The sequence below is a fragment of the Leuresthes tenuis genome, unplaced genomic scaffold, assembly GCF_036924035.1.
Source record: "Leuresthes tenuis unplaced genomic scaffold, fLeuTen1.0.hap1 SCAF_14, whole genome shotgun sequence".
In the NCBI taxonomy this organism is placed as follows: Eukaryota; Metazoa; Chordata; class Actinopteri; order Atheriniformes; family Atherinopsidae; genus Leuresthes; species Leuresthes tenuis.
Window position 1 is genome coordinate 7,690,487 of NW_027325368.1, and position 106,088 is coordinate 7,796,574.

Here is a 106,088-nt window from a genome sequence, read left to right on the forward strand (position 1 = left end):
CGTTCTATTACAAAATCTCTACAGTTTAAAATAATTTTTACTTAAAGGTTTGAACGAAATTTTTGGGCAGGCTCCATTAATCATTTCCTTGAATCTAACGTGATTAAAAAGGCCTGACAAATTGTTTTAAGGTGATGTTCTCCCTGTGGTGGTGTACAGGTGCATTTGGGTGCCCTACCCTCTCGATCCCGGGTTCGTCTCTCTGCGCCTGCGTGCCAGAGCACGCTGATTGGCAAACAGAGGAGCTATTGTTAGTCCGACGAGGCAGCAGCAGTGGCAGGTTGTTATGAGGTTGATCCCGCATTCACCCGCTACCTGTTGACTATTTACACTATTTATTTACAAGTCGAGTTACAGTCGAAGAGCAGTGTCAGAGCTAGTCTGTGTGCAGGGGAGGAAAGGAAAAGTGTTGGCGGACGGAAGGAAGACATTAAGGAAACGAGGAAGTAAATAAGGACGACACGACCGTTGGGCTCGGAACTCAACAGGTCAGCCACTTCAATGTTGTAGCAGTGGCTCGGACATTTTTATCTCACGTCAAAAAACAAGCGAAGACAGCAAAAAAATATGCCGTTGGGACCATGGAAGAAGAAAAACAAGGCGACAAAGGAGCATTTGGTAGAGAACGAGGAGGTCAGCGGCGGACACGCAGGTGCCGGGAGCTTTGGTAAATCCGCCGTGAATGGAGCGGGGCTCCCGCCTCCACCTGCCAGCCAGCGGCCCAAACTGGTCTTCCACACGCAGCTAGCGCACGGAAGCCCCACCGGCAGGATCGAGGGGTTTTCCAACGTCAAGGAGCTGTACGCCAAGATAGCAGATGTGTTTGACATTAGCCCACCTGAGGTAAGATCTCACCTGTCGTTAAAAAGGGGGAAGGAAGTCATCTCAGTGATTTAGTGCTGCATTCAGGTGTTAAAGCTCGATTTTACGCTAAGTACGTGAAGTATTCATGCAGACTTGGTTCTGGAAATCTACAAAACCATTAACCGTGTTGTTGATTAAAGTTTAATTAGATTTAAAGGGCCATCGCAGGTAGTTTTTGCTCGGTACTTTTTACATTACTCATAAATTAATTTTGCTTGCACATTTATTGTAGTTACTTGCAAAGACTAAAATAAGCAAAGAAATGACACATAAACACGCACTTAACCCTTTAAAACGCCTCCACTGTTTTACATTTTTTAATAAAGAGATGTAATTATGAACGTTTTCATAAAACAGCTCGGACTGGACAGAAGTACCCCCTCTACAATTAAATCAAACATGTCAAGCTGAACGTAATTTTCTATATAACTTCAGTTTAATTCTGAGATTCTGTCTTTGTTGAAATACACAAGGGCTTTATTCAAATAAACAAAACAATGGTAAACAAAACCAGAAACACAAATTCATGTACCAGCAAGCACAGAGCATATAAAACAGTATTTGAATTCAAAATGAGGGAGAATCAAAACTGTAAATGAACGTGTGATATAAATACCATTTAATACTTTAATGACTGGATCATATTACAGGATTAAAAACTTGTGAAACTTCTTGCTATAATCCCAGACCATAAAAACAAGGCCTTATATTCTTCTTCCTAGCAGATTAAACTATTTTAGGTGTTTCTGTTCACATCTGAAACTGTAAACTAGTTGTCTTAGAGGAAGTATTCCTACTCTTGCGATTAATTCCTCAACATTTCGTATTTAAATGCAGGATAGTTATCGGTAATGGAGTTTCGGAAGCGCTGTAATAAGAGAATATACTCTTATTGTGGCCGTTAAAAGTAAGCTTTGTGTCATGTTTCTAAAGACACACCCTGTCAGCTCTTTACCAGCCAGCACACCCTCAGTTCTGCAAAACTGCGAGAGACCTTTGTCTTATCTCCTGTGTGCTGTCACTGGATACCTAACATATTAATGTGTGTCTGTATTTAGCAACAATTTCTCATGTTCATTCAGCATCATATTCTGCTGCGGAAGCGAGTGCAAGAGCTGCATGTGCACGTGGAGGTCCTGAAAACAAAAGCAGGTTCTGTGTCTTCCTTGGAGACAGAACTGTTTAAGCTCTTCTTTTGGAAGGAGAGTGTGAGTGGCAGGTTTGGCTTTTGTCAGCTTTTATGTGTTCTCTCCCCCCGAACTTTAGAGAAACTGTTGCTTCATTCAACAAGTGCAGTGATTTGAAAAGAATTTGTCTCAGTGGCATTGGTATACAGTGACTCACACAACACAGGGCTTCACGTGTAGATCCGGTTAGTAGTGAGCTGCTTCTTTGAAACCAGCAACTGTTTGGCTGATTTCATACCAGATAGTGTCTTTAATGAACCTTTGAGGCTGCAGCTTTTTGTTGTTTTTTTTATTCTTTTTGCTTGAATGAGACACCAGCCATGTTTCTGTGGTGATTCGTTCCGTCACGTCTATTAGTAACGCTCATTAGGAGTCTTCTGTTTCTGTCTGAACTTGTTTTATCACTGAAACTGCCTTGCAGCGTGTTTTTTTCTTTCTAATGACAACAAAATACTTCACAGGACATTGTTTGTTTTAGCTGTTTTACAGCAAGTTTCAGTGGGAGTGTCATTTTTTTCTGACCTCTGTTATCAGTACCGTAGTCTTGTTTTGTGAGTTGCATGTAAGAAAGAAAACATTTACAGGACAGGTATGAGTTAAAGAATCCCAGTGGAAATTATTTTATTTTCACGAAGAAACACTGAGGTAAAATGAGCAATTTCCTGCTTGAGTAGTATTATTGCACAGTTGGCAGGAGAGTAGAAATAACTGCCCAAATGTCAGCATGTCAGCCTGTGCTGTTAAGCAAATATTCCACATAAAATTCTGCAGCTTGCAGCTACTTAGATTAATAATTGGTTATCAATCAACTCTATTGCCTGTTGGCAATGTAATTAAAGCTTTTCACTAATGTGCCAGTGACAGATAAACCTGAGACAAAGACGCACAGACAGAGTGACGGAGCGCGATGCGATAATGCTCGTTGTTAGACTCCACAGATTTTGTCACAGGAAGTCCCCGATGTCCGGCTCAGTGGGCACTGCCTCAAATCTACCCACATAACTTGTCCCAGACCCAGCCAGATGCTTCCCAGAGGACCCAGGGAAGCAGATCTGCCCAAGGCCTCCTCCCTTCGTAAACATCGGCAAACCTCGTGCTGGTGACTGAACGTGACCCTTTTTCAGGCTGGACAAAAGATAAAAGCGCCGTCAGTTCTTTATTTTTCGATTAGTACTACATTATACATGTGCCTCCCGAATAACTTGGAATTTCCTTTTATATCTCATATACATATTTCACAAGATAAACATTGATTCCATTACCTGTCAGTAACTTTTTGAATGTGAAAAGTCTGGCTACAGATCTCAGGTGTGACAGTGTTAAGTTTTTAACCAAGTATGTGTGACGTGGAAGTTAACATCATCCACAGGCTGGAGTCGTCGGTAAATGTTTCCTTCCACTCGCGAAATGAATTACAAGCAAACTTTTGAAATGTTGCTTCATGAAAAGTACAAATGACTCTAATTTCTGTCAACTCGTCTGTCGTGTTTTCATCAGGTGGTGGTTTTTGGCTGCCTTGTGGAAGGGTTTAGAAAATCCGTTGTCGTTGCTTTGAGGGTAAAGACGAAACCAGTCCTCCTAGCTATAGGAGAGAAACAGAGAGGGTTCTTCTGATTATATTGATTAGGACTCATTATGATTTTCCTTTTTAATGTGTCCAAGTATTGTCAGAAACAGCTGATCATTGATGTGATGATTTTGATCTACAGTATGTGCGTCTTCATCACTCCAGATTCACATCCACACCTTTTCTTTGTAAAGATGATAATTGGCTGTTATTATTAACCTTTTCTAGTGGTCAACTTCAGTAGGCACATTGGATATGAGGATGGAAACGAGGTCACTTTTCAGAGTTCAAAGGTGGTCTGAGGCAGACCGATAAGAGCAGCAAGGAAACTTTCACATTTAAAAAAACGATAAGCGCTGCAGCAGGAGATAATCCAGCAGAAATGCAAACCTGTGAGGGGAATCTAGGCAGAAAACTGAGCGAGAACACACAGTTTGTAAAGAAAAGAAGCAAAGATGAAGAAAAGGTGTTTGCATAGAGGGAGGGGTAATCGGTTGATGGAGCACAGGTGAGGAAAAGTAACTAACCGAACACTGATGTGGACAAAAACAAGCGAAACAAAAGAGAACATCGAAATCTGAAACCCAAAAGACAAAGTCCAGAAAACATGAAAGAAAGAACCAAAGACCATGTACAAAGGACGGATACACCACTTGTAATGGATATAAAGGGAAAACTGGTCTGTTTTTCTGTTTGCAGACCGGGTTTCTGTGAGGCTTTCGTACAACTTGCTTCTCTCACTCGTGATGTGAGCAGCTTAATTCTTCATTGATCATCCTGGAAACATAACCAACTCCATGAGCAGTTTGCACACATGCTGGAATTAGCTTGTCTCTGTTGGACTGACTAACTGTGAGAAACGTGCTGCTGGCCTCTGAGGTGTTTCCCTCATCTTTTATTCCTTTACAGTTTATTAAATGTCATTTGACACAAGTAATGCAGACTCTGAAGTTAGATCTCCTTTTGTCCATCCATTTGCTAAATGCTACAGTACTTGTGATCTTGGGGCTCTGTTACTTGTTATTCCAGCTGAATTCTAATAAAACCGATTAACTTTTTAAGATTTAGAAATGTAAATCTTTAGTGGCTGACGTGATAAGTGATTAAAGGTTAATTATAGTCTGTTTCTCCACTGATAATTAATGATTTAACCGGGAAAGTGTCGTAATAATTTAAGAAATAGCTTCAGCAGCGGTTGTTGTACTATTCTTCTGCAGTTTTTAGGCAGATGTAGTTAACAAACTGGTAAGTGGGTGTATTTCCCAACAAAACACGTCTGTTCAAGACAGAATTAAAACATGCGTTTTCTGAAGTTCCTTTGAATTTATTCAAACTGTCAGATGCAGTCTTCATTCGATGAGGAGGCTCATTTCCACTGAGCAGCTTCAGCTGTCATAAAGCTGTCATATGGACTTGGACCTTAAGAAGATTTTCTTTTTTAAACTGTGTAGTGTGGCTATGAATAAGAAGTTGCTCACTTATTGTCTGAAGCATCAAAATAGTCAGTTGATGAAGATTTGTTTTGGGGGTAATTCTAGCTTTACATACAGCTATTTAAAGTAGTTTTTATCTGATCTACACTTAATTTTAGTGGTTTCTTTCATTAGGACAGCTCCGTTAAACGTACGAATCTTTAATACTTAATTAACTACTTTCCAATGAGGGGATTAAATTATATAAGAGGCTTCTAATACTACTTCTAATAGATTTCACATTTCTTTGCAAGCAGAGGTCAGATTGTATTAAAACATGTCTGGATTCACAAGGTGTCTGTTTCTGTGGTTTAATCAGGATCTTATCATGCTCTGAAGCCCAGGGTCAGTCACAGTCGCTTTGTTTTTGTTTTCAGAAAACAAGCTAATAACTGGAATTTAATCCTTCACAGCCACAGAAATACTCCAAACTGAGAGCTTCACACATGCTGAACGCAGTTTTAATTCTTGGATAGGTTCAGGTGTTTTATGCAAGTCAGCAGGCCATGTTGTAGTCTGGATCTTATTATGTGCTCCCTCTGCTCTGGTCAAAGTCTGATTATTGGCCCTGCAGCTGGAGCGTTTGAGGTGCGGCTCTGTGACTTTGCCTCTTGTTCACCTCCTCACCTGAAAGCATATATCCATTTGCCTATTGTTTGAATATCTGGGCTGCGGACGAGCCACACGACTTGTTTTTGTCTTTGTGTTTTGCAGCTTCCAGAGAGTCGTGCTTCCAAGCTCGCAGCCACACATTTCTTAATTGGGGGCTGTGGGGGATTAGGTGAAACAATCTCATTTGGTGGGGCTTTGGGTGGCTGTTTGTATTGGCCAGTCTCCTGGCTTCACTTCCTCAATGTTGTGGAGAAAAAACACAACAAGCCAAGTCAGGAGGAAATGCAGCCACCGAGTTGTGTGTTACACGGTGGATTGTTAAACTCGGTCTGCCAGTTTTGTTATGCAGAAACATGACAGCTTTTCTCAGCTGTCAACATATGAACATTTGCGATTGGTTATAGAGCGATTTTGTTCACAGATCGAAAACAGGATTTAGGTTGGAACATCGTAATCAGGCCACTTTATTTCTGGGTGAAAAAGTGAGGTCGATGTAAAAAACGCACAACATGATCGTCAGCCACTTCTGCCCAAGACGTACAAAAGAGATCGAAGGTAATAGCTGCATTGAAATGGAGTGAGTAACGCAGGAAAATCAGTGACGCAATGACTGCAACGTTTTGTCTCGGTTTGTGTGCGGATCGAGTTTTCAGTGATTGAAGCATCAGAGATGAGGGTGACAGTAACTTTTTAGAGAGTTTTTTCAGAGTTCACCTCAGGTTGTTAACACCCCCCCCCCCCCCCCCCCCCCCCGCCTTCTCGCTGTGTCTTACCCAAGACTTTAAGGAGCTGTTTTTCAAATCTGCAGCACTAAACATTTATATTGATGCACTGGAAATGACTAATGAGGAAGTAAAGCAAACAAATAAACAGAAACGGTTCAATTTGACTGATAGAGCTCATTCTGATCCTTAATGAAGGTCTAAGTGACCCTGAAAGGAGACTTTTCCAAATCAGGCTAGTTTTCAGACATTACCTCATAGATGCCTCATATTACTGTCCAACTGCTGGCAAAACCTGCTTTTATCAACAGTTTTCATCTTGATATTTTATCCTTTATTTCAGGAAGATGGACATATAGATATATGTGTGTGTATACATAAATATATATATCCGTATGTGAAAAAGAACTCTCTTAACTAAGGCCTTTAAGCCCTGTTCAAAAATAAGCTGTCACACATGAGGAACTTTTATTAAACTAAAAACAAACATTTTAACTCGTTCATTAATAGAAAACTTTTTGTTTTTATCTCCATCTTTTCTCTAAACCTTTCCCCCTTTATACAAACTAACACACAAACCCAGCAACATTAAAAATCTTTATTTTATTCGTCTTTTTGAATTTCTTAAAATGGCGCACCTGCGGCCCTTTGGTCCCACGTGCATTTAATCCTCGATATTTGATTTCCTCGCTTAACAGGATCCAAGCTGGGTTTATGAAACAAATTCATCTTGGTTTCGTTCATCGCAGACCGTCTTTTGACAGCAAGCTTTGCTTCGCTGAAACAATTTCCTGCACATCGCCGTCATCGTGTCATCCTGACTATTCTCACATCAGCAGTTGGGTAAATGATTATCCAAGGTTAAATGCTGATGAATGTTATTTCCTGTTGAAAACACAGCCACACCACAGTACACACAGCTTACATCAGCTTTCCCTGTTAGCTATTAAAAATCATATTGGGGAAAAATCCAGTTATATTTGGCAAACCTCTCTAAGTCTAAATGGTGAAATCTGCTACTGTGGAGCTCCCTTTTTGATACACCTTTACCAGGTCAAACTGCAACAATGTGAGGAATGTTCATTAGGTTCAGTTACACCGTACCAACTACAACAAAACGTAATTATGCTGCTTCCTGTGTAAGACGGTCGCTCTCAGCTTCACTGTTCAGTGAGTCCAGGGGAAGCAATACGATAATTGGTGTTAATGTGAGTGAAGGAGAGGGAAATGAAGGCGTTCTGCCGCTTCTAATGTAAAAATAACGAGTGAAAATCTGAGTATAGACAAAAAGTAAATGGGACATCCTGAAAGGATTTAATTAAAACCCTTGTTTGTCTTTAAATGTGTCTTTAAATAATTCAAAAGATTTGATAAAAGGATTTAATGTAAAGTATGTATGGCTTTGAGTTAAAGTAACACAAGAAAATGCATAACAAAGGTCATTGTACTTCAAAATGAGTTAGAGGCACATGCTCTTAAGGTTCACAAACTTTTATTGAGTAGCTTTAAAGCTGAACACGTAGCCCAGTTGGTATAAGATACCAGTATATATTGTATATATGGCCTACCCACTTAGGACAAAATGGGTATCGATTCGTATTTCTTTTTTGTGGATTTTTTTAAAAGATGGATTCCCATCAGTTTTGCTAGTTAATGATTATTAAATGTGGCATTTTAGGAGGGAGATGGTGCAACAACCTGTTGGTGATCTTGACATTTTTGATAGAAAATGTATCTAATGAGCAGAGACTGACCCACAGTCTCAGGAACTACTTTTAATTCCAATAAATAAATGTACGAGCCACTAAAAACTGCTTGAATTGACCCCTAAATGGATCTGGAATTGATCTACATGTTTGTGCTCAGAGCAGTTAGTGTGAGGATGACGTTTCTCTTCCCTGCTTTTTAAAACCTGATGCAACTTCGGCCTCTCACACAGGAGTAAGAATGAGGCCGGGCCAGTTGGTTGATGAGGGAGGACCCCTGTCAGAGAAATGAGTGCCACTTTCGTTTGGTTTTGACGGACTACGGTGATTACACTGCAAATGTTTAATTAAAACGGAGAGTTAAGCGATTCTCGTGTATTAGCAGTGACATGTTCCCAACCCACCAATCAAATTCTACATCCTCTGCAATTTCCTGCAGTAAGCTTAATGTTCCCAGTTTAAGCTTTCTGATCCTCTTTAGTGCCATTAAAGGGCAAGTTGAAGAGGCTGTAAATTGGCAGCAGTTTAGTTGCCAAAGAAACGGGTCTCCTAAGCTTTTAGTCAACACTGTTTAAATGTGGGGATTGTTTCAGAGGCAGGTGCACTCAGAGGGTGTGTTTATCCAGTCTTACCTTTCTTCAAACAGAGGCAGGAGAGGTGAGCTTTCGTTTTACAGAGTCGCTGTAAAGGAAGCATGTAGGTGGAGAGTTGAAGGTACATGTATTATTACTGTTATTAATATTTCATCTGTGTCTGCTTGACAGATTACCACGATTTAGATCCTACATTTAGCAAGACGAGGTTGGACCACTGTAACTCTTTGAGTGTAGGTTTAGATCAAACAGCTGTTTGGCGGGCGCATTCCCACTGTGGGAACCTTTTGCAGTTCCTATAACCTTTTCAGGAATAGGGCCGTTTTTTCCTGCATTCGGACATACAGGAACTAGGGACCACAGCCCTCAGTTCCTGTAACCATTTTAGCTCCTTCTCCGAGGTCTTTTCTGGGTTCCACAGGAACACATATGATGTAGGTGTTTGGTAGCTACGCCCCTTGTCTGAAATGTTTACTCATACGACACGGACACATGTCGTCCCCTTTGTCTGCGGCGCTCTGCTCTCCTTCTTCCCTTCATGAAACGAAGAAGTATCGCCCGCTGCTCGATTCTTCGTCTCCTGACTCTCGCTGTGTTCTCTTCCAGCCTCGATCCCAGACGCCTGATGTGATCGTCCATGATTAATACTGTCGTCATGCAGACCATGAACACGGTGGCCTCCTCGCTCTCCATGTTAGCTTCTTGGTTTATTCTCTCCATGCTTTTCCCGGGTTTTGTTTTGTTGTTGAGTGGCGCTAAAGTAACACGTCTGTCGCAGACGGCTGCGTCACATCAGTCCCTGTCGAGGTCCCTGACTCATGTGTGAATGCAAAATGAAACCGTTCCCCTGGGGAAGGGCAGTTCTTATAACGAAATTCGAGGTGGACAGTTCTTAGAGCTCTCTGTCCGAATGCGGCTTGGTTGGTCCAGACTGCGGCTGCTCGACTCCTTAAAAAGTGTGAGCCCATCACTCCTGTTTAAGCTTCACTTCACTGGCTCCCTGTCCCCTTTTAGAATAGATTTTAAGATGTTATTGCTGGTTTTTAAGGTTTTCTGCTTATTTATCTGAGCTTTAACATATCCATGTCCCAGTTAGAGCCCTGAGGTCATCAAACCAGATGATTCTCGATGTTCGAAATAAGGATGTTGTTACTTTCACGTCTTTTCTCAAGACCCACAGCTTCTCTTTGGCTTTCATTTCAAGTTGAGCCCAAACATCTTGGCTTTGTCCATGTATTTATTGTAGTTTCACTGTAATTTTGTTCGAGTTTTTTATTGCTGGCCGAGCCTGTAAAGCTCTTTGGTCAATAGTTGTTGTTTTTAAATGTGCTATAAAGATAAAGTTGAAGAAAACAGCAATGAGTTGAGTTGTTTCATTACTCTGCTTTATGATAAAGTCTCACTTATTTAGTTATTAGTTAGATGTTAAAAAATAAATGCCTTTTTAGTCAAACCAACAGTGAAAAAATGAATCATTAGGTTCAGCCCATTGACACAGGTGTAACAAATGATTGAAAACCAAATAAATTTGCCAAAAATAGGCAATGAGACATGACAGATATTTGACACTTGGTGGTGGTACACAGAAATATGACCGAGGTGGTCCCTTTGGTCTGTGTTCTTTAAGGAAAATGGGTCTGGGTTCTTATGGGCTGGACTTATTGAAATCTAAATATATCTGCAAATTAGTCCTCGCATTTTAGAGTTTCATTGACAAGTGGGGAGATCAATTATCTGTTTTTGCTTCTGGAATCAGACTGCAGACGTTACATTACAGAAGTATTACCAGCTGAACTGTTGCTTCCAGTCGGGTCCGATTTTCTTTCCAAAAACTGCAATTGAGAGGACACAAAACTCTTTTGAGTTCATATAAATTTGATCGAAACTTATTTATGGTAAAAAAAAATGGTAAAAATTGTCTGCTGGTTGCTTCTCTCTGTCTCAACATGTAAAGATAAAGAGCTACAGCTTACTGGACTATGGAGCTTGAGGGAGGGGGACCTTATTGATGTCATTATCTGGAGATCACATTGATTACTCACATGATTACTGTGAGATGATTAACTTGTTATGTGGCAATAACGGGATAATTATGTCAGTGTCTCAATAACAAGGATTATTTTGTCGTGATAATGGATTCATTTATGTTTTCTTGTCAACTGCCTGAGAGGAATTACTGAATTACTTCACTGATAAAGATCCGCCACAGCAGTCGTGATCTTAAGAAAACAAAGCTCATTTTGTATGTTGTCATCTGAAGGAAACAAAAGGCTGATTTCCTCAGATGGCGAGATAATTTGACCTCTTATTATGCAAAAGACGAGCATCGTTATCCTGCAATAACAGAATAATCTACTGGTGGTCTGGAGATGATTGCATTGAAATAAATCGCTCTCCGCTTCCTGCTGGACTGAGATATTAACACAAAATACCATTAGTAAAAGTGACAGGACGAGCTATACGCATGTTACTTATTTCATACCAGAGGAAGATGGCTGAGCCTTCAATTGCAGATGCTTTGCCTTCATTCACTTCTTCAGGTTGGACATGTTCAGCAGGGCAGGTTTCAGCTGTTGGAATAAGTTTGTTTTGGCTCATTTCTGCCTTAAAGACATTACAAATGGTGTGCTTTTGGTCTGACTGACGCACAGTGAACGTGTCTGTCTGTGCGCATGATTCAATAACCTGATTTGAACTCTATTTCAGCGTTTTGCTTTTAATTTACTGTGAGAATAGTTTGAGATGTGACTGCTGAGCTGAATCAGGATTGTCACTTAATAAAAACGTCTCATCTTGTCTGAAAATGTGGAGGAATGTCGTGTATTTACACAAATTCATACATCAGCATTGGCTTGTGCGTAGAATCTCAACCTGCTTTCGTGTGTTCATTCCCTCCACGTATGTTTTAAATCCACTGATGGCTCTGCCTGGGGCGATGCTGAACGGATTGAAGTGAATCTCCTCTGGTTTTCCATTTTCCCTGTTATCAAAGTTTTGGTGTGTGCGTGTGTCACAGGCAGTGGGAGGTGTACGCGCTGTTCTTGTGAGTCAGGGTGTTGGTGGAGCGTGTGATGCTGCTTGCTGTAACACAACTACACCCGCAGTGTGAACACAGCCCAGGCGAGCTGCCTGCCTCGAAGAGAAGCAGCTTAATGCCCATCGCAGCCTTGGTAACCGAGTGTAGGTGTCTGCTGCTGTTCCTCCCACCCGCTCTTGGGTATGCCGGGGGGGGGGGGGTGTCTGCCATGGAAAAAAAGATGAAAATCGTCAATGCAGCTACAGCGCTCCCCTCCCCTGGACGTTAGTTCCTTTCTTTCCATAGTACCTTTGACTCTCTCTTTCTGCTTTCTCCTGCAGTGGCCTCCCTTTATTATATCCTCATTCTTTTATCTTCTTAGTCCAACATATAAGACCATGTCAGCCATGCGTTTCTGAGCAACGCCTGCAGGTAAACAAGCAAGGCAGGTCTTGCTGTGAGAGGCTGATTGGTGCACAAAGTTCACCCCACTGTGGAGCTAATAAAAATCACTCCCTTAATGCACAAGATTTCCACTTGTGTTTTGAAGCCAGTCTCAAAGCAGAAGTCAAATGCAGGATTTATAAATGGGCACATTAGAATTTTCCTGATAGTTGATAAATACCAGTTAAAGTTCAACTCAGTAGCTCTGCTGTCTGTCCAGGTGAGATGACCCTGAATAAATGATTCATTCACTGCAGTCTTCCTCCTGGGTTCCACTGTCTGGTCCCTGTGTGAAGTGCTGTTAAATCAGGCCACTTGTGCATCTTGTTTGCTGCGATCCCATTTCGCTGTTTCCGCCCTGGCAAGACGCATCGGTCACAAGGTGCGAAGCCAGATTTCCACATTTGTAGCGCAGGAGGAAAGGTCGTCCTCCCAGTTTGCTCCATGGACAGGCAAACACAGCCGTGCAGAATAAATAGACTGATGTGAGAGTGGAAGTGGACGTATATAAGTGGATGAGTTTGCTGCAGTGAAAGCAGAACTCCCTGATGATTCCTCTATTTAGCAACGTGACACAGCGCTTTAAACACTTTCATTTTTCAATCTGTCTCAGTTTTCAGGCTGTTACTAAAAACAGAAATTGGAGGCGTTTCCTCTCAGTTTTAGAGCCATAAAATATCAATCATTCCAAGTCTTCTATATTTTGTTCCTGCCTGGTTTTTATTTATAGTTAAATGCCATCTCATGTGTTTAGACTTTTATTTTAACATATTTGTTAATGTACTTTACGAACCTGTCTCATCTCTTTACAGATCCTTTTCTGCACCCTCAACACCCACAAGATTGACATGGAGAAGCTGCTGGGGGGGCAGATCGGCCTGGAGGATTTCATCTTCGCCCACATTAAAGGCATCAGAAAGGAGGTAGAAGTGTACAAATCAGAAGACGCTCTGGGCCTCACCATCACTGACAACGGAGCAGGCTACGCTTTCATAAAGGTAGGAAGAAACGGGACTTTTCACCTCAAACACATCAGCTTCATCTCCCGATGCTCAGAGGTGTTCACTCATGTCTTATAATGACACGGGGAGTCACACAATGAGGTTTATTATCCAAGAACGTTGAGTGGGATTCATGTAGGAGAAAAACAGGGATTTTCTTTGTGAATTTCTGTTATTATGATGTCATGTTTATCTATATGTTAGAGGCTGTTAGAGTTGTACAAGTTGGTAACTAAAAGTTATCAGGGTACAGTTCTCCAATCAGTGATTTATGTTTTTTAGATTTCAAAATGGATATTGATTAACCTTCTTATGCTTGCATTATAAAATTTAATTCAACTCAAGTTTGACAGAGCGAAAGGAGCCGCTGAGTGTCGAGTTTGTAACCAAACACAAGAAAAAAATGTCAGTACAATACTTGAAGTTATCTTGTAATCCTCTTGTTGTTTCAGCTTTTCTCTCATATGACTTTACTGAGGATAATATACAGTAGTTATACAAGTTGATTAGTGAATGATACTGAGGTAAACTATTCAAAGCTTTTCAAACTTAGCTTTTGTTGTGGTCATAATTCACAGAAATAGGTCGCCTGTGTTGATGGATCTCGGTCTGATAAGCTTACCTGGTCTCGGTCGGGTAGCTCCACCAGATCAAACTGCTCACATGTGCCATCATGTGATGCTGCCACAGCACTGCATCCTGGTACTCCGACCGAGACGCTAAAAGGGCAGGACGGTCACTTATCGTGCTGCTGCTGTAACATGAGAACTATTTAAGGAGACACAATTTACTGAGGTCTTAATAACATTGGTCAAAATAACACAGGGTGACAGTACAGCTGCTCCTTATTCTTCCATCAATTTACACCTCTGTTGAAGCAGATCATTTTAGGGCGTGAAGTGACCCAGTCGACTCCTCTCCTCCCCTCTCTTCATCAGTTCTGCCTAGTTTGAGATCTATAATACCTTATAACCCCCAGGAAAGCATGATAAGGGTATGATTAGGCTCACAGTTAATAGCCTGAGGGCTCAGACTACACACCAAACTGAGTAAAACTAACATTGTCCTCATCTGTCGTTGGGCAGTTCTTATTCCTCCATCACATGTCGACTCCATAACTTCTGGACTTCACTGTTGTTCCATTCCTTTAATTACTATTTTCCAACTTCAAATGGTAAAAAAAAACATGTTAAGAATAACAATTAGAAGTCAGATTACCTTGAGAGGATATAAGATATTAAATAAAGTACCAGTTAAGCAACATGAGCTATATAACCAATAATATTAAAATTAATAAAAAAAAGGAGAGAAAGGAGGAGGGGTAACCTTGCAGTGTGTTTCCCCTGCAAATCTGAATGGCTCACTGAATGTCACATTTAGGAGTTGTTTAGGAGTTTTTGATTTGAATGGGACTTTAAACATGCAAATATATGCTCTCAAGTATAGAAAAAATGTACAGTTTCCATAAAATATCCCCTTTAAACAGATGTTTCATCTTTTCAGACAGAGTCCGACTGTAGTTATTCACTGATTTAGATTTAACCTTTGATGTCCCAGCAGGACTAGTCCACCATGATCCAGCTTATCTGTTATTACTGAACATCTTTACACCTTCAGTACAGGTGACAGTAAGTCAATGATCATAGAGGTTTGGAGACTAAAATGTGGGTCAGGGAGCATTCAGTAAGTCTGTCTGTAACTTTAAACAAGTGAAGATGTGTTCAAATAAGCAGGATCCTTCCAGTGGGTAAAACATCCACAGAAATGGGTAAACACTACATGCCTCGTATGAAGTGTGGATGTTTCCACATGACTAACAGTTCGATATGTGGACTGTAGAAACATTCCTTCGTGGTGAAGTGGCCAGCCTTTGTTTATAAAGCAGCAATCGTCCACCTTTACCCTCCCGCCTCTCAGATTCATTCCTATTTCCTTGCAGCATCTAAAAGCCTTCAGTGGTAATGATCTTATATATAAAGTCATTCCTGCAGCCATGTCTCTGTGAAACATAACGACACACTCAGGAGCATGACCTTGTATTCTTTACTCTGGCTTTTGGCTTTTCCATAATCTCACAATTGATAGAGCGGAGAAATGGCTTCTATCTCCTCTTCATCGACCACTGTTGTCTGGACCCATCACTCTTATTTCATCCCTCTTTTTGAAAAGCACCCAAGTCATCCCAGATTTTTATTTCTTTTCTTCAAAGCTTTTAAAATCTCACTCAGTCATGGATAATGTTACTGTTTTGGTTGGCTCTCGAACAAAGGAGGGTGTTTTATTGTGCTGATATGTGTATTAACTTTGGTTGGTCGGCTTATTTGTTTGAGGCTGTGTTTTAGTCTTGTGTTGCTCAGAAAAAGAAAACGTAATGTCTTTGGTGGCGAGTTTACTGTCCTGTAATTATATTTGACTCTTGACTCGTTCAGATTTCCTGTCTTTTCTCTTAATTGCAGCGAATCAAAGAGGGCAGCATTATGGACAGTGTGAAGGTGATCAACGTGGGCGACCACATAGAGTGCATTAACGGACAGAATATCGTCGGGATACGGCATTTTGAGGTTGCCCGCATGCTGAAAGAGCTGCCCAGAGACCAGACGTTTACGCTGAAGCTGGTGGAGCCGATGAAGGCCTTTGGTGAGTAAGAAGCGAGGGAAGGTCACAGTGGAAGTACTTGTTTTAGAAGGTGCTTTTTAAGTAGTTTGTCTATTACCATCACAGATATTCTCTTCTTCTTCGGGCCGGTTGTAATGCTGCAGAGTGAAATTATGCCCGATTTTACATTTCCCTGATGATGCTGAATGATCTGTGATAATCCAAACATATAAAATGCTGTATAATTAGGCAAAATGGTGCCAGACTCATGAGTTAGCAGCGGCCATTTGGAAGTAAGTGTTCAGATGGTAATTTAACCTCTCAGGCTGTAATGGCTGTTATTTCATAGATTAATTCCTTCAGTATTTGCTGATGATTACATCTCAATAATAAATTAAGCTATTCGGAGTTGTAACAGGTGTTTTTTTTCCCCCACTACTTTCTGACATTGTATCAACTAAGTGATATGTAGATAATGAACATTTCTCTGCTCAGGTGAGAATATCAAAAACGGTAAGCTTAACACCTTTTGTGCAGTAAGCTGTTGACCACAGTGGTTTACAGACCAGACGGGGGTCAGGGAGCAATCCGAATATGTCTGTGGCTTTAAAAAAAGAGAGGAATAAAACATGGGAATAACACAATACCAGTAAGATGAGTCTTTGAGAAAGTTTAAGAAGATTTGACCTACTCTGCTCTTTAGAAGGTGAAGTCAAACTCACAAAGGCTCTATTTTAGCAGAAGAATTCCCACAAAACACATCTTTTCAGTAACACTGTCGTCATGTTGACAGAAATGCTTGAGCCAAGGTCAAAGGGCGCCAAACCTGCCAGTGACAACAAGATCGGCACGGGGAGGGGGACCCTGAGACTTCGCGCCAAAGGTCCAGCGACTGTAGAGGAGGAGGTAAAGTTATTTTGTGTTTACTTCATTTAACCATCAGGTCACCTGAGACAATATAAGTAGTTATTAAGATTCATTGTTGATCCAAGGGCTACGTTAAGCTTTGTGAGCATGCAGATCACGTTGTTTAACAGTCAGACGGTAGATTTATAACTGACATTAGACCTCAGAGGTTATTTTTGCTATGTTTGAAGTTAATCCAGGTCTTAGATTGTAGCTGTCTGTTTGTTTTTTTTCACCTTTCTATTAAAGGTGTACCGTAAAAGCCCTTCTGACAGGGTTAAATATCCTTCTCTTCAATTAGAATTTAAGATGATAAACACTGAGGAATGCTGAATACTGCTGAGTAACATGTGTTTGTTGGTGTCTGTAGTAAAGTGTATATAGAACTGATTGATGGTGGAAGCCAGTGATTTGAACACGTTGCTCCCTCCTCAGTGAAACTAGTAACTCCAGCATTGTTGAGAATAATCAGGTATAACCTGGTGATTTTGGCAGCAGTGAAACTGAAAATGTGGTGAAACTGAAAGGCTCATGGGTTAATACGAAGTTGTTTGTGTGTTCCAGCCGACAGAATTTGAGGAGAAAGCTATAAAGAAAGTGGACGACCTTCTGGAGAGCTACATGGGCATCAGAGACTCTGAACTTGGTGAGGATATGCTAGCGAGTATCAGTCTTTGTATATTTACGGTCACTGTGACGGTTATTTGTCATATTCTGCAGTACGCAGAGCTCTAACCGAGGCTGTCTGAGCCAACGCTGCCGGCAGCAAACCCTGTCATGATTGTTTTTGTTTTCTCGAGGTGTTGAGGCGTTGGATTGATTAATATACGAGGCTTCAGCATCCATGGCCTCACTCTGAATGCTTCACTGTGATTCAGGCACAAAATGTTCCCCACACAAACCTTGGGGGGGACAAAAACAAAACATTATTTTGCAGTGCAGCTCTACTTTGCTTCGTAGGCTCCGAACGTGGCCGCTAATGTCTGTGAAAATATTTGATTTAAACATTTGTTTCAACCTGAGCCAATATTTTATCATCCAGGGCAGACAGTGGGAGGCGGTGATATCAAGAATATAACCGAGTGAACACTGTGTGACCAAATCACACAGTAGTGGAGTGGAAGGGGGATGTCGGGATGCTTTTTAAATTTGATGAGTCGAAGCTTTTCAGTTCTTCCTGCTGTGAAGTGTCTGATCTTTCCTCCCCAGCTGCTACGATGGTCGAGGTCGGCCGTGACAAGAAGAACCCGGATGAATTTGCAATGGCGCTCGATGAGACCCTCGGGGACTTCGCCTTTCCCGATGAGTTTGTCTTTGACGTCTGGGGGGCAATTGGAGATGCCAAGCAGGGAAGAGTTTAAGTTTACCAATGCCCCCCCTCCCCTTTAAATACACACACATACGCTCCCTCCCTGAATCCCCTCTTAATATCTCCAGAAGCCAACTGGACAAACAGCACTAAGAGGGCGGATGAAGTGTTCTTACGATCACTTTGTTCTTAGGCGTAGCTTCGCTCTTGGCGGGAGTGTCGACTCAAGATTGTCTGCGTAAAGAATTTAACATGTTAGCGCTTCAGTGTAATCTTGTAAAGATATCCTTGAAATGTGGACCGTAGTTTCTGACCCTGGGCCTGCCTGCAGCGGGTCAAGCGTTGGTGTTTCATTCCAGATGTTGTATAAAGCTTTTTGCACACCACCTCAGAGACAGGATAGCTGTCGCTGCATCTTAAATCTCACAATGCAGCAAACTTAGTCCACAGGTTCGTCACACTGGGTATAACTTGCACAAAGTTAAAATTTAAACACTCTGATCATATTTCTAGCTGCGTATTTTCGAATTTACAGATGTGTCTCATCTTTTTATAGACTTTTTTTTATGTAAAAGTGCTGCTTATTTTGCAGCGGCAGCATTGTGTAATTAGAGTAATTATAGTGATTGTAGCAATAGTTCTCTTTACAGCAACTTTTTAATGTCTTTTTAAAGCCTTCAAATGAAAATAGTCATCGCATTGCTAATGATCTTTCCTCTAAACTCCTCTGTGCCCTTACATCGCTCAGCTGGAGCCGGACTGAGCTGTTTGAAGAGCAGAGGGCTTTAAATGCTTTCAGCCAAACTGACAACACGCATTCCTTATATTTCTCTTATTCTTCTAGTTTAACATATGTTGCTGTATTTACAAATTCATCCTGTTCCTGTAATTTATTTCTTCATGTAAAATCACATGCTGCAAGACATTTTATGAGCACATGGCTTGATGTGAAAGCCCTTTTGAGGGTTATGTCTGGAAAAAGCTCAATTGCAATATCTTAAATAAATGCACTGGCATTAATGTAACTGCACTCTCTCACCGTCAAGATGAATTTAAATAGAGACTTGATTTATGTAACCATCTGATGTAAACCATCTGCAGCAGTTTTTTTGGACAGACCATAAGGGATCACTGTTGTTGGATAGACAATAAAATCTGATATGCTGGTGTTATCAATACTGTCATAAATGCTTCTGGCTCATGATGAAATGACTCAAACCGTTCAATACAACAAACTTTATTTGCACGCTTGCCTTTGTACATGTATAAAATACATAGACACTTTCATCCCTCATTTTAAGAGTTTAACAAAGCTAGTTTAAAAAAAAAAAGAAGAAGAAATTTGAGCACTGTCACTTCAACTGTGGAGACGGAGCAGAGTAAGTACACACAAACTGGCTGGTTATATAATATTTTAGACTGTGGAATCAGTGGTTCCCAGTCTGAGATTAGGGAGGCACAAGAGATCAGGGGTTGTCAAAATTAGAAATGCACAGAATCATAACACAGGATTGAGCATGTGCGTTCCACACAGGTGTGCGCCGCACAGGTTTTCTCTAAACCAGCAGCCAACTAATGCGTTTTGCATACCTTGCAAACAAATTCAGACTCCACAAAGAGACTTAACAAGTGGGTGCAGGAACCTGAATCAAACATGCAGTGAAAAGATGCTCTGCGAGCGCAAACTGCAGAGCTGGAAGAATGCCAAACGGGGAGCCACAACAATCTCCACAGCTAGAAAAACAGTCCGGAAGCAGAGACTTGAGCAGCCATTTTACTCTGCGTATGAACACGCATTAAGTCTCATTTCACCAGTTTCCTCATAAATTAAAAAAAAAAAACATGGGTAACTGAGCTCTATATTTCCAGCCTTGAGGACATGGAAAGTTTTGGATTATCAAAAAGAGACGATGTTGCACCACAACAAGCCAAACATGGTTTTAGATTATTCTCCCGTTCAGCACCTTGTAAAAATATGAACACATCAGACCTGACATGTCTTACCTGGACAGTCATGCAAGCTCAACGCGGCGACTTGTTTTCAATGAAAGGAAACGTCTGATTATTGTTCTGGAAAGGGGTTTAATAACATTTAGACGATCCCTGTGACGTGAACATGGCAGCAGCGAGACGGGTGGGGAACTCCAAAGGGAAAAAAAGTTGGAAACCAGTGATCATAGATACAAAGCTGTCAGTGTACATGGTGAATATTGTCACAGATATATTTAAAATACTGAAGAGGATCTTTGGAAGCACATCACTGTAGGTGTTGGAAGTATTCGTTGATCATCAAAGAACTACGGAAGGAGCGAATGACCATCCGAAATCACGAGTTAAAGCTCAGTTTTTGGCACAACAAACCTTGTTTTCTTGAGATAACGAGTGAGTCTCTTAGCGATCATGAGAAAAACAAGAGGCTTTCCTCTTATATTGGCATGTACAGGAGGTGGTCAACCTCTGATGTCTGCTCTCAAAATTTGACTTGTACATCTTTTAGATTTTCAAAAGATGAAGTCAAGTGTGAGCAAAGCTTTCTGGTACTCCATGAGATAAACTCACCCCTTACTACAAGAAAAAGCTTTGAGTCATCACAAATAAGGTGCCGGCACAGCTGCCCTCTGCTTCTAGACTGCTGAAACCAAAGGGCTAAATCTGCTCCAATAAAAGACTGTTTGTTGTGCTTTGAACGGAAAATCTAAAGTGAGATAATATCAGACGACAGGTAACGTGGCAAGCTTGAGTTGGTTAAATCCTCTACAGTCAAGTACAGTATATGGCATTCAGTTAATGCGAGTAACTTACAAATATCCATGATTAAAAAACGATGAGAATGAGAGACAGTGACGGGAAACCTTACAGGACACAAAGAAATACTTGAGCACAGATGTCATTAAGAGTCGGCTTGGTTCGGGCAGTAAGACGGCGCCCACTGTCTGCTGTAGGAGTAGAAACCATGGAAGGGGTTGTTTGTGGGAGGCCTGAAGCAGAGGCCTCAGGTGGAGGAAGTGTAGCCCTTACAGCCCGGCGCCCGTCTCCGGCTCCTCAGAGCTCATCTCCAGTGTGACCTTGTTTGTAGGCGTCGCCCGTCAGCTTCTCCTGAGCCTCCTTCATACCTGACAGGACTGAGCAAAAAGCAGGAAGTGCACCATTAACTACCTTCACTGGCTTTAAATATTGCACTGAAGCTTGTAGATATTGTAATTACCTTGTTCTGCGCTGCTGTAAAAGTACTTGTAGTTGGGGTTCCCGATTTTGTTGGTGATTTCAGGATGCACCTTCCCACTGGGATCTGGGAGCGGAGGAAGAAGAGTCAAATAAAAGTGTTCAATTCAAGTTTTAATCTCTTAAAAGTTAAAGTAAAACTGCTGCCAGTAAATTCACCAGCTGCTTTATCGGTGACTTGAAGATTCCCAGTCATCAGATGAGGCTTTATCTCAAGTTGCCTTCAATTCAAAGACAAATCTACTTTTTATCTGGATTTATTGTCAATTCCAATTAAAGTGATTAACTTTAGAACTTTGGTTTAGGTTTAAAACGAAGAAAAAACAATCAAACAGGAAAAAATCCTGTGACTAATTCCTGAAAAACTTCTGTAGACTGCGACAGTCACACAGCATCATCAAAAATGTGTCTATTGGGTCCTAAAGTCTGCAGCACCACAACGAGCTTGAAGATCCAGCCTGAGACACAAAGAGCCATCTTCCAGGTACTCATGTCTGAGCTTGTCTACAGGCGGCCGGAGCGATCCTGCTTTCATGCCCACAACTTTTGTGCAGGTGCGTATAAATTCTCAAAATACATCTCAGTATTTTCTGTGCAATAACTTGAGGAAGAACATATCAGAGAAACTGACTCCAAAGGGAATCCCACAAGCTGGTTACACGCTGGGTGACTTCACCCCCCTTTCGTACCGAGGAAAAGAATCCGAGGAATGTATCCCCCGTCTGGGCTGAAGGCCTCGTCCTTTGGCTCCTCTTCATCCTGTTTTTAAAGAAGATTTAGATAATCATTTACAATCCTGGGGAAAATCGAATTAAATCAAAATAAAAGAAGCAGCAGCAACATTCCCTCACCTCCAGGTTGACCATTACAAAGTTATGTGCCAGTTCAGAGATTTCCTTGGATTCAGCAAATTTGGGCTTCAGCGCTGAGCGTAAAAACAACAACACAGTGAAAGTTAACACATGACCCCGTGTTTGTGTCAGAAGACTGACTTTCACAGATGAAACCTTCATGATAAGAAATTATATTCATCAATCCATCATGCCTGGGTCTGATTAGTGAGATTTATATACTGTATGAAAAGAATCTCAGATCTCCCAAACACACAGGTGAACTCTCAGGTCATCGCTCTGGCGAGGAAAGTCCAGGACACCTACAGCAGAGCTCCTCTAACTCTCACAGCGCCGTTTCCTGCTCATAAGGTTTGTCTCGACTGCTCGTGTTAGCGATTTGGCCGAGCTTACAGGATGTGCTTACAGTTGTTCATCGTTATGCAATATGGTTTTACTTTCCGTCTCAGTACCGCAGCTCACCATTAAAAAGGTGGTAAAACACCTCTTAATGCTGACATAAACTGTTAACTGTGCTTCATGCTGACACAACCCTCCTTCCTGTGGTGTTTCTGTAATGTCCTCCCTTTAAATATTAAACTCCATGTGATAAATCAAATTTAAGTGCGCTGATATAAACGAGAAACCCCATTATTTTGGCATGAAAAGTGACTAATGATCAATCAATCCACCTTATTAAGTGACACATCTCAGATATTACATCTCTCACGAGAGAATCTACACATATACTGCTTCTTTGTTGCTGTTTTCAGGTTCTGAACAGCCCTTTTCAAGCCAGACGTGCGTTGTTGCTGCTATACTAGATTCTACAGATGTTTATGACGTGTTAATGTTCGTCTTTGTCTGGAGTTTCCAGTGAAAGGCTTGAACACTGGTTTACCTTTGCAGGCTCCACACCAGGTCTTGTGGACGATGACCATGATCGGCAGCCCGCTGTCAAAGCAAACAACAAAACAAAACTGATTGCTGCAAATGATCTTTGAGGAACAAAAAGTAACTAATCAATCATCTTCCGTCTTCAGTGGACACGTAGACATGAGAAGTTTCTGCTGGGGCCTAAAATGTCGGCTGTTACAGGAAGCGTTTCTTCCATTTCAGCTCACCTGGCCTCAGCTTCTTTCTTTCCATCATCCAGCGTCCTCCAGTAGATTTTATCTCCAAATCCTGCGGGGAAAACACATCAATGAGCACACCAGCATTGTGTGAGGTGTGTAATGTTTCCACACAGCAGGGTGGATCTGCCCTAAATACAGCATCAATAGAAAGAGCTGTAATACAACCAAATGCTCGTAATTCAATAGCAGCCGGTACTGTAACCTGTTAAGTGCTTTGGCCAGCTTGTAAGTTTGTTTGGCAAAGTGAGGACGAGCTATGACAGACAGATAATCAAATATTTAACAACTGACCATCGTTAAAACCGTTTATGTAAAGTGTGTCTCTTGTAACCGAGCCACCTCAGACGAAAACGGTAGAATCCCAACTCTGACTGAGGACATCCTGTCCATCTCAGGGCGACCATCACATGCCCAAACATCACTCCACGGCCCCGGCTGTGGCTGATGAAGGAGCAGTGTGCAGCTCGGAGAAACACGGATCATGTGCAAGGTCGTGGTAGAGATCAGACTGTTTCTACATTCTTAACCTCTGGCACAAATTCCTTCATATCAGTACTAACAACAGCTAGTTAGTAGCAGCAAAAGAGGAATGCTTCTCATTGTGATGCATTCTCCAACCGAAAGAACAGTCTGTTTCACATTTTAATGACGTTACACGTGCACGTGTTGCCCTGCATGGGTTTATGGGTAATGAAACACATGTGGCAATGTTTCCTGGTATGACTATTCTGCATAATTAAAACACAATAATGAAAAACGTGTCTAATAAACACATTTGTTTTTCATTGCGTAGTTAAAATATATCATTAACCCAACTTAGTTGAATGTAAAGTACATCACACTTTAGAGGAATTAAAACGAGAGATACTTCCTTTCAATGCAAATATTTTACCACAGATAGCCAAATAAAATCAACTAACTGTCATCTTAAGGTTTCTTAAGGTTATTACGTAGCTTTTTTTTTTTTAAAAATAGGTTCAACATATGAGCTTCATTTATGTTTAAATACCCGATTTAACCTCACCGTCTAAAAAAAAAAAAAAAAACGCGTAAAGCTGAAGTCTGGATAATGTAGCTCTACCAAGCTGCTATAATGTTGCTGTAACTCACACCTGCATCAGGAATTAATCCAGTTGGACTGCAGTCACATAAAAGCAAATATACACATTTTCCTGACAGTCAAACAAATTCAAGACATTAAAAAAGATGAATGAGGGGAAATTAACTAATGCAAACTGTGATGAGCATTTTACAGTTTCTACTAGGGCTGCCACAAACCGATTATTTTTTCGATTAATCGAAAAACTAATCACCGATTATTTTTTTTCGATTAATTAATAAATGTTCAGTATGGACTCAGTCAGGACATTTGCTTGCTGAGGTGTGGCATGTAGCTAGCTTTGGAACAACAAGATGAAGTACTGTTTTAGCACTGAAACATAACGTCAGAAAACATTAGCGTTCCTATTCAAACACATCACTGTTATAACGTTACAGAAAACACATGAAATATGTGTGCTAAGGCTAATTAATCAAATCGTCATCGCTAATGTTAGTTTACAGCTATCAATATCAGTAAGTAGCAAGTTAACTCTCGGTTCACGCTAATTTTAGCAGCTAACTAGCCAGTTAGCTTACCAAGATGACTGTCCCTCTTCACAATCAGCCACAACAACATGCTTCCTTTTCAGGTGCTCATGCATCGTTGTCGTGCTGCCGTGGAAGGCAAGTTATGCCTTGCAGATATTGCATTGCACACATTTGTCTTTAGTTTTCTTAAAATGCTCCCACACTTTTGAGCTCTGTTGCGGGTAGGCATGATACCAGAGCCCGTCTGGTTTAACTTCCTGTGATATCACGGCTTACCCCGGTTACCACTACTTTGTATCAAGGACAGAAATGCAGATGCAGCAGTGGAAGGTGCTGCAGCAGCTTTGAGAGATAAAAACAAAGTTGTTGTTTTTTTTTTGTTTTTTTTTTAAAAGAGGTGTCGACTATTAAATTTGTCGTCGACGATTTTAATAGTCGACATAATCGTGACTAGTCGACTAATCGTGGTAGCCCTAGTTTCTACTACATAAAAAAGACGAATCACGAAGAAAATAATCAAAGGTTTGATAAAACAACTAATGGTTAGGTGCAGCCTATCATTTGTATCTAGATACTACTGTTCTCCATAACTATTCATCATCTGTGCCTTAAATTGTAAACCTAATGCCCTCTTGTGTCGGCATCATCTCCAGCACATCCATCGGTGTGCATATTTTTAGTTTAAAACATATTCTCCTATTTAAGTCTTCTAAGTAACTTTGGCATAAAACATTATCTCAGCACTACCATAGGTGCACAATCTCAGCAGGTAAATCATTAAACTAAAAGGAAATTGTGTGCCTGTACATGTATTGACAGTAAAACAAGTTGGTTGCGATAACCTGAAAAACTGGAAATGAAGGGTCTGACAAAACACACCTTTGCTATAGTCTTAAACAGGACGCAGACCTTATGATCCAGGATGCTGGCACAAAGACACAAAGCTCCCCTCTGCTCGTAGTAACACTGAATGAAGCTACACACTCGTATCTGTTTTAAATACATTACTCTACATGTCAACTCACCCCTCCCGCTGGCGGCTTCCACGACCTCCTGAAAACACGACAAAGACAATAAAGCCTGCAACACTGAAAAAAGGACGATTTTCACTATGGAGGCTTGCATTTTCACTGGCTTTCTTTCCCTCAACTGCAGCTAACTGGTAATGGCAGCAAGTGCTCGTTAACCGGTAACCCGGATGTTCATCCGTTGCATTTCACAATAAAAGGCTCCCTTAAAGAGCTGGAGGAAGTGTAAGCGTTCGTGCGTGTGTGTGAGTCGCTTCCTATTGGCCGATAGGGACTCATATTCCATTTTGAGGGCTGTTCACGTGACATCACATCCATACAACCGCGTGTTCCTCTCCGTCTGTGTCAATGGTCAAGTTATACAAGGAAAAAGCGGTGTAAAACCGGAAACGAGAATGGAAAATACAAGCTTAAAAGCGTTAATAGATCAGAAAATGGTCATTAGTTCAGCATATGCACATTAGAGCTATCTGAGATAAATTTAAGCTTTTTATCCCACCTTTTGATAACTCAATTTCTCGGCAAACATGAAACAATTATGAATACTGTCATTTGTGTGAAATCTATTGCGAAAAAGCAATAACCGGAAGCACATTTCATTATTGCTAACTTTATGGTGGTTTAAGACGTGCTGCTCCATTTGTAGCAAGAACAGTTGAACGGACTGTTAATCCCCAATCACAGGTAAATATATCATATAAATTAGTGTTAAACATCTCAGCTGTTTGTTTTATCGCTTGGTTTAAAGTAAGCTTTATCTGTTCGTGTAGTCGACACCCAAACTGAAGTTCGTATCGCTTGTCATTTTAAACCGTTACGCTAGCATTAGCTCAATTAGCCCACCACTTAGCAAGTTAACCAGCTGCGCTTAAGCTAGACACAAATATTGATTTTAAAATACTACGGTCCAGATACTTCTCTTCACTGCAATACGTTTATTTTAGTCTATTATGTCACTAACTATGCTAAAACTGTTATTTGAGCTGTTTGCATTCTGCTAGCCTGTTGCTAATTAGCGAGGATGGAAATTATTGTAGCTCTTGTTGCCTGACTCATGCTGTGACCAGAACCACATGCGCCTCCTTCTTTTGTAAATTGAACAGATACAACCTGTTTTTATTGTTGATAATTGGAAAAGGTCTCAAGTTTTTTTTTTTTTTGTGTGTTTTCTTGTTTTGGACAGCAGAACACTATGAATCAAGAAAAACTTGCCAAACTTCAAGCTCAGGTCCGGATAGGAGGAAAGGTACGTGTTGATACTACATTACATCTGTTGTGTTTCTGCTAATTTGGTTGGTGACAAATGTCCAGTGCTACATTTTTCTTGCAATGCATTTAGATATGTCCTGTCGTTTGTTCAGTTGTTGCTCATTTTAAGGAGTGAGATGGTATTCAGCATCTGCCAGGTCTTTCCTCCTGACCTCAGCATTCCCTTTATGAGACAAACCATTGGCCCCCTCATCTGTGGCCTCTATGGCTTTGTTCACATCTACTGTTTGGTTCTCATTCACACACTAGGTGGCAATATTTGTTACTTTTGCCAACCAGAATTAAAGGTTTGGCTCTTAAATGGTAGTATTAGGGCCCATGGCCGTTTGAGGTCTTCTCACAGGAGCCTCGTTTGAAATTTTTAACCAATTCATGTTGTTTTGCCTCGAGAATATCAACTCCATCGGCACTGTTATTGGCCTTGGTTGGGCCAAATTCTTTGCAGTAGATGCACAGCATGCCTAAACCAAGGCAAAGCTAATCATTTGAATTATTGTGGCTATTTTCTTTTTAGTGTGCTCTTAGTCTGATGGTACCTTCAATGGTCGGTCAGGGCAACTGAGGGAGGTGGAATGCTTAATAGTTACAGCCACAGATGCTGTAAGACTTATGCTGGAGCTCTCGGAGAATGAGGGATATGTATAACATGCAACACTGCATTTCACCAGCTGTTAGTACATGTCATTCTTGGAAGTAGCTTATGGTGTCACAGTGTCAGAAGAAATGGGAAGAGCCAGTTAAAGGAGGATATCTGCCCCTTCTCTGCCTTTGATAGTCTAAATGAGTGTTTTCATGGCTTTATTTTCTTTCCTCTGCCTTATAGAAATGTCTAATCATGTAGCTGCAGCAATAAAGTTTATTTTTAATTTTAATTTTTTTATCATCCTTACAACTCCTTTATTGAGTTCAGAAGGGAGTTTCAGTTTGAGAAGTATTTGTTGGAGTCACTGAATGTACAGATGGCTCTGAGTTTAGATGAGCTCATTTAAGAAATTCAATATACCCGATGGTATTTTATCTGATCACAAGTTTAATTATTAGAAATGAGAGAAACTGGACAAATATGAAGAAGTCATACAATATCTAATTACCTTGATGCTCCTAATAATGAGGAGTGTATTAAAAAGTGTAGGCAAAGCTTCACATTTACTACACAACTCGTACTGATCTGTTTAATCAAACAAGTCTCGCGTTTCTCAGAAGTTCACAGCTGATGTCGAGAAATAAATAAGCTGGCTGTCAGAGACGAGATGCACAGTATGACCTGTTGGTATTTAATTATGTTTGACATTGTAGTTCAGACAGCTCTCTAATCCCTTTCTTTGGCACCAACACCTGTTCTTTCCTCAGGGAACCGCTCGCAGGAAGAAAAAGGTTGTGCATAAAACAGCGACGGCTGATGACAAGAAACTGCAGGGCTCACTGAAGAAACTGGCAGTGAACAACATCGCAGGGATAGAAGAGGTGAGCCGTCAAAGGAAAGCCGCTGTCGCAGCGTGTTTGTACTGTTTTGATATTGTTTTTGTCTCCGAAACCCTGAATCTTTTATAAGTGCTGTGTCGTAAGGCTCGAGGAAAGATAAAAGACTGGGGAAAGCCTGAGTAAAGCCTTCTGCATTTCATCTGCACTGCGTGTATTTTTAGACACTTACCACCAAGTATTTGAGTTACATCAGAGTACGAACAGAAACAGATGCCAACTTGATGCTCAAAATGAATTTTGGTACAAGTTGGGACTCATTTTCCCACTTGTAGAGAATTATTGATATTATAATTGCAGCAAATTACATCCAACAAAGATGTTTTATAGCCCATGATTTATGATGTGTTGCTCTAAAGTAGCTCCTTTAGCTCACCTGAAATAATTCTGCAGTTAAAAACCCAGCAGTACGAACAGATCATGCATCAGGTTCTCATCCACACTCTCATCCACTCAGGTGAATATGATAAAAGACGATGGAACGGTGATCCACTTCAACAACCCCAAAGTTCAGGCGTCTCTGTCGGCGAACACCTTCGCCATCACGGGCCACGCCGAGACCAAACAGCTGACAGAGATGCTGCCAGGAATCCTGAGCCAGCTGGGAGCCGACAGCCTCACCAGCCTGCGCAAGCTGGCCGAGCAGTTCCCACGGCAATGTGAGCACACACACAAAAACACGCAGGATGCAGGTACCCATGAAGGCAGCACTGGCAGGGGTGTTGTACTGTCGCGATGACCCTGAACGTTACCCTGGGGCTCGCAGACCCTGAACATTTCCGATTAGTCGAGTACTCTGTCTCATTTCCTCCTTTCTGTCACAGTTAATATCTGCAGTATCTTATATAATCGGTTAACATGAAGTATGCCAGAAGATTAGCTGTTGCTGTCTGTAAACACATTCTTACCTGCTGGTGACTTTAGGTGTGTCCAAACTTGCGACTGGTTCTCTATTGGTCACTTTACACAGCTTTCTTCATTTGGAATTGTATTACTTAAATGATTTGTGGTGATTTATAGCTTTCTCTTTAATTTAGATATTCTGGCTAACCTTTAAGCTGCTATATTACTGTTGAGGAAGAATATTCTTGGCTTTAGATGTGGGAGGATTATTACTTGGACCTTTCAGCTACTTTTGGCCAACCTCCTTTTTGTTGTATTACATTTTAATGCATACAGTCTCTCTTAATTCCTCAGTCTGTGAGGTACTTCTTTCTACTCTGTGGTGAAAACATCTGTTTTTGAGATTTTATCCAATAGTAGAGTTTCTGTTCATGGCTTCCAGCATCTACACTCCCTGATCAGTAACCACAGGAGCTTACGCTCAATTAGATTCACTCCACTAATTAAATTCCCATGTGAATTTGAAGAACTTAGCAAACTATATTAGAGTAGAAATTAAAAAATGAAAAGCAGTAACACACTCCAGCTCCATATGCGCTTCTCTTTAATTTAATTAGAGGGGGTTTCGGTCCCTAAGCCGCCGCCTTTATTAAACCTGAAAACAATAGAAAAAAGGCACATGGAGCTCGAGTGTTTGACACCTTTTTTCTTTCTTAAGCACACACCCTGCTGACACTTGCAGTCCAGCACACTTTCTGAGCATTTGGATGAGTTGGTTTGAAGCGGCCTGCCATGACATGTGCATGTAGGTGAAAGTAAACCCAGTCAAGCAAACAAGGAAAATACTTTTTCATGTCATACACAACTATGCAGAGTCCAAAACACGAGAACCTCTGCTCAGTCACATAGTGTCCTTTTCGGGTGCTCGTTCTGAAGCTTTTGGCCAAATCATTCACCACGGATAGTTTGTCCAGTCATTAGAGTAAGTCACCCGAGTGCCTTTTAGTCGGGAAAAGAGAACTGAGTAGAGACGCTGTGTGAAAGTAAGGGGCTGTACGGTACACATAAGAACAAAAGTAATACCATTTCAGGGAGTTTTTATAAGATTTGTTGGAGTCACTGCAACATGTCCTCCTTATCGACATGTTTCTGATATGTTAAACACTTACAAATGAGGATATAACATTACAGCTGCATCAAAGCTCACAATGAGCTACATAGAAGGAAAACCACTAGTCAGGCTCTGTCAGAGGTGACCGTGTCGGAATAGAGTGCAGGCATAGAGGGAAGTGCTGGGATAGGAGATGCTCTCTGAAGAGCTGGGACGCCCCTGTTCTGGTAGCGCTCGGTAGGTCATTGCACCATCGTAGAGCGACACATGAAAAGATTCTGATTATCTATTAAGCGTGGTGTAGGCACTGCAAAACGACAATCCTGCAACGAACGGAGGTGCAAAGTTGTGACATAAGCCTTTGCGAGAGCATTCAAGCAGATGGGAGCCGTTCCATTGAGCACTTTGTAGGCTAACATCAGTGACTTGAGTCTGATGCGGGCGGCTAAGGGTAGCCAGAGGAGCTCAATGAACAGAGGTGACGTGTTCTTTTCGGGTGATCGAAGACCAGACATGCCGCTGCGGTCCGGACCATCTGCAGAGGTTTCATGGCACAGGCTGGGAGACCAGTTAGGAGAGCGTTGCAGTAGTCAAGGCGGGAGATGACCATATACTGCACCATGAGCTGGGTGGCGTGTTGGGTTAAGTACGACCTGATCTTTCTCATGTTTAACAATGCGAAGCAGCATGATCGAGCGACAGAGGCATCATGATCTTTAAAGGTCAGCTGGTCATCAATCGTGACACCCAAGTTTCTAGCTACCCTTGACGGAGCAAGAGATGCTGTGGTGTACGGTTGGTTTGGCTGGGAAGACGAGCTATAATTCCTCAGTAATGATTAAGGACTTTACGTTTGAGTCTCAACTTTTGTTTGATTTGTGTCTGCAGCTATGGACATGAAAGCTGTCAAGGAGGAAACTGCAGAAGAAGAGGACGACGATGTACCAGGTAGAGATGCAAAGAACGTGGTTGAATTAGAACACGGTGTTGTTTTTTTTTTTTAATGTAACACATCTTCAGCTTTTGTGCTGTCAAATAGCTCGTTAAAAAAGTTCTGATGTGGAAAATTTGGCTCAAATCTCTCGCAGTCTTTGAGCCAACGCTGTGCGTCTGCATTCAGCACAAAATTCTGATCTTTCTTCGTTTTCTGCCTCGCAGATCTCGTGGAGAACTTCGACGAAGCCTCAAAGAACGAAGCAAACTGATGAATTCTCTTGTCCCTCTCAGTCAACCGTTTTTAATTCCTGACCTCTTGCGGACTCACAAAATGTAATTTCCTCTCGTGGGGGAAATGGTCGTCAAAGGTGCGTCGCCTCCGAGACGGGAACCACTTCAGTTTCTTCTGCCCCCAACAGCACAACAACACGGAGAGAGGTTCTGATTTCAGCAGGCAGTGATTTTGTGGACGACTCTCGCCACCCAAAGGACTCAACCTACTTTAAAAATAAGTTACCTGTATGACTAAACATGGCTGGTATTTAAGAGATTCTTTATTAATTTACAATTAAAGTGAATGGATTATTCACTTAGCATTATAATGGTGACTATGAATTTAATAAAACGTTTTTTGGGCTATTTGTGTCTCTTTTTGTTGCTGTTCAGACTTACTTAGCTGCAGGGATGATACTTAATGTGTCATTAGTTCAACATTTTCCTACATATCTTCATTAACAAGTCGTTTTAATACGGTGGTTAAAGCTCTTGAGAGAATATCAGTCTAAACTTTTTTTTTTTCTTTCGTAAGGGGGAAAAAGTTAACAAAACAAAGTATTTAGCATCAACTCAAGATTAATCAAGAATAAAGGTACTGTGACTAAATACTGACTTTCAAGCTTGATAGGAACTCTGTTTTTACCCTATCGACTGTATATCTGTAATATATAAAAGAAGAGCAACTCGAGCACAGTGTAGAATCCACAGTATTTAACAGTAACTAATATTTAAACTAAACTGATAATTTCACTGTTTGATTTAACATTAACTATGACCATACACACAAGGGAAATACCCAGGTAACTTTGGCAGCTGAATTTTTCACGTCTTTATTCTACTTAATCTTGAGCAGAATTGATCGTTAATCGGTTGTAAATGTGATACTTTTCATTCATCATCTGCGTTGTTAAACTCAGGATCTGTGCCTGTCAGTGAGGATGGTTAACAACAGTTTGGGTGGCTTTTACAAACCACATCCTTGTGCTGCATCGCGCCGACCATCCTTCTTTGCTGTCATTCCCTCAGAGGGCTGACAAGGTTACAGGAGATGAACGAGCCATTTTGGCTTCTGGGTGGGTGGAGGGGTGTCGTGTCGTGCGCGGGAGCGGGACGGAGCTGCGGACCCGCCCCGGGGCTCACCACGCCACCTTCCGCCCGGGCTGAGCCAAAATGTCCCTTCTGCAGCGGCTGGACCACAGAGCGGGCTGGAGCAGATTGAGCTGGGGATGAAGGTGGAGCTGGACATAAACAGCTAGAGCTAAACCGGAAGCCGCATGGTGACACTGGAAAATAAGAGCTGAGTGATTCAGCCACCTATAGCGATGAAACATTACAGCAAAGTAAATAACACTGTGTTGATCATTGTGTAAGTAGATTATGAAACTGATGGAATATGATAAAAGATAACACTTTTATACAATTGTGATATGTTATACTAGCAGCTGTTTAAAAGAAACTATTCATTTCAGTCATCATTTGTTAGAAAAAAACAGACTTCTACAGCATTTTCCTGACAACTGCAGCCTTTTGTTACTTTCTGAAATGATCTGAAATAATTGTACCATGAAGCATTTCTATACATGCAGTATTATATACAGTAATAGCATATCCCACCAAGATGAGCCATTATACTTGATAATAAAAGCTGTTTTTCATGCGGCTGCTAATTTTGAAATACTTCCAATATTTTTTCAGGAAAAAAATCGAATACTTTGAATAGTAATTTCTGTCTGACAGTGAGGTTGCTGACAATTTTGGCAGTTGTTGGTGAATAATACTGTCCTGCCCCACTTTTCATGAATAAAGTGCCTTTTGGGCTAATTGCTCCTGTTTGTCCTCACATTTTACAGATGGCTTCAATCCGTCTGGACTCTGTGATGTTTCTTTTTGTTGAATGATGCGTATAGTTGAGAGGTTTCCAAAGCTATAGGCAGGCTTTCCAGGGGAGCTCAGTGAATGGACATGAAAATAAAATAGGTTATTTTTTAAAAATAATTACCTAAATGTTTGTGGTATGATTTAAGAGCTCAGATACACCATTTCTAATAGAATTTAATATCCCAGAAAATACATTTTATGTATTTGGATATATCAAACAGACATTTATGTTTCTTTAGGCCCACTTGTCGAGGGTGTGTGGGAACAAAAATACAATTAAACAACATAATCATGATCTTATAGGTATTTAGAAATTGTGTAGAACTATGTGAAAAGATGCAGTGAGTGAACGTTTTCTGATGGGGAGCTTACTGGCAAACTTTGGAAACATTTGATCTAGTTATTAACAAACGTGGCAAATGCTGCGTATTTAGGGGTTATATTTTGAAAGGTGAAACCGGAAGTTGGAGATTTCCATTCTGGATGACTTAACATTGCTTCTTATTTTCCCAGTATCAAACCTTGGGGGAGGGATCCATGAGTACTGTCGCACAACTACGGTAGGCTAGAGGCTGTACTTTCCGACGAGTGCAGTTTGAGTCAGGCAGTCGGCGGAGGGTCTGAACGGGGATACTCAAAAATAGCTTTAAAAGGTGATTAGCTATGACGGGCGCTCGCGAAGGGGCTCCGCGGGAATGTACGTAAAGATGAGGATTCCTCCGGTGAGTAACTGGATTTGTTTTCATGACATTTCACAGGTCTGTTGCTCCTCTAACGCTTCAACCCGCCATTGTAACGGCAAGTATTGGTATAGCCAAACTGAGTGGATGGCTGCGGAGGTATTTTATGGTCTGTGTAGCTCCTGAAAACTGTTAGGAATTCCAAGAAGGTGCCGTTAACGGTTGCTCCGTATTTTACGCCAATTACACAACACCGTCTCCCTTGTATTACAGGCTGTAGGAAGACGTCAACTATAATCTTAGCAGAGCGATAGGAGGGAAATACTTTCTGTGGGAAATGGGTCTGAGCTGACCAGAGGAGGAACGTCTTTGTGATGAGCATGAGAAGTGGCTTGATGCGAAACTCACCGAGTCAGTGACGGTGTTGGTGTCCGTCAGAGCAGCAAGTCGCTGCCGTTGACTCGGCGCACGACTGACCGCTGAACCTCTGGGGCTAACACTAGCTCCTTCATTCCCATAGTACAGCCTGCTGTTGTTAATGGGTGATATTAGGTATCAAAACAGAGGCATTTTACAACTCTGTTTGAAAGACTTTGTGATAACTATTTTGGAAACTTGCTCGTGGCCTTTCGCAGCTTTGGTGTAAATTCAGCTAGCAGCCCAGCTAATACAACAGCCCAAGTTCTGCAGCAAGCAAACCCCAGCTGGTGTGATTATTGTGGCTGGGCCGATTTGACCTGCTTCGTTTAATAACACTGAGTCGTTTTCCGCGTGTTTACCCAGCCTACCTGTAAATTATATTTATCCAGTGAGTCTGTGTTTGGCCTGGAGGCAGCAGGCACAGGCACAGTACCACTTTTGGTTGCATAACCCAAGCTAATGGTCACCTATCTGGTCTCAAGAGTTGGTTTGTTAGTGCCATGTCTTTTGCATTTACCTCATAATGTGGTCGTCAGGCCTTTGTTAAGGTCCAGAAGCGGATTTATGAAGAAAAGGGCCCAGCCCAGTACCACCTTGAATAGTCATCAGCTGTGAGAAATAAAAAAAATGGCATGAAATAAAATCATCTGCACATTCCAAACCTCCAGACTTTATTGCACCCATTTCTAGTCTTATATTAGAGAGCTTCTTCCATATCTGAACTGACTGTCACCTATGTTGAATGGGAAATATACTGGATAATTAATAAGGGTGTGTACCTGAAAGAAGAGAATGATATCCTTCTCCATCTTCAGGTGGTATGAAAACACAGAGGGACTGATTGAGTAGACAGATCCAACAGGCGCCCATGCAAAGACAGGCTCTCATGTGTGCAGAGACTTCCCAGATGTAGGTTACTGTATGCTTTCAGAAAGTATTACGAGAGTCTCCCTGATGGCAGCCCATCTCCCCGCGCTGTTTTTACTGTCTGAAGGTGGCTAAATGTAGATCAAAACGTAAGGGAGAGAAAGGAAGCTCATAATCGCTTTTGACACTTGCTGTGAAGCAGAGCTTCTCTTTCTACTTTTCTTTACCTTTTCCACTTCAAATCTCAGTGGATTTTCCTTTTAAACCTTTGCTGTCAAATAAATTATCTCACGTTTGTGGGAGTGCGGCCTTTTAGTGGATATGAAAGTATTGGTGTGTTTTTCTTTCATTTATTCAATCTCCAGCAGAAGTTTAAGTGTAAAAACAAAACAAAACAAAAAAAAAACTTAAAGGATGAGGAGGTAGACAACTCCCAGTCAGGGCGTTGAACATTACATAATAAACTTGTCTCTCAGTCATGCGATCGTGTTGTTAGAAAGTGATGTCAGTCCATTCTTAAAGAGAGGAAGCGATCATTTGAGGTTTCCTGCGTTCACCGTCAGTAGACAGAGTCTGGAGCACGACGGCGTTAGATTTGGATCTGAAAGCGCTGTTTAGCAGGATGTGAGCTGTTAGCACCGGGAAGTTGGTAATATTAGGAGGGGGAAAAAAGGAAAAGCAGAACGGATTCTTTGGCTCAGTCCTAATTCCTCACCTTCCCTCTTCCTCGTGACTTTTTCCCTCTGTTTTTCATTCTGAATAGCTCCCAACACCCCAGTTGAAGGGCTGGATGACCGGTACCCTTTGATCCCCAAAAGGAAGGTGCCGTCTAAGGAAAGAAGTCAAGCTAGGACCCTCGTTGGAGCCTTGATTTCATGAGAAAGTGTTCATACTGTTTGCTTTTACGCTGAGAGCTCTTCCCCTAATCTGAAATCCCCAGTGTCAGCTCATCCATCGTTAATCATCATGATTAGTCATTTCATATGAATGTTAGCACAATAATAGCATGATATTTATGCCCTTTCGTTCAACCAACAGTCCCCCAGAAAAGGCTGCAACTACCAACCTTCAACGTGAAAAATGGCAACACTTTCTTCAAACCTCTATTATTGCCTTTTATGCATCTTGTTTTATCCAAACATCTGTCAAAAAGTTAGAGAGAAGTGCTTTACAGGCACATATGACGAAGAAAGAATAAAATACTTGAACTTATTGTGGAAACTAGTGTAAGTTTTGGCTGATTTGTCCCAGACTCTTATAAAACCGGCTCCCCGTTGCTTAAAAAGCTGATTTATTGCTGCCTTCATGGCCCCACCTTCATATCTGCTTCATAGCTTTAATACCCAGTGGATCTTTAGATTGATTTAGAGCTTTGCAGATTCACTTTTTTTAAATTTATATTGGAAAATTTGAAGACTTAAACTTTCAGAAAGAAAGATGAGACAGATGTGCACTCATTTGATGGAATATAAGGAGGGCGATGATCTAAATCAACCGGATCAGAGGTTATGCATGAATACTTCACTACACCGCCACACGTCTTCATGCTTTAACGCACAGCTTGTATTACTCCCCCTGAAAGCCAAGTCAGAAGGTTATACTAATTACATCGACAAGTACCGGAAGTTATTTGTGGTTTGTTTTTGAATTCTTCGAGATGACAGGATGTGGAAATCTGGTAAAAAATTACATTTAGCTTTACATTTGGATCAGATTTATGATGACAAATAAACCAGAGGTCCACTCTCTGACCTTTTTTGAGCTCACAACAGCACCGCATGATGCACAATAATCCAGCTCCCCCTCACTGAGGTTTACATTACTAAATGATGAGTTCATTTTTTCACATATCTGCAGTCTGAATATGAATTAAATGGATTAAGCTTCTTTTTATCGTTGGTTTGTTTAGATTAGCGACATAATTTCTGGTCTAAAATGTCAGAATGAGTCAAAGTAAGATCATCGACGTGTTTTCAGTGACTGAACATCTAAATTTAAGTTTAAGAAATTAAGTTACTTTCATATTAAACAGGAAAAACAGCAAATTGCTGGAAAGAAATCAATGGATTGCTTTTCAGCACATCTGAGCATGTTTTTGTGTCACTCTTTGTAACTTTGATAGTTTGGTTAAAGTGTATTCTGAAGAATCTCTGAATTCAGAGCATTTCATTCTCACTCTCTTGGTCAAACCTATCAGTAAGACAGTTGATGGTCAGTATGTTGTGCATTTCTAAATCAACGATCCAGATCTGTCCCTTCGTGCGGTCTTCAGTTGTTGCTCCCTGCAGGGTAACTGGACCTCTCGAGCTCTCTTAAATACTTAATGAACATTCATGGAGGCCATTTTTTTCTTAATTTGATGAGGAAATCGTGGGTTGCTCTCAGAGTTTGAATAAGCCTGGGGCCAAAAATGTTGCTTTAGAATAACTCCATGCACGCTTGCCTGAATTTTCTGCTGCTTTTGCCAGATTTTTTTCCGAAAGCAGTGGTGGAATTATTAACATTATCGAGGGTTAGCGAGCACTGCGCACACAGTCCATACCTGAAGCTGGTGAATTGTGCACTTGAATGCTATTAATTCATGATAAAGTTTGCATATTTAAATGTTTGCCACAATGTGTGAGAAAGCATCCTGAGATAACAAGCTAATACTGAACCTAACAGAGCTAAAATTTCTTCAGCGCGTGTGTACATTACATAAAGGATTTCCACCTGATTGGGGAGGAAGGGGAATGCAGCCCATGACTGGAAACAACAACAGGAAACACAGTCTTGTTCTGACAGCGTGGACTTAATGAACTGTTTTAGCATTCTGCAGCGTCCGAGCCCCCTCACTGTTTATGCCCTTGTCTTACTTAATTTAGCTGCCACGCCAGAGTGTCCAGTCAGGCCTGCTCTGTTGTGTTAGAGATGCATCGGGCCGTTTCATTATTAGCATGTCTGACTTACACTGGAGCCTGTGGCGTAACTGTTTGTTAATGCAACTTGTCTTTTTAAAGATTTAGAAATAGAGTTTTGTACTTTTAGATATTTGTTTGTGTGTTATTCTGTGAATATATTCACATATGCTTTCTAATTATATTTAAACACAAAACTGCTATGGATGAGCTCTGATATGTCTCATAATATGTTATTTTTTGTGTGGATTAATCTTGAGGAAATCAAATCTCACAAGGAATTTTGTTTGAGTTTAAGTTTGTTGATCGGTTTGAATTCAGCTGCGTCTGTTAAACGCTGCACGAAACAGAACATTTCAAGTTTTTCTGTTCTATCCTAAGACATTTGATGGATTATTTGATATATTGTTACTGAAGTTGAAATAGTTGATCAATATAAAACTGCATTCAGGTTCTACTAAGTCGTACTGAGAAACGAGACTTTGGAGTCTTCACCCATATCAGCAGCTTTGTAGTTGAGTGTCATTTAATTCCTAACCAAAGGATGCACTGAAGCAATGTAAAGACGCTGTCTGTGGAATCTGGACATGTCGTCTGTCATTGTTTGGGCTGTGGCGACGATCGTCAGGTGAGCTGTTCTGTCAGGCACCGCCGTGATGTTGGTTTTACCTCCGGCCACATCACACGCCTGCTGCTTTGATGGTTTTTGATCCGTTGTGAGCGGATGAGTTTCAGCTTGTCCGTACACATTTTGTTAACGTGCCGTAGCTGCTGGATCCCAGAGCCTGTACCTCGACAGACTCTGACTGACGCTCCTCCGTGCACGTGTGTCTCCTTTAAAGCGTGTTTCCAAGTTTACGTGTCTAAAAATACAACTCCTTCACGCACTTAGACTAAAGATGCATTATTCAGCGCCTCTGCAAAGTAATTAAATCTTAATCAGGGATGGGCTCATGTCCTCATGCAGACACATCTGTGCGTGTTTGTGTGCGTCTGTGTTTGCGAGCGCTCTGGATTTGTTCAGGATCTTAACATGCGAGTCCTTTTCGGTTTACAAGGCAACGTCTCAACGTTAGAGGTCAAGAGTGCCAGCTTTGGTGCTTGGCATTGTTGGGAAGTACAGGTGACGGGAAAGTAATTTCCCCCTCTCAAACTACATGGCAACACAATCTTAAACATATAATAATAATAATTTGCGGTACACTTTCAAATGATACATTACGTGTTATAATTAAATAGTTTTGCTTACTGGGTTTCCTGCTTACAAACCAGACATACTGTTGAGATTCGTCAAAAAAACATGTAAAAATCACAGTAAAATAAGAGTTGAACTGTTATTTTACTGTGTAGTAACCCAATTGATTACGTCTCCAACTGAATTTAACAATTAATCAGTCCACAACCCTTCATGTATCAGGCAGTGATTGTGAACATGCAGTTTTATTCCCTAAATTAGAGGGTTTAATGGCTGGATTAACTGTAATTTAAACAAAAGGGCGTATATTTGAAGTAATCTCACAATGAACGCCCTGTATATCTACCGTACTTTGTTACAGCATACAAAGGAACCGCCCAGAAGGGGGAAAATCATGTTTGAAGTAGAGATTGCAGTAGTTGGAGAGCGACTTTTGTGTTCCTGCCTGCATATAAAGGTTTCATTAGTTGGTAGTAACTTTTTGATTGTGTTAGCTGCTGCATTAGGGATTAAAAATAATGATGATGTCACTACTGCTGTGCTCAGACCTTCTGGTCCTGCTATAAAGCCTTGTAACATGCTCTAATTAAAACAACGCTGCTTTGTTAGTCAGTGGGCTGTCTTAAAATAAGAAGGTATTTTTGTTGCGTGTGCAGTTTGTGCGCGCCGTCTTCTCGGTGTGGCTAAAAAGGTGTGACCCATAGTTCATGCATGTGTAGCTGTCTGTTTTGTGCTGACATCATGCCCGTGCTTGCATTTTAAACATGTAAAACGTGTTGACTCTACTCGTCTCTCTGAGGCCTTACCTGTGCAGAGTATTCGGTCCCTGGTGTAATCCCCGGTCACTTTTGTCTTTATGAGAATGACCCTGAAGTTCAGCCCGGCTGTTACTCATTCGTAGCCCCCTGTACGCACACACTTCACACCCCGTCTTCAAGGTCTCGTCATGAGCAAGGACAGTCTGTGCAGGTTTGCTGGGCTGGGTGTGATTGTGCAGCACACGTGATTAGCCAGATGATGTACTGCACTGTCAGTTGATGCAAGACGTTTATGACCTGCACTATCCCAAGAATTTTGTTCTTATTCAGGTTTGTCCTCGCATGTTGTGGAGCTTGTTAATGGGATTCTTTTCTTTTTCACAATCACTGAATGTTTGATGATTGCAGTTGGGCTTCAGCTGGTAGTTATCTTAATCACTGTTCGTCTTGGGGGTTTATTCTCTCAATTAATTAGCCCTAGAGTATTTGAAATGTCTCAGTCCCAAGGTCAAATCTCCAGCTCTCTAAAACGGTCTTTTACAGTTAAAAAGAAATGCATCAAACCTATTTGACTATTACCTCTAACATCTTCTTCTTCTTTAATTCCTGCAATCCTGCATCAGTTGCCTTTGTGATTATATTATTAAAGAAAGAGTTAAATAAATCCTTTTAATACTTTTAACCTGCATGGTGTGACATATTAAACATGGAGAAAGAGCTCAAGCAGTTAAATGGGCATTTGTAGCAAGTAATCTAGCTTTACTTTGTTATGATGATTAAAATACAGCAGTTTGGGCTCGGTTGTGTTGTGTAGGCCTCTTTTTTGCTGTTAAATTGACGCAGGACCCTTTTGCAGTGTGTTGTATTGTCTGATTCTGGGATACAAGCAGTGAATCCTTTAAGCCTCATCGGTTGCTGGTGGGGCCTCACTTGATCGAACTTGTTCTGCTGCATCCCAGAGATAATCTATCAGATTGTGTCCTGGGGAGTTTGGAGGGTGGGTCGATGCCTTGAGGCATTTCTGAGCAGTTTTTGGACTGTCGCAGGGCGGATTAACAGGAGGCCACACCTGTTGTGGAAAGGCATCCCATGTTTCGGTGAGCGAGGTGTGTCAAAGTAACGTCCACGTTCGTGCCAGGAGCCAATGTTTCCCAGCACAACATCGTGTTGTAACAAAGTGATCAGCGCCACTGATTTCACATGTCAGCGGTTTTAATGTTGTGGCTGATATAACAGAAGCTTGTGGATGAACTCAGCATTTCTCGCATACCTTGTTGTGCAACGAGCAGTCACACATGCCGCCGTGTTTTCGCCAGATGAATTGAGAAGGAGCTCATGACTGAAAGACGTTTCTCCTGTGGGTCTCAGGTGTGGGCGCTGGGCGCTTGCCAGACTGGGTGAAGTGAGAACCAAGAGGGGAAACCTGCTGAGGAAGAACCACCACCTGGGGCTGCTGAGGAGGACCTCTGTGCAGGTGAGGACTGACAGGAAGAGGGCATTTCTTTAAAGGCTCTGTGTTTATGCAGAGCTCTCCACTTTTCTCAATGTGCACTTGCATGCTATTTGATTCTGTAAGATATGTGTAGTTTAACCTGGAGGTGTTAGTGGAGCAGGAAATGAGACAGCTTCAGCTATCATGCACCTTTTCTTAGAGGAGTATTTCATCTAAAGCTGAAACAGTTTGGCTATAGGAACTAGAACTATAATGATAATGATCATAGACGTTTCAAAAGGTCAAACGACCACCAATAAAGCTGCACAGCTTCTCAAATGTGATGATTTGCCAGTTTTCTCTGATTTTAAATACTATTTAATACTATTAAATATAATGATGCAGGAAATAACCTTTAGGAAATAACCTCTGATTTAATAGATTTATTTTCTGTAGTATTTGGTCAGGGTTATTAGGGATATTGTATCGTGTATCAAAACACTTTTACTTACTATTCTTAACCTATCTGATGAGTTGAGGCAGTCAGGAACCTTTTTAATCAAGAAAATGACTTCGACCATACCCAGGATTCTCTGACACGAAAGAAATGAGGAATAAGAGGAATACAGAGTTAGAGGGGATATTTCTACCCATGGTATTGACGTGAACAGCAGACAAAGATATGTAGAGGGGGACATTTTTCAGACCATGGGGGGCATCTAAATGCAGTAAGGAAATAAGACGACACACTCCTCTTGCTCCTAGGTTCACACGGCCGTCGGCAGGGTGGAGCTTCCTGACTCATGGAGAATTATTTCCAGGCCGAGGCCTTCAACCTGGACAAGGTACTGGACGAGTTCGAGCAGAACGAAGGTGAGCTTTGACATTAGCTCTGATAGATTTGGACTGAAAACGGGGGGGAAATGCTAAGACTGTAGGGTGCAAGTATTCCACTTCTGTTAATTGATTGGTAAATGATAAAGGTGTCACACAATCGACCTCCACCCACTGAGTTTGAGTAACATTTACAGGAGGTGATTGAGGGCAGGCACCGAGGGAATTGGACTAATTGGATTTTCCGTTGCCTGTGGGCTTTTATAAAAGTGTATAATTGGTGTAAGACAATGGTTTTCCTTTTTTTTTTTTCACCTTTAATGATTATAGGGCATTTTTCAGGGCAATAGTGAACAGTGTATCTGCAGATTTAGGTTTGCTTGTTGGAGAGGAAATTTGCCCCCCCCCCCCCCCCCCTTTTTTTTTTGCCTTCATAGAAATTACTTTATTTGTGGAAAAAAAAAATGCAAGTTCTGCTGACTTGCACACACACACACACACACACACACACACATATAAATGAGTACTGTGAGCTCAGTGTGTATTTTGGCTGTGAGTGATTATCTGTGTCCCCTGCCAGAGATCCAGCTTGGCAGATTAACTCTGTGTGTGAGAATGTGTGTGTGCTTGAATCTTGTACATCACATACTAAAACAGCTTAGCATGTATTCATGTGCAGGGAGGAGAGCAGAGTGGCTGTGTGACAACGTTAAGTTATACAAATTTATTAATTACACAACGTTCATGTGTCAGCTTGTCGGTTGGACTGATTCCTCCCAGGGACAAGCGAGCCATTTGGCCCACTTTCTCAAAATGTCCCTGTTCATCGGCACACTAATTCTCCTTTCCATGCCAACCTCATTTCTCAATTTGTCCCCTGGTTTGTTCGTGCCATTTTTAGCGCTGTCGATCACCTGGGATCCTGTATCTTTCTTTCAGTGCTCACACAAGTTCTTGTGAGGCATCTTTTCTCTATGTTCTTGAGTCATGATCTCTTAACCAGCTAATACCTCCTCTTATTTCACATTTTATGTCTTTAATGTGACGAGAAATCTACAAACTGTCTGATAAATGAGGACAGAAATTGCATTTTTTTGGGTTTTTTTTTTTTGTCATGTTGCTAGAACTTTGGGTTTTGGACTTTTATTTGGACAACAAAGCATTTTAAGGCATTGTTTAGATTTCTTTTAATGTCGTAATACACACTTGATATTTGATATTGTTGATGTGGCATCTGTGAAAGACCAATCAAATCTGCTGATTAATTTGTGATGAAAATCTGCCTCAGCTGTTTGTGAAATTGAATCTATTGTTATTTTGTTTTCTTCTGTCCCTGCAGATGAGACCGACACGCCAATTCTCTCAGATGCCAAGTGGACTCAGATTTTGGCCCCACCTGCCCACATGCTTTCTTTGAACCCTGCGCTGGCCCACACAGACCTCAGCCCCCGGGAGAGCCCTCTTCCCTTTAAGACCCTCCCCGACTCTTCCTCCAGTGCCTCTCCCGGAGCTGACCCTAAAGTAGAGGAGAGGCCGGCAGACGTCCACAGCCCACCCCTCCCTCAGCCCAACATCGGCAAGCTGGTGGGCACTGACGACCTCTCGCCTCCTCCCGTGACGGCCTGTAGCGCTGTGGAGAACGGCTGCCCACAGCTGGATGGGCTCAGTGAAGACGCAAGCTCTCCTGCAGACATCCATCCCGGTCCCTCTGACAAGGAGATTAAACCTGGAGAGACGCCTGCCTCAGTCAGAGAAGAAGCTTCCACTATCGCTCACTCTCACTTTACCTTCGAAGTGGGATTAGGACAGAAACAAAACCCCTCTGAAAATATAGATCCAGATCATTCAATTACAACACAAAGAGAAGAGAGCAGTGCAGCTGTCTTACAGGACTTTGGTCCAGAAAGGCAAACTGTAAATTTAAAAGAGGAGCAGGGAGAAAGTGTGAATGGGGCTAAAGTTGTTCAGGTTGGGTGTGATTTGGAAGAGAATGGTGTGTCCCTTCCTGGCAGGGTCAGAGAGGAGGAAAATGAAAGGAGATGTGGTCCAGAAGTACAGAAAACCCAGCTTCTCAGAATAACCAGCCTTCCTAATGGTTTGGAGCAGGAGAGCGGGAGCAGCTCCACACTTAAGGAGAACAATGAGGAAGAGGGCCTTTCGCCGTCTCCTGTCCCCTCTAAAGAGGACTCTGTAACCGAGGAGAAAGAAATGGAGGAAAGCAAGCAGGAGGCTGGCGATGGAGGAGCAGTAGGATCAGGTAGCATTCAACCAAAAGTCAGCAACAACCGTCTTCAGCCGGTCAGCGTTCCGTACGGAGGGGCACGACCAAAGCAACCTGTCAGCCTCAAGCTCCAGATTCCACAGCCGCTGTCAGGCCAGGTCCAAAACCAGCTCGGCCCATCTGCAGTCAGCAAGAACAAGAACCTTGAAAACCACTGTCGGCGAGGCACACCATCTGAACCATCGCCCGGTGGGACTGATCAGGGCACAGTCAGTGTGAATGGAGACCACTCTCCTTCACTGATGCTCTCAGAAAGCCCAGACAACGATCTCCAGGCAGGCCAGCAGGGTGCTCTGTGCAGGAAGGCTGCCAGCTCGCTGGGAGAGGTCGCCCCTGTGTGGGTGCCGGACTCGCAGGCTCCCGTCTGTATGAAATGCGATGTCAAGTTCACCTTCACCAAGAGGAGGCACCACTGCAGGGCCTGTGGCAAGGTCAGTGTTGTGCCAGAACTGCTTCATTAAGAGCACTGTAACCGAGATAAAAAGCAATGACGACCTGCATTCAAGAGCAATTTAGGTTGTTTCCATTTCCAATCATTTTCCATGATTTAACCCAAAATAACAGATGGTTCTTCTGGGTTTTTTTCTTTTGCAGCTATTCTAAGAGCCAAGAGTTTTGATCCTCAGTGATCAGTGAGGGCTATACAAATGATAAATTATCTTCACATTTTTGAGTACCTCAATCACGGCTGTGGTTCCTGGAGGCTTTTAATGCCATATCACTCTCTCTTTAGCCATTTGTTTACATGTAGACTTAGTGGAAGTGCAGGCAGCTTCCCAGTTTTATGGCCGCCCACACATGGCAGGGTGTCCGCACAGTGCTTTAAATGGAAGATGGGGTCGCTGACACTGCACTGGAAAATTGCTGGACTGCTACTAAATTTCCCATGGTGGTAAACAAACACTCTCACACTGCCACTTGAGCTGGGAGGAGCTGGCACTGCAGTAATATTAACACCTGCACTGGGGCTGCAAACAATAGATGCAGCACGATCCTCAGAGAATCCACTGGCAGCGTGGCCGGTCCACAAGGCAGGCTCTGAAATTAAAAGGATCATCCACTCTGTGTTGAATCGTTTTCTAAATACATGTTTCAAGATGATGACGTCTAACGAGGTGCTAATGCACTGAAAGTCTTGTACACAGCCGCAGCTGTTGCTGAAGCATCGTTAAAGTTCAGGAAATCAAAGGGGGTTTAAATTAAAGGGTGCGTTTGCATCTTTAATTATTTCAGGATGTTGTCGTGCAGTTTTGCTGTGCATGCATTATCATTTGTAGGACTCTGGTCCTAGTGATGCATTTCTGTGTCATTTTGAAGGTGTTTTGTGCAGCGTGTTGCAGTTTGAAGTGTAAGCTGGTGTACATGGACAAGAAGGAGGCTCGCGTTTGTGTCACCTGTCATTCTGCCCTGACAAGTGGTGAGCATCATGAAGCAGAACGTTTCTTCTTTTAAATGTGTTTTTCAGATATAAGTGCACACAAGTGTTGCAGTGGTATGAATAAACCATTTGAACAGCAGACATTGTGACATGACTGAACAAATAATTAATAATGAGGCTGCATTTCACTCCATGACTATAACGAGTCAAAATGCCTGCTGTGGAAATCCATTAAACCTGAGAGGTTATTATAAGAGTGTAGTTACCAGCCACTTACGGTGTGTTTATGATACACACACACATATACTAATGCCTCGTAATGTTAACTTATGATGTTTTCTGCTCAATCAGCTCAAACATGGGAGACACCAGCGACTGCAAGCAATCACAGTCCAAACCCCAACAACCCAGCAGAGTACTGCTCCACTATCCCCCCTCTGCAGCAGGCTCAGGCCTCTGGGGTGCTCAGCTCACCCCCTCCCACCGTCATGGTGCCCGTGGGAGTCCTGAAGCAGCCTGGCAATGATGGTACAACCTTTACCAAGAATATGAAATACTCTTAAAACTGTTAACATCATGCAGTGACATTCTGTCCACTTACAACGCAGATTATTTGTCAGGCTACAGGTTTGCACTTCTCTTTGACTCAACCCTGTGGTGTTTTCACCAAATCCATCAGAATGTGGGTTTTAAACAAAGACAGTCTTTCTCATTTAGGGTCCCTAACAAGAGACCAGAGGAGGGTGTGGTTTGCTGATGGGGTCCTACCCAACGGGGACACAACAGACTCCTCCAAACCGTCAACTTCCAGTCCAGCTCCTTCTCAGTCAAATTCAAATAAATGCTCCACATCTGAATCCTCAGAGGTAAGCTCAGCATGAAAAGCATTCAGCCTCAACTAATGGCATTAGGTTAGCTTGTAGGGTCACATTAACCCCTGTGCAAAGGATGGAGGCAGTCACAAGGAGCTCTTTCTGTTGGATTCTAGGCGGTTTACTGGCTGCTTTACGGATTTCAGTACAGTAAACAGAGTTTAGAGAGAAGCGTTCCCTGCGGCTTAATCAGAATTAGAAATACCATTAGACTGAAACGCTTAAAGCTGAGATGTGCCGTACTTTGGGTGGTTCACTAAAAGTCAATAAAAGCGACTTAATATGTGAAAGTTTTCTTCACAACGAAAAACAGAGCCGCAGGTTAATGTTAGTTGTTTTTGTGGTGTGTTGTCACTGAATGCCAGCTGTCCTGGTGATTCATGGCCTGTTGAACTGAGTTACTGTTTGAAACGGCTCAATCTCAGATGCCCTAATTAAGTTATGCAGGCAAAACTTGGGCTTGGATTCAGACTGTTGCAAGTGAAAGTGACATTTCTATTTCAAAATTCCTCTTAAGAGTAGACGAACTCTTTAGTTCAACGGTGACACAGGGGAAGCCGTTGAGACAACATTTGGTTCAAGCCAGGAGGAATATTATGAAGGACTTCATCATTTTTATATTTTATTACTCACAATGTGTACAGCTCAGCCCATGGGAACAGTTGCAAGATGTCCTCTGCTGCTCAGGAATAGCTTTATCAAACCTGACAAAATAACTCAAATAACACTGAAGTAATCTAATTCTGGCAGATTCTTTCGCAAAGTGGTCATGTGGAATTTAAAGAAGTTAAGCAGACAGGGAAGGAGTGCTTTATTCAAGATTCTATCAATTAGTGGATCTATTTTCTGAAGCATTGACCATGACAGTTCTTTTAAAAATCCAAACTTTAGTGTCTCTAGCACAGGATGTGCCCTGAACCTGCATCCTTTCTTAAGAAGCGAGCAATGTGGTTGAAGAAGAAGCAAGATTTAAGTCTTTTTCCCAGGGGTTCACGCTGTTTTGCCTTTACGGCACATTGATGTCTTGTGTGTAAGCACAGAGAAGGAATAAGAGGTCAGAGATGATGCGCCTCTGAGCTGTTCTGAGCAGTTATAGAGCCAGATAGGCATGTGTGTGTAAGAGCAAGCTGGCATTTACCAACAATGTTTTTTGTTCTGCATGAATTAACACACGACTTCTCTTTTTATTTACAGTCTGAATAAATTATTAACAGGTTTTGGGTCTCCGTTGCTCAGTTTGGTAGATTTAGACCATAACAAATGATAAAACTGTGTGTTTTAGGCTTGGGGTTCATTGTGACTGACAGTTGTTTCCGTATGGGAGCACATAATTTACATGCTGGATGGTTGCCTAGGCTTCAAAATGTTCATCTGCATGTTCATCTCTGTGTAGCACAGAGCTATGTCTGGAAAGGAGAATTAACTATATTACCTGAAACTCTGAGTGTTGTCTGTGGATATTTCATGGGGTGACACTTTTAAGAGAACTGATGTGACTGTGGATCTATAACCTCACTGTTCTACATGAGCCACAGTTGAGCCACACATTTGACTGTGATTATAAGTCCTTCGCTATAGTTAATACTTATTATGCCTGTTCAGTCCATTATCAAAGCCATAAGCGCCCCGTCGTGGGACTCTACTGTCTCTGTATTATTACATCTCACCGTGTGTTGTAACCTGCAGTACATCTAACTCCACCCCACCCCTCCTCTCCACCCTTCAGGCAGCCCATACCCCTGTTGCCCCAGTGGGCAGCCCCGTGGGCAGCTCTCTCAGTCTGATCCCGGAGGACGGGCTCCCTCCCATCCTCATCTCCACCGGAGTCAAAGGAGGTACGGGAGGCCACATCACAGGTGCTTGCCCTCATCCTCACCATTCTGCTGCCTCCTCATCGCTGCTGTTTGTGTTTGTTTAGTGTGTTCCTCATGTGCTTCGTGTCACTGCTCATGTTTTAATCTCTCATCGCCAACAAGGGGGAGAAGTTTTGTATGAGGGGATGTTGTGGTGATATTTAAATAACGAGCCGGGTTTCCACTTAAGTCTGTTCTTCATATACCTCACTTAAAACTCCTTCACCATTGTCCGCTCGCCCTCCCTCGGGTCTCTTACATTTCCGTCTCACATCCACCCCTCTTTCTTTTTTATTGAACTTCACATTGACTCCTCCCTCTGCCTGCCTCTTCTTCTGCTCTACAACTCGCCCACAGATTACGCAGTGGAGGAAAGGCCGTCGGAGATCGTCCTCATGCAGCAGTTAGAAGAGGGGGGCCCAGACCCGCTGGTCTTCGTGCTCAACGCCAATCTGCTCGCCATGGTCAAACTTGTGAACTGTGAGTTCCATTTGTAGCACTGATTTTGGGGGCGTTTATGGCAGAATGTTAGTGAGTTAGTGAATGGTAGAATGTAATATTGTTAAGTTCAGCTGTTGGTTTATTACTGCTTTCTGTCAGTCAGATATAAGAATCTGTTGCACAAATGTTTCTAATGTATTGATTGAAATATTATGGGAACACTTAACACAGAAAGAATAACAGTGTCAGGCAATGTTTGGCCTCTCGATAGACAGATGGATAGATACTTCACTGATCCCGAAGGATTTGTGAATGGGCAGGAGTAAGTGGTGGCACCACTGAGACCAGCAATGAGTTGTTTTTTTTATCATCTAATGACCACAATAAAGTCTTATGTTCCAAGTAATTATTTACAATGAGGCACTGTCCTTAACGGGAGAACCCTTTAATACATTTTCAGATTAATTTGCTACTTAATTGTGCCTCTTGTTGGAGCAACAAAAAAGCAGTGAAACACCAGAGGTGAAGACTCCTATTTGTTCTCATGCTGTGCCCAAAGCATATTTATTTATCTCTTCAAGGTACAGATGTAAATGAATAGATTATTGTGGCTGTATGTGAGGATTAAGTCATTGTCATTTGTGGGTTATACATTTGTAGGTTTCCTTCCAAAACTGATGCAAAGTGCTTTCAGAAAGAGAATTGTTTCACTTCTCTTTATGTAAAGTGCCTTGAAATGGCTTTTCTTGAAAAGTCCACCGCATTAAAAATGAGGAATAAGTCATGCATTTAGTCTCTCTGCAGAGTTGATATTGTGCTGCTGTCTTGTTGTTGAGACCTGAATTGTGCCGAAAGTGTTACAAATGTATTATTCAATCTGACCAATTAAGATGGCTGCTTTTACTTAATATGTAAAATTGACATGGTGAGTAATTAAAGTAAAATTCCCGAGGTTTTCTGCTCTCTTAACAGACGTTAACAGGAAGTGCTGGTACGTGACGACGAAGGGCATGCATGCTGTCGGACAGGCGGAGGTTGTCATTCTGCTCCAGTGTCTGCCTGACGAGAAGACCATCCCGAAGGACATCTTCACACACTTTGTGCAGCTCTACCAGGAGGCCCTCAGTGGTAAGAACAAATCGAGCAGCTCCTCCAGGAGACCCACTGTGAAACAGCTCATTAGTAGTTCTGTCTGGAGGTCCACAGGTCAGGCCCCCTGTTTCATTCAGTTGCTGCCCAGTTAAAAGTAGCAAAATTGAAAGTCATGAATAATAATAGGAAGGGAAACTGCCTGAGCTGTACTTCTTGTTCCACAGAGACTACAGGCGCTTCTCATCAAGCTTTATTTGGAAACCAGGTTACTGTCGCTGTGTCTGCTTCATGAAAAATAGTCCAAACATTAGTGTCCTGCTGTCAGGTGGCCATCCTCCAGGCGTGACACCACCAGCACTTGTCTGGCGTGTTTTTTCTTCTTTTTTTTTTTTTTTTTTTACCTCCGTATGCTGCGGAGCAAAAACCCCTAATATCGTCTGACTTTGATGGCTTGCTCCCTTCAGGCCTTTCCTCGTTTCATATTCACACTGGAACAGTTTCATGCTGGTGGAAGGGAGCCATATTGCGTCTGTCGTCCTCGATTAAGTCTGCGTCAGTCAGGCTGTGGGAAGAAGTGCTGGCTTTAGCAAGTCCAAACCCCTGAGCTTTTACTTGCCCTTTCGGTTATTCCATAATGTGTTATTTATTTGAGCTGTCCGAAGTCATCGCTGCGCCACATGGATAATAAGACACATGAACTCTTTTTGGGTATCGTGAGGTTGTTGCAAGGTTGTAGAACTTAATACAGATTTAACAAGACTCCTAATCCACAATGAGTGATATCAGGAACTCCCTGTGACCCCATGTGATATCTAACTTCTGTCTTTGCTGCTCATGTGAATAAATTCTTCTCTTCCGTTTCATCATTTTAAAGTGTGATTTACTTTGTGTAATTCTCTACTTTTTATTCTGTTGCCTGAAAACAGATTAGATCACTGCTTTCTTCCCCACACTGTCCCTCTGCTGCATCTGTTTTTCACCAGTTACACAAACTCCTTCTTCTCTTCCTCGTCTCATATCAACCTCATCTCCCTCCTCTTTCTCCTCTTCTTAAGGCAATGTGCTGAGCCACCTGAGCCACTCGTTCTTCACACAGAGCTTCCTGGGCAGCAAGGAGCACGGTGGCTTCCTCTACATCAGCCCTTCCTTCCAGTCGCTGCAGGACCTGCTGCTGCCCAACCCGCCCTACCTCTTCGGCATCCTCATTCAGAAGTGGGAGACGCCGTGGGCAAAGGTCTTCCCCATTCGCCTCATGCTGCGGCTCGGAGCAGAGTACCGATGTGAGTTACATTCGCATTTAGTCATTTGGCAGATGCTTTTTTTCCAAAGCCAGATGTTCCTGAGAGGAACGGCGCATAAGCCTTTATGACAGAGTTCAGGTATCTGGGTGTAGACCCCACAGTCTTTCTGTAGTTAGCATTAGTATTCAGGCAGCCGTTAGTAATGAGGTGACGTGTCATTTTTGGTTGATCAAACACCAGACTCACTGCTGCGTTCTGAAGGTTTTACTCTGTATGCTGTGTGACCTGCTGTAGCATTGCAGTAGTCGGGGAGGGAGATATCCATGGCTTATTCAAAGAGCTCGCTCAGATTATTCCTCTGTTGTAGAGTGCAAGATGACATGGTCAGAGGATGATAGTTTGTCATCAGTTGTGACACCAATAGGCTTTGTGAGAAAGATTGCTGCGTTTTTATTTTGATATTGTGCCAGAAGAATAATTGGCTGGGTTAACCAAAGTCTTAAAGAGGTTGAGTTGAAGGTTGTGTTTTTTTCATATTTATGTCACAGAGACAGGCTGACATTTGTGCTGAAATTGTAAGGTCATCTGATGGGAATGATGGGTTCAAGCAGATATCATCATAACAGTGAAACATGTGGGTGGATGCCTGGGCACAAAGAGGTGGTGTATATTGCAAAGGGAAGGAGTCCCAGTACAGAGCCTTGGTGCACCTTGTCAAAAGATACTGAGATCGAACAAGATGGGAACCTAATTTAGATTAATACTAACAAAGGAAATGATTGCAATGTGATGATGCTGATTTAAAGTCATTCATTCCACATGTTGCTAAAGAACTTAGGTTCATATTTAGTTTTCACGGGAGCAGAAATCTAAACACTCAGATAATGTTGTGAACTTAATCTGAGTTTTTTTTTTTTTTTTTTTAAAAAGGAGGGGAAAAAATAAAATAAAAATTATTGGCATGTATCTGATTAACTTTTTTACTCTTTGCCTCTCCCTACATCTGTGGGATGTAATGCCGCTGCCAGATAGCAAATCTCCACGTTACATGGGATTTATTATGTTACAGAGGCCACAAAAATGTCCGATGACCATAAAGCAAAACAGTATGGTGCAGTGCTTGGAACCAAAGTCTAAACGGCGTTTTGAAGAAACGCAACAACAAAACCAAACAGCAAAGTCCTGATGACAGCACACATTTCAGACACACAACATTTCCAAAGTATTGTGCTTTTTTAAAATCTATTTTGCTAATTTCTGACACTTTGTTGCGATTTTAGTCAAGTATTTTGCTTTGGACCAACGGTTTACATGGTCAAAACCCCCCAAACATCAAAAAAAGTGGGAACTTTCCGGCAAAGTTTGAACACGGTTTGTTTTGGTGAAGTTCCAGATCAGTTTCCAGAGCTTATCTCTCAGTTGTCATGAGAAGACTGTCGACATCACACCCGCCTGCTCTCTCTCATGTTAATCAGGAAGTGAGCAGTTTTATCAGAGAGGCGCTTCTCCACCAAATCCTCTTCCGTCACAGCCAGAGCTGCCTGCGCAGGGCGCCGCCTGGCTCACTTAAGCCTCTCGCCTTCATCCAGCGCGTATGGATAGAATACATTAACAAAGACATTCATTTGAAGCTTTTCTCCACAAAATGTTAGCTTCACTGTGAAATGAATCCACCTTAAAAACGGCTCTGTACTCGACAGTGTTAACCAATCGGCCTGTTTTCTGCTGATAGAAGCTGAGATTGTTTTATTTTTATTCTTAATGAGAGTTGGTAGTAAGGTCTTTCCCAGCTGTTGGCTTGGATAAGGTTTTAAAGTAGTCGTATAAGAAGCTCCAGTTGCTGAAGACAAATGCAGCCACATTTTTCACTGTTCCTCATCACTGCATTAACACAGCTCGCTGTGTTTGATGCGTGGGTCTCTGGTTCAGTTTATTTGCATTTTTTTGAACGAGAAGAGGTGAAAAAAGCAGGAGATACGAGTTCTGCAGTTGATTTAAAAACAGGAAAATACCTGAAATATTTGACAAAAAAGGCCAAAGTAGACCAGTTAAGTAGGTTAATAAGCCAACAACAAACACTAAAATTGGCATTTCTTTTTTTATTTGCTTGTTTTCATGACAGCTGAGTAAGTACAAAAGAAAGGCAGCACGTGTGTTGTTCATTTACGAATAAGCATATATGTATCTCTGGTTTTGCAGTTTATCCGTGTCCACTGTTCAGCGTTCGCTTCCGGAAACCTCTCTTCGGGGAGACCGGTCACACCATCATGAATTTGCTTGCAGTAAGTGCGTTTTGTCCTTTTTCTGTTCTCTGACTGTTAGAAGCTTTTTGGCCTCAAATCAACTTGTTTCTGACGATGATCTCGTCTTTTGGTTGCATTCATTTGTTTATTCTGTTATGTTTTTTATTTCAGTTTTTATTTATTTCAAGCGATAATCTGCCTCCCTGTCCCTGTTACAGGACTTCCGGAACTACCAGTACACTCTGCCAGTGGTGAAAGGTCTGGTTGTGGACATGGAGGTGAGGAAGACGAGCATCAAGATCCCCAGCAATCGCTACAGCGAGGTGAGCGTCTGGCTTTTTTAGTCCTCATTTTAAAAGTATATTATTGTTTAAAAAAAAAGAAAAGAGACCTGCACTGAGAAATATTACGTGATAAAACACTTAGAGAGAGGTTTGTTGTCACATTGAGAAAAGATGCCAAAGCAACGTAAACATGAAATCTGAACTGAATCTGAAATTAGATTTTTAGCTTCTGTTGCTGCTGTTGATATGATCCATATGGATGGATGTTAGTGGCTCAGTGTGCAAGCTGATGATGTTTAATTGATCCTGTTTTTGTCATTATCTGCTTCGGTGTGACATGGACTCACCTCAAACTGTCACCTGTGAAGTTAAAGACCGTTTTAAGAGCCGCTATTATGATCATTTTAACCAGCTCAGTTTTATTTTGATTGTTTGATAGATTTACATAATTTAATGTTAAAATAAAGGTCTTACCATTCTTATACCGTACACTTCAGCTTCGTCTCTTGAATTGTTCTGTCTTTAAGATCAGCCTCGTTAAAGTCTACTCCGATTGGTGTGTTTAAATTGTTCTTTTCCTAAACTTATGAGGGGAAAATCTCAACAATCTCACAAAAAAAAAAAAAGGCTGTTGGAGCTCTGCTATAAAAATGTGTTACGTGGTGATGTCATTAAGTAAATAAAGAAAAAGCATGGTGTTTCATGTTTGAGTGGAGCTCTTTAGAAATAAGTTTTCTACTTAGTTGTTGACCATGAAGTGACAGATAATCAGTCGGGAAAAACGGACCAGGAGTCAGTAAGTGAAGTTATGTTGTGGTAATTTTTGCTTGAAAATAACCATTTAAAATAACCATAAAATACCCTGAATATGGCATATGCCTGCCTGTTGCAGTTTCCCAGAGCCCGGGGAACATCGTCATGATGCTCGTTTTGTTGGACCAACCGATTTTAAAAAGATACCAAATATGAGTTTTAAAAAAGAAAGAAAATCAGGAAAAAGACTTCATGTGACGTGATTTTTGGCTACTTCGTGTTATTTTTTATTTTTATTTTTATGAGATGAGGCAGGACTTGAGCATAGAAACGCCCCTGTTCGGGATGCTGAAATGTTGTTACCACGGTTACAAGAGGAGGTGGTGTTTCTACACTGGGTATTACGGGTTGTTTCACTGTTGGTCTGTGCTCAGAGGATAGGCTTCAGTGTACTTTGATATCTGTTCTCAAAGGACACTCACTTTCACAGCTCAAACACAAAAGTTTTCCACACGAGTGTTTAACAGTAACTTTCTCACATTTAAACAGATTACATATGTCAAGAGAAAGCAGAGCTGGTTTTAATAAGTCACGTTCAGGCCTTTCTTCACGATCATGCAGGGTTTTTTAGGTTGCTAAAACCCTCTGTCAGACTAATGACATCAGCGGAGGAGGCGCTCTTTAAGCTCCCCGAACACCAAAGCACACGTTCTTTGTGCGTTGGTGATATACGACAAACTCTGGGATCCCTGCAGCTGAACATGAGGCGTGGGCTGCCCACGTGTGATAAAGCTGCCGCCTCTGGGGTGTGAATGAATGTCCAAGCTGAAGAACCGATGCTCGCTGAGAAACATTTAGCTGAGAAAGACCGCTGCAGTGAAGAGACTGGTACTGGTTGTAGGGTTTGGCTGCTGATGCGCGAACAGATGGGAAGACAGTAATGTGAAGTGGGAGCCGTCACTAAACAGCTTGCAGGCAAGCCTTCAGCGCAGCAAGTGGCTAAAACCCTCCAGATTTTCTGTTCAATTTCTGATGAGCAAAGGACGGCTTCAGAGAGGTGCAGAGATGGGAGACTTGAGCAGAATTAATATGCAGGATCTTTCAGCTGCTGATATGCACCAGTGTCGGTGTCTGTCATCACGGCGCCATCCCATTTAAACTGAGGTCTGTACCCACAAGCCCACTGCAATTAGGCTTAACCAGATAGCCTCTCTTAAGCCCTTTGTCCTCAGCACACACCCAGAGGCCTGCTTAATTAATCATACTGTATATTATTTGTCCTTGCAGCTGATGAAGGCCATGAACAAGTCCAACGAGCACGTGCTGGCCATGGGGGCGTGTTTCAACGACCGGGCCGACTCCCATTTGGTGTGCGTCCAGAACGATGACGGGAACTACCAGACGCAGGCCATTAGCATCCATCACCAGCCACGAAAAGGTGCTGATGCAGACACACTCGTCGCATCCAGGACCTCTTTTGTCTCTTCTCCATCTGGGTTTTATGTCCAACGTGATGTCTGTAAGGCTCATTTCTGCTGTGAAATCCTCCTCCTTACTGCGTGTCTCATTATTTGTCTCGTCTGTTTGCCTGAAGACCGAAACACCTCAGTGCTCGATGTGGAAATCTAATTCCCAGTTGTGATAAAATTTTTTTTTATTTTCGTCTGTTTCTGTAGTTACTGGAGCCTGCTTCTTTGTGTTCAGTGGTGCTTTGAAAGCCTCGTCTGGCTTCTTAGCCAAGACCAGCATTGTGGAAGGTGAGAGCTGTGAATTACACACATTAGTGGAAAAAACGACTCTGAAAGGTTTTTTTATTTTCTCGCCAAGTTCAAAGGTCGTGCCCCCCACGGTGGACTCATGCAAAATAGATCACCTGGTTAATTACCATCTTGTGCAAAAGATTTCATACCCAGAAAAACATTTTAGCCATGGACATCTTCCCATATCAGTACTTCAGTTTGCACACAGAGCATCTTTGCACTGGATGTTTGTTTCAGGACCCTTTGAGTGCTCGTCGGTCTCTGTGTGGAGACTGAACGTGGCCGCGAGGCATGCCGTCAAGCAGCTGTTTAGAATAAGTTGTAGATTTGCTCCTTTTGAAGAGTCTTTTATTTCCTGCAGCTCCGTAAAACACACCCCTTTCACACACTTTCATCCTGCTGAATGTGATAGTATTTAATTCAGTAAATCTAATTTTGACAACCTTCCCAGAGGAGTTAAAGCCTTACATCATGTTTGTATCTAATTTTAATCTTTTTTTAAAAACATTTTTTAGACGGTGTGATGATCCAGATCACAGCCGAGACCATGGACTCTCTACGGCAAGCCCTGAGGGACATGAAAGACTTCACCATCACGTGCGGTAAAGCCGACCAGGAGGAGAACCAGGAGCTCGTCCACATCCAGTGGACGGAGGACGACCACAACTTCAACAAGGGGTAAGACGAGAGACACGAGGGGGGGGCGCCGGAGGAGATGCTCTTATTTCACAGACTACTGAACTGATTCAATCCCAGTCGCTGCTTTTATAACTTTTTGCTGAGAAAACTCATTTTGCTCGCCCGGGAAGCCGTTAGGAAGAAAATGTGGGTCAGCTGGACGTGACTTTGGGATCCAGACCAGTGCAATCAATTTTACAGCCGTCTGATAAACCAGCTGCTTTAAATGTGACCTAACTACATCGCCTCATTAGCAGAAACTCATTAGAGTTTCACCTTTACCGTAGAAACTATTTTACATACACTTGTTGATGTATCAGCTGCCTGCACAGAGCTGCGAGTTCTGCAGTTCGTTTTGCTGAAATTACTTTAAATTAAATAGAAGAGCAAAAACTGATGAGATACTGAGAAGATGATTGCTTTTAGCTAACCAAAGACACATTGTATGGAACAAAAAATATGCTTTTGGCGTAAAAAGTCTAACGGTTTTAACTCTAAATTCAACATCTGGCTCAGGGACATTTCCGGTGATGCTGGCTGCACAAATCCAAAACTAAAACTGAGCTGGCTACAACCACAATGAGGGTCTCAGATGTTTGCCATGCTGCGGCTCCTCCCGTATTTGTAATAATTTTTTTGTTTTACTCAGCGTCATCAGCCCAATTGACGGTAAATCCATGGAGTGCATCACCAGCGTGAAGATCTTCCACGGCTCGGAGTTCAAAGCAAACGGCAAAGTCATCCGCTGGACTGAGGTACAGTTTACTGAGCATCAGTAAGAAAACCAGGCCGCTAAAGATCGAACGTTCAACCGTTTTAACCTCCGTCCCATGAGGCCGCAGCTCTATTAACGGAGGTTAACTAAATACTGAAGTGACACACAGGCACCTCCTTACAATTCAGTCACTAATTACTTCCAAGTCACGACTGAAGACACATTTCTTCTTCTTGGCATTTGACTCCAGTATGACATCATATTGGCTGATCGCATTCATTTGCTTTATTGTGTTTTACTGTGTTCTGTTTTATTGATATTATTGTTCTTCTTAGTTATTACTTAGTTTGTGTTAGTTTGGGCTAGTTTTATCAGATTTTATTGTCTTTTGTTGTTATTTACTTACGTTTACGAACGTTATCGTTTCAAATGTGCTCTATAACTGACTTTATAAACTCGACCTTGACCAGCAGGATACCTCCCCGCTATTTACAATGAGAATTCAAGAGCAAAACACAGAGAAACTGATCCATCTGGTGCAGTTCTGAATCCATCCATAGTGTGTTTAACCTGTTCTACAAGTTAAAAAACAAACTGCTGAGCCCCGGTTCACCTGCCTTTACCCCTCCACCTCTTTTCTATGATTCCCTCAGGTGTTCTTCCTCCAGAGCGAAGACCAACCCAACGGCCTGAGCGACCCGGCCGACCACAGCCGGCTGACGGAGAACGTGGCGAGAGCTTTCTGCATGGCTCTGTGTCCACACCTGAAGCTGCTGAAGGAGGATGGCATGGCCAAACTGGGACTGAGGGTCACTCTGGACTCTGACCAGGTAGAGCAGGAAGAGAGGAGGAGGTTTGGTTGGTGTGGTTCTGTTTTTGAGTGGCTTGTGCGCTGCTGGGGGGGGTTGTTTGTTTGATCTAAACCATCCTTTATTACCCATCAGTGTAAACCAGCAGTTTGTGTGTTTGTCCTGGGAGACTTGAGCAGAATTCCTGAAGATGAAAATGTTGCCTCATTCTACTTTAATCGAATCCCACAAGTTCAACTCGGTGAAATATTCAGATTTTAATTTGGGAAAAGGAAAGTTTGTGGTTTGGTCTACGTTAATGTTTCAGCATCTTTTACATGTAAAACCTGTTCATTTCTGATCATTGCCTCATACTTGATAACCAGAAGACTTGCACTCATTTCCTCATCCAGTAATACTTCTTTTGGACAATACAACACACAATAATGATTTTGTGTATTATTATTTATAAATATCACACAACGATGATTTAAAAAAATGGTGCCATCGTGTAATCTTCTGCATCCAAATCCAAATGAGTGACATTATTAGCAGGAAACACAGGTAGATGGGGAGAAACAGAAGCCCCTATTTTGGCCTCCTTCATATTGAAATTTCTGTGGACTTGGATTGAATTTGCTGTCTGGACTGAAAATTGAGAACAGACTCAGTGCAGTGTGTGGTGAGCAGAACTGGTCGGGCTGAAATGAATCAGAAGCCATGTTTGTTACATCAGTCGCAGATTTTCTTTCAGAAAGTCACGTGAAAACTCTTAGTAAATACTGTAAAATCCGACAGCTTTACTCCAGATACTGATCAATGTGTGAGTTTATCACGTTGTCCGTTAAACGGACCGTATGAAGAACCCGATCTAACATGTTAACCTGTCTGCACAGGTGGGTTACCTGGCAGGAAGTAACGGCCAGCCTCTTCTGCCTCAGTATCTGAGTGACCTGGACAGCGCTCTGATTCCCGTCATCCACAGCGGGGCGTGCCAGCTGAGCGAGGGCCCGATGGTCATGGAGCTGGTCTTCTACATCCTCGAGATCATCTCCTAGAAGCCCGACACATCCCACCAACCTGCAGACTGCAGAACATCATCTCACAGCCTGGTCCTCCAACATCTCCCTTCAACCATTTTCACCTCAAAAGAGCCAGAAAACTGTGCCGTGCCAGGCGGGGTAGCATTCCTCAAGTTAAACCTATGCATCTACCCGCCGTCTGTTTTGCTCCAGAGGGATTCTGGGGCCTGAGGAAGCTCTGAGCAGGACACTGTCACCTTCAGCTGGCAGGTGGAGCGACCTCTGGTCATCTCCACAGCTCACACTGCGTCCTTCCTGATACCCACACTTGTGGTGACACGTCTGTTAACTGTAGCATTGAATTTAAACATAAACAGACAAATAACTCCAATCCACAATATGATAGGTTTCAAAATGGCTGATATAAATATTTAAGGGTGGAATGTGCCTCTTAAAGTAAAGCAGTAGTAAAGCAGTGGGAATCAATCGGTGGTCGTATCCATCCTGAAACTGGCTGGTTCAGAGCGTTAGGGCCTGGGCCAACTACATGATTTCCTCAATGTTGGTGTCTTAAAATGGAGAAACACGATCCTTTAGTGCTCGCTCAGTACAATATCTGTTGTGTTAGTCCGACTAAAACTGGACTTTTAAAATGCATGTAAACACATTAGCCGTACGGAAATCGCACTGAATCAAATCGTAGAGGTAAAGACCTGTAAAGCTGTTGTACCGACTGCTCCAAATTGTACCAACCTGCTAACCCTTTGCAACAGAACGGTGTACCGGGAAAGCTAACACGCTGAAAGGGAGCATATTGTCACCACTGTAGCAGAGTTGGACATTTTTCAGTCCATTAATCGATTCCCCTCCTTGAGACTCCCTTAAACGGCGCAGTCGAGCCGTAATTGTAGCTGAACGGAGTTAGCATGTTTCCATGTCAGTCATCCGTCTCACTGAGGGATCTCAGTCTAATCTGAGCCACAGTCGCAGGTCGGCATTCCCGGAGCGGTCGTAAACTTTGGCCGAGATGGGAATCTTTAGGCTGTCAACTTTACTAAATGACCCCGACAGGAAAAGCCACACCCTGTGTACCACCTGGTTGTTAACACAATCCCACAGCCTCAGAGTCCGATGGGATGCGTCTCACGGTGACGGGTGAGTAAAACACCTCAGTTGTGGACTGAGCTCCCACCCTGAGACAGTTTAAAGGCTCATTCATTTCCACTTAAAACTCCAAGTGTGGGTATTTGGACTGACCTGTTGGCTCCTCGGCTTCTTATCGGACGTCACTCTTTATATCACTGTGGCAGCTGGAGGCCCCGAAGCAATGAACTCTGGGTAAAACTTGCCTCTGTGTAGCACGGATGCTGTTACAAGGGAGATGCAGATCCACCGCTGAACGTTTGGATTATATGTTGGAGGGGCGAAGAAAAACTACGGATGATGGCAGGAGGAGGATGAAGGTGCCTCTGTGTGGAGATTTAGATTTTTGCTCAGTGCCTGCAGCAGAGAATCATCAAGGGATGAAAAAAAAATCAAATCTTGGCTTCACTTCTTAAGCTTTACTCATCGATCACCAAATGCTTTACGTCACGGACAAACCGCATCGACTTGTATATATTTTTATAAGCAGAACAATTTCCTCTCCACGCTAAGTGTATCGTCTGTAGCCTTCAGAGATCCCAGTACTAATGAAGTGGCCGTCACCAACGACTCTGACTGATGCCCTGTGACATAACAACGCGTTACGCTGACATTGCAAAACCTGATTATATAAAAACAAACGAAACAAAAAAAAGGTTCTGATGCTTTATGATAAACTCAAAAACAATCTGTACATAAAGCTGTGACAGCAAAAAAAAGGGAAGTCAGTTTTTAACCTTCAGCAGCATCTCATCTTGTTTTTTCCATCGTACGAAGATGTAAAGATATATAAATATATACAGTATAAATATATTAAATTGCAGAAGCAGTGCACTGGATTCTAAGCCATTTACAGAGTTATTTCAGCAGCAGGATAGAAAAAGAAGTGCAGCGTCTGTAAAGATCCGGGGCTGAATGTAACTCACCGCACATTTTCTGCATCCTTCCAAAGCCCCCGAAACCAAGACTTTGCAGAACTCTGCAGATGTGTGTGTGTGAGGGCCTCAGCTGTTAGAGCCAATAAATCTGCAACAATGGACCTGGAGAAGAAATCTACGAATGTATTCCTATTGTTTCTGAACATTGAAGAGAAGAAAATCGCCCCGCCATGTCAGAAAGCTCTCTGTACAGTAACCGTCCTCATCTTGTAACGGAAGCGACGACTCAGAACACGAGAGGTTCTGTCAAAGTGTTTCATGAGAGAGAAAAACAATCTTAGAAAAGTCGGGATCTGACAATCACATGAACATCTGCAGAAGAGCTACGACTTTAAATCGGACCTGTAGTCAAATCTGTTCATTTATGTTTCGAGTGTTTAAGGAGCTCCTGTAGCAAAGTGAAGACTCAGTGAGAGGTCAGAGGTCAGATTACTGTGATTGTACCACAGATGGTGTCGCTCGAATCACTGTGTCCCTAATGTGTGATGTCATCAGTCATGCTTTTAAAAAAAAAAAAAAAAGGAGCATTGTGAAGAGTAGACGGTTTATTTATTTTTACTCCCCGTTTTCCGCTTCTTCTTATTTTTGGCATTATCTGACGTGTGCAATATATCCGAAATCCAAAATACAGAAATATATTTGTGTGACTGAGAAAAGTAGCATTTGTTTTGTTTGAATCTAAAAAGACTGCATGCAGACGGAGGCGAGCGCCGCGCTCGTGCACTTCTGTCATTGACTGGCTTCTCTTTTTTTTTTGTTTTTTTCAAAATTGTTTGAAAATCCCCCAAAAAACTTACTTTTTGTTTTTCTTTACACTACAAATGTCATGAAAATGGTTCTTTATTCCTAAAAAACAAACAAACTGTAGTATATGTAAAATAAAAACTTCTAGAAAACTGAGACGACTTCAGCTTTTTATTTCAAACAGTGAAATTAAAACAGGGTATTTATTGGTACATTTAAGCACGATCAGCATATTCAGTCAATTTAAAAGTCTCGATCCTGTTACACGTTATTTTTGGATAGAAACATGACATCATTGATTCTCTGTAAACATGATCCGAACATTAGAAAATGAAATGAAGAGTAACTCTGTTTTAACCATCTGAGGCTAAAAGTTGCATCAGAAACCAAACGATGTGTTTTCTTTCTGCCCAGAGAGACCGAAACCAACGGAAATGTCGTGACCAGAGACCGACGAGTGTGGATCTAAAACCTGTGAAAGTTGGGATTCACACGCTTGGCTCAGTATGTTTAAAGGGTCAGTTCACTCAAACACATTTTCTTGTTGCTTCATCGCTTGATTTTGTTTGTTTTGTGAGCAGCAAAAAGCTGCAAAACACTGTAAAAGCTGTAAGTCGCTCCCCCAAAGTTGTTACTTTAACCAGTTTTTAAAGTCACGACCCCTGACCCCTCCTGAAGACACTTGTGCGCGCACAGTTTTTCCACAAAGACACTTACAGGTAGTTAACTGTGAGGTTGAGGAGCTGCTGAGAGCACGAGTCTCCCTGTGATGTCAAAAACTTTTCAGTTTTCTCCTGTGACGTCCCCGCCAAATATCTTTGTCTAATTTGAGTGAACTGGCCCTTTAAAACACTTCAGTCTCCATCCCATGAGAAGACTGATGCATAGTCTAAAATATCTTCACACATTCTTGCAGAGAATTAGATGAGACTGATAACTTCTCGTTTCAGTAGCTTAATTTTTTACAGAGTACTCGGGAGAGAAACGACGAGCTTCACACAAACAAACCCAAAACTCAACGATTAGGAACATGTAAACATTATGTGCCAATTGTTTTTGCATGCCGTTTGTGGTGTAAATTACGTTAGTAGCTGTCAGTCAGTGAGTTCGATGGGTGCTTGTGGGCGTCTTTCCCAATCTTTATGCTAAGCTAACTGTTTCCTGCAGTCGTCCTTTCTGAAGAAAACAAACATGCAAAAAGTTGAACTATCCCTTTAACTGTATTAAATGAAGGATGCCCAGCTTATCTGCATATATTATGAAGGATTCATCTTTAGATAAAATGAGCATGAACTGAATCTGCAGCTTTGTGTGAACACCTGCAGTTTAGTGCAAACACTTAAGCCCAAGCGAAAGGTGCCAAAAAAAGAGGGAAATGATTCGGTACCTTGTGTAGCATCATTATTTCTTGGCTTACTCCTGTAAAACATCTGTGAAGGCGCTGATGCATCTGCCCCGTGTTTCCACACTGAACTCCAGATCAGCTGTGAGGAAACAGTGAAAGCTCCCAGCAGCCTACGGTGCATATATTCCACATGTACTGTATATATACTGAACCTCTCGTGTCACTGTAACAGGTTTGGCAGCTAAAGGCGACTTCAGATATGCAGGATTTTACAGCAACTTTGATTACTTTGGTATTAGTGCATAGGTGCAGTTCTAGATACCAGAGCTGTATAACAGGAAGAATATTTACAAATTCTTTGATATATTATATTATCTAAAGTTATGTCAGGCAGCAGGATCAGGGAAGCTCGACACTGAGCCCGCCATCGTTAGCGGAAAACACGCCGCCGTCCTCCAGGAGCCCCACAGATGCAACAGGAAGCTTCAGCTTCTGCCCGATGCATCATAATGATCCCACAGAGAGCTCCTCAGACCGGACTGAGGCGAAGGCTTGAAGTGAAATGTCTCCTCCTGGTGGACAGCCGTGTGAAAGGGGCTCGTGTGTCGTGCAAATGTGCAAAAGTTTTAATAAATCAAAGACTGGTTTAGTCCTCAACAGAAATCTTCCCCTCCTCCTCCTCCTCTTGAGTGTTTTTGATTGACTCATCTGCGAGAGAAAGACATGTCCAAAAGTCCTCAAACAAAGCAAATGGTTACATTTTAAAGATGCTAAACTGCTGCTTACGTGAAATAATATCGCAAACATCAACAGAACAAAATTACCTTTATCTTGTGATTCGTCTTAAATTTGGCAGAAGCACCTTAAATGAGACCCTTGAGGACAAAAATTAATGAAAGTCAGACAGACACACGTTAACATCAAGGAAAATGGCGAAGTCTGTGCGTATCTCAGGTCACCTGTGACGAGTCGATCACCAGCCAGCGCTCCGTGCTCGTCTGCACGTCCTGACCGCTCAGAGGCTCCCGCAGTCGCACCTTCGCCTCGACGCGGCCTCCTGTGTGTTTACGGCCGTCCATCACCTGCCAGGTCAGACACCAGGATGTCACATGCACATACTTTCTATGATTTACCAACTCTGCTGTCGTTGAGGCACGTTTCTTCTTGTCTTTATCAAACTAAATGACGCTGACCTCTACGATCTCCCTGATTTCGCTCTGCGACTCCAGTTTGTCCAGCTTCACCAGGGCCGTCCCGATCGGCTTGTCGCTCCGCAGGAAACCGCTGTGAGAAGGAGATCGGGACACAAAGCTTTGGCTCTCTCTCTGACACTGAACATATTTGGAGATCAACAGGTGTTTTTCACTTTAATCTGTAAAACCGGACGACGTTTCACACACAACCGGCTCCCAGATTCAGAGTTCTGCTGCACGTCAAAGCTTTCGGCTCATGTTTCCTGCTGCATTTTTACTGAATTCCTTTTGATCAGAGTTGATTTTGGCCCTTGATTTGACCCTCTATGGGCACCAGCACAAGAGGACACAGCTCGTCAGAGTAGAACATGGCGGTAATTAGTACGTTATACAACGAGGGAAACCGGGCGACTGCATAGATTTCAACAAAAGGGTAAAAAACGTCAAAATGATCCTCAGTTTCTTCACTCTACATCGACAGGTTCTTGTTCAATAGGTGCTCATAAAAAGAAAAAAAAAAAAAGCTCTTGGCCTCATCAGAGGGAGCTCCTTTATCTGAAAAAGAGACGCCAACGCACCAGACGTGCCCAACAGCTGATTGGTTAAAAGGTCTTTTGATACTTTGGCCTCGATCGTCATAGGCTGAGCTTTGTCCATCAGAGTGGACATTAAGTAACTGGACTAATTTGACAAATGTCAATTTAAGGACTTTGACCATTTATTACTTGTCACGCTGAGCTGTGACACAACATCTCCAGTCACTTTCAGATCCTGGTTGGAGGCTGTTCACGTGCCACCCACCCTTTGTGCAGCAGCTCCAGTTTGAGGCCTTTAGACGTCACCGCCCTCCTGAAACCGCGGTGGTTGCGGTTTATCGTCAGCGTGAAGCTCTGGCTGTATTCTGGTAAAACCCCACACAAAGACAACATGTTGAGCAAAGAGTTGACTCTCGTTCAGCAGATCAAGCATTGTGGACATAATTTCTCCTAAAAAACATGAAATAAACTTTTAATAAGTCAGACCTCATTTGTGTTTCTACAAACAAGATTAATTTCAGTCATTCAGAAAAGGAGGAAGAAAATATCTGAAAAAGAGCTTTAAAAACATCTGCGATGATGGAGCGAAACAACAAAGGCACCAACAGGCAGCAGGTGGTCTGACCTGGGGAGTTGGTGTTCTTTATGACGGCTGTTTTATGTCTTTGCGGCTGCTCCTGGTGGCAACAAAAACACAAACCTGTCAGTGGTCTGAATGATGTTGTGAAGATGAAACCAGCTGCAGTTTCAGGGTCTTACCGTGCTGGGGTAGGGGAATTCAAACTTGATGTAGGCATCCAGGTCGTTTGATTGGATTCCTAAAAGGAAGAAGAGGAAGTTTGTCACCGAGCATAAAAAACAGCATGTTAAACAGTTTTAGAGCTACTTAAAAAGCAGAGAACAATGAAATTACATACTTTATTACACATATTTATGATTCATGGCCTGAAAACTGGATTTAAGGTTTAAAATACAGCTCATCAAAGTATTCAAAACTAAGAATGTACACATGCTGCTGTAGCACAGCTCTGGTGTGAGTAAATAGAGCTTTTTACCACTTGGAGCAGGAAGATTCATCCCTTTCACAATGATAACAACCATGTCGGTGCTGCTCAGCTCTGGAAATATTCTGGAAGGCAGGGAAAGAAACAAGACAATCATTTATCAACCAAACAGCACAGAACCGCCTCTCCAAAGCTGAGTTCTCAGCAAAGTTCTCATAAGTGCTTCATGACATAAAAACCTCATCTGCAAAGTGAGGAAGCAGCTGCAGTGAAACTGTCAACCAATCATGACACGAGTAGCTGAGAAGCCATTTAAAGTCAGTCAATCAGCCTTGTGCTGCTTCTCAACTGATGCGTTCCTCTCATGGACGTCGTCCTGTGCTGCTTATCCGTCCACACCAGGCAGTCTTAATCTAGAGCCATCAGCCTCTTTCAGATCAGGACTGCTGCTTCTCTGCATTCAGGAATCTGCTCTCAGATGATCCTTCTGAGAATCCAGCTGCTCCAACAACCTTCATTCAGATGTAGGTGTGACACCGAAGCTCAAACCCATCCATACCGCACAGTCGATACATCACTTGCATTTGACCGTTTCAACTTGAGACGCCGCAGGTGAAAAGAGGAACTTAATCTGTAGCCTAAAGCAATCGCCACGTTTAAACGAGTTCAGTTGAGTTTTGGGCCAAAATACACATGCAAAAATATGCTTTAATCAGATTCCACCCATCCTGATAATACCAGTTTGAAAACGTTTAGTTCAGAAATCAGGAGTCAAATGTTCTTAAAGATGGGATTTTAAGTGTTGAGTCTCATCACTTCATTAATATAAAACAGATTTTTTCTAATTAACAGCCAAATAAAACGGATTTTAGCAGTGTGTGTTTGGAAATAGCAACAACATTCATAATAATGAAGCACGTGAATGTAATAAGAGGAGATTCAATGTGTTAAAAAACTAATAGAAAAGAGTTTTGATTTACACTTTAAAAATACATTTTCAATAAAAAAAAACTCACAGCTTTACTTGTTACCAATTTGACTATTTCAACACTTTCCTTGCTGTAAATAAATCAAAACATCAACTTTCCATATGAAAATAACCCTTCATACAGTTAAATGTTGTGTATTCTGGAAAAAAAAGTAAACCAGCCCAAAATGACCGAACTGGCAGTGATGAGGCAGTTATTTTAGCTTATAACTAACGAATAAGGACTTGTTAGGATTAAATCAAATGTCTTATTGGTGAAAGACATCAAACAAACAAAAAAGTCCCACCTTACAGTGCGAAATGATCTCTCCTCGAAGTGATGCTTGGGTGGGGGCAGACCCCTGGACTGAGCCAGCTTCAGGACCTCCACACTCTTCTTACAGCTTTCTGCCATTTTCTCAAACCTGAAACAAACGTTCGAGGACCAGTTTGATGAAGTTGTTCTAAACTCGGCGATCCAATGAAAAGTGCGAGCCCCTTTAAAGTGACGTGGAATTAAAAATTAACTTGTGGTGGAAGAGCGAGGACGCTTACTTTGTTGTTTCGGCCACGTTCCCCAGGTGCGTGAACTGCTTGGAATAAGTCAGGCACTTCTAAAGGGAAAAGTTAAGAGGACATCTTTACACATCGTTGTCTTCACAGCCGGAGAAATAACAGAAAATAATTGTGTTTGGCTTCAGAATGAATTCATCAGGGAGCAGAAAACGTTCCTCTGAACAAACCGATGGTTTGTATGAATGTTTCAAGTTTCCTATTTGTGCAAAATAATGAGTGTAAAACAACTTTAAAAAGCACAAAACTCCATTTATTCAAAGCCATCTAATCTAAAGTGGGATCTGATACAGTGCAAATGTGATGTGTGTCGAACGCTCACTTCCATCCTGATAATAAGCTGTAAGTCTGCAGTTTTACCTCATGCTGCTCCTTCAGGATCTTTGCCAGTTGTGTGTAAACCTGCTCCGCTTTCTCCGAAATCTGCACGTCGCTGTGATGAACCAGGATGAAGTCGTCCTCTTCATCGCCGGGGGGCGACGGCATCTTCAGGCACAGCACAAAGAAAGTTGAAGTTTGACCACCGTTTGTCAGGATTTCTAACCTATGAATCTCTCCCTTTCACATATCAGAAATAAGAAAATCGTGATGAGCCTTCCAGCCGCCTGCTCACCCTGCTGATGTCCACCGTTTTTCCGCCGCGCGCCGCCTCGATCATGGGGTCCAGGCCCTTGGCAGTGCGGAGGAAAACCTTCGCCTGCTCCATGTCGTTCTTCTGCTTCGCCTGCAGAGCCGCCTTCATGTACTGCTTCTTCCGACTCTCCAGTAGCTCCAGCTGCTGAAGTGCTGGTGTGTGGAGACAAAGAAAAGACGGCCGTCTTCTCTTAAACAGAACAACGCAACTCTGTGTTGAACTGAAATATTCTAGAGATATTCTGGAGGGCTGACATGTGGGAACAAAAATGTCTGCAGCATTTGCTCTGGACATCAGCGGCTCTCTAATAAACTCTCTGGAAGATCAGTGGGTGAGCGGAGTTAGCAGCAGAGTTAGCAGCAGAGTTAGCAGCTGAGTTAGCAGCTGAGCTAAGCGGGTGAGAGTTGCCACCTCATTGTCTTTTCTGCTGACCTATTTGTTGATTTCCATTCGCTACTCAATGGCGGTGGATTCCTTCAGCTACATGCGGCATTGATACGTTATTTTCAATGTTTTGTAAAGGAAAAAAAAGTACTTTCTTCGTTATGTCCTCAGATGGACGCTCCCGTGCACCTCAACAGAAAATGACCTTTTTAAATGGGGTTGCATTTCAACATTGCTCCTAAATACAGAGATTTAGGTAATCTGCGTCACAAGTTTCCCTCTGAATTATAAACAGAATAATAGAACGTGAATATTGTTGGTGTCGTAAAAATGAATGAGAAGATCCTACTGAAAATGAACTTCTGGGACTCGTTTATCTGGCGTTTTGGAGGACGCGTTGGTTGGTTGTTTTTTCGGACAAAGAAGCAACCGATCGACTAAAGTTAAATTACTAAAGCTGACCTGTCGGTGAGAGCTGCTCCCTCTGAGCTGTTCTGTCCGGTGAAGCTGACGGAGACCTTTTTCGAGCCGGACCTGCGGTGGGAACGTCCAGCATGGGCTTCTTTGGCTTTTCTGGAACAGCAAGCTTCGACTACAAGAGACACGTTGTATCAACTACTTATCGACTTAAAACATACATAACATGGCATGTATACTGATAGCCTACCTCTTCCTCTTTCTCCTCATCTTCTTCATCTCCTACTTCAGCAACATCAGTGGAAGCGAGCTTGCTGGCTGTTTCAAGGGCAGCAATGAAGCCCTGCTCAGCTCCTGCCGCCTTCTGACCGGGGATCGGAGGAAAGCCTGAAGAACGAGTGCGAGAGAGGTCACAGGTCAGCGATTTCTGTTGCAGTCGCACAGACTGACTGACTGGCAGCTTATTCGGAGCGTACAGAAACAGCCTGGAACTACAGAGCTGAACACATAATCCAAATCCAATTTCATGGAGCTGAATGTAACGTGGACACAAGCCTGTGATATTCAAAATACGATTCTCACCAGGAGGAACCGGCAGCTCATCAAAGTCCACAGCTTTTCCTGCCTTGTGAGCTCGGATGGCGCTCTGATATTGCTGCAGGAGAGAGGTTAGAAAGGTTTTAACAGCACGTGTTTCCTGTTTTCAGATGCAAAGCCATAATCTCCATAAAAAGCAGCCAATTTCTGTTTTGTTGATGTGAAAACTCCGTAACAGAGTGGGACAAATCTTTTAGTAGCAGAGTTCCCTAAGTGTCGTCACAGACACCAGTCTGAAGTCTCTCCTTTTACCTTAGCGATACGGTCGTGCATTCGGGCCTTGCGGTCATCTCCGCTGGCTTTGGCCTGAGCAGACGCCTCCACGTACTTCGCTCGTCTCTGTTCGAGAGCCTCCAGCACGTCTTTGGGTGCTGATGGAGCAGCGGGGGCTGAAAAGGAAAAAAAAAAGCTTTATCTTCTGAAATTTTACCTTCAAATGCTGTTCAAAGTTTAAAGTGTGTAACTAACTAACAATTATCATCAAGCCTAATGTTTGATCATGAACTAAACGCTTAGATACACTTCATGTGACCTGAAGTTGGACTACTCGAGTTTGCTTACATTTCAACTTAAAATATCACCAAAAAACCCTTAAGATCATTTCACTTATGACAGAAATTAGGTTTCGTTTAGAAACCATTCAGCTTCCGCCTGATGTGCTGCAGATGATGAAAAATATACCAAAGTAGAGCAGAAATCCTTCATTTTCTCTCAAATGCATTCGTACAACAAGCTGTGGATGAATTCTACCAAACAACAATCCAGTGCAAACAGGAGTGAGAGAGTGAATCAGTGCTGTGGAGCCAGTTATGTGTTAAAGCTTAAAAAGTTGTAGGATTGCTCATCTCATCATAGCTTCGGCTGCAAGTAACAATATATCAATAAATGTGCATAACCACGATAACTATTCACTACACGGTGTGTTTTCTTTTCCCTGAAGATGTTCAGAAATATTCTGTACATGGCTGGTAACTGGTCGCTACCTGGAGCTGCTGCAACCGGTTGGGTGACCCGTGTGTTTTGCCCTGAGGAGGATTCGTTCACAGAAGCAGCGCTGCCGCCTGCACCTGCAACATGAAGACATGCGATCTGATACAGACACTGTAAGTTTTAGTTCAAACTGTTTGTTGGCTTAACGTATACAGATGGATGATTGAAGTATCTTTGCAAAGTGTATTTGTCATCCTGGAAGAGATGAAACTGATCTGCAAAGAGTCTTCCCTCTAAAGCAGTGGTTCCCAATCTGGGGGCATCACTGATGCTGGATAAAAACACGGCTGCTTGAGTCTTTACGGAACTGCAGGGAATTAAATAAATATTCAAAGAGTGCAACAAACAGCTCACTGAGGCGTGTCGTGGTTCAAATAAGACACCTCGCTCTACAGTGAGGCCAACAAGTCAGTGCAGGGTCCTGAATCTGACAACATGCAGTCCAAAGAAGCCCTTAATGTGCAAACTGTAGTGCAGAGTTGGACATTTTTTAAAAGGGGAACGACAGCATTGTCCCCTGCAGATGGAGCTGTCAGTAGAGCTGTGTGAAAGTCTTTAGGTTAAACAACAATGTATTCAGGATATTCAGAGGAAACTAATTCGGCTGCTTGGTGGTCATAAGCAACGTCACCTCACAGCAACCAAGTTCCTGGCTTGAATCTTTCTGTGTGGAGTCCATAAACATGCCTTTCAGGTTAATTGGTGATTCTAAATGAAACCCTCGGAGTGAGTGTGAGAGCCGATGGCTGTTTGTCTCTCTGTTGGTCCTGTGATGGACTGGCAACCTCTCCAGGACGTACCCTGTGTCTTGTCGGGATAGAAAATAGATGAAAACTAAGTCTTGTTTTACCAACGTTTACGCCTACTAAGTAGCAAAAAGTCAGTGTTGGTCAGCGCTGGACCGCAACATTTTCAGCCTCAAAATCGTAAAAAAAAAACACGATTCAGTGTCAAAGAAACATTTCCAAGAGTCAAAGGACATACTATTGAACCGGTTCAGCACTATGCAAGCAGCTTTCAGCACGATTTACAAAGAAAAAAGGTTTTCAGAAACATAACACCTGAGTTATTATGGCAGTAACCCAGAGAATGTTGAAAGGATTTCATTCAGCTGACTCCCAAAGACAACTTATGGGAATTGTCAGTCATCATGGGGACCAATCTGCAGTCCTCATGGGCAGGAGGTGATGTTTGAGGGTGAAGACTTGGTTTTAGGGTTAGATTTAGGATCTGTACACATATGCATGTTTTTCTATGGATATGCATGAATGTATTATATATTGCTTGCAAGATTAAAGTTTCAGTTCAGTACAAACACCTCCAGCAGAAAACATGACTTGTTTTTATCTTTAGAAAAATAAAATTAGATTTCTGTGTTACTGACTCTGTCCCGGAGATGGAGGAAGGTCACCGAGGTCGACGGCTTGTCCTTTCTCCAACGCCTCGATCACTGCATCGAACCTCTGCACACAATAAAAAATACAGCCAAAAAACCCAACATAATGATGCTCTTTGTCAGCGTCTGCATCGTTGGCATATTTCACATTCTCCTGAGAGAAATCCTCCAGCAACACGCTCAAAACAGAGCGAACAAATAAGGCAACGCCAACATTTCGATTCTAAACATCACATTAATTTCTCACTGAAACATAAAAACACTGAACTGGGTGAGTCCCACGTAATGAACTGAACATATTATCACATGTCCTGCTTCCAGTTTCAGTATTTAGCTTCTGCTGTTGCACAGATACGTGAAAAATTACATCATTACATTTACAGATGCAATGCAGCTGATATATAAAGTTTCTTTAATGATAAGTACCGTGTTTTACTGGTAAAATGCTAAATAAATATGGTAGTTTAGATGTTAATGCTCCTACTTTAGACTTTAGTTTAGGTTAAACTAAAGTCTTCTGATCTACAGATGAACATATTTCGCTGACACATTCATTTCGGAGAATGAGACGCCGGTATGTAGTTTTAACTCACCTTGCTGGTCTTAAAGAAAAGCTTAGCTTGCTCCATATCACCCTGCTTCTTCGCTGTCAGAGCGGCCACCCTGTATTCTTTCTGCCTCTCCAAAAGCATCGTCTTGGTCGCCTCATTCGCTGTGGATTTCCCAGACAAAACAAGCAACAGTCATCACAGTGAAAGGGCTCATTCATCTCATATTGTGAAGCTAGAAGACACCCACTTTCACCTCAGCCATTAAAATTAGTCTTCCTCCAATCAAAAACCAATAGGCTGAATAGAATAAACTCAGAGAAGTATGTGGTCGATTATAGAAAGTTTAGTGGAGAATCGAATAAAAGAAGTTTGAGATTTAATTACTTTGTGGACAGTTGTTTTCGTATCATAACAGATAATGAACCAACACTGAATTCAGTATTTGATAGTTTAGGTTTTAATGTGCTGGTTATTTTAGATTAGACATGAAATAATTTCGACACAAACCTCTAGGTTAAAGAATTGGGACCACAGGATTGATACAAAAAAAATAATAATAACTGCTCTCTGGTGGCCAAAATAATCAGGCAAGTACACACGGCTCAACAGCATCGAGGTCCAGAAACGGAGCAGCTTTTAATTCATGCTAATCGTGCCCTGCTCCTTCTGTAAGCGTGTGCGCCCTCAAGCTTTCTACCAACACACCTTCGCAGTGTTGAATCTGCAGTTCTGATTTCTGTCGGTGTGCAGGAGAAAAGATTAAAAAGATGCTGCCGTACGGCTTTTTAATACCACACCAAACGAGTGCGAGTGCTCAGATCTGCATCTCGGGCGCAAAACTTATCCTACATCATAGAAAGAAAAAAAAAATGCTCCTTTTATCTATCCTAAAGGACATTATAATATGCTGCTGTCTCTTTTGGGAATCAGCTGCCCCCCCCTCCCCTTTAAATCTGGACCATTCTGTCATATTAATGACTATATTATTCTGTGAACAGTGCGTTTTGCTGCCTTATTTCTGCTGACCTCAGCTACTGCCTTTGTTGGCCAGGACACACTGGGGGAAAAAGAGGATTTTAAACCTTCTATTTCCTGGTTAAATAAAGTAAAGAAAATGACTAATTCACAGTATAGACAAACAAAGTGTAAAAAAAATGAGTCGGATGGCTTTCGGACAACAACCATCTTAATCTTTGGATATTAATAACCAACTCGTAGTTTCCCCAACATCGATAATCAGTCAACCGCCACAAAAACAACGTTTCTTTTCTGTAGCACTCGACTGAAAAATCAGGATGTTCCTCATCCCAACAATAAAACCTGGAGAAAGCAACGGCACCCCTGAAATAAGAGGAGCATACCATCTTTGGACAAAACCAGGGGGTTCTGTAAGATCTGGCAATTATTCTTTGTATGAACTTGTGTGAACGTGTCCGTTTCCTTCTTTTGAAATGGGCTGCAGGCTGTAACATAAAGGTGCACGTTGTGAGCGAGCTGGAGTTTCCACACAGTCTGCCTCGTATGTAAACACATCGCCGTGTGGGTGATCGTGCTTTTGATTTGGTTAGTTAGTTTTCCTTAATGGAGATTCCAAAACGCAGGTTTTTGTCTCTGGGTTTTTTCTTCATATGACATAAAAGCGAATTATTCATATGTAAACCACATTTTTTTTGGAAAACTAGAGAACGAACGTCAAGTATCCCTGATACGTAGTTTCTCTGAATCTCTACAAAAAAACGTGGAGACAACGCGCATCAAAACAGACACAATAGTGACATTAATAAGGAATAAATCAACTTGAAATGAACTGGGTAGAGCCATTAAGCGTTTAATAAATAGCTCTGAGTGTATTGGGTATCCGAGCTGTCTGAGAGGAAGAGGCAACGCACTGATTAAACTGAACATCTTAAATCACTGGAAACGTACCCGTTTGACTGTTCTGCGAGAGGTCGGCAGCCTGCTCAGCTCGCTCCTCTTCACTGCAGGGTGTGATGATCTCGGGCACAGCAGGCGGCGGGGTCGTGACCTCAGGCTGAGAGGGTACAGGGGGAGCAGGTCTTGCCGGGGGAGCAGGTCTTGCCGGGACAGCGGGTCGAGGGGCAGCACTCGGGTCTCCGGTGGCGACAGGTGGCGGGATCTCTGCCTCGTTTACAGGCCTCCCTTTTTTCACAGAAGCCAACATCGACTCCAGTGTCTATAAAGAGCGACAGTAACAGGCAGTAGCGTTAAGATTTGTATGAGATTTCTGAAACGAAGAGCTGTGAAACTACAGCGTGCGTAAATCAAAATGTGATGAAACATCTCAACTAATGTGACTGAGAACTCTTGAAAGATGGTAAACAGAGGGATTTCTTCCTTAAATTAGCTTAAATTCTCTAAATAAGCAAGTCTGAATTAGTCATTTGAACAGAAGAAATGTGAATCAGACGTTTCACTGAGTTGAAACAAACAAACTACGGTGATTCGTGTTGCCAGAAGGTAGTTTAGGCTACATTGTAAGTGGCTATAATTCATCAGAGGAAGTACTTGTCCTTACAAGAAACAAACTATTCACACGATGAAAAAATGTAGAGAGCTCTTCCTTAGGAATTACTTCAATCTCGATGAATATCGTCTCCTATCTGGGAAGAAGCTGGTCAGTTATGTGAGTTTCTCGTTGAAACAGCTGGTGAGTCGCGTTATCTCAGTGAGGTCAAACGCAGTTTACAGAGTGGTTCCCAAACCCCCTAAAGCGCATCAAACCTTCTTTCATAAACCACCTAAAACAAGCAAATTAACTCTTAACTATTAAGTGACTCATTACATGAAGTTGTTTTCCATTTCCTCATTCATGTCCTCTAAATGAAAATCAAAACCAGCAACAGAAACCCGGCGGGCATGATCACGCCCATGAGAAGGAAGAGACGGTTTGTTTCTCGTCTTTTGAGGAATCTGTTATTTTCAGCTCAGATCGGAGAGTTCATTCACCTGAGACACGGTTTCCAAAACAAAGTTTGGAAAATGAGGAGCAGACCTCAGGCTACACCTAAGACTATTAACCATCAACCAATCAGGTAAAAATAACAAAAGTTTACCTTATCACCATCATATTAGAGCGAGTGAGGATCATGAAAACTGAGCCTGAACACCAATTATTTCTAAGACTGCGTATTATGTGGGGAGAAATCAATCTTTTAACAACCTTTAACACTAATTAGAGAGTTGTTTAGTAACAACAACTCTTCATTAATGACTGATTAACAGGTTTTGATTCCCAAACTGAAACAGCATGTATTAGTCCTGCTTGGACTTAAACTTTAGTGCTTAGTCCTGCACTGCTTGGTATTTCAAAGCAATTCAACAGTTACTCTTATTAATCGATAAAGTGTGACTAAACTGGTATTTCCTAAATGCCTCAACAAGTATACAAGGTTGGACAACAAGATCATTTGATAAAAATGATTGTAACATCTGTAAATCCCATCATGACAACTGAAAGAGCTGCTAAATCTGTGGCCTCGACACGTAGGTACACCCTCATCAGGCTGCAGTTTCACCGACCTTCAGGCCGCGGTCATATCTCCTGGCTTTGGACGTCTCCCCTGCAGTCTTGGCGTTCCGCAGGGCTGTCTTGTACATGGCTACTCGCTCCTCCACGGTATGCTGGAGGGTGCCGGGCGCCGCCGATGAGACCTTTACTTCCCGTTGCTTCACGTACAGAAAAAACACCGAAACACAGCCAAGGTGAATATTCACAGTAAACAACTTGTTTCACATTCAGGAACCACATCAGCAGGAATGCAATTAGATGTGCTAGAAAGAATGGGAATAATTTACCTCAAGGGCATCTAGTTAAACCTCAAACGCTTTCAAGTTAACATCTATTGTTTGAATATTAATAATAAACTCGGGAGGCTAATTTTATGTCAGCGTAGGTGGACAAAGACGCCTTCCCTTCCTGTTAGCTCCTGTTACCAGGAATAGACAAAGATTTCTGCCATTTGACACGCATGCTGGCGGTGTCGGTTTCGAGGCTGGCATCGAGCAGCTTGTTTTGTACCTGTGCCACTGGCGACTCTGGTGTTTCAGCTCGAGAAGATTCAGCAGTGGCAGACGACACGGAGGAAACCGTTACCACATCCTCAGCTTCCTCCTCACCCACCACTTCCTGTAGCTCTGCCTGATGGAAAAAGGAGCACATTAGCTGATCAAACAGCCAGTTTTGATCGCCCGGCTACAGAAAGCACTCAGAGAGAGACGAGTTTTCCATTCGTACGTGTCGAATTCTGTTTGATGCTGCAAAACAAAATGCGTAGCTGAGAATGAGACTAGTTCAACTGGATTCATTCAGTCATGAGGACGCCTAGCGTTACATTTACACCTGCTCTGCTGAGCAGTTCTGCTCCTCTTGTACTGGACTGACCACCTTTTGGCTACAAATCACTTTGAAAACAGCGTATATGAAAAATCTAAAGGTTCCTAACAGTTCCAGTCGGACTTTAGCGACACTCATCTAAACGTCTTGGCTATAAGGGGCTTTTAATGATGATTTATTAGTTTTAACTTCCGCTTTTTTCCTGAATATATCTATTTGGCTATTTCCTTTGTATCTTTAACAGATTTCATGTCTCAGGAGAACTCACTTTTATAATCAAAGAGCTGAACCACTGTCGAGTCTTCATTGAGACAAAGATACCAAAAGACACCACTTAAGTTCATTTACACTGGCTCGTTGTGTGCCGTGGACATGTTTTTTAAAACATTGCTGTTAGACCGTCACTGAGCTGTTGAGGGTAACTATGAGTTTATCAGGTGTTGATATATTATGACTCATTCAGCCTCTCGGAGCGGAGTTCAGTGGTTATATACTTAATGTCTGAATAAGACTTCAGTTAGAGTCTAAAACCAGTGCTTTAAAATGTTTGTGTTCAGATTTTCTGTCCTATTGTTTATTAAAAAACAGTCTTAAAGATATTTGTAATTTTGAGCCATACCTTGCGCTGCTTTATAATAATCCTGCTTCACACACATCGATCCATTTATTATCTTTGATTTGATTCAACCTTAAGTGTTTCATGTCTTTATATAAATATAGGGAAATTGCTTTTGGGAATTATTGTGATTAGGAGTAAAACATCCTGAAAGAAATTCTGTAAACTTTATCTTTCCACTGATTTTCTTCTTTTGTCTCTGCTGCTCCTCAAATGTCCTGACATTTAAACTGACATGTCCTGACAGTCTAAAAGTCCAAACCAAAGCACCTACCAACAGATCTTCATCATCTTCAATGTTGTTGTCGTCATCCTCGTCATCCTCATCCACATCTTTCATGCACTCGTCAGCCATTCTTGCGATGTCCTCCATCGGCAGGGGGCCTACGAACACAAACATGATCTCATGTGGTCACGTGATTGACAACAAGAGTCACATGACGCAGTAACGATGATGTCAACCGTGCTGCGTTTGGGCCGGGTGAAATAAAAATGAACCCAACTGCGCAGAAACATGTCGCTGAGGATGTTCAGCAACTAAACTGGATAATAAGGAACCAAACGTCCTGAAAATCAGATCTCTGAAAGGAGGCACAGTGATCTGAGAACATGCCATTTTCTTATAAATTAAAAATGAGGACACTTTAAAGAGAGCTGCAGTGAACAACGCTGCTAATCTGGGAGACGGGAAACACCTTTTACACAGTTTAAATCCACTTTTCTGCTTAATGTCTTGCACACAATTGTAATAATACCCAAACGTTAATGTCTTGGCTCTGCGTTATCAGATTTTCCAGCTCTCAAACACGTCGGTATCGATTTTGGGTTCACCTGAAAGGTTTTAAATTGGTAGAGGCAGAGTACGTCAGGCCAGTTTGAGGAACGTTTAAAACTCAACGTGGCACACGATCATAAATACTGCTCATTTTTCCACTTAACAGGGACTGTCGTAGGGTTTATTTAAATCAAATCCCTCAGCAGAAATAAAAAGTGTGGCCAAAGGAAATGACAAAGAGACACGTGAACAGGTGAAAAACAAATGCAATGTTGTGATCTCAGTCAGGTATGCAGTGTGCACACTGATCAGCCACAAACTAAAACCACTCACAGATTAAATTAATATTTATCACCTTGTTGAGCTGCAGTTTTCCAGGCTTTCCTGCAGATGTTCCCTTAACACATCATCCACCTATATATTGAAGCAAACAGTGCTGTTTTAGCGACACAAAGGCGGTCTGAGCAATAAAAGGAAGGTGGTTTTGAGGACATGGCTGATTGGAGTGTTGGACAAACACCTGTTTCAAGGTTGTCAAAGGTAGCAGTTAGATTAGTTTAAAATAAACAAATATACAGAGCGACGGTGACAGAGCAGAGATAAAAAGCACATTACAAATTAAAAAAACAATGGATTGCAAGTCAGGAAGCAGGAAATGAAACACAGAGTAATAATTGGTGTAAATGGCACCTGACAAACGACAATTGTAGTTTTGCGTCTTTTTCAGACGTTGGAGCTTTTAGTGAGGCCCATAATAGATCTCTGTCCAGTGTTTCATGATGTTATTACCCGTCAGTGTTCACAAAACTTTTAATCCTAAGCATTACACTCACTCTTCCCCTTCTGCTTGGCTCTCCCTCCAGCAGCTTTATTTCCAGTGATAGCAGCAAGTTCCTCCTCCAGGTCCGGGTCGTCCAGATTCTCCTCAATTCCCATCATCATCTCCTCAGGGCTCAGGTCTACAAACAGACCCATCTAAAAGCACATATTCGATGTTCAAATTTGCCACCCTGATAGCAGCTATGGTAGAAAAGCAGACGTTACCTAACATAAGTTTGTCCTTAGAGTTGTTGTTACCTGCTTGGCTGCAGCAGCGCCCTGTCCTTTGGGCATCGGTGCCCTCTTCTTTTTACCAAACATGCTGGTTACGGCTGCCGAACAACCCGGTGATCAAAGCTAAGCCTATAAACAAAAACACAACATTAAAAAAAATAACTTCCTGTTGTCTGCAGTCTGGCAGCAGTAATTGAAATCATGTGAGTGGTTGTCAGGTGGTTCCCCAACACTCAGGCTGTCAACGAGCTGGTGTTAGCCAGGCTAGCTGGAAGCTAACCGTGTTTTTCTCCAACTCGAAAAGTTGATTTATGAGCAAGAAGCGCTTTCTCCCCGTCACTGTTAGCGAGTACCTGAAATAGGTTAATATAACGTGAGAAAAACGCGTGTCTTCACCTGCTCCTTCACCACTTCATGAGGTAGTTTTCAGAAGAACAGTTTCGTTTCTGTGCCCTGACATCACTTTTTTTATTACTACGCATGCGCAAAGCGGACAGGATGTCAAACAGTCTTGGGAAGCTCCACAGATGAACCCTCAATCTGGTCTGCCAGGCAGACAGCACTCCGGTGCGTGCTTAATTTAAACGCACACAGGATTTAGCGACATCATTTAGCGTTTGAATAGATTAAAAAACATTTAAACATGAAATAAGATCCACAGTCCACTCCCCAGTTTTATTAACATCTGCATATTAAACGCCATAAATCCAAGCAATGCCAATCCTGTCAGATTTATGTAAAGCTAGATTGGATATACATGAAAAGGAAATTGTATTTCACTAATTATATTGACATATAATTGTGTACGTAACATTATAAGTATGCCAAAAACAATTATTTTACGCTGGTTCCAGGATCTTGATCTATAATGAGTCTAAATGTGTCACCTATCTAGCGGCTTCTTGCACCTGTTTGAAGTTTCTGCCACACTTTCATTGCTGTGTACTGGAGTTGTTTTTAGAGTGCAAAAAAAAATGGATTGATTTGCATTTATCTCTTCAGATATTCTAAATTCTTAACGTTTGTAGGTGCCAATAAAAAAATCCAGGTACTTATGTCGTGGACTTTTTCGTTCTTTTTCTTGATCAGTTTTTGCCCATTTAGTTGTCTGATAGAGCTTCCAAGAAGCTAAAAAAGTTACATTAATGTTTCCAATAAGATTTCAACTCTTTGACAGAAACTTATACAACTACAGAGTTAAACCAGCCTAATTTTTCAAACAGAGGAGAATACAAATGAGTGGCAGTGTAAACAAACAATTCATAATACTCATATGTATCAGAATACAGTATATAACAGAAATAAGATGAATAGACATGTATGTTCCTTACAGATTATCAATCAAGATCAGATTTAGAAACAGTTTATGCTTTTAGTGCAACGATAACAACTTTCTTCAGGTTTGTTTTGAGATTGTACCGCACAGAAACTAAGTAAAAGTTGAACAAAAGATCAAAAATGTTTACAGGACAGCAAAGAGCTCAGCGGGGAGCGATGTTACAAATCTCTGTTGTTGCTGCTGAGCAGTTTGGGGTAGGACGTGCCGATGGATCGGCCGTGTCGATACACAACCAGCTCCAGCATGTACTCGTCCACCTTCACCTTCACAGAGGTCATCTTCTCTGTCGACATGAGGAAGATGATGGTGAAAAGAGCGACCTCGAACTCTGGACTGACGCCAATGAAGGAGCCACCAATCGGCTTCACCAACCCCTTCCAGCTGAACTGCAGGTTCAGCACATGGTCGTCCTCATCCGGCTTTCAAACAAGCAAGAAAAGGAAAAGACTTTCAGCAAAGTTTACCCAGAGTGGTAAGTATATTTACGTAGACCGACATGACACGTCGGATTCTTACTGTGTCTTTGTTGTCTCTTGCTTTGTAGCCTTTGTAGTCGATGTTACCGTGTTTTTCCTGCAGGTAGAACTGGACCCAGTTGTGGAGACCCGTGATCTCATGGCCGAATTTGGTCTCTCCAACAAACACATGTTCGAAGCCACAGGAATCCTCGCTGTGGAAGAAAAGGAATTATTTACTGTGCTTCCACTGTAGGTGAGACGGCAAGATAAAAACACTGAATGTGACACAACCTGTGACTCACCACTAAATATTGATTATTAAAAGTATGCCGCTGTGACTAAAAACAACGCCAGCGCATGCTCTAACTCCAATTTCGTCATTAAAAGAAACAAACACTGAGCAAAAGATGGTTAAATGTTCATGAAAACTCTGATTCTGCAGAAAGGAAACCACTCATTCAGTGGATGGTTAAACTACTGCCTCTGCAGTAGCTCCCCCTGGTGTTACAGTGACACTCACCCTCCGCTCCTGTCCCTGTGGTAGAGGCGGAACCAGATGTCAAACAGCTGCCTCTTGAACTGTGCGGGGTCGGAAGGCGACTGGCCCTTCCTGACCAGATAGTCGTGGGCGCACTGTGACCAAAACCAGACATCCTATTTTCAAATCGACTCAAACAGTGCGGTGAAAAACAGAACAGGCTAAAACTCTTTTTTTTTTTTAGGGGAAAAGTATATTTTTGATCCTGAAAACAGGAGATCTGACGTAGATGAGAAGGAGAACTAACATCTACGGCTTCCTTGACACAAAAGGGATATTTTGGTCCCAGCGTGCGAGGTGGACATGTTGGATCGCTTTCTGCTGCTCATTATTCTAACAAAGACGTAAAAGGTGCAAAATGTTTGGCCTTTTTATCCAATCTTATTCTCACAGCTGGGTCAACATAAGCTATAAGGCTTCTTAGTGAGGTGAAGGTCTAACTCCGGCCACATGACTTTCAAAGAGTAATTCACACCTTCATTACCTCTCGTTCAGATTATTGCCTTTTTGTTTTGTTTTTTAAATGTTGGTCTTGATCAGTTAGTCGCCTGCAGGCAGTAAAACAACGCAGCAGCTCGCCTTCTGACAGGAGAGAAACAGCAGTGATTGCACCTGAACTGGCTTCCAGTCTGTATTCAGTTTAATGGACGTCACCCTTACCGCTCCAAACCTTAACAGTCTCACACTTCAGCCAGAGCACCAAGATCCACACTGAGATGCCTTTTAATCTGTGGAACAGCTACTTTTCAGATAAGAGCTCATTATAAAAAGCTGCCGACAAACTATTTCTTCTCACTGGCTTTCAGTTCTGGTTGAGTAGATGTAGGCTTTTATTGTGGAAGTTCAGTAGATTTATTTTACTCTGGTTTTCTTTGATAACGCCTTATGATTTTAGTTTAAATCTATTGCAGATTTATTGTTTGATTATGTTTGTAAATTTGGCTTGTACGGCACTATGATCAACTGAGGTCATTTTTAAATGTGCTATAGAAATAAACTTTGACTGGTCATAGGCAGTATTTTGGCATTAGACTGGAGAGATTGTGAGTCACAGATGATCAGCAGCTAGACTGATTCAGCAGCCAGCCCTCATGCAATGATAAGTCATGACCAGTCATCCCAATTCATGAAACACTTGTGTGGGAATATTGACCTTAAGGTTTGTGTTAAAGGATGTTTCTATGTGATAAAAACGCTGTACCTTCATGACATCAGTCTCCACGATGGCGTCGATGAAGAGCTTGTTCTCTTTGAGCTCCTCAGAGGTGACAGTCTCTGACACACCGGTGGACATCTCATAGTTGTCCAGCAAGTTGATGAAATCTGCATAAAAGGGAACATGTTTGTTAAACTTGTGAAACATGCAAAACAGAAACGTGAAAAGACAGAAATAAAGGTCACAGATGAAGACCCAAACGGCTACTTACGTGCATATGTCTCAATTTTCTTCAGTTTTTCTTCGTTAACATGTGAAAAGAGAGGAGCGCTGGCCCGATCTCGTGCGTAGTTACTGCCCTGAGCCACATAACCTGCCCTCCCCTGAATAAAACACACACAGCAGCCAGCATGTTATCATTACACAAGTAACCAACTGACCAAGAATTAGTCATCAACACACCAGCACACACACCCACAAACACACCAACACTGTGACTTTTCTGCCGTAACGCGTCGACTTTCTTATTGTATTAAAATAAAAAAAAACATTTCAGATGTTATATTTTCCTCCATAACACACAAACATTTATGTCTTTCCTTTTTCTGGGACAGAGCTCCGACATTTCATCTGTTTTCAAATAAAACACCAAAAGTCTGACTGGATTCCCACAGACCGCCGACATTCACACTGTTTTGCCATCAACAATTCGAATGCTGTGACACCGAACAGTGGTTCATCAGAGAAACAGGGTTTGATTTTGTTTTCCCAAATCACACACGTATGCCGAGTCAGTCGAGATGTACACAAAGCGCCATCAAACTGTTTCACCTGCAGTGGGATATATTGTGACTACTCATTGGACATTTACCAACTATGTTCTCCAGTTTGAGCACGAAGTGTAGAAGCATGTTTGGACTGGATGGTGTTTAATTCACGATCTTTAATTTGGTTGTTTGTGTATTCAAGCCCAACACTCAGCTGTTTGCTGACTCTTTAAACAATTTTTTCGTACCTGTTTGTAACAGCAGTGTTTGATGCACTTCATCCTCACTCAGATTTTTGATAATCCAGTAAATGTATCACGCTGCAGGCTGCAGAGCAGGGAGGAGGGTGTACATGCTTAAATTGTGTCCATTTAATTTTGACAACTTAACCACCTCAGTGCAATTAAAGCCTTGTGCATCCACTGTGATCTTTGGACCAATTGCTGGAAGCCATTTGAACACCATGTAACACCAACTTTGAGTGATATCACATCTGCTTCTGCAGATAAACCGGCTTCTGGTCCAGACACGTTTGCATTTTATTACACCAACTTCTGAGAGCTTTGCAATGCAGAGAAGCTGCAACAATGGACTGGTGGTACTGACCTGAAGGGAAATGTTGTAATCAGTCCCCGGCCTGAGACGGTTCGTATCCAAACGCCAGAGTTGATTGAACACCTCGGTGAGCTCCTGGTTGGCCTGTTGACTGTGAAAAAGAAAGCAAAATCAATTGATTGATAATCAATCAGTGTTAGTTGTAGAAGAAGAGAAGAAAAAACAAGAAACTTTTCAAGGGGACTGATCTGTTTCTGATCTTCTGTTGTTTCTGATAACATTAATTTAGAAAAAGTATGTGAGTTGCAAATGACTTCAACGGCAGCAACGTCCTATTAAAGTTGAACAATCGAACGTTCCCGCCTACAGGACCCACAGCATCAACAGAATATTCCGCTGCATGTTTTATCCTCACATGAATTAACGGTAAAGAGGAAGTCTGGTTTTATTTGTTTTCTTAGTCAGCACAGCTTTGGAAGAGTTCTCCTTTTCAGCAGTTAAATCACTCAAAAGTGAGATAGTGCTGCTCAGGAAACCCACTCTGCATCTGTAGCCTCTGCTAAATAATGCAGTCAGATGACAGGCGTAACGAGGATGCTGCTGTAAACACAGAATGGATACAACTTATTGAGTGAATCAGCAGAAAACAGTGGCCTGTTTTACTCAGATGTTTGCTATTCTAGAAAGTTGAGGTCTCTGCAACATCGTGCTAATTCAGCATCAAAAGGCCAAAAAGAAAACATTTTGAAGCGGTGTAGCATTCAAAAAAAGAGGGAAACATTCAAAACGGTGTAGGACTGTGTTATAAATCAGCACATTAACTCAGTAGTCACATGCAGATAAAAACTGGGATCTCCTACGAAAAAGATCTACTTTATCTGTAAGCGATTCAAAGTACAGTTTTGTAAACTGAGTCTCGTCTGCAACCTGTACAGCAGCGAGAGGCCTTGTGTTGCTTTTATCCTTTTCACTCCCATGGACTCATATTACCTGAGGTGTTTTCTCTTTCTTTTAAATGAAACAACGGTAGCAAGGCAACACCTACAGTCCAGAGGGAAAACTTGGCTTTAGAAAGCACCACACTTCCATCATTAAATTACCAATAAAAGTACTTTATGCATATCCAGGATTATGAGATCAGATTTTCAGTCGTTTGATTGGATGTCACGAACGTCTCATCTCTCAAACAATACGATTAAAAGTGCATTAATATTGACACACCCTTACAGTCGTGTAATCTCAACAGATGGTGAGTAAGAGGCAAATGACAGGAAGGGGCACAAAGTGAGACTGAAACTCCTCTGTTCTTAATTTAGTCCGTGCACGGCTGCAGATATCACAAGGAAGGGAAGTTTTATTGCAGCAGAGACTGTCTCAACGCAACTATGTCCTGTTTGTTCTGTTGTATAACTCAACTCACTAATCACAACCAGACTCTGCTGCATTCACATCCCATCAGCAGCTCTTTTTCTTGCGCACAACATCTAAAACATCCACTGTTCAAAACATGTAATATGCACCGTGAACAGCTGTCTTGCCTGAAGGGACACTTTGTTTTTAAGTGGAAGAAAGGGAAAAACTAATCGTAAACACAGAAGACGACTTTTTCTCGACATAACAATCCAGAAGAGTCATGAAAAGTGTCGAGACGGCGCTTTGCTGACACCAAACTGCTCTAATTGACACAATCTATTGTCGGAAGTAGATCGACGTATCTGAGTTAAACTTGAGGACAACTGAACTGAACTGAAACTGAGGTAAAATGTAAACATTTAAAACGGGTCTCTGTCATTTTAAGGTTGAGACTTACCCCCTTGCCATGGTTTCTTTGAGTGGAAACGATTGACTTCTTACATCCCCAGAAAACTACGGTTGTATGCGGACAGTTATGTTAGCCGTCAATCATGACGAATCCGAGAGAATCAGCCAATCACAACACTTTTTGGCGCGATCTGTCCCGCCCCCTCTGATATTACAGGGGATGGTCTCATCCTGGAGTTGAATTAAGTGTTACGTGTTTCATGTGAGTAGTTTTTAAAGTCTCCACATACTTGCACCAGTAAGTGCCACCGTAAAAAAAGATGTTTTACCATAAAAATCTGTAACAACATATCCGTGATTATTCATACCCACATATCTCTTTAAAAGCGTATATCTGTAAGGATTTAGGTTTGGGGCTGTCATTTTACAAGCTTTGGTCCACAAATAATTCTTTATTCAAGGTAAAACAAAGAAATAACCTATTGGAAGAAAGCGTTATTGCATTTTTTTTAAAACACACACATTACAGTTGGATTTAGATAGAATAAGTTCAGTTTTAAAATTATTGTTGATTTATAAATTTATTGTCAATAGAAAAATTCATATTGTTACATTTGATTAGAGTAACACCTAATTTCAAATTCGGCTGAGTAGAGAGGGTTATAGTTATCATATTTTTGTCATATATGTCTGATAACCCGTAACGAAACAATGCTAAATGTATCATTGCTCTACTGCGTGTTGAATAGGAAAAACTAAAACAGTAGAAGGTCGTTGACATAAGTTTAGTAAATCAAAAGCAAAGGAGGTTGGTCAAAATATACGTTATTAGATTCAGGAGAGCCTCTACATCTGGGAAACAGGAAGCCTTTAAGCAAAGAGGAACAATGTGTGGATAAAAATAGGTTGAATATTACAAAATAATGGCAGGCTTTAAAAAAAAGTTTGACCGGTTTACAAATGAGATATTAAAGAGAGAAATGATCAAGTTTGATGTGGAAGTAATAAGTTTAAAGTCTGTCGTTGAAGTGGTGCTTAATATGTGTTTCATTGCCTTAATATTGCCTTAAATATACAATAGTAATTGAGAGAATGCGCCTATTTTCGCTGTTTTATTCTGTTTAAGAGGTGACCCACACAGTAACGCTGGGTGGTGGTAATGAGTCTTTATGTTGGATTCCACCTGCCAAAAAAAAGAAGCAGAAGAAGAACACGGACAAACTGCTTCTGCGCAAGCGCGACAGATCCGCACGTTATTTTGGTTGTAGAGAAATATAGCAAAAATTTATAGTTTTATTACGAGTAAGTAGAACTACTGCGTCGTTAGCATTGTTTGTTTTTTTTACCGTAATTTTCGTGTAGGAGTATATTTGGACAGTTAGTAGTTGCTGTTGAAATAAGGTGACAAAATTCTGACTGAAAAAAGAAGTTTAAATTAATTAGCCAGCTAGCCTGCAGGAGCAGCATGGCAACTGTGGTGGGGCTCATCGCTGGGAGCTACGAGCAGATCGCCTTTGGTTTCCGAGTGAAAACTGGTGAAAAAGTGAGTTGGACTGTTATTTCGCGGCGGTGTGTAAATGTCATCAGTCTGCAGTGGATGTTTCTATAAGATTACAACATGTACGTAATAATAAAATATTCATTCTGTCATGTTATTATTTTGAATACAACGTTTAATGCCTCCTCTTTTTCCACTTTAAATAGAAGTAATGAGTTACAGTGATTGCAGGCATTACATAAGCTATAGTCTTTACATGCAAACACATGGATGTCATGTATTAAATCCAGGAATTAATGACTAAAAATGAATTCATAACTAATTGAAGCCTTTTTTTAATGAAAAAGAAACTGGACTACCACCTACCAAATGCCTCAACAAAGTAATTATTTACTGTAAGACAAGGAATTGTCTCTTCTTGCCTCCTTTGCCCTATTAAATATTCAGTAAACCTTATTTGTTAAACCTTTTGCTTGGGTAAATAAAGTTGTGTAAATTGCAAGGTTGTTTTCTCTAACAGTTGAGTGTTTATTTGACAGTGTCCTTTTTCTTCGTCATGCAGGAGTGGACAGCTGAGGCTGAGTTCACACATCACGCTCACACAGCTTCAGTATCGGCCGTGGCAGCAAGCGAGAGGTTTGTGGTCACTGGAAGCAAAGATGAGACCATACAGTTGTATGACATGAAGAAGAAAACCGATCACGGGGCTCTGCTTCACCATGACGGTATGATCAGCTTATGTTGTCTGGTTTTATGAAACAAAACCCTAACCCTTCGACTTGTGTTTACTGACTGATCGGACAGGACGGAACAAAAAGATGTCACTCACATTTCTTGTTTTATTCTTTGAGATGTCTGAGGAAATATCTGAAATGTCATCAACAGAAAGCAAAGCAGAGAGACAAAACTGTTTAAACAGTTTCTTTAGTAAAAACAACAATGCAGGATATGACATCACAGATTGATTTGTTTCTACATTACTTTGACATTTAGTGGATAAGAAATGCCGTTCTCTCCTCTTTATCTGAAGAAAGATTGTCTTTATTCATGATGAAGAGGAGACACAACCAGTTAAATATGTGCAAGAAAACATTCTCGTGTTAAAGAGAAGAGCAAAATAAGTGAATTAATTGATGTAAACTGAAATGGGAAAACAAAATATCGTAATAGAACTGATATCTGTTTGATTCATTGTGCTTTTTAACATCTTAATAGAGTTTTCATACCTGCATCTTCCACCTTCGTATAGACAATATGAAGTTGAAGTCACGCCACAGTGACTTTTGGGTGAATGAGTTTATGTTCCATATTATAAGGATCCCACCAGGATTTGCAACTCTTAAACTTGCACAAAGTGGATACACTCAGTCCAAAAACATAGTTTGCAATGTGCAGGAATCTGAGCAGATGTGGTGTATCAGGGTCAGTGAACAGGTTCAGTGTTTGGATCCATGTTTTTTCAATTATCTCTCCCTGTGGTCAATGTCTTTCTCACTTTTCCCATCTGCATTTGTCCTCTTCTTAACCTGATTTGACCATTTTAACCAAATTTTTAGCCAAACTAAACCAAAGCTAATTGGTCAACAGGTAGATGATGCTCACATCCCAACGTTCATGTCAACGTGACATACATTCTTGTTCTTTATTTTTCCATACTGATTAGAGATCTCATTGTGTTCTTTTCTTTGACTTGTGTTTAAATTTATAGAATTAAATTAGTTATAATCGTGGAGACAAATTCATATATTTCCCTCTTTATTCTGGGCTGCTGGATTCAGAAATATAAAAGATAATCCCGGAACTACCCATGGTTAACTTTTGTAAGGGCAATAAAGACAGCAGCTTGTGGTCTGTAAAGCTGACTCAAACACCCTTCACTACACAGGCACCATCACTTCCCTCGAGTTTTATGGGACGACTCACCTACTGAGCGGAGGAGAGGATGGGCTCCTGTGTGTGTGGAGCACAAAGAAGTGGGAATGTCTGAAATCCATTAAAGCTCACAAGTAAGAAACATCCTGCAGCTGCACCGTTTGTTGTTGCAATAAATGTTGCTGAATGAGACAAGTTGACATTCTTCCTTTAAACCTCCTTTTTCTCAGGGGTCATGTCACATCACTGTCCGTCCATCCTTCTGGAAAACTTGCACTGTCGGTCGGAACAGATAAGACTCTGAGGTAAAACTCACAGCTCTCCTGAAAAGTCCGTTAGGCAGATGATTCATTGGGAAAAGAGAAGGAACAGAGACTCTTATTTTTTTATCTTTTCAGAACATGGAATCTCATCAACGGAAGATCAGCTTTTATTAAAAACATCAAACAGAGTAAGTTTCCCCCTGACTCTGTGTTAAGAATAAAAAAGGCTTTTTGTTGAGTAGAGGTGACACCAGCCTGCTTTCTTCACACCTCTAACAGATGCACACATTGTCAGATGGTCTCCAGACGGGGATAGATACGTGGTCGTGTTGAATGACAAAGTGGATATCTACAAGCTGGAGACGGCCTCCGTGACGGGAACAGTCACAAACCCAAAGAGGATCTCATCCCTTAAGTTCCTAAATGTGAGTTCTTTGGCCCACACTCAATGACACATATGCAGGCTGCAGTTTAGAAGATTAATGTCTTGTAATCGAGCCAAACTAAGACATCAGAAAGTGACAGTAAGTGTTGTGACCCTCTTCGTCTTACAGAACTCCATCCTGGCTGTCGCAGGAGACGATGAAACTGTGAGGTTGTGTGACGTGGGAAAAGCACAATGGGTGTGTGAGTTCAAGGCTCATGAAACCAGGTGAATTCAGTGTATTTGGTACAGCTGTGAATACTCTTTCATTTCTTAGCGTTTGAATGTGCTGAGGAAAAAAAAAAAGGACATTTGTAATTGTCTCCATAATCCTTTTTTGAATTCAGAGTGAAAGCAGTTGATAGTTTGATTGTGGAGGATTACTGCGTGCTCGTGACAGCTTCGAATGACGGCTTCATCAAAATGTGGAAAATCCATCTTAAAGAAGTAAGTCTCATGTTTGTTTTTAACATATGAATAATGGTCATTCAGCTGCTGTACCTTCAACCAAAAAGCACGTACACATTCACATTTGCGGCAAAGTTCAGTTCATTATTATATTCATATTTAAAAAATTACTTCTGTCGAATTGTTCTTGTTAAAATATATTTTTCAAAAGTCAGTATTTATGAGATTACTGTGCTGATGTGTCTCTGCTGTCGAACAGGATCTGGAGTCTCCAACCCTACTAGGGGAAATTAGCACAACAGCCAGGCTGACGTGCCTCGCTGTGTGGAAACCTTCATCAGTGCAGCCGATCGCTGAGGAACCAGCGTCTGAGGCAACAACATCTGGAGGTGGAGTCATGGAAGCACTAACTTCCATTTCACTCAATCTATGTTGTTAAAAAAGTTAACCCCTAAAGAGTATTTTTACACGAAGAATAATCCAGACAGAAATGCGTTAGTTTTCAAAGATGTGTCTCTTTCTGTGTCGTGTTAACACTCATCTTTCCTCATATGTTCAGAGCTTTCTGAGGTGCTTACAAAGAAGAGGAGGGTCCAGATTACAACAGAAAAAGTGATTCTGGAGGATGAGAGCAAGCCCAAAAAGAAGAAAAAGGACAGCGGAAAATAGTTATGATATATGCTGAAACACAATGAGTGTTTTATTATCCATGAACTTTATTTTATCTTAGTCTGCCATTTATAAATTTGCTCTATGTGCCTCACTGAGTTAATTAGCTGATCTCACGGTATTTTTCAGTTTTCTCAAATCAGTTGTCTTTTAAATAAAAAAAATGTCACGAATTCTCTCTTTCTTGCACAGTTTTAAGAAATGACTATATTGATCAATTCAAATAACGTGAGTAATACTTTTATTTTGAAGGCAGTTGAGTTGCACCGGAAGTTGAACGTTTCCTGTTTCCGGTATTCTGAAGTCGCCAACAGAAAAGCTGTTGCATACTTTTGGTTTGTGTCAAGCTTTTGTTTTTTAATCTCGTAGGTCCATTTATCACTAACATACCGAACCTGATACTCAAGTTAAAACCCTGGAAAACTTCTTCCTCGCCGGGTTGTAAGTTTACCGGCTGTTTCTGGTTCTGTGCGACTAAACCGATCTCAGGTCTGTCCTACGGTTTTCATCGCGGTTGTAGCGACGTGTTGTTTGGTGGTTATGGACGTAGACTGGATTGGGTTCGGTTATGCCGCTCTGGTGTCAGCAGGAGGAGTCGTTGGTTATCTGAAAGCAGGTTGGCGCGGTACCCAGACATCTAATCGTTCATGTCTTGTAGCCAGAACAGAGCTTTTGTAACTTGGATGTGTTTAAACCAAACTCTGTAAATCCATTGGTGCTTCTCACTGGAAGCAGGTTAGTTAGCTGGACATTTGAGCTATTAAAATGTGAAATCAAAGTGTGCTGCTGCACCATTCCTGCAGGAAACCCAACTTTCACAACATAAAACTGCACTGAAATTCACTTGTAACCTTCATAAAAATATACTTTGTAAAGTGTGATGTTTGCTGTTAATCCTGATATGTTTTCACTTAAAAAAAAGGCTTTCTGACAAATATAGATGGCTACAATGGCAAGAAAACATGCAAACCTTTTGGAATTTCATGGTTTTCTGCATTAATTTGTCATAAAATGTGATCTGATCTTCATGTAAGTCGAGGGTACAGACAAATATAATGTGCCTAAAATAATAACACCAAAAAATTCAGATCTTTCACGTCTTTACTGAGCACACATTCAACATTCAAAACGGCAGTGGAAAAAGCAAGTGAACCCTTTAGTTAATTACCTTAAAATAGCTCATTGGAATGAGGTGTTAGCTTATCTGGAGTCTTTCTAAGAAATATGAGTTTGAAGGTGTGGACTGGAGCTACTTTGACTGATAAAAAACACTCAAACTGAAAAGATTGCTCTGCACGAGAAGAACACGCTTGTGAGCCGTGCCTCGCCAAAAAGAGCTTTCAGAGGATCTGGCTAACGTCTGTTAGTGAGTCTAAAGGATGTAAAACGCTGAACAAGCTGGGTGTCCGTGGCAGAACACCACAGAAGAAGTCTTCTGTGAACCTGAAGAACATTTTTGCACACCTGAAGTTTGCAGATGAGGACGTTGACCCTGCACAGCGGTACTAGTAAAATGTCCAGAACTCAACTCAAAAGAGAGCCATACACATAAAGCAGTTCTGCCAGGAAGAAGACAAAAATTCAACCTGAACTCTGACCCACAGCTTACAGGAGCCAGTTATTAATTCCAAGGGTCCACTTGCTTTTTCCACCTTTTTTTAATGTTGAATGTGTGTTCAATAAGAATCTTTTTATTTATATTTTTTTATGAAGATCAGATCAGATCTTATGACAAACGAATGCAGAAAACTGAAATTCCAAAAGGTGGGCACACTTTTTCTTGCCGCTGTATTTTCTGACAGAAGCGAAGACGAACCTCACACTCGCTGCACTTCCTCCCCAGGCAGCGTCACCTCCCTGGTGGCAGGGCTCCTGTTTGGCCTGTTGGCTGCTGGCGGTGCTTATCTGGCATCTCAGAATCCCAAGAATGTGTGGGTCTCTTTAGGTGAGTGAGTTCAGGCTGCTCCGCGTCAGCACGACTGCGGCTTTCACAGACTCCCAACGCCACCTGTTTCCCTTGAAATGCAGGCACTGCAGGAACGCTGGCTGTGGTGATGGGACAGAGGTTTCTCAGCTCCTGGAAGTTCATGCCGGCTGGTTTGATGACTTTAGCAAGGTAACGCTGATGTCCGTATGCCCTGACGCCTGGTGTGGACTGTTTGAAAACACTTGTTTGTCTTCTACCCTCAGTGCACTGATGCTGGCGAAGATCATCAGAGGAATGCTACAGACAAGATCGCACAAGTCCTGAGCACGTTTTTGTCAGTCTGGAAGTACTTTGAATGTAAGATTTAAAGCATTCCCAGAACTTTTTCAACTACAGTCTGTGTTTAAAACTGTTTGCATTATTGTGCTGCTATTGAATAAATAAAAAAACTCCGTCGACACTGACAGTCGTGTAAAACTGAGTAATATTTATTAGTGTGATAAATATTGCTACATACAGTCGGAAGCACGAAACACATTTCTTGGGGGGAAAATTGCTTCTGGAGCTTTTCCCATGAGTCACTGGTGGAGCCGAGCGGGCTGCTGGGCTACCGGTTGCCTCCGTATTTGGCGGTCCAGTCCACTCGTCCGTGCACGGGGTGCACGTTCGAGTTGCTGGTGAGGGCGGACCTCGCTATGGAGCTGCTGCTGGATCCTGAGAACTGAGGATTCAGAGATCTGCTCCTCCACCCTTCGGCTTCTGAATTCAGAGAGAAACATAAAGTAAAGAGCAAAAACTGACACAAAGCTGCATCTTTACCCGCTGATGACGGCCTTTACCTTCCTTTGAGGGTGCCAGCTGTTTTAGGGAGGTCTTGCTTTTGGGTGTTTTGATTTTAGTGTCAACTCTTGGATCAGCAGCAGGTGACAGATCCACTAAAACACAAGCAAAAGGAAAGTTACAGTCCATCATGAAAGCTTTCCAACTCCAAGAGGTGCTATTTATTTCAAGTTAATATATCATTTAAAGACTGATTATAAAGACTTTGTTTGAAAATAAAACTTAACCACCAGGACACTTCTCAGATTAAAGCACGTTTGACCTTACAAACTACATCTCGAAATCTCAGAATATTCTCTTGTATGATTTGAACACTGAACCTAGAAAGATTGAGCCAGAGAGAAATAGTATGAAGGGCTGAGTGCTGACTCACCAGCTGAAGGACCTCTTATGGGTGCCAGTACTATCCTCTGCCTGCCTGATCCTGCCTTGACCTTCTGGAAAGGTGACATGAAAGTCTCGAAGTTGCCCACGAAAAAGTCTGGAAAGATTACCAAAAAAAAGCTGATGTTTCTCTACTTTCAGTAGAAGTAGAGAACAACTTTTTCACACCAAATTTGAGAGATACCTTTGGAAAGACTGAGATCCACAGGAGTCTTTTCTTTCAGTGGCTGCTTGTCTGTTATTTTCTGAAGACCAACATCTAAAACCACATCACAACAACGAAAGACAGAGCACGGAGGAGGTGAAAGTGATGCTCCACCAGCCGAAATAAAGCCGAGGGTAAATTCACTTCAATGCAGCTCACTGGTAAATAATCACTTTGCTTTTGTCTGAGAGACACTGAAATTAGCTGCAGTTTGTAATGCAACATTATGTAAAAAACTTTGGGAAATTTAAATGTGCTGTCAAATCATCATAGATCTGCTTAATTGAGCTCAAACTTTTGGATTAGTTTGCTGGATCAGCTCAGATCAGACCACTGCTTGACTTCGGTGTTAACATAAACTGCAGAACAGAGGACAACATGGGGGCCAGAAGCTTTGTTTTCCTCTACAACGTTAAGGACAGAAATGTTTTAATCACTCTTACCCTGAACCAGAGGAAACTCCAAGCCTTGTCCTCTGGTTAAACACCAGCTGTCCATCAGATGCTTGCTGGCCATCTTGCTTCCCAGAGAGGAGCTGCTTTTTGGATTCACACCTGAAAAAGACCAACAGCTCAGGGTGAACTTAAGGTCCCCAAAACACCGACCCAAAAGGTCGAGTCACCTCAGCTAATTCAGAATATCTTCCTGTGGTCAAACTGATAATATCCTGTTTGTTGTAGTGTTGTTCTGTGGGGTTTAATTCTTCTGATTTAAGCACAAAAGATGTTTCTTTCACTGTTAGCCACTAGATAACAGTGAAAGTGTAGTTTAGCCACTGAATGTAGTTTAGCTACAAAGGGTGATGGGCACGTGACCGGAGTCACCTCAAAACCCACAAGAAACAGACACAGTCCTCAACCTGGAAAGCAGAAAGCAACTGAGCTAAAAGTATCATTGTTATTCAAGGCTGTTACGGTGTGAAAAATGCTTTATTTGCTCTTACCAGGTATGTATCTGGACTGCTGGAGATAGTGCTGCTTGGCAGACGGGATGACAGAGTCAGTTCTGTTCGGCCCAGTGTTGCTCTGCAGCTTTCCTCCTGCACTGTACTTTGATTCTGAAGATCTACGTAGTTAAAGACGTACAAACGGATGTGATCAAAACTTAGATGAAAAAACATTCTGATCTGAAAATGAAAATTCCTCTAACCGAAGGCTGGGCTTATCCAGAGTCCGGTTCTTCAGAGAGGTGATTGTGGGCTTTTTAGAGATGGAAACTCCATTGTCGGCATCGTCGCTGTCGTCCCGGCTGACTGACTTGAAAGAAGTCTGGACCCATCGCCGACGTCCCGTCCGAGCCCCTGACACGCTGTTCTCTGCCCCCGTGGCGGCTCCCCACTGTATGTGTGGATGTAAAGATGTTTCTGTCATTCTTTGCTTTGTCTAAGATACGAAGCTTTCGCTCTGTAGTTAACATTCAAAGATTAGCCAAAATTTGAAGTATAAAAACAGGAGGAAGGGTATTATAACTTGTGACAGTTTGCTCTAAAATGCAAGCCTACTCTAAAGCATCATTATCCTTGCAAGAGGTGGAGAGTTTTGCTTCTTTCTTTTTGTTTTTTTTGGTAGGTCTCACATGAACATGTGTACCTGAGTGATGCCTACACCTTGCGAGCTTCCTGGCTGCCTGTTTTTCACCAGGCTAAGCGGCTCCTTCTGCCCCTCCGTCAGGGTGCTCGAGTTCTCCTGAGGAAGCCGGATCTGCTGGAGAGGCTGATGGACGAACTGGCTGCAGCTCTGTGGTTCTGATTGGCTTTTGCTGAGCTCGAACAAGTCCAGGTCTGTCCTGCAGAGGGACAGATGCTTTGGTTCTGCAGCTGCCTCTGGCTCCTTTTCTTGGGGCCTGTGTTGCTCTGTGTGCTTCAGAGGGGCACCGAGTGTGTGGCCAACATGAAAGTAAGGATACTTCAAAGCCTGGAAAGAAGAAAATCAGCAGCTGTTCATGTTCAAGCATGTGTTTTTTATTCTCCTTGAATCTTGCAGTTTGACACAAAGATGTTTACAGAAAAATGTCACGTACAGCCTGGTTTCTAAAAATAAAAATGTGGAGAACTGAAACCATTCTTAAGGAGTGAATTTTGTGGCAGACTGTCTCATCACATCCAGATGTCAGCTTTGGTATCGTATCAACTGCCAAAGTAAGCTGGCTGATTCACGCTTGTACCACTGATGCTAAAAACAGATTCACCCGAGGTGCGTTAAACGTTCACCAAAAGACTCCTTAACCGTCTGGATCCCTGAATTGGCATAAAAATAGATCGATGTTTATTTCGACCATTCTAAACGATAAGTTAATGCCTTTAAACGTACCTGAGCGGCACTCGGCCTTTTCTCAGGGTCCCACTGCAGCATGTCTTTCATCAGCGTGACGGCCAAGTCACTGGCGTTGGGAATCAGAGATCTGAGGCTGGTGGGAACGTACTTTGGGAAGCGGAAGTTCATGGAGGCAGCCAGGTGGAAGCCTTCGGGCCAGTCCGACTGATGTGATGAGAGTGAAAGTTAAAGTTTTACTCTTATCAAATATGTCTCAGCACAATTCACGTCACTGAGCAGTTTGATATTCAGAGCATTTGAGACTTCTTGTGATGGCTCCTCACCTTCTTCAGCGTTCCCAGCACCTGACAGATCTTGAAGATCTCGTCTACCTCGCTGTTGCCAGGGAACAGGGGTCTGAGAGTGTACAGCTCCGCCATGATGCAGCCCACGGCCCAGATGTCGATGGGAGAGCTGTAAGATCTGGACTTGAGCAGAACCTCTGGGGCTCTGTACCTGACGTAACACCACAGAGGAATAGATGGTGAGAACTGGACGCAGTGGTTTAACTCTGTTCTTTTATGACTTTATCTTTGCTCGTTAAGAAAGAAAAAACATGACTTTTTTTTCCTTTTGCTACAGCATTGGAAAACAATTGCAAAATACTACATATACTAGTGTTGCTTTGCATTGATGCCCCAGTAAACAATGTTTATGTATACTATAAACAGGGGATATCAGCTGATTAAACCCTTATAATGTGAACACTGATGATGTCTAAATGTTTATGTCCTCAATAGAATTACCTTTCTGTTATCAGCAACCAAACTGTTTTTAAGGTACTTGCTAAGACATTTTATAGCAGACTGTTCGTCACAGCAAGCTGTCCGTGTGCCCTGATAGTTTGTAAAACCAGTCTCACCATCTCGTGGACACATAGTCTGTGTAAGGCGGCTGCGAGCGTAATTCTCTCGCTAGTCCAAAATCTGCAATCTTGACCAGCTCCGGGCCCATGCAGAGCAAGTTTTCTGGTTTCATATCACGATGGAAATACCCTAAAAAACAAGAGGTGCTCATTACAACCTCTGCTGAGCCTCATATGTGCACATATTTGCATGGACATTGAAAAGCTGTTGCCTCTACAATTGTACTATGATAGAAACCACTTATGCTAAATCTACCACCAAACGTGACTCCCTACGAATGCACATCAGCCTTAAGAGGCCTAAATCTGAGAGTCAAGTCAGCCCTTTACGTTGAATGGAAAGGAAAAGACAAAGGGAGGAGTCTCTTACCGTGCTTGTGCACAAATGCTAAACCAGATAAAACTTGGAACAGAATGTTCCTTATCTCATTTTCAGAAAACATCTTATCTTCCCTGGCAGGCGCGTTGTGGTAAAAGAGAGAAGAAAGAAAGAGGATAAAGAAAAGCACTATGCAAACAATTTGGTCTTATTGAGGCAGGAATGATACTAAACCAGCACAAGTGCAAAAAACTGTGCTTTTTTTCCCCCCTGAGGAGTAAAATTTTGCTCTTCGGTTCAACTCCCACCTGCTCTCCTCAGTGAGGTAACATCTCTCATGGTGACTCGATCATTGGCTGTTTGACAGCGTTTTACGAAAGACGGCAGATTTAGTTTATCCTCTATCTGTACTCAGCAGCTTTCCTGAAGTCACCTACCGTTTTTATGAATAAAGGACAGTCCCTGTAATATCTGAAATGTCATGTTTCTGATGACTGACTCAGGGAACAACTTGCTTCTGTAAAAACGAAGACCAACACATGATGACTCAAGCTGACCTAGATAAATCTCACATTCTAAATCAAAATGGAAAAGCAAACCGAAGGATTAAATATCAAAATATCTAAAAGGCTGCCACATTGATTGTTAAACAATAATTTAATGAAGGCACTGGGATTTCAGGTAATAATAAATATAATGTCTGATGTGTTCTTACCTTTCATTCATGAGCTGATAGAGGTTTTCTCTCATGTACTCAAATACAAAGTAGAGGTAGTCATTCTCCCTGATCACTTCCTTCAGTTTCACCACATTAGCATGGTTTAGCTTCTTCAGAGACTGAAACACACAACAGAATCACAATTAAACCAGCTAAAAATGAAGTAAATCATAGAAATGTCTAAACAATAAGCCCTTTCATTCAGCTCCTAAAGGTTTATGAGGAGTTTAAGACAACTAAATCCTTCTGTTGACGATGGGTTTGGATGTGCAGGCCCAGGGAGTATTGATTTAAAGCAGATTCGCTCCCTTTTGCAGCGGATCGCATTTAAAATGTGTTCAATTTCAACATTTTCCTGGCTTATTGTCAAACAAAATCTAGATAAGACAGGAGTTGCAGGGGGGTGCTCGGTAGTCGAGTGGTAAGGAGCACGACCCATGTTGGCAACAACAGTGTCGGCAGTCTGGACTGTGCCGATCTTTCCTGCATGTCTTCCCCAGTCACCCTCTTTACTGTCTCTCTCCACTGACCTTGTCCATTAAAGACAAAAGAATTTACGTTTATTTTACTGTTTAACTTAAAACCTTAACTTTTCTTACCTTCACTTCTCTCAGATTCAAGCACTCGTCCCAGGAATAAAACTTCTTCTTCATCCTGTTGGGGGGAAAAAACACATTTCCATGTGTTTATTTTTCTTTTCTATAAAAGTAATACCTGAAATGATTCCCTCTTTTTCTCTAATCAGAGTCCTATTTGACAGAACAGCAGTCACACGCATCTTATCATAACAGCTTAGGTTTTCTGCTTCGGACGACTGCAGGCTTACTCGCGATCGCTCTGTGAAAATGTGTGGAAGTAAACATGTCTGAGCTATCTCTGTCACTTAGTTTAGGTACGCAAAGCTAAACGTGAATTTATAACCCTTAAAGTTGAATTTGAATAATCCAAGAAACCCAACTAAGGTTATCTTGATTAATCAAAACAATTCTGTTCCAAACGTCGCAGGAACGAGACTCAAACAAAGAAGAGTGTTTAGTCAGCAACGGTCAGGTCAAATGAAATAAATTAGTTTTTTTTTAAAGGTAAAAGAAAGGAAAAACATTCATTCTGGTGAAAACTGTCCCCATGGTATGACGTGAAGGTGGCACATTAAGGGCTTCTTTTGTGAGCTGAAGTAAAAAGCATCGTGATAAGTCCTGACTACTGTGGAGGAAATTATCTGAAGAAATAACTGACGAGACAATAGGTGTGTTTGACTCGAGGTAATGAGCATGCTGGTTAAAGTCTGCAGGACGTCACCGTGTCACATGACGTTAAGACCTGTGGTAGCTGCGGGCGGGACAGGTCAGGTGCTGCAGCTCCTTTGCCCAGACTGGCTGAAAGCTTCACCAACACATGGGACGCGTGATGCACTTTTTTCTCTGACCTCCAGATCTGTTCTCTCCTGTGATCATCTCTGCTAAACAGGATGTTGTTTATTTGTTTTCCCATTCTTACAACTCATCCTATTCATGGGCACATAATCCTCATGGTAATGATAGTTGATATTAATCTCAGATCTGTGTGTTTCAGTAAAACAGAAATAGATAAATGGTCTCTCTAAACAGAAACCAGCACTCTTGTCTACCAGATAAGAGTGATGAAACAGCCCGAAAAGGCCTAAAGCCCTTCCTTTTCTCTATCCTCTGCCCTCTTATCAAATTCATTCCATCTGTGACCCGAACATCAACCTAACTCCACCAACTTGTCCCAATTCCTGGAGACAGGACTGAGGAGAGAGGAGGCTTTCTGAAGGAGCTATGATTAGGAAGAAAAGGTGTATCCTTTGCTGAGGTCTTTTCAGTCTAACACAAGTGCATCCTTTGTTATCCCACAGTGTGAACTGCATTAAAAGATCATAAAACACAGCGGTAGGCTATAACAATCAATTAGCTAATGACGCAGATGTGTGCCACACATCACAATTTACTGAAATGACTTTACAATGATGGGTCAGTGTTGTGATGAGTAGCACTGTAGTGTCACTTATTCATGTCAATTCCAGACAGAAGAAACCTTTAAGTCATTTAAGGAATAAATAAATGCTAAATTTGGCCTTGGTATGATTTTTTTTAAATTTAACAGTAAAATACTAATTAAATGGTGATAATAGTGCAACACTGTTGTGCCCAACACGAGGGTAAAAATAAACCTTCTCAATTCAAAGGCTTAACTTCTGCAACATGTGATGCAAACACAGAAATAAATTTCAAAGGTTCAATTTCAAAGTAATTTTTTAGCTTTAGAGCCTCAAAGCACCACACGGCAGCAAATCAACGTTTAATCAGCTTAATGCTCCGAGACTAAATGACTTTGTCCTTAGCATGATTGGTGGAGCGTTGCTCACCTCTTAATGGCCACCAGCTCCCCAGTCTCGTTGCTCTTGCCCAGGAGCACACTGCCATACGTGCCGTCCCCCAGCTGCTTGAGCATGGTGTATCGGTTCATCGTCCACACGGAGCCCCGTCTGTCCTTCGGCCTGGAGGCTTGACTGTCCCAGACACTCCAACAGTTGGTCATTGTAAACGCGGGGACATCCCTCCACAAATCAACAACACCAGCGCTGCTTCAGTGAGGCCACTCAAAGGCTTTCACTGCAGAAAACGCACACATAAAGCATCCTGTCATCCTTTATTTTTCCTCTCTGCAGATGAATGAGACAGGGTAGTAAAGCGAAGCCTGTTGCACTGCTACTAACCTTTCCCGAGCAAAGCTTTCACGGCGGCAAAGGTAGGGCGAGCCCCCGTGAGAGCAAGTGGATTAACGTCATCATGTGATTAAGAATATGTGTCAGGAAACAGACTCACCGGAGATCCAAGAGGTGCAGTTCAAGTCCAAGAGTTTGAAAATAGGACCACAGTGACACATTTGTGTCAAGTCAAGTTGTTATCAACAGGTTAAACCATCAGGTCTGGAGTTAAAAGAACATAAAAATACCAGCTTTCTGTTACACTCATTAGTAACTCATTTATGTATGAATTATAGTGATGATGTAGCTGGCAAATAACTGGGTTTCATGCATATTAAAAATACCAGACAACTTATATTATATATACATATTTGCCTTTGACCTAGTTTGCATACAGTGCCTGGCAGCAGCTACTCACTAATTACACATGCATATAACTTCAGTAAATGTATATTCTAAATTGTGAGTATAATTGTTGCTTGTATTTTGTTTTAATCTTGTGCTTCATTATTTTGTTTTCACACTTTTTAGCATCCATTAACTTTATTTTTTAAGTGAGATCTTGTCATTTCCTCAATTTCCTCTTGTTTTTCTCTCATTTTTCTAAATCACAGCATTTCTAGATTTGTTGAAAAAAATGTAAATGGTTTTGGCAACTTTAATTTATTCTTATGAATTATTACTAATTAATAAAATATGGTGATTTTAGACTTAGATGACTTATCACCAGCTTAAATATAAATATTACGGTATATATATATGTAATTTTATATAAAATATTGACTAAATATTGTAAGGTGACTTTTCGTGCTATATAGACAGATTCAGTTACACTACAGTAGTATTTTCAGTAATACTAATAATAAAGTATGCGACAACGTTTGAATAAACTACGCCGTAACAGTTGAAATCTCCACAGTATTTGGGACATAAAATCTGACAGGTGACATAATTTGTTTTTACACTGGTGTCATAAAAGTTTTTTAACCCTTTAGCTAGTTAGCACATGAGGGTAACTTACCGTTAGGCTAAATTCTCTGGCTAAGAAGTTTAAAAAGCTAAATTTACCGCTCTGATTTTCAGTCATAGGATATAACAGACTCTTTCTTTTAATAAAAAAAAGTATTTATTCTATGTCACGGACTTAATCAGTTCAGTAACTTTTAATTAAATTACACATACCAGAGGAGACGCTACAACTGTGGTGTTAGCGTGCAATACTTTCTCCTTCCTGGTCGCCTAGGCAACAACACCTCCAAATGCAACAACGATGTATATGGAGCCGATTAACTAAATCATAAAAGACAAAAAATAATTAAATAAAATATAGAAATAAATGTTTTTTCACAGCTGACAAAACAACCCAGCCCTTAGAGCTATTTTAGTGGGTATTCTGCGACTTTCACAACATTTAATCACATGGATCATGTTGTTCTGTTATACATGTTAATACATACACGTTGAGAGTCCTAATAGCAAGGTCCATTGAGTCACATTTAAGAAAAGGTTTCATGGTTTAACTGTTTTGTTCCTTTGTGTTTTGAGTGAGCTCGCTTTAAATGTCTTTGTCCACCAAGCCAGTTGCTTGCTGTGGTACCAATATCCAGGTTAGAAGAAATTTTCTGTTGTTCTTTGGAATAAATTACTCTGATCTACCCAAAATATGACTTCTTTTAAATCTTTTTTGAAGACATACTCATTTGAAAATTAAAGTAGACCCTTCTCCAATTCTGAGGTTTTCCACATGACTTACTGCACCTTCTCACTACTTATTGAACAAAAAGTCAACCAAAATGTTGAAGCAGTGTGTGAAAAGATAGGTACACCCTGTGATTCAAGAGCTTGAAGGATCATCTTTAACAGCAATAATATGAAGTAATAGTTATTCCGCTATCAGTCTCTCAGATTATGGAGGAACATTGGCCCACTCCTCTTTGTTTGTGGGTATTTGTTTCTGCACAGCTCTCTTAAGGTCCCACCACAGCATTTCAGTCAGGTTGAGGTCTGGACTTTGTCTGGACCAAACAACACCTTGCTTCTTTTCTTTTTCAGACATTCTGTTGTAGATTTGCTGCTGTGTTTGGGATCATTGTCCTGTTGATGACCCAGTTTCACTCAAGCTTTAGCTGTCAGACAGATGGCCTCACATTTGACTCTAGAACACTTTGGTATACAGAGGAGTTCACGGTAGACTCAATGACTGCAAGGTGCCCAGGTCCTGTGGCTGCAGAAGCCCAATTCATCAGCGCTCCACCACCGTGCTTGACAGTTGGTATGAGGTGTTTGAGCTGATATGCTATGTTTGGTTTTTTCCAAACGTGCTGCTGTGCATTATGATCAAACATCTCCACTTTGGTCTGGTCTGTCCAAAAGACATTGTTCTAGATGTTATGTGGTTAGTTCAGATGCAGCTTTCCAAACCTAAGATGTTCTTTTTAGAGAGAAGAGGCTTTCTCCTGCAACCCTTCCAAACAAGCCATACTTGTCCAGTCTTTTTCTAACTGTACTGTCATGAACTTTAACGTTTAACATGCTAACTGAAGCCTGTAGAGTCTGAACTCTTGGGTTTTTGACCTTGGGGTGAACTTGCTGGGATGTCCACTCCTGGGAAGATTGACAGCTGTTTCTAATTTCTATTTGTGAAAAATCTTTCTCACTTTAGAATTATGGACTCCAAATATTTTGGAAATGGCCTTACAATCCCTCCCAGACTGACGGGCAGCAACAATTGCCTCTCTAAGATCATTGCTGATGTCTTTCCTCCTTGGCATTGTGTTAACACACACCTGAATGCTCCAGAGTAAACTGATAAAACTTCCCAACTCACACAAACTGATGATCAGTTAATCAATTGTATTTGAGTAAAAGCACCTGGCTGCTAGTCATCTTCTTAAATCCTGTGTACACTGCTTAGTTTATCGTACATTTTTGGTTTATTGTTTGTTGAAGAAATAAAAATTTCCCTAATTTTTAAGACCTGTTGGGACCAGATTATCTTTTTTTTTTATCATGTCCTGACACATGTGTTCTCTTTTTAATGTGAATGTTTTACTTTGATATAAAACCACTTTTAATAGATACTATTAGTTGTATCCATTTAGCATGTCTTATTGTCTTCTTTCCTGCTTTTGGACACACTGTCATGAATGTCATGGCATGTTGCTGTTTTGAAATCTGCTACATAAATAAACTTGACTTTTGCCACCAAGCCGCAGGGTGAACGTTAAGCCTAAACACTGAAACTGAAATGATCGTGAGGATCTTCCAGGGCTTTTTCTCTTTGGAAAAAGAGAATTTAACATCAGCTTATTACTGACAAGGCCTCGTAGAATTAAGCAAAAAGCTCCAGAAAAGCAGGCAAAGGAATTTTGCGATACCATTGGCTGTTGCTGGTCAGGAATGAACTTTTTTAAAATATTTTCAGTGGTGAAGTTATACATATCTTTCTTGTATCTCTGCATCAGGACTAGGCTACACTTTGACTGGTTTGGGGCCTGGTGATTAAGCGTTTATTATTATGCAATTACTGACCATTCCTGCACAAAAGTTTTATCTGGGATTATCCTCAGGTGAGCATGATTTAAATTTACAGTAAAACGAATGGTCTAAACTAGAACATAAAATAAGGCTGCTTTGCAAAACAAGGCAACAAGATTAGATAATAATGTGAGTAATGATGTATCACCAAAAGCAAAGTAGACTTTGTGTTTTTGGATGGTTAGAGCAGCTTGGTACTGCAGCTATGCATTGGGGTGTAAATGAGGCATTTTGTTAGAAGACATAAATAAGGATATCC

At 41.8% G+C, this 106,088-nt stretch overlaps 9 protein-coding genes across 12 annotated transcripts; 5 read left to right on the forward strand and 4 right to left on the reverse strand.

Moving 5' to 3' along the window:
• Window positions 1-233: 233 nt before the first annotated feature.
• Window positions 234-19,170, forward strand: gipc2 (GIPC PDZ domain containing family, member 2). Its single transcript, XM_072362959.1, has 6 exons — window positions 234-843; window positions 12,996-13,181; window positions 15,641-15,821; window positions 16,573-16,685; window positions 17,250-17,331; window positions 17,895-19,170. Exons 1-6 carry the CDS (start codon window positions 568-570, stop codon window positions 18,044-18,046), a joined length of 990 nt encoding a protein of 329 aa, XP_072219060.1. The 5' UTR covers window positions 234-567; the 3' UTR covers window positions 18,047-19,170.
• A 45-nt stretch (window positions 19,171-19,215) lies between these two features.
• Window positions 19,216-25,978, reverse strand: txndc12 (thioredoxin domain containing 12 (endoplasmic reticulum)). Its single transcript, XM_072362960.1, has 7 exons — window positions 25,798-25,978; window positions 23,171-23,231; window positions 22,948-23,000; window positions 22,068-22,141; window positions 21,906-21,975; window positions 21,200-21,283; window positions 19,216-21,116 (listed from the first exon to the last, which is right to left on the reverse strand). The coding sequence occupies exons 1-7, from the start codon at window positions 25,895-25,897 to the stop codon at window positions 21,037-21,039; spliced, it is 522 nt and encodes a 173-aa protein (XP_072219061.1). The 5' UTR covers window positions 25,898-25,978; the 3' UTR covers window positions 19,216-21,036.
• A 422-nt stretch (window positions 25,979-26,400) lies between these two features.
• On the forward strand, window positions 26,401-32,077 carry LOC140268882 (transcription factor BTF3 homolog 4-like). Of its 2 annotated transcripts, none has more exons than XM_072363877.1 (6): window positions 26,401-26,484; window positions 26,984-27,046; window positions 28,420-28,533; window positions 29,006-29,207; window positions 31,391-31,450; window positions 31,661-32,077. In XM_072363877.1, the coding sequence occupies exons 2-6, from the start codon at window positions 26,993-26,995 to the stop codon at window positions 31,705-31,707; spliced, it is 477 nt and encodes a 158-aa protein (XP_072219978.1). In that variant the 5' UTR covers window positions 26,401-26,484; window positions 26,984-26,992; the 3' UTR covers window positions 31,708-32,077. The 2 variants fall into 2 exon arrangements, with proteins under 2 accessions (XP_072219978.1, XP_072219979.1); XM_072363878.1 differs by having other exon boundaries at window positions 26,987-27,046.
• Window positions 32,078-34,114: 2,037 nt separating this feature from the next.
• Window positions 34,115-63,020, forward strand: zfyve9a (zinc finger, FYVE domain containing 9a). 2 transcript variants are annotated; one of them, XM_072363910.1, is made up of 19 exons: window positions 34,115-34,314; window positions 41,778-41,883; window positions 42,607-42,714; window positions 44,015-45,387; window positions 46,274-46,373; window positions 46,686-46,862; window positions 47,052-47,200; window positions 48,933-49,062; window positions 49,417-49,539; window positions 50,473-50,628; window positions 51,648-51,872; window positions 54,033-54,115; window positions 54,295-54,399; window positions 56,401-56,551; window positions 56,790-56,870; window positions 57,389-57,551; window positions 58,201-58,306; window positions 58,920-59,096; window positions 59,951-63,020. In XM_072363910.1, exons 3-19 carry the CDS (start codon window positions 42,645-42,647, stop codon window positions 60,110-60,112), a joined length of 3,531 nt encoding a protein of 1,176 aa, XP_072220011.1. In that variant the 5' UTR covers window positions 34,115-34,314; window positions 41,778-41,883; window positions 42,607-42,644; the 3' UTR covers window positions 60,113-63,020. The 2 variants fall into 2 exon arrangements, with proteins under 2 accessions (XP_072220011.1, XP_072220012.1); XM_072363911.1 differs by having other exon boundaries at window positions 48,933-49,041.
• Window positions 63,021-63,058: 38 nt separating this feature from the next.
• Window positions 63,059-80,753, reverse strand: cc2d1b (coiled-coil and C2 domain containing 1B). 2 transcript variants are annotated; one of them, XM_072363912.1, is made up of 26 exons: window positions 80,683-80,753; window positions 80,311-80,415; window positions 80,067-80,208; window positions 78,733-78,842; window positions 77,528-77,647; window positions 77,029-77,175; window positions 75,415-75,682; window positions 73,531-73,649; window positions 72,926-73,004; window positions 71,535-71,618; window positions 70,804-70,940; window positions 70,537-70,609; window positions 70,205-70,341; window positions 70,000-70,129; window positions 69,133-69,305; window positions 68,880-69,005; window positions 68,502-68,560; window positions 68,255-68,371; window positions 67,031-67,104; window positions 66,735-66,793; window positions 66,601-66,652; window positions 66,241-66,340; window positions 65,440-65,530; window positions 65,206-65,328; window positions 65,071-65,121; window positions 63,059-64,954 (listed from the first exon to the last, which is right to left on the reverse strand). In XM_072363912.1, exons 2-25 carry the CDS (start codon window positions 80,371-80,373, stop codon window positions 65,110-65,112), a joined length of 2,595 nt encoding a protein of 864 aa, XP_072220013.1. In that variant the 5' UTR covers window positions 80,374-80,415; window positions 80,683-80,753; the 3' UTR covers window positions 63,059-64,954; window positions 65,071-65,109. The 2 variants fall into 2 exon arrangements, with proteins under 2 accessions (XP_072220013.1, XP_072220014.1); XM_072363913.1 differs by lacking the exons at window positions 77,528-77,647; window positions 78,733-78,842; window positions 80,067-80,208; window positions 80,311-80,415; window positions 80,683-80,753 and adding an exon at window positions 77,305-77,388.
• A 196-nt stretch (window positions 80,754-80,949) lies between these two features.
• LOC140268870 (uridylate-specific endoribonuclease C-like) lies at window positions 80,950-86,999 on the reverse strand. The gene is made up of 7 exons (XM_072363863.1): window positions 86,910-86,999; window positions 85,151-85,250; window positions 84,049-84,160; window positions 83,823-83,944; window positions 82,604-82,716; window positions 82,142-82,295; window positions 80,950-82,044 (listed from the first exon to the last, which is right to left on the reverse strand). Exons 1-7 carry the CDS (start codon window positions 86,918-86,920, stop codon window positions 81,784-81,786), a joined length of 873 nt encoding a protein of 290 aa, XP_072219964.1. The 5' UTR covers window positions 86,921-86,999; the 3' UTR covers window positions 80,950-81,783.
• Window positions 87,000-88,087: 1,088 nt separating this feature from the next.
• On the forward strand, window positions 88,088-92,168 carry pak1ip1 (PAK1 interacting protein 1). Its single transcript, XM_072363806.1, has 10 exons — window positions 88,088-88,403; window positions 88,921-89,083; window positions 90,244-90,364; window positions 90,461-90,535; window positions 90,629-90,681; window positions 90,773-90,918; window positions 91,048-91,145; window positions 91,265-91,364; window positions 91,585-91,714; window positions 91,885-92,168. The coding sequence occupies exons 1-10, from the start codon at window positions 88,326-88,328 to the stop codon at window positions 91,992-91,994; spliced, it is 1,074 nt and encodes a 357-aa protein (XP_072219907.1). The 5' UTR covers window positions 88,088-88,325; the 3' UTR covers window positions 91,995-92,168.
• A 104-nt stretch (window positions 92,169-92,272) lies between these two features.
• LOC140268818 (transmembrane protein 14C-like) lies at window positions 92,273-94,398 on the forward strand. Its single transcript, XM_072363807.1, has 4 exons — window positions 92,273-92,610; window positions 93,838-93,939; window positions 94,023-94,110; window positions 94,185-94,398. The coding sequence occupies exons 1-4, from the start codon at window positions 92,535-92,537 to the stop codon at window positions 94,243-94,245; spliced, it is 327 nt and encodes a 108-aa protein (XP_072219908.1). The 5' UTR covers window positions 92,273-92,534; the 3' UTR covers window positions 94,246-94,398.
• A 37-nt stretch (window positions 94,399-94,435) lies between these two features.
• Window positions 94,436-102,208, reverse strand: LOC140268819 (serine/threonine-protein kinase MAK-like). Its single transcript, XM_072363808.1, has 15 exons — window positions 101,951-102,208; window positions 100,164-100,218; window positions 99,562-99,683; window positions 99,284-99,363; window positions 98,525-98,657; window positions 97,947-98,118; window positions 97,660-97,827; window positions 96,940-97,263; window positions 96,500-96,687; window positions 96,294-96,415; window positions 95,794-95,904; window positions 95,330-95,404; window positions 95,135-95,242; window positions 94,761-94,856; window positions 94,436-94,680 (listed from the first exon to the last, which is right to left on the reverse strand). Exons 1-15 carry the CDS (start codon window positions 102,121-102,123, stop codon window positions 94,529-94,531), a joined length of 2,079 nt encoding a protein of 692 aa, XP_072219909.1. The 5' UTR covers window positions 102,124-102,208; the 3' UTR covers window positions 94,436-94,528.
• Between the last annotated feature and the right edge of the window lie 3,880 nt (window positions 102,209-106,088).

Coding starts and splice junctions, on each gene's coding strand:
- gipc2 (XM_072362959.1), top strand. CDS start 568: ATGCCGTTGGGACCATGGAAGAAGAAAAACAAGGCGACAAAGGAGCAT. Junction 16,686..17,249: donor CAGCGACTGTAGAGGAGGAG/GTAAAGTTATTT, acceptor TGTGTGTTCCAG/CCGACAGAATTTGAGGAGAA. Junction 17,332..17,894: donor CATCAGAGACTCTGAACTTG/GTGAGGATATGC, acceptor TTTCCTCCCCAG/CTGCTACGATGGTCGAGGTC.
- txndc12 (XM_072362960.1), bottom strand. CDS start 25,897: ATGCAAGCCTCCATAGTGAAAATCGTCCTTTTTTCAGTGTTGCAGGCT. Junction 23,001..23,170: donor AAGAAAGAAGCTGAGGCCAG/GTGAGCTGAAAT, acceptor TTGCTTTGACAG/CGGGCTGCCGATCATGGTCA. Junction 21,976..22,067: donor TTGTAATGGTCAACCTGGAG/GTGAGGGAATGT, acceptor CTTTAAAAACAG/GATGAAGAGGAGCCAAAGGA.
- LOC140268882 (XM_072363877.1), top strand. CDS start 26,993: ATGAATCAAGAAAAACTTGCCAAACTTCAAGCTCAGGTCCGGATAGGA. Junction 28,534..29,005: donor ACATCGCAGGGATAGAAGAG/GTGAGCCGTCAA, acceptor TCATCCACTCAG/GTGAATATGATAAAAGACGA. Junction 31,451..31,660: donor AGAGGACGACGATGTACCAG/GTAGAGATGCAA, acceptor TCTGCCTCGCAG/ATCTCGTGGAGAACTTCGAC.
- zfyve9a (XM_072363910.1), top strand. CDS start 42,645: ATGGAGAATTATTTCCAGGCCGAGGCCTTCAACCTGGACAAGGTACTG. Junction 56,871..57,388: donor CAAGACCAGCATTGTGGAAG/GTGAGAGCTGTG, acceptor AACATTTTTTAG/ACGGTGTGATGATCCAGATC. Junction 57,552..58,200: donor GACCACAACTTCAACAAGGG/GTAAGACGAGAG, acceptor TGTTTTACTCAG/CGTCATCAGCCCAATTGACG.
- cc2d1b (XM_072363912.1), bottom strand. CDS start 80,373: ATGTTTGGTAAAAAGAAGAGGGCACCGATGCCCAAAGGACAGGGCGCT. Junction 73,650..75,414: donor CTCGCAGAACAGTCAAACGG/GTACGTTTCCAG, acceptor GGAAATCCACAG/CGAATGAGGCGACCAAGACG. Junction 66,653..66,734: donor AATTCCCCTACCCCAGCACG/GTAAGACCCTGA, acceptor TGTTGCCACCAG/GAGCAGCCGCAAAGACATAA.
- LOC140268870 (XM_072363863.1), bottom strand. Junction 82,717..83,822: donor TGGAGACTGATGTCATGAAG/GTACAGCGTTTT, acceptor TTTTGGTCACAG/TGCGCCCACGACTATCTGGT. Junction 82,296..82,603: donor CACAGGGACAGGAGCGGAGG/GTGAGTGTCACT, acceptor TTTCTTCCACAG/CGAGGATTCCTGTGGCTTCG.
- pak1ip1 (XM_072363806.1), top strand. CDS start 88,326: ATGGCAACTGTGGTGGGGCTCATCGCTGGGAGCTACGAGCAGATCGCC. Junction 88,404..88,920: donor GAGTGAAAACTGGTGAAAAA/GTGAGTTGGACT, acceptor TTCGTCATGCAG/GAGTGGACAGCTGAGGCTGA. Junction 90,365..90,460: donor AAATCCATTAAAGCTCACAA/GTAAGAAACATC, acceptor CCTTTTTCTCAG/GGGTCATGTCACATCACTGT.
- LOC140268818 (XM_072363807.1), top strand. CDS start 92,535: ATGGACGTAGACTGGATTGGGTTCGGTTATGCCGCTCTGGTGTCAGCA. Junction 93,940..94,022: donor GAATGTGTGGGTCTCTTTAG/GTGAGTGAGTTC, acceptor CTTGAAATGCAG/GCACTGCAGGAACGCTGGCT. Junction 94,111..94,184: donor GGTTTGATGACTTTAGCAAG/GTAACGCTGATG, acceptor TTCTACCCTCAG/TGCACTGATGCTGGCGAAGA.
- LOC140268819 (XM_072363808.1), bottom strand. CDS start 102,123: ATGACCAACTGTTGGAGTGTCTGGGACAGTCAAGCCTCCAGGCCGAAG. Junction 99,364..99,561: donor TATCAGCTCATGAATGAAAG/GTAAGAACACAT, acceptor TCGTTTTTACAG/AAGCAAGTTGTTCCCTGAGT. Junction 95,243..95,329: donor GGATCTCAGTCTTTCCAAAG/GTATCTCTCAAA, acceptor TAATCTTTCCAG/ACTTTTTCGTGGGCAACTTC.